Here is a 115,085-nt window from a genome sequence, read left to right as displayed (position 1 = left end):
AAAGAAGTTTTTCTGCACTACACAATCAGTTATTACAATACTGAATAAAAAATTAAGGATGCTCCTCTCCTCTCTTTTTTAAATAGGAGACAGTATCCAAACTAACAGAGGAGTTCTAGTTACTTGCTACTTCAATCAAAATTTAAGACTTTCGACAACTTACTCACTACCTTGAAATAGAATATCAGTTCTCATGAAAGAATCTCATGATTCTCAAAGAGTGTAAGATGTTTACTTCCTCTTGGTGGGTCTGGCAAACTTTTTAAGGACACTGATAGAAAATGACAGCTAAAAAAGGATATATTTTATGTTAAGATCTACTTTTACAGTTATTCTAAACATATGTTTTCCTTAATATCTATAATTAGATTTAAAAATACTTCATTGTTTGATTAGCGACATATCATGCATTAACAGTACTAAGTAAATGAAATATAGTAGTTATATTATCTACAACTGGATCCAATTTTGAGGTTTTCTTGTCAAAATGTTTTAAATCACGTAAATATTCCTTTTATGCTGTTTTTAAATTTAAGCAAATCAATTTTGTAAAACTTTCCGTAATCTAACTTTGTATTCTATCCCCCAGTCCCTGCAGTTTTTTGAGTTACTTTCTGTGCATTGCTTTATAAATGAAGAACATTTTTGGGGCAAGTGAATATGAGATTCGCTTATTTACAATATTCAATGAAGCGAGATTAATTACGCCAGAGACTGAATTAGGTTGCAGTTTCTCTTGTAAAAGAACTAGTTGGAACTGAGTATTTGATTGCAAGTAAATGTTATTTATTTTAGTTTGTAAATAAATTAGAGTCTGTAACAATTAAGCTGTTTTTGTCAGAGATCAGTGGATTCAGTGATACGATCCGAAGCGTTAACTCGCGAAAATTAAGAACGGACATTTGGTAATAATTTAGGGGTGAAAGTATTAAGCCTTCGAATGTAAAAGCTTTCTTAGATACTTGTGTTGTTTATAGACTATAAGGTATTTTCTTGCTTCTTTACGCATCTCTTCGTGGTGTAATTGGAAACATACTCGACGCGTAATCGAGAGCTTCAGGGTTCGAGTCCCGGCGACGGCGTTGTACATCTTTCACATTTCCTTCTTCAAAAACGTGTAATGTCTCTACAAGTCCTTTCCTTTCTTTCTTTACTTTTCCGTATGTGTGTGTGTATTCTGATGCCTTTTTCTTTTGCATCTTAAACTTCTTACACCCTTTATAGAATACGTAAGATTCTACGTTAACTATTTCCTAGGCCTTCATCGCCTAGTAATAAATTAATGAGTCTATATAAAAGGTATTACTTGAGTGTTTAAATGTATGAAGAGTAAAAAATATTAGTACAAAAATTTAACATTCAGTATATTTGAAATTTTTGAATTATAAATTTTTAAAAGTAAGGACTTGCCTTTCCTTAAAACATTAATAAGAATAGAGCTTTGATTATTAAATTAAAAAGGTTGCTTACCAGTTTTATTTCTGGAATATAATAACCTAAATAATTGAAATTGAAAATAAGATGCATTCTACTTTCCGATACTGATCGGAATTACGAAATTGTTGCACATCTCATGAACAGCTCAAGGACAGCAAACTTTTCCTCTCTGTGTTATCAGTTTTGCTTGCGATTTTCGTAAATACTGAAGGAATTTGTGTTGATGACAAGAAGAGATATCATGGCCTTTACAACACAATGCACATATGATTATATAACATTCATCGTTTTATATTTTTTACGTTATTGTAGCTATTAATATCTCACTTTAGTGTGTGTGACGCTGGATGAGTAATTCCTTCGAGATCTAACTCCATGCCCTTTTAATGTTTTCGGTTTTTAAGATAATTTTAGCCCGCTTATTCTTAGTTCCATCATTATTTAAAAAGTTTTATTGAATTAAGTCTTAGAATACGTAATGTGCGAAAGCAAAAAATAATGGCAATAAAATTGGCAATAAATAAATATGATCCTTTAAAGGATCAAATTATATTGAATTACCTAAATCAATTAAACAAAAAAGCAATTATAAATGTAAAAACTTAATAGATGTTTCATAACGTATGTTTGGGCCGCCGAGCGGTAAAGTCGCTGAACACTGGTAGTTCGGTCCGAAATTTGAATCCCGCGAACGGGCTGGCTGCATGGGTGTTCTTGTGGTTTTCCCCTACGAGCCAGTTTCCCTGTATATGAGCCAGTTTCCCTTAGAAAGTCCTCCACGAAGGCTTCCCTCCCCTTAGGCAGATAGCCCTAGTGTGCTTTGCCATAATTAAGTACACCACCAAAACAATTACCTACTTTAGACAGAAGGACTAAGTTTCATAAACTTCCTCATTCATAGGCTTACTTACTGATATTTACGTATAATATTTTGAAATAGAAATCTAAATAACATTTGTCTTCCAATTTTTATGATGCCTATACATTCTTCGATTAGAAGGAAGAGAACTTAAATTCTCAACAGTTATGAATTAAACTTATTCCAACATTGAGTTTACTCTCGAAATCCATTCTCTTAACACTTCTTCGCTACTGAAATTTGAGCAATACTTTACAAATTTAATTTTAGCGGCAAAAATTTAGCAAAGGAATGTTCATGTTTGCCTTTCTCCCCATGCCAAAATCTCCTATGAAAATTGCTTTTTCTTACCGTTGCATTTTCCTCATATTTGGCTTTGTATGTGGGAGTCTGCTGTTATCCGCTAGCTCAGCTATTTGAGAAGCTAGAACTCTTGACAAGGTTTTCTCTCATTTTGTTATAGATAAAGCTTGTGAAAATTGTTTCATGTACAGCCTTTTTCATTTATTAGCAATAGTAATAACTTCATTGTATCCCATTTTTTACTTCCATGATTTATAAAAATGCGGTGTTCCATTTTCCTCTCCACTGTTTTTATAAAATTCAATGTTCTTTAAACAAAGTTCCAACACTAGATTAGATTTCTTGGGAATCTATGTCGTCCATTTTCTGTACAGATATGCAAACATTGGTTAAGAATGGCTTAGAATATCGCATTTAGAAACACAAATCTCATACCAGAAAAGGAAAAATTAATGTCTTCATTTTCTAATCATTTGGGATCTCTCAGTCATTTTTATCACCTTCCCTAAAAATATCCGCAAAACACTTTCAGCTGGTGAGTTGATTTCTTATTTTTATTTCCGGGCCGGGGGGGGGGAGTTGTTCATAAAAGTAGATGACACATGTTCAGGAAGGCAGTTGCGCATTAAAGATGGGGAACCACTGGAATAAATGTTTTCTCAAATCAGTGCCAATACAATGTGAAATTTTGCCTAATTTTGCAAACCATGCTGGTATTAATTATTATTAAATTTTTGGAGTAGTATATTGTTATTAATATCTTATAAATATTGTAAACATTGCTCTCCAAAATTTGGTAAGTTTATATTTCTTTTGTTTAGTACTGAATTTTTGACAGGCGTTTAAAATAAATGTCTCTTTAGAGTGAATTACGCTTTCAGTTTCTTACTGGCAACATTAGGGCTATACGTTTATTTTTAATTCAAGCGATAAATGTTTATTGTTTCGCAGAGAGAGCTGTTTGAAAGTCCTTTTTGCCATTCTTAATTGTAACTCGTATCTTCGTCAGTTGGCGTAAAATGCATCTTTGTTTCTTAAATTATCCACTAAAATTTCTTTATTTTTTAACTTTGTGATTAAAATTAATTTTTATGTTGGTTTGGAGGAGATAAGGAGTTTGGTAAGGAGTTTTTAAAGCTCTTGTGCTCTTCTGACTGTATAATCGGTAAAGGATTGTGTAAATAATCCGTAGTTGATCTTTCTGGTAGAAGTCAAAAACTTCGTAGCAGTCTTTCGAAGGATAACATATTTTTTGTTATTCTCTTGGTAATCGTCAGAAAACTGTTTTATATGGGGAGCTAAATCAATTATTTAAATATCAATAAGAGGTAAAACAGCTACAGTCCATTCCCTTCTTCGTTGCGCTTGCTTACGATATTGCTTATCCCTTTATTTCAATCGAGATAAGCATTATATTTCAACACTGTGAGGAAGTGTATTAACAAGCTGCCGCTTTGAGGGCATTTTAATACGTTTACAAATGTTTGTCTTAACGAGAGTGGAGTCCATAGATCATGTTAAGAGAGCGACTGATCATGGAACTGATAACTTTAGTCAAGTTTATGTTATGTGACGGAGTCCACGGTTTTTATGATAGCACGAAAAGAATTTCGTCTATGAATAAAAGAATCAAATATAATTTTACATTTGGTAGTTAGTGATTACCTGTTAAAACTCTCATTGATTGAAAAAAAGAATGTTGGAAGAGAAAAAATGAATTTTCAGATCTTTTAATATTTGACGATATTATTATTTAACTATATAGACTTCGTTACGTAGGTAACGATTTTTAAACATTATTCACTGAACTGAACGCTTTCGAGGTTTGAGATTACAGAACTCTTTTTAAAAAAAATTACGATTTGTTCTAACTCACTGCCATTTTTATTTCGTTATATATCGCTATTATTTCCCGATGATTACGTTATAGTGTCCTTTTCATCTTTAAACAGCGAAAAGTTGAAAATAAAAGCAAATGTTTTCCCTGAACTTTTATTTTCAAATAAAGACTAAATGTATTCCTGTTTCTGGGTGCAGGGGTAAGATTACACAACATTTTTTTTAATAGTAACCTTTTAATTTCTAAGAACACGTGTCTTTTCTTTTAATGATAATTTGGATTACTGTTTTTAATCTTTGTTAAGAGCTTTAAAATCTAATTTCTAACCTTTCTAACTTCATTAGAGATGTCATTTGGTTCTTACGGAAATATTTTGTTATGCTCACAAGACGAAATTTCCTTATATGACAGATTACTAAGAAAAGAGCTTTAGATGTCTAAACACTTTTAGTCGCATATTGTTTTTTTAAATCTTTGGCATGCATGCAATTTCGTCAAGAAGAAACAGTTTCTGAGCGGTTATGTAACAATTCGTTTCAAGAACATCATACCCGCAGCTATCAAGGAATTATAAAGTGCAAAAGTTTTGCATTTTCCCAGAAAGGAGTTCATGGTGCTTTAACATTTTAAGCACATTTTTTAAAGCTGAAGCAGAAACAATAATGCAACAATAAATGGAACAAAAGTAAATGACTATTAATCTTATATAGAAGAGGAAATTAAGAAACACTTTGTGAAACTATTTATAATGCATTCAGCTATAATGTCACAAATATACCCATTCATAAACATAATCACGCCTTGTTCAGATAAAAAAAATGATAATAAAGAGCGCAGCCGAAAAGAAATGCGCAAGAGGGATGGAAACTATAAGTAGTATATGATCACAGAGCAATGGAGTCATTTATTTAGGACAGTTACGCAAGTGAAAGATATCTGTTTACTGAAATGTCACTTTAAACTCTAATATAAATGGCTACCCTGCATATTATAGTCACATATAGACTATGTGTTAATATTTGATGCATAACATGCCAAGTATGGGAAAATTAACTGGCCAGTTCATTAGCATCACGGGATAGGTGTAATTCTAACATATCCTATATCAAAATATTCTTGGTCAGGAACAGGCCATCCGATTGGGGTTGCTACAGGAGGGTGTTGTCACTAGAGAGTGGCTTGAAAGAGTAGCACCGTGTACAGCCGAGCCATGTTTGTTGAAAAATAGCCTAGAAGATTGTTATCAGGATGGCAATAAAGCTAGCTGCATACCATCGATTGCATACTATACTGCCATCAAGGTGGTACGGAAACAGCTAAGAGGGAGACCTTATCGTAGAAAACAACTTCTCACATTGGCACTTCTAGTGTGGAAGACCGCGTGTTTATCTTTAATAAAGAGATTCCATACGTGTACTGACGAGCCCGTCTCTAGATATCAAACGTAGTTCGTGTCTGAAGACCTGCCGCTGAGAGGGGCAAACAACGCTGCAAACAGTAGCGATGCTCTCTCCAATCGGTATCACATCTATAAGCCACCCTCGACACCGATTCGAAAGAAACATTTTCGGAACTTTTTGTTTTCCAGCTATCTGATTGGTTGATTTATACGAAAACCAGTTCTTTAGGGAAACCTTCGGAGAGCAGAGTTTCAAGCGAAATATTTTCGCCTTACTTGCAAAATGTCTCACATACATAGTCGGGACATCGGTTCCAGCGAGACTTTTTCTGCAAGGAACCCTTCAGTGGGGCAGAAGCACGTTTCTCGCGAAAATTCATTCTAGCATTGAGCGTCACTAGATGTAATAATCGCATTACTGTTAGACAGTTGAGTAACCCTTTCGGAATGCAGTTCCTCTTTTGAAATAGTCTGAAAGCGATTTAGATCATCGCGATATCTGCATACTTGAAAGTAGCGTCATAAAGCTGTGGATGGTGTAAAGTGAACTTAACTGGAGAGAAAGTACTCATCATGACAATCTATCATTTGTCTGTCCATCCAAGTGTTCCCTAGACTGTTCCTCTACCTATTCACCGATTTCAGCATCTTTGGATTACCTTATCGCTCCGACATATGTGCCAAGCGATAGGTTATCTTGACTAACCGCAATCTTTAGCCATTTGTAGCGTCACTTTATTGCTAATATGCATTCTAGTTCAATCAGGCGTTATCAAAATATTTTTATACATGTCAAAAGCTGTTTTGAATTTAATTCAGCTTTTATTTACAAATATTCTCTTATGGACTTTTGAACTTTCAGAATTTTCATGAAGTTATTTATCATTTTCTGTAATTTTTCTCGGCAGTAAATCATAAACTTGCTTCGTCTAATTTTACTTTCCGCCATATTTTTTTTATGAAAGATAGATCTTAGTTAGCTATTAACATATATGAATTATATAGTATTTTCACGCGCATTAATGGGATGCGAAATTAGATTTTTGAGTCTCAGACAAAATAACGGGAAAAAAAGAACAGGGAGAATTGCCAGTTCCATTTTCTAGAACTTAATGAGTTAAAATAGTTTTAACTTTTCAATTTTATTTCAAATAACAAAAATAATTGATGCGGCAAGTAAGACTTAAGTTAACACGGTATTACGTTTTATGCGTATATAATGCTAGCAAATTAATAGTTTGATTTCTTTAAGATTTGTAAATAAAAGATTGATGATTAATTTTTTTAACTAGCTTAAGGTACTTTCCATCGATTACTAATTTAAAAAAAATCTAGATCCTTATTTTATACATTAAATCCCGTTGGTTATAAAAAACCTGGATCTTTTTTGCATAAGATATATTTGAAGATAAAATATCGAATATGGATTAACAGTGAACGTAGAGAAGAACAAAATAGTATCCTGCCATAGTATATATATTTAGCCTTCTAACGGTTTTAAAGTCATTTCAACTTTATAATTTCAAATAACAGATTTTATTTTCAGTTTCAGTCCGACGACCGTTTTAATTTAATCTAAATCAATTCTGACTGAGCGTGAACTCAAGTTATTCATAAACACGAAATATGTGATTAACATATGTTTAATCAAATTTATATACTTATATTGTATAATTATATATTGTATATTTTTATAATTATATTGTGTGACTTCCCAGAGGACTGCTCTCATCTATAAATGTTTTGCATTTTAAAACTATTTTTTAAGAGCATCAAATCAAGTTACTATTTTTCAGTGATTCATTGGCATTTTGTTAAAACTGATTTATATAAGAAAAATATGTTATAAACAATGTTCAAGAAATATTTCAAGAGACATTCGATAAATTGTAAACGGAAGTATTGTCAGAATTGCTAAATTTTAGCCAAACGCGATAGCAGAAAAGAACAGATATATTGAAAATAAATTCTATACTCTTTAAAAGCATTCTTGAAAATTGGAAGTTTATTTAAGTGGATCTCCTACTTGCAGTAATAAATTTAGAAAACCGATATCTGTAATATTTGAGAACACCTATGTTTATGAAGAAAATCTAGAGGCTTCTAAACGTTGCGTTTTAGTTAAGTGTGGATTTTGTAGTTTGCATGGCATTCAGGCTATTGTTTAAAATATCCATACTTGATTTAAATTCGTAAACGCAGGTAGGGTTAAGATAACCATCACACTGAGTTTCGTTACTTTTCTATTCTTTTTTTTCCCCTTTAAATGCCTGAATTTATGTTTGCGTATTTATTTAAGATATAACAGAATAGGACCCTAAATAGGCTTTATTCTTAAAAATTTGAAAACTCTGTACTGGTATATACGAAATATGAGTTCTATTTTAAGAAATCCTCATTCTAAAATATATTATTCAAATCTGCAATAATTCACTTAGCTACTTTATGCTATAATTCACTTAGCTACACTGTATAGCTACTTTATTCACTAACTTTACAGTACCCCATTTCGAAGTTTAATTTTAGGATACAAATATAGATGAAATTACTGGTATATAAGAAATTCAAGTGATTATCCGATTTTACAAAGAGATATTTTCCACATTTGATTTGGTACCCGACACAAAATCTTATAAATATATGTTGCATTTTTAGTAGCAATATAATATTATGCCATTAGCATGCTTGCCAGTGGCTTAAAATGTGGAATTCCAGTCCTTCATGGACCTTTTTATGCTTTTCAGAGTTCGCCTGTTGTGGACGGGAGCATTTTCTTTCAGTGCTGTTAAAATTATTATTGAGAGCATCTATTCATGTTTTACAAATTTATGTTATAAATTTCAAGTTTCTGATTAAAAAGAGGCTGAATAGAAGGTTTAAAAAAAGAGGGCTGTTTTTTCATATTGAGAGTCGGTCAGTGATTGAGAGGTAAAATCATTGAACACTGGTAGTCGTCACGCGTTCAAATCTCGGTGTACGGACTGGCTGTATCGGAGTTTTCGTGATTTCCCCGCATTATTGCGAATATGAACCAGTTTCCCTAAAAGTCCTCCGGACAGGTATGCTCATTTGGAGGGATGCCTCTGGGAAGGCATCCCTCCAACTTAGGTGGACAGCACTTGATTTCTTAGTCATAAGATCCTAATCCTTCTTTATACCTAATTTATTCTAATCCTTCTTCAAAGTTGGTATTCTAAATTACTTTTTCATTTTACCATTTTTGTGTTTTAACATCATTTTGACTTCCATTTCTCTGCTTTAATTTATTACTTGTAGAAAAATCCTTTAATTTGAACTAAAAATGAGTTTCTTTCCATGGAAGTTTTCAATTTTGGATTTCACTTTCACATGCACTACGGTTCATATCTAAGTATTGTTTATTGTACTTGCCCCGGACTGCTGTTGAATGAAATCAAAAATCGCATTTAAAATATTTTTTGAAACACAAAATTTGATTATAAATGAACGATTAATCTTACGAAAGATCTTATTTCCTTATATCTCAATATTTTCTGTGATGCGATAGAGGATATAATTGTTCCTAACTTAACAAAGCGATTATTTCTACTTATTTATTTCCCATTTAAATCTGCAATATCATTTCTTTTTTCGCAGTTTCAGTCATAAATTTAATCTTCTTAACTGTAATAAATAATTTAGGTAGCACTATACTCTTATTTAATTCAGATACAATCTTGCAATCAATGATAAATATCTGTTCGTGATATCATACGTTGTTAGGCCTTTACTTGAATTTTATTTATCCACTGGCGGGCAGCATTGCTCACTCCTAAGGCCAGAACTGGTGGCCATTTTATTGTGGAAGCACACAAAAGGCGTCCATCATTACATGGTATGAAGGGACGGACAGTTACAACCATGTCTTCTCCGATATTCGAATCCGGGCCCTTCGGTAACGCAAAAGTCTTTTATTTGAATCATGGACGTGTAGTCTGTGACTGAAGTATCTTAGCAGAATGTAAGTAGTACTTAATAATCTTTTGATGCGAAACTAGAGGTGGATGGAATGGAGTTAGAGATTTTCAGATTCCACACCCTGCGGTGCTCTCGATCAAAACTGTGCTGGTGTTCAGGGATATAATCGTGGTGTACTTTGCTGAAATGAAATAACCCAATTCTAATAAATATAAATTTATTAAAAGACATTATTAGTATCGCGTTTAAACAAAAATTATACTTGAATAACTTTTAAATTATTCAAATAAAGTTTGTAAAATATATTAAAGATGAGCAATTTTTGTTAATCTTAGCGTTACAATTAGCTATCTAACTTGAACATGTATGTATATTTCCCCGTAATAGAAGTAGTTTTGTTAAAAGGTTTCGATGAACATTTATATATCCAAAGTTTTAGTTAGGAATAATTTTCATATGCATTGCAAACACTAAAATATTTTGAAATTTTAAACGGGAAACGTTTCGGGCCAAAAAATAAAAAAGATATTTTAATTTCTACATTTTCCTTTTCGTTTATCGAAATTAGATAACCTCACAAACATTCTAAAATATAAAAAATCATAGTGAATTCTCAAGCAATTTTTAAGTGACTTATATTAATAACAAATCAGGAAATTTTAATCTAATTTACTGAAGTGAACGTTTAGAGAAGCTGTCAGTAAATAATTTCAGGCACTAGTTAGCTAACTATTTCGATCAAACATGTACTAAAATGCCATAAAGTACATAAGTTAATATAGCCCGCAAAAACATTACTTTTATTAAAATCATTGATGAGTTTCACTTTTTTTTAGAATTTGAATTCAGTGCGGTATGAATTAATGCAAGTATTTGCTTGCATTTAATAAAATGCATCTGCAATTTAATTTAAAAGGCGCATGCACGAATTTCAAATTTTGGGACTTTTATTTTTATTTTTATTTGAAGACGTTAAGGCTTATAGTTGAAATTATGTATATTTGTTTACAAACACGCATATATATATATATATATATATATATATAACTTCAAAATCTTTCTTCTTTCGGACAATAGAACAGAATCACATCAAGACTTATATCGATAACTCGCTTAACACTTAAAAGTGTTTCCATTTTCGAAGGAACTAAAATTTTGAAAATGCAACTTGTGTATACATATCTTTAAAAACTTAATAAATTAGTAAAATTTCAGAAATATACGTATTTTTGCTGTCATGGGATTAGACTTCTTAGATGTAAAAATGTGAGTAACTGAATTTGCATACTAAAAAAAAAAAAAAAAAAAAAAAAAAAGCATAAGTTGTAGCGTCATTAGGTTATTTTGAAGCAAGAGACACGAAATATATATATATATATATATATGCGGGTTAAAAATTACTGCAGATGTATAATTCAGTTTGGTATGAATATACACGCTTATGTACATAGGATACTCCATTTAGACACATAATAAAAAAATTGCAATGAAGAAAGTATTATATTTAATAATAAAAGGTATACCCCAGCTTAAAAAGCAATTGGGAAATTTATAAATTTAGCGCATATGGACTGCTGTGTTCATTATTCGTGTTTTGTAACGATATTCTGCACAATAGCTTCATTACAAGAGATGAGATTACTGCACTGGAGGAGACTGAAAGAGGATTCAGCAGTTTACTGTACAGCGGCCGAGATCACCAGATATAACTGCAACTGAAGTTTTCCAAAAGTAATTTGTTATACCAGGTACATGCAATATAAGGCGAGTAAACCTGAGAAACTGCGAGACAGAATTATGTTGCTATCAAAAGTTAGACAACAAACACTTTGAAACTCATGGATTGAAATGAAATACCAGCTGGACATTTGCGGTATAACTAGTGCAGCCTATCTTGAAGTGTATTAGATACATCAGGAAACCTTCTGAGGAGACATGAAGAATATAGATATTATAAAACTACGTTCAGAATGTATAACGATTCCTTTTATTAAAAGTTTACCTTTCATACATAGCATTTAATTCTAAAACAAAGTTTATATTCTTATATACTTTACTTATATTAGATTAAATTTTATTAGTTTTAAATCAGAGTCTCAATAGACAATTATCAGTCATTTTAAGTTTTCGAGTATAATAAATAAACCATAATCATCTGCCTAATATTCCGAGTTCAGGAATAGAGCCAGAGGATACAGTCATTTGATGCATACGTTCTCATTCAAATAGCTGCAAGTAATGAACATGATATCGATCTGACAGCCGGATGAAAATTGCCAAGGTGCTCATGGTTTATTGAAAAATATGGTAGAAGTTGTTATTTTTGACAGAAAAAATATATGTTAATATTAAGACACAATAGCACGCCGAATAAATATTAATTCAGAAGTCAAACAACAAAAATCAGCGTTATTTACAAAGTTTTCACAGTAACGCTGATTTTTGAAAAACTTTGTAATAACGCTGATTTGTAATAATCGCTGTGATAATCACAGCGATTTGTAATAATCACAGCGATTTTTAATAATCGCTGTGAAAACTTTGTAAATAACGCTGATTTTTGTTGTTTGACTTCTGAATTAATATGTTAATATATTTATAAAATAAAACTATTATATACAGTGCACATAATGTATCCATTTGAGTGATGAGTATCTTTAAACTCATGGAGAACAATTTCAGTCAATAGCTAAAACTGTAAACAGATAAAGGTCACGGATGTTTCAGAAGTATTTAAATTGTTAAAACTCAAGTATTTTTGTATGTGTTATTTTCATGCTAGCACATGCATTTCCTGGTCATTAACAGTTCCATTGATAATACAGAACACTTTTTAATGTATCTTGAAATGCTTCTTAACTTATCGAGATTGCATGAAATGAAATATTATAGCATTACAGCAGGACATTCATAAAATTATAGATTAAAAATACCATAGCTTACGTAATTTGCCCCTTGGGTATGCTGTTGCTGTAATATTCTTTCATGCAGATGTAAAAATATGCTTGTTACAATCTTTAGTGAGCAACAGACAATCTCAGAGTATTTGAAAAGCTATGAATCGAGCAAGTTGCAACTAGTCGTATAAGAGTCTAATGCAGTCTTCAGCCTTTCGTTACCAGGTTTACCAGTAAAAACGTTCGTTGCATTAACCTTTTGTTTCTTTTTCAAAGCATGTTGCAATTTGGTATTCAGCTATAATATGAAATATCCTCAAAAGACCATTAAAATTATTTAAAGAAAAGTGTATCAGAATTCCTCTTTCATAAAATATTTTTGCAACTTCTTTGAATTTTTTCTCCAGTTATAAAAATAAGAACCCAATTCTTCTTATCAAGAAGAGCTATCTTGAAGCTTCGGCAGGAATTCTTTCTTCATTACTCTCCTCATTCACCGTATCTTCTTCATGCTTGAAATGATTTCCCACTGTCGCTGTGCCTTGATTACTCATATCTTGATTTGAAGTTACAGCATTTGAAGTCACAGCATTTACACAATTAACTGTTAGATAGAAAGAATAAATTAAAATTAAAATAAATATCATAAATGCAAACTTAATCTTATAAATGTAAGAAAAAAAATTTAAAAAAGTATTTCACTTCTTTATTTATTACTTAAAACTTTATTTAAATTTATATTGCTCTTTCAATACATTCCTTTTATATTTTCTTAGTTATCTAATCTACTATTTTACCAAATCAAATCATGCGCATAATTATAAAACATGTAACTGAAACTGACATTGATTTTATTACGTTATAAAATACTGATATTTACAATATTAAAAAGTTCCTTTAATAAAATAATTAATAAATAATAATAATTAATAATTAATAATTGTTACTTAATTAGAAATAAAATTTATTTATTCCATGTGATCGAAATTCTAGTTCTTCACATGTTTCTGTGTTTTATGATTAGGTGCATAATCAGAAAACCTAATGCAAAATATCAGGCTTTCAAATGTACCTTACTCTACACAAATGTTTTCGAAATTTGCATTATGCATTACAAAATATACAGGTGCAGTTATGACTTTGCTATTAAACACTGATCTAGTTAAATTCGCAGTCAGAAGACTTTTGTCCTAAAAATATCATCCAGATTCTTTCGAAAAATTAACATGGTAATGCATTATTTAGAATCAAGGCCTTAGGGAATCTGAAGCAAAACTAATAAGGCTAATAAGTTTTTAAAATTTATTTTGAAAATATCTGTTTGGCAAAAGATGATGAGTACAAGCTGACGCTCGCTGAATAATACTGGTAGGATGTGATATCTGTTTATATAAGACTTGAGTTAACAAAGAAATCAATACCTTTACATCTGTAAAATTTGACATTTTGAAGTGCGATGTTTGATGTACCAGATATCCGTAACCAATGATCATATTTTAAATTGCTTTATTTTTCAAAATGAGATAACATTTCAAGAAGGGATTATATTGTTCTGCTTGAAAATCCATGAAGTTACGAGTTTTACAGCAAGAAATAAAAGTGACACTTTACTTCAGTAGAGGAAATAAAGAGAAATTTCGAATAATGGAACTCAAGAATTTCAGTAAATAAAAAATTAATTTAAATTTAAATTTTCAATTGAAATGAAATTTATATTTTGGTATTTGCACGGAACATTTGCAGCCATTGTCCATCATTTACAGCTGCATACTGCATTCGTTAAAACAATGTTTATCATTGATAGCTACATACTGCAGTGGTAAAATAATATGTTTTACCTAAAAGCTTAATATATCTGTTGAAATATCAAAAGCACGGCAAGTAATATGTGACTTCATGACCACTAGATTACTAATACTTTTGAGCAAAAAACTCTTTTTATATGCCCCAAATCTAAAAGTAAAATGAATTGAGATCTTTTAACCTAGTCATGTTGTTGAAAGATAGCAACTGATTGCCTTTTTATTTATAAAATGTGTCTCAAACTGTCTTACCGAGAGTGTTATGCGTAGAAGGGCGCCATCGCACTTAAATCCTCTGAGCTGATACGCACTCAAAGAAGCACTCAAGCTAAAGAGTATTCAAGATGTTGCGGTTTTAGAATTATAAACTTTTAACCAAAAGTGCAGCACGCCTCTGATTTCTAAAATAACAAGACTGGAACGTTCAGGCCTCTGCAAAATGCAGGGCCTGTTCATGAAGCTAAATCATACTAAATAGTGAGTTTCGAGGAAAAGCTTGTATCTTATGCGGATTCTTACGACACGTACTACCTTCCTTCACAATATGCATACTAGAATACAACGTCTTTCTGAACCGATTCGTAATTATTCATAAATGAGATATAATTAAGGTGTAATAAATTCATAAAGTAAGGTACAATTGTTAGTTTCAAATTTATCTCCAAGATGGCATACATGATGGTAATGATTTACTGATCATGCAATTTAATGATCAGTTTATTGCGTTACGTGGAAAATTTTGTAAAGTTTTCAGAATTTTTGAAAAATTAATTCGACGTTATTTGTACAAGAAGAATTCGTAATTTTGAAGTTATGTAGAGAAGAAGTTCCTAAAGAGCAGTATGATTGTATTAATGTCCCTATGGAAGTGAAAATCGGCATCGTTGGTTCGCAAAGCTGTTTATTGTCCGTTTCAACTCTAAGAAAAAACTACAGAGCAAATGCTTTCCTTGCATCTGCGCTAAGAAGAGCCAATTTTTGGTCATGTGTTTTATGGATAGCAGAGGAAAATTCACTTAAGAACCTCATGAATAGTGCTCGTAATTTTTCGAATGACTTAACTATGCACAGGGCAGTGCGGTTACTGTTTCATTGGCCATCATATCATTTCCCAGCGTTAATCCTTTGCTTTTCGTCCTAGTCGTCAATCGGCTTCTTATTTGTGTTTATTTTTATGTCCCAATGCTTTCACAGTAAATATATATTTATAGGTAACGTTCCATATTTACACATAGCTGTGGCGCAAAGATAACAGATGTTAAGTATAATGCCACGTACTTTCTATAATATTTCTCCTGTGAAATTATTTGGAGAGTAAACGCTCATAAATGTTATATATCATAGGGAGCATTTAATATAAGATGCTGCCGTTCCCTGTTGTTAGCAACAATTGTAGTTAGGACATTAGTAGACATGTTCTGTCATTAAAATATTAAGAACTATTTTCAATAACGCATTTTCTGTTAAAGGATAACTTTATTATAAATACTTAATGCACTGAATGCTTTTAATGCATTACTGCTGCTTCGGTAAAACAATTAACTTTCCTAAGAAGGACCCGATTTTTAATGTTAGTATCATTCGCCAATAATGAAGTTTTATTTCATTAGCGGTGACAAGCCCTATTCTAGAGATAAGATAATACACAAGCAGGCATCATTTAAAATTTTGAAATTTGAATATTGGAAGATGTACTGAAGAAAATGTAAAAATTTTTGCGGAAGTCGATGCGACGAATATATGAAAAAACTTTCATGAAATAAAGACATGTTAGCATAATTTCTGAAATTACGTAGTTTTTGCTGCAGTAAAATATTACTGTTATTCCTGACAACAAAATTTGGAAATATGTGTTATCCCGAGCTAAATCCTCCTGGTTTAGAAGCAGTCATTCCAAATTTTGCAATATTTCGATAAATTATTTCGTTTTTAGAAATCTTAAACTAAACTTTAATTACGTGTAGGTGCGTGGTCGTTTCATAATGCAATATATACTGCTTGCTGTAAAATATATTTAATACTAAAATAAAGATATAATGAAAGGAAATACGGTACAATGTTCCTCATCGAAAGCACAATGATTTTCAGTAAACGGAGACCTTCCCTTTATTTATTTTAGTAAATACCATTAAATGACCATATATGACATATAAAGAGCCTTTCCAAAGAAAGAAAGATGATTGAAGAGATATTACAATGACGTAAGTAAGTATAATAAAACTGTATACTTTCTTGACTATACCGAAAAAAAGTGGTGACTAACTTTCCTAAGAAGTACACATGTGCGCAAATATCTCATAAAAGTTTTCAAATAAACATAATTTTGAACAGGATAAACATATACTTATTATGGATATACTTATTAACATATACTTATTATATTATTATGGAGAGAGCATCAGAAGTATATGGCTCGGGATTCAAAAAATTAAATGCGGATTTTGGCTGATAATTTCATTTTTGAATACAGACAGAGAGTTACAATGTAGTTAATTTGCAGCTTACAAGTCAAGCGCCGATGATATGAAGCTGAAATTAGAAGCACGTGTGAGAACACTTTAATTACAGGAGAACACTTAAATGAAATTGCAAACTAGAAACAATTTCATTAATTAAATTTAAGCTATCAATAAAGAATTCTTTGAGCGTTGACGCAGGATTAATGCAGAATTCGCAGCAATATCGAACTACAGTTAATATAATAGGGAATTATGATGTTTGAAATCAAATGATTTTATTTATTTTTGAAACTGAGAACGGCTGCACTTTTCTATTGGCTGAATCTTGTAGAGAAAATCAGATGGATAATCTCAAACATCATGTCTCTATGTACTGTTCATACTGATCACTTAAGCAAAAAACGTAGAAAATCATGCTTTCAAAGTTAAGTACCAATAATTAAAATGACAATAAAAGTGTAAAGGCTTATTTAAGCTGAATAAATATCACACAGGACGTTAGATATAATAATACGTACTAGCGTGTAGTTAGAAAAAAAAGATTCATAAATAATTAAATAATGCATATTATATAATAGGCAAATGCTGGAATGCAAGATCAAAGACAAAAATAAGCTGCGTGGCAACACAGGCCAGAAATCATTAATTCACGCTCAACACAAGCCCGAAACACATCAATTATGACCTCGAATCACGAAAGCAGTGATTCGAGCTCATAATGAATGTATGCGGGACTGAAGGTACTCGGGCAGCATAAAGACTGGCAATTAATCGAAATCCTTAGAAAGAGTTCCTTAAGCAGTATTCAAAACATGATTCTTCAAATGAACAACCTCGTTGCGCCATTCCATGTGAAGAAGTGTTTCAGAAAGTAAGTAAGGCTAGATAACCGAGAGAGTCATGAGACCTTGTATTATCAGCCAAAAAAAATAGCATTAAGATAGATGAAATCAAGAAATGGGCGAATGCGTTAGTCAGAGACGTCATCTCGATAGCATACTGCTGTCACTATAACGTAAGGAGGACATGTGGAGGACAATGCGACATCAGAGAGAAATACTAGCCTCAAACAATCAGATGTTAGCCATTATATATTCGCGTTTCGTGCGTGCTAATGAGCTGATATCAAGTACCAAGCCTTCATAAAATCAGCATTCTTCGGAAGTCAGGACCGGATCAAATTGTGACTTATCTGTAAAAAGTTCCTTTTTTATTGTCATAGGTTTCAACTAAGATGATCACAAGCCCAGTGTAACTAAGCCCTTCTGCGTGAATGTGTTAACGGTATGACGATAAGTGGACGACTTGCACAAAACTGACTTTCATGAAGCGTTCTGGAAACAATTTTCCACATAATATAAGATTCTCAGCCAGTTGTGGACATACAACATTTTTTTCTTGGAGACTGAAAATGAGATAAGAAAAAAGCACTCATCTTTTTTTCTCTCACTGTAGGCATACAAGGTTTTCAGCAGGTTGATCGCGCTAGTCATTCAGAGAGTGATAACATTCCATTTTAGAGGCATTGAACGTTCACTCTCATAGTGATTCCACAGGGTCCTTGTGATGAAACTGTTGACATATAGGATCCAAGGTTTTCCATCTGTAGTTGTACCCCTTAATACTTCTTGCCATTTACATAGCAGTTTGCGCAAATAATATTACATTCTCATTTTCTATGATTCGAGTAAATCGAGATGCTTTCCTCATAATGCAAAGGACTTAGAGAAATGAACCCGTTTTCAGACCTTAAAAATTTTTTTACCGGAAACAATTTTACATGCAAACTTTCTCTGCGCGCTGTAATTCGCGTGCTCTCTAGCATAACACGTGATGCAAATTTCGTGACTGTGAGTCATTTTTATATGATATAGGCCCATTTATTATTTTTCTTATCTTTGTAACTTTACTTGCACGAGTGTATCTCAGAAAGAAATTTCAAAGTGCGAATTTCCATGAAAGTTCAGGATAGAAAATCGTACTTGTAACAATTATTAGTATGGATGGCTGCAACTGATTTCCACCACTAAAATCTAAAATCATCTGTATGCTAAGCATCATTCTTATAGGCAGGCCATTTAAGAGAAGTTTCCTTTACACCAGCCGATTTTTGACCTTTTGCAAAATTCTTTAAAAAAGATTTTCATGTGCTAGCAATGGGAGATTTCCTATCAGCACATACGTGTTCTAGAAGGATAGTATATGGAGACTGTACCGTAAGATGACTAATGCTATAAGTGGAATTATTTTCTCATACCTTATTTAGGAACATAAAATTCACAGGATCTCCATTTAATGCATGATAATACTGCGTACTTAACAAATAACATATACAATGATGTTCAGAATTAAAGAATAATGCAAAAGTAATCCTAACATTGCAAAGAGTGATGAATTCCACCATTTTCTTTATGTAATTTTTTATGGTTATCATGCACTTCTGAAAGAAAAAAACTGTTGCTCCACCGCTATCTACGCACAGAATATGCAAATAAGGGAACGTGAGCAAATCTTAAGGGGAGACTTGTCCGACTGTACGCAAATATCTTGGTTAAACACAAAATTATAAGCATGAAGGTAGTTATATGCTATTAATCATCTCTAAAAGACATTTAGATGAGGACAGTTGTAGCGAGGGGTCTAAAGACTCGAGGCAAATAATGCGTAGGTGCACACCTCTAAAGAGCTGATTATTCCGAAGGTAACTATGCGATCTCAAGAATCCAAAACCGCTTGTAAAGCAGGATAATCTTGTTCGTCAAAGTCATCCGAAGGTAATTGAAGCATCTGAACAACAATATTTTTCTTACTTGTATACAGAAAGCAGTAAGGAACTGCTGCCTTGGGACTTCTCAGCGGTGACTGGATTCGAACCACAGCTAAATAGCCTTGTGGTAGAATCTCATCTTCGGATTTCTGTGTGATTGCCGAAACTCTGTACTAGACATGGAGTTAGTGCATCCATTTCTTATGACATCTCCCCAAACGCGTAATCCGCAATCATAAAAACAGTGTCTTCTATGGATATGCGGTGGAAAGTGCTTCAGAAATCATTATTCAAGCTGAACATGGGTTAATCCTGAATGACTAGTACTCGGGAGGCAGACATCTTGTTTCCATGGTGTCATAAGGAAATTCTGGTTTTTGGTCCAATTCTACCTGTAATTGGGTTCAACAGCATAGGCCGCCGAAACGCTATAGTCAGAAATGTTTTAGCTAAATTCGATTAATCATTTTTGAGCCGTTGAATAGAATGAAAAAGTAGCACGTGACGTCATAGATCATGTGATTTAGTGACGTCATAGGTTCGTAAGCTCACATGTTCTTTGGCGTCATCAGACAGCCGATCTCCGAGGGTTCCGTAGGTTAGCGACAAGAAATTAAAATTTTGGTCGTTATATTGCGCGTATCAGTTTTGACGGAAATCTTAAAGCCAGATTGCTAATCCTCCATTGTTTCAATTTTCAATTTTTTTAACTAATTCTAATTTAGATTGTCGTTTTTCGGTTAATTTATTCTTCTTCGTTGTTAAGTGCTTTCTCATTTTGGATAGTTATCACTGTTATGCTAATTCTTTTGAGTTAGCTGTTTATCTTTTTACGCATTGTTTCTTGTCTTACTATAATTTTTTTTATATTTTTCAGTTAATATTCAGTTTTGATAGTTGAACTTATTTCATTTCATCAGACTGTGATTGCTAATGAAAAACTACCTACATTAACTGTTAAATTTGTTACCTTAAATGTTATTATTTAGAAATCCGGTGTTGCATTGATTTTTAAGTCATTTGTTTAATTCGTAGCAATAATGTAATCAGGAGAATGATGTTCAGATACCTCGCGCGAGTGCCACAAACCGACATGTGATTGCTTTGGAACATATTTACACTTTCTAAAGCGATCCCGTGTCGGTTTATAACCCGCAGGCCATATCTTTGAAAATCATTCTCCTGATTTAGAAACAAAAATTACAGAGCAATAAAATTGCCAATATTTATGTAATAAAAGTGCATAACTTTTATTTCATAAATACTTTTACACTCTTTTACGATAATTTTCCTTTTTTACTATTATTTTCAGAGGGTTGTTCCATCTATCAATCATGCAATATTATCTGTGATCCATTAGTTCAAAGAAAAATTTTTAAATCGCCTTTTACAGAAAAGGGAAGCAGCTCGAATACAAATTTTACAACCATCTTGGTATTCATTTTTGATATTATACATATCACTGTTTTTGAGATATGTATTACACTTTTTTAAGTTGTTCGGGCCATGTAAGTTGCAATTACTAACATGGAAAAGAGAAAATTAAAAAAAATCGCACTATCTGTCAAAACTGGTATAGTGGTTAGTGATGCGGACTGCTGTAATGGGTCCGTTGAATTCAAATCTCGAAGAATGCATGGATGTTTATATGCATATAGTGTCTGTGCGGTAAGAATCACGCAAAAGATATGGCGAACCGAAAATCCTCTCGAAAGGTGGTGACAGGAGAAGAGGACAAGAGACCCTCGGCCTGCCCCTCGGCATATTTTCTTTCAAAACTGGGGCGAAAGTTTAACAGTTAGCAAGACCTGACGACGAGTTAGCAAGGCATATCTGAGTTAACAGATACTTTTGGCATAGCAAACGCAGCTCCAAAACCAGTTTTTCCTTCAAAACCAGTTCATAGCCAGTTCAAAACCAGTTCATAGCGGAGCGAGCTGAAAAATGTTCACATATAGCGGAGCTAATGTACACATGGAACTGATTCCGTTAGCACAGATAAACCCCAGTGTGAATAACCCTTAACGTACCTTCGGGAATGCACAAATTCAGGCCTTGCTTCACCATGTGCCTACTCGGTAGCATATGATTATGGCAAATAATTACATTCAATGGAATTTTAATCAGTCTTTGTACAGTTACCATGACTTTTACAATTATCCTTTAAATTTGAAAATTTGTGCACAAAATAAAATTATGAAACTTTTGGACGGGTCAGAAAATCAGATAGTAGATCAGATTGAGTAGATTAATTCATTTTGACTTAATCACATGAATAAGCGGGATCTTAGAAAAGAATTTTTTCTACAAATATGTTTTTAAGGCATTGTCAGAAGTTGTGATGAATGTAATGTCGTGATGACGTTCATCATTTGCTTGAATGATACAATACGATATCCAGTACACGGTTTCTTTTCTTTTTAAACAAAACTTCTGTTTTAATGAAATGCGATCGAAATTTACTTGTATGAATGTGAAAATAATCCAGTAAGAGTTACACAAATAAAATTTACCATCAGTTATATTATTTGTAACATTATTGCTACTATTCAGTTCAACTTCAGGAACTACAGCTGCTTTTTTTCTCAGTCTAATCTCTCGCTTGCGTAGGTATCCGTAGTACACAACTGCATAAACTATTAGCATAGCACCAGCCGATATTCCCATCACCCTGAATGCTAAACGGGCTCCGAACTGACTCATCATCGTACCTCCAGCAAAACTTCCCGATCCTCGACCTATGATGATAAAATAAAAAGATGGAAATTAAACTTTACAATATGATAAAAAGCTTTTCTCGAAAATTCTAGCAAAAGTTTGTTCGAAAATCAAAAGTTTTAAATTATGTTATTTTCAAAATAACCGAGATTTGATAATAAAGTTTTTCTTACGCTTCCCCGATATGAATGAATTATTCTTAGCTTATGATTAGTTCTTGTAATTAAGTCTGGCTACATTTCTATGAATCAAAAATGTAGTTGAAATAACAGTAGAGAAAGAAATTAGAATTAAATAATGACTTAAACAGTACATTATTAGATTCAACATTTTTAACAGGATAAAGTTAAGCTTTAAACTAAACTTAGTGGCGTAACACTCCTAACGGGCCAATGCCTGCAGTGCTCCGAAATCTGCTTTCTTGACCGTGAGCCCCGTGGTGCGAAAGCATATGTCCTGAACAAGTGATCAGCTTTTCGCGGGAAAAGCTGACCACTTTCATCCCTCGATATCGAGAGATGAAAGGCTGAGTCGACCAGCCTGGGGATCGAACCTGTGGTGCTACTGCACGATGCGCTAGCCACTGAGCCACCGAGCCTAGAGTTAAGCTTTATGTATGGTAAAAACCGAGACTTTTAAGAAAATGTATAGCAGTGGTTCTCAATCTCCCCTCCCCCCATGCACACTTTCACTATTGCTAGACGATAATTCCTCCCACCTTTCCAAAAACCCAAAAAATACATATAAATTTATTTAAATTCAGATTATTTTAAATGTGTTTACAAACCAAACAAGGTAAAAGAGTAAAACATGTTAACAAACACCCAAATTTGAATAAAAGAAGTTTTTATATTCATAAACTAAATTAAATACTTAACATGTAAATAAAAGGCTGACCGCGTCCCCCTCGGTTAAGAACCACTGATGTACACATTAGTCACTTGTTTCCCGAAAGATGTGCGACAGATTTACTTTTTTACCTAAGCTTGAACAGAAAGTTAAGGTTTTAATATATAATACAAAAAGTCATATTTCAAAGCTCCCGTTACTCGTTATGATTCTATTTGCTAAGATTCAGTTAGAAGTAGCTACAGTACTAACTCAAAATTTAATTTATAACGTACGTGAAGACTGTAATAATGATTATTTAAACTAGTATCTTCTAAATTAAACAGGAGGTATGTAAGTACTTTACTGAAACGAAAAGTAGTAACAAGATCGCTGATTCTAGAATTTATCTTAATAACATTCTCAAGACAGATAAATATTTATTACTTTTATCTGATATGGAGTATTTCCAAAATTACAATTTATTATATAAAATTCATTGAACGGTTTTAAGCAGAGAAAAACATTAAGAAATAGTAATAATGGGAAACTAAACAGAAAACTAATAAATTTTAGTTTTCTAGTTCAATTTCAGTCATAATATAGCATTCTAATTATTTCAATGAAATTTCTTAGTCTGTTTAACTATGTACTTTGTGTTCTAAAATGATAAGTTAGTTCAGTATTAAAAATTTTGTAAATGAGCACAAGATCAATAAATGAGAAAATTGCTACAGTATAACAACAGTTTATTTAAAATACTGGTTGTATAAAAAACTGCATACTTAACTTCTTAAAATATTTTTGTGCTGGAAATTTCGTAGGAGAAAAATAATGAACATTCTGAACAATTACATTTCTTTCATGTTCGCATTTAGGCAAATAAATAAATAAAAATGATGTTACTCTTCACTTACCAACACCATAATGAAATCCTCCAACACAGCCTTGAATAGTAGCTAGAAGACCTTGAGGAGCAAGTTCTGCACCATATGTAGCAGCGGCAACCCACATCAGATGGTAAGTAAAAGCTTCCATTGCCTCAAAAGGAATGCACCACCAAGGGTTATGGATATAGGAATAGCCAAAGAAACGAACGAAGTAGAAGAATAAAGCTAAAAGAAGCAGATTAACCTGTCCAGCCTTTCTAACGAACCAGTCGGATTCGTACAAAAATGGTAATCCTACAATGGCACCTGTCGTTAAAGTCAATCCAAGTAGAAAATTCGGACTTCCTAGATCCATAAGGTACCAGAATAAAAATGATTCTACGAATCCCCACATACCTCCAAGCCAAAAAACTACAATCATGAGGGCAATTACTGGTGGCACTTTTAAAAGCTTTCTAAAATTTTTTAACACATTTTCTGCTGGTGGTGGTACATCAACGCTCATCATCCAGACTGCAATAGCAGTACATACGGCAAGAACATTATAAAAATGAAATGCTGGAGAATAGTCCATGTATCCTCGGTGCTCACTTAATAAATCGACGAGAAATCCAGTAACTGGTGAGAACACTGCTTGAGCAAGAATAGCCCAAAATCTTTGTCTACCATATTGTCCTCCATGGGCTCCAATCATGGCTAAAGCAGTAGCATCTAGCAAAGTTAGGCATATGGAGGCGAATATATTAAATAAAATGCGGAGGAAGAAGTATAACCAAAACGTCAGTACTCTATTTCCTATAGTTCTTACACAGCGATTAATATGTGGAAAAGTTCCATTATCATCATCAGGCAGTTGCTTGAAAGAACATTTTATAGTACAATTTCCCGCGGCTTTATTCACAACCACAGGACACGCACTACGAATAATATTTTGTTCCGAGAACATATCATCTGGATGTATTGGTGTCACTCCAGACACAGGATATAAACAAGTTGATCTCTCAGGATAGGGTTGGCGAAATTTCATTCTTAATGTATAATTGCTCTCACGTAGAGGATATTTTAAGTCATTAGCCATAAAACAATAGCCTTGAGTCTTGTTATTACATAAGGTATCCACTTGCATATATTCTGAATTGATAATTCCAGGACAATATACACTACAGCCCAACAGTTGCATAGGATTCGTTTGATTTGTATGAAAAACATCACATGGCCCTCCCCAACATTTCTCTACCACAACATGAGGTAAAATAACAGGTCCACAATGGAGATCAATGTCTGGATGTTCTACTCTTGGATCAGGAGCTGGAGGAACAAATAGTATAGCTGTTGCAAACGCCACTGATGATAATACCGATAACATAAGAACATCTTTATAACGTCCAAGCTTGTCTGCTATCATACCAGCAAGAGGAGTACATACTAACTGAGTAACTGGTAGGAAGGTATAAATTATTGCTGTTTCCTCTACAGTAATTCCTAATTCTTTCATGTGGATTGTCATATAAGGAATGAGAGATGAGGAAGCTGAAAATAAGCAACAATTTCAAATTTGCAACATTAAGAGGAAATCAATATTAAATATTATATAGCATCAAATAACATAACGTAAATGAGTGAGAAATTATGTTCTCTTTTATGAAATAATACAGTACAGATGAAATGATTAGGTTATCTATTATGAATTATCGAAAAATAGGTATGTCTATTTAAAAAAATGCACTAGTTTTTCGATTGATCTTTAATGAATTTTACTACTACAATGAAGGTTGTTAATCGACCGTTCGTTTGGTATTTTCTGGAGTATGCGATAACTAACAGAATTCATAATCTTTTCATTTTTTTTTTTTAGTTTAAATTTCACTTGCTAGCAAGTCATACTTTTGCTATATTCTAAGATTTTCCTTTATGATTATGCTTTGCATATAAAATTTAAAACTAAGCTGGACCTTTAATTTTTGTTCAACGTGTAACTTAATGTTGCTTTTCAGGTTTATTTAATGACCTAGAATTCAACAAAAATCTAGGTATTCAACTGGATTTATATTACGTGAATAAAACTTAATGAAAAATTTGTAATGCAATTTATTTCGGATCTTTCGAACATTTCCCATATGCACTGGACACTTCACAGCAGAAAAAATTACAACACCAAGGGAAGATATTTCAAATGAAACAAAACTTGACTCACAAATGGAAAAATGAGTCTTGAAAAATTAATTTAAAAACACTACAGGTGCTTAAGATGCGTATTTACAGTGTAATTGTAAGAAGTATGGCCACCATTTTATTAACAATACACAGTCATTAAGGAGGCAAGACATAGATTTAGTTAGTGCTTGAATTACGTCCTAGATGTGATTTGAGCACCACTGCATATCACTTATCTTTAGACAACTGAATATTGACTAAAGGTGCTAGTTAATCCTCATCTCAAGAGTGTCGAGGAGCCTTCACACAAGGACTAATCTTGTTCTACGGATTCTAGACTAACAAGAAATGTGGGAACCGTGCTTGGTTAGGAAACACTTCGAGACTTTATAAAGAATGTTTGTTGATGTTAACGGCGTGTCGTCGTTTCTTATTTTGATGAAAACTAACATATGGTATGTACAGTACATATAGTAACGCAACGGGTTACAACACCTCATGAACATATCAGCGTAACATCACTTCATCCGATATATATATGAATTATCACATTCTCTCGTGAGTGCTGTCTAGGTGTAAGTGCTTAAAAAGTCATCAAACTGAAAAATCCGTGGTTAAAATTTCGATGAGGGTACAGCTGATTTTTCCTATCTCCTGTTCCGTGAAATCTAATAATGACTAAAATATGAATAGAAGGTGATGCTTATGGCACAATAAACAATGACTTCACGCTCGTGAGTTGTGGGACTTTAAACAGAAGAAGGATCAACCCGATTATTCATATAGCTTCTAAACTGTCACTTGGTGATGATATAATTATCACTGAGGCAAAATTCAAATGAACACAATGAACACCCGTGTCGTTTGTCTTTTCATGTAATTCTAGCTCGAAATCATTGAAAATAAATTTAAAAGTAATAATAATAGTCGCAACCTTTAACTGTCGTCTTATCCCTGCCAGTCAAAAAGAAATTATTTACGTGAATACTGGATTACAAGGACTTCTCTAAATATCCACAGAATGTAGCAAAATATGGATCCGCTTTTGCATGATGTCCCACGCGTCGAAAAATTCTTTATGATTTTCACCATAGTGCTTTAGTTCAGGTACGAGGAGTTAGTATCTCCTTCTAACTTTTGCTTCTGTATTGTCCAAGTTTACATCATGCTGAGTTTCTGTTACTATATGACTGGACTGAAAGATCAGCTGATTGTATATAAGTTTAAACTGCTGGTAGAGAAGTATAATTGAAGAAATCTTTCTGGATATCATCTCAATGTCATTTTTACACTTTCATCTTTATCTTGATACATGATACATATCAAGATAATGATGATATATGATAATTATTTTTATTTACGCAGCAAGTAAAGAAATCCATTTAATCTGCATCGAACTTCTGTTGTTAAGTGGTTTTACTCATTCAACGGTGGATCCCGCTGTGTTAGAAGTTATATAGAATCTTTCAGTTCACACAAATGTTATGTTTTTCTTACGGTAGAAGCCAACAGAATCCTTGGCATATCTAATGAGCTCAAGGATTTATTTCCAAAATTAGAAGTGTCATAGGAGGCTGTCAGCAATGTTAAACAAAATGAAATGCATAAAATAATAAAATGTAACGAAATAAATAAAAAAATTAAAAATAAAATTTAATGACAAATAGATACTATATTAAAATACAAACATTCGTCTTATTTGGGGCCCCGGCTAGAATTTCGGTTTTACTCAAAGATTAAGGAGTATTGGAGCCTTGTACTGGGATATTTCGGCTGAATTTAAGCCTTGGTTCCAACTTGTTATGTCAAAATATATTTCATTCTGTTCATCTAATACATAAGTATTTTCTGACTGAATTGGCGTTAATATGTAAAAATAAATTACCAGTTAATAAGGGAACTTGCTTAAAAGAAAATTCTCCTTTTAATCTTTACGTTATGCTGACAGAAATGCAGACAGAGAAGGTAACATCATGCTTTAAAGTAATTCGAATTAAATTTCAAATTAAAATCGCCACATTTTGCAAGCACAATTCCAGAGATTGCACCTCATTTTTAGATAATATAACAGATGGAGCAGATCTGTTGCTCACTCAGTTCTATAAGGGTATGTTAAAAGTCCTCAAAAGCACAAGAAGCTATCAAAAACGTATTTTCGTGTTCATTCTAGGACACTTTCGGTTAGTCTTAAAATATATCGAAAGTCTATTAATTAGCCATTTTCCCTAAACGGATTCCTTCTTAATTTCCAGATCACATTAAATGCAATCTACTGTTCATAAATATTGAAGGTATTAAATTTTTATTTGAAAATTTATAAATTTTGCTTTATCATGCATATATATAATAGTTTGGAAAATGTCGTTGATGACGCAGCTGTTGAAGCATACTGATCCGTTGTAGATGGATGTACGATGAATAAGTTGCAGATGCTGCCGAATTAATAATACTCTTATTTACTTACGTTTATGAAATTTTACTATAAGCCAACATAAATTACCGGAAACCTTAGTGTCTGCTTTCGGAGAATTACACTGGAGCAGTTACACTTCAAAAATATAATTTTGAAGAAAGCAAGCATCAAGTGATAGCAGGTCTTTTAACAGGAGAAGTAGGAGTGAATTCTTTTGTGTTCGAGACGAAATCTCACTTCAGAGATAGTGAATTTCGATTTTGATTCCATTTGATTGTCTAATTAATTATGCTCTAAAGCTATTATTGGCTGTTTCAATTTTATTTCGCAAAAGTGTTTATGTTACTAGTGTTAAGCAAAAGTCATATGATGGTGGCTATTGATTTTGAAAGAAGGCAGAGAGACGACAGGGGTTTATTATAAGCATTTACTGTTTTTAAAAAAATAATATTATATATATATATATATATAATATTATTGAAAAATAATATTATATATATATATATATATAATATTATTTTTCAATAGCCTTTTAACTTTAATTTGGATATTTCCCCTTTCTGTTTTTAAAACAGAAAGGGGAAATATCCAAATTAAAAACAGAAAGGGGAAAATTTTTAAAAACAGAAAGGGGAAATATCCAAATTAAAAACAGAAAGGGGAAAATTTTTAAAACAGAAAGGGGAAATATCCAAATTAAAGTTAAAAGGCTATTGAAAAATAATATTATATATATATATATATATTAGATTTATATATATATATAGATTTATATATATACATATATATAATTATTTACTATTTTAAATTAAACAAAACAAGCAAAGTACGCTAAATAAGAAGTTGAAAAAATTCAAGATATAGATAGATGCAGATAGTCATTTTCAACGCCTGAAGAATATTCAGTAATAATTATATAAATAAAAATATTATTTTTTCCAGGTGTTGAGGTCGCTGTAATGTTATATCAGATGTCTTCTGGGCTTGATTCCCGGAAGTTGATGAAAACATAAGATGACACGATCGGACAAATTTTAAACTATTACCTAGATTAAAACCATTGTATTGCAGCTGCACATGGCCGAGATATGGCTTGCCGAAATAAAATGGTGGAGCGCAAAGGGAGTAATCTAATTAGAATCGTTTTTAGAGATAGAATCATATCATTGAAAAGAAATTATCAAGACGTTTCAACGGTTCTGTGCAAATCAACTGAAATGAATTATGTATCAGTAATTAATTTAGATTATTCCTTTATTACGACAAAGCACTAGAGCGTCATCTGCCTTAACTGAAGAGGTTATATACTTTATTGTTACAAACTCTGTTTAGACATTGATTTACTTTCAATCCGTCTATAAACGTAAATTCCTAAAATACTCCGCAGAAGAGTTATATATGCAGAAATGGCTTTTCAGTTATATTTAAGAGTTTAGATTTATAACATTTTACAGTATTTACACTTTTGATGCGACTGCAACGTATATTTTTATTTTATTTTATTTTAAATTATTTCTAAAGTCCGTTTGGAAGGCACAACTTCCATAAAATGTCTAAGAATTCTTTACGAAAGGATCATGTATTAACTACAAAATTAATCACGTATTTGAAGGGTTCTACTCTAGAAGCTTGTGTTAATGTCCTAGCGGAGACTAGACTAGCACTCGATCTAGCGGAAACCAGACTACTAGATTGGAAGCGAGTAATCGCTTTAGTCGGGAACAAATGACTAAGAAAGAATGACTTAAGAAAGTTAAAATACCATTTTTATTTAACTCTTAAATGAACATGAAGCACTGCTTGTGCAACAGACGTACCGCCGCTACTAACGGGTATTTAAATTAACAGAAGATAAATTCAATTGTAGTTAACATAGTCTGAGATTGTACACACAGTAGACTACTTAAGCTGGCTCAAGTTAATTAGCGGCGCTTACTTAAACCTCGGCTATCAAGATGCTAAAGTCAGAAATAAACTATGACAGAGCCAGCGATATTAACAGCAAGGCTGCTATAAACTCTAACTCTAAGTACGTAAAATTTCGGCTTAAATACTTAATAAATAATTTGCATTCTGATGAAGAATATGGAAAAGAAGTTAAAGTAAATGTTCAAATCATAACAACTGGTTAATTAGTATAAAATCATGCATATTTTCGTTGCATTCTTAATAATTTTTAATGTGAAAAATCGTTGCCATTTTATTCAAGCCGGAAGGCTTTTGAATAAAATTTCTCAAGACTGTTGAATTTCATGAAGCAAAAGAGCTCATTTCCTCCAGTTTTAATGGTTAGTCTTATTAATATCATTGCTACTTTTTCTCAAATAATTAACAGATAACTTTTGTTATCTTTTCCGTAATCCTTTAATCAACTGATCAACCTAAATAACTATAAATATGGACAAATGATTTTTATTTTCTTAGAAATACTTGGCTTGCAAACACCGATTTTGTAGTGTGCATATCGCAGTTTTTTATATTCTAGAATACTGCTTGGCTTTTTGCAGTTTAATTCATCGTTATACTGATTTGTATTATGTCCCTAAAATTACTTGCTCTACTCTGTGCGTGGCCTTGTCATGCATATCTTCACTTTAAAGCAAACTACTAACTCCAGAAGATAGATATTTCAGGGAAAAAGCCCAATGTCTTCTTGAATACCGTAGGTTTTTCGTAGCTTTTAACAAGGAATTTTTTTTCATGATTACATCATATAAACAGATAAGCTTATCATTTTAAGTTCTTGTCTGCGAAGTAATAAAAATAACTGATTTTGATATCCTGCTGTCACTATTCACTATCAATCACTCAGTGCAAGATCAGTCTTTGATAACGGTATCAAATAGTACGAAGAAAATGTAAATATGTCCATGTAAACAAACAAACAAAAAAAAAATGAGTGAAAATAGCAGTTAGACAAATAAAATACTTAGTACATGACATGTGAAATAATTACTTAGTATATGAAATTTTAATAATTTATATATTCTTTTGCATAGTTTATTAGAATATTGAACAACCTGAATATTCTTTTAGACATTTTTATTAAACTATTGAGTTCGGTTTAGTTTGATTTATTTGGTTTATTTAACTATGGCAAGCACACAAAGGCTGCCTAAGGAAAGGCATGGCTTCATGGAGGACTTAGTGAAGGAAACTGGCTCGTATACACGTTGCACATGGGGGAAAATCCCGAAAACGCTCATGCAGGCAGTCCATTCTCCTGAAATCGAACCCAGGTCCACTCACTGTTCAGCGACTTTACCTCTCGGCCGCTGGTAGGCAATATTAAGCTTGAATATTTTTCAGACTTCTGATAAAACTATTAAACAATATAAAAACTAAGCTACTGTGAATTCCAAAAGTTATTTTGTAGGCTATAATAAAACATTTTGCAAGTTAACGTTAAAGTTAACGTGGTTACATAATTCCGAAACGTGTAAAGGTCGAATCATACATTTAGATTATAGCCCAAAAATATAGGCCGACGTGGAAGCAGCATCAGCTTTTATAATAGCCAGATCTCATATCTACATGCTGTTTATCTTAGAAGTTGTAGAGACATTAAGTTATTTGGAAAAGCCGGAGAGATGAAAAATTAGCAACCGCCTTCGCCGGGAATCGAACCACTGACTTCTGGAATATCGGCCCAGCGTGCAGAACCACTACACCACGAAGGCACGCTAGGAAGGCGGGAGAAATACCTTATATACTCCCCCTTTTAAAGGGCGACTGAGGTTTTTAGGGGACACAATCGTCAAATCCTGGGTGGGGAGAATCCTCATCCAACACCCTTTTAGTTCGGGCGCCACTGTAGAGACATTAGGTTATTTGTAAAAACCAGAGAGATGAAAAATTAGCAAAAGCCTTCGCCGGGAATCGAACCACGGACCTCTGGATTACCGGCCCACCGTACAGAACCATTACACCACGAAGGCGGGAGAAATACCTTATAAAGTAACAAGCAAAAGTAAGAACACCAGACAATCACAATCAGAGGGTATTAGTCACATTTATTAGCTTTTCTAAAACAACATTCTTGTTAAGAAGTTACCGCACCGGAATAATCTTTTAGATTTAAAAGCTGTGTTCCTTCTCTGTCACGGAACCAACTTCCCAATCTTTGGAAGCCCATCATACGCACCCTAAGAGAACAGATCTTAATGTTTTTCAAGCAACTGAATTACACAAGTACATTATAAATATGACTGTGGTTTCAGACTAGAATTAATCGAATTGGAATCGACAAGGTTGTCAGATTATCCATCCATTAGCAAGCTGCATTAATTAGTGCTATTTATATTTAGAAAATATATTGAATATACATGACCACTACACTACGAAGGCATGCTAAGAAGGCGGGAGACATACCTTATAACAGTAATATTTCTCTAAAAGAAACCTACATTCCGATAAGAATATGTACTAATATTAACATTGCAACATCAAATAAGGTATTATCGTTTCTAATTGGCTGTAATTCGAAGCTATGACGTTCTTATTGCTATCTTTCAGTTCTCAAATCATCCATAAATATTTAGAGAAAATGAATGTGCAGCTGACTCAACGAAATAGTAGACTGAATGTCCGCTCGTGTTTGATGGTTAGTTTTTGTTTTAGTGTGAGGTAAGGTCAACAATTAAGAAGGAAAACTTTCTGCCTGATCTCCGCAGGTAGTTTCAGAGGTTTTTGTCTTTGTTTGAACGAAACGGACAAAAACAATCACTTACGTAGACGAATCGAATTTAAAATTTAGATAAGCTCGTCCTCTGAACGCATTGGAGGAAGAGAAAATTTAACGCGAATATTTTTAAAATTTTCAGAACCTGGTTTTAAAATGTTATTGATAAAAATATGCGAGGGGGAAAAATACACGACAAAAATACTGTATATTAAATTGAAGGTAATGAAGGGATTGCGATTCATGTTTCTGAATTAAATTTTCTCTACACCAACATTCGCTTTGCAACCTCATTCGGGGTCGCGACCCACAGTTAAGAAAGGCTGTGTCAGACAATGAAGCAAACATTTCAAACAGATTACGTTTTATTACGGTAAAGTACTTGAGAGCTGTATGCATTAGAAGAGGATGTTTCGGGCGACATTTTAAGAAGACTGGCTCATATTTATATTACACATGAGGAAAACTACCTTAAAGTCGATTATCTCAGTAGCCGGGAATTGAAGTTCGGGACTAACTACTGGTCTTCAGAAAGAGACAGTTGCTGAATTCAAACTAAAAGGAAGTTAAGGAAATAGTATATATTAAGCTAAATGTGCACTAAAAGCTATTAATACTCTGTAGAGAAGCCTTAGTTTAAGCTGCAATTTTAAGAAATTATGCTAATTCTGAAACAGTGCTGTGCATACATGCCCAGTAATATCTCAGGCGAAAGCAGAGAATGCTGCATTTTTAATGTAGTTTTCTAAATATACTTTAATAAAATTAACTTACCTCCATACCAGCAGAATAAAACAATTTTGAGCGGAAAAAGAGCTCGGTTTATAGTTGGACACTTTAGTTTTGCCATTGCGTTTGTTTCTTGAACCTAAAGCATTTATGAGAAAAAGGCATATTAGATATATTTATACAGTAATTCACCTACATTCACAACTGCTTAACTGAAGTATATAAATAATTCTTATTTGAATCGAACAGATTTTTTTATCGTATTGTCTGAAAAGCGTATTTAACATTGAAAAATTGAGATTCCAACAAAGAATATCTAACATGCAACGAGGGAAAAAAGATTAGAATTTTAAAAGCCTTATTATTATTTAAACAAAAATTTAAAAAATACTATAGTTGCTTGCGTTGACTGCCTGTAGAGTTCGATCCTTTTCTTCTCACAATATTTCATTTTCTTAGAAATATAAATGTGGTGATTTAGAAACTTGTATTTTCTCAATCTTTACCGTGATGTTTCGTGGTGTAATTAGAAAGCACTTGAGGCTGGCAGTCGGAAGGCCCGGAGTTCCAGACGAGGACACTAGAAATTTCTTCACTTCATGGCTTCGAAAAAATTCTGTCTCAAAAGTGGTCCTGTTCACACAAATAAGTTACGCAAAAAGCCAATAAAAATATAACGACTTTGTTTGAAATGCCTTTAAGTTCTTTTATTTTTTTTTTTTTTTCGATTCTGCCAAAAGTTAACAAGTGTTTTATTTTTGAAATCTTCAGTTAAAGCTTCTATCAATTGTTCTTATTCTTCACGAGATAAAATTTCAAATTTCAGGTACATTTGAACAAAATGAATTTCTAATCCAATTTTCTTTTTCATAATCCTTGCAAAAATACATGTTGAAATTACTTATCAATAAAAAACAATGATTTTTAATGTCGGATTCTAATTCCTTTATTTTCCAATTATTTTTGATTAGAAAGTTTTCTAAAAGTGCCTGAACTAAAAACGTGGTTGACAATAATTAGTCACTACGAGGATTTGGCTTGTTTCCCCTCCTTCGCAGTTGCCCTTTAAGAGGAGAAATATCTCAGTATTTACTCATTCTTTACAGCATTCTTTCATGGTATAATTAGAAAGCATATCCAGCTAGCAGTCGGAAAGACCGGAGTTTGAATCCTGGCGAGCACATTCCACACTTTCATGTCTCCTGGTCCTATGTAAAGTAAAAGAAAGAAAAAAAGAAAAGAAAATCTGATAACTACATAACTGGTGCCTAGCTGTCCAGAACCATGCCCGGAGGTGACGCAATTTTTTGCCTGCCCGCCGTCCCCAAGACTCAAAGGTGCTGCAGCTCTTGCAAGCCCTAGGGAAGGATTTGCGTATATTTTACATACTATGGGAGTGTCGATGAAGCCAGCTACCAGCTTCATCGGTAGAAGTTCACTTTTAACTTTCATCGAAAGTTTAGGCAGCCATTTTTCAGTACTTGCTGAATATAATACTATGACAGTAGCGGCTCTGCGGGCACAATAACTGGAATTTGGTTGGTTTCTACTGAGAGAAAGAGCAGTCTATGCTGTCCTGGATGGTAGTTGCTTCAGGCATCTTAATGGTAGCGTAATGGCCAAGAACACAAATTTTATAGATGCTTCCCTCCCTCAGTGGTCGCCGCGCATCCAAGTTTTGACAAGAGTTCGAGTTTTGTGCAATACTTCTTAGAACAATGCGAAACTGCTTTATCGACTGAAATCTGAGCGTTCTTTGTGCTTTTTTTTTTTTTTTTTTTTCATATGCGCCTTACTCCTAGATTAAGTGTGTATTTTTCTTCAAATTTTTATGTATTGTACACCGAAATTTATGGACAACGACGGTGTTGAATTTCCCCTGCTCGGAATGGATTGTGAAAATGGCGTTAAGCTTACCTCGTGAGTCGATGCCTCGTGCTCGGAAGTTAATAGTGATCTGATTAGTGATGTTCAATCTCCTGCAGTGAATAATTATGCGGATGATTTTGATGTTATTTTCCGAATTAGAAAATGTAGACCTGGAAAACACGGAAGTTGTGAAAACAATTCTTGCATCTGGATATATCGAATTCAAGCCTTTAAATGCTGCCCGTATTGATTAGATCGTTAAATGTTTGAATAAGTGTGTTTTCAAGCTGCTTAAATCTGCAGCAAAACCACTCTTCGTTATTATTATCGCCTACCAATCAAGCAATGATAACCCTAAAACTACAAATGATAACCCTATCAATAATACAAATGATTGCTCTGACATCTCGGAGATATTCAAAGTTATGAAAGAAGTGAAAATCTTTTCAGCTTCAATATTGGTCGAATAAACCAGATTTATAAGAGCAAGATACCTGAATTAAAAAAAAATGTGACAACATGCCTGATAAGTTCCAAATACTCCACCTCATTCTATAGGAAATTGCCGGGCTTTTTAATGAAGATTAAGTCTAGGCTAATGAGCTCTGTATTGTAAATAGTATTAACCCAAAAATTTTTTTTGTATTTGCTTATGGCTTATGCATTTTATTCCTGTATTTGTCGTTTTTCTGGTGCTTATTTTGTATTTTGTTGTAAATGTGATGATCTTCCGTAGTTGGCCTTTTTTTTCTGCTTGACCAACTGATCTCGCATAGCTCCTCTTACTTACGTGGCTAGTAGCTAGGATTCTTTTGCCTCATTTGGCTAATGGCAGCTAGAACATTGTCTCAAACAGTTCCAATACTGCTACTCTGTATTTGTTTGCTCCCCATTTGTTTTGCTGACTAGGTAATTGCTTATCATTTTACGGACTTGATATCCAGTGGACTTATTTGTGAGAAGCTCAAATGTGTTCGAAAATCGTCAGTCTGTGCTACTCTGGGTTAACGATAACACGCGGGCATCCGACACTGCGAACTGCGTTCGCCTAAGTCGAGGTTGAGGAGCGTCCGGTGTGCCGGTTCAGCCTTGGGGTTTGAAAGAGAGAGTCCATTTAAAAAGTCTGTCTTGCGGAAGTGCGGCCTCTGTAGCGCAGCAAGTGAGTTTGTTCAATCCCTCTTTTGATGACTCTATGACATCACCCGGCCCTCCCGCCTAATACGGAGGTGTGTGTCAAAGGGTGTTGACACAAGTTTTAGGAAAGGTTATATAGTATTTTATTGGTATCCGGTTGGAGAAGTTAAAAAAAGTTGCTTCAGCAATCACGCCGCTGCGAGGTCAAGCACTGAATTAGTGCATTAAAAAGTATCTACAAGGTGAACCGAGTAGTGAGAAATATAAATTCGATGTATTTAAAACTGCACTGTTAAATTCATTTCCTGTGGTTAGAGATACAACTTTCGGCAGCATTGCTCATAGCTTTATTTTCTGTCGTCCAGTTCTGTTCATTAACATTCCAGCTTTGACTATTTTACTAGCCGACAGCAAAACACCTAAGTCTAGCCAACTTAAATAGTTCGAATTTATGTAGTCTCCGACTACGATACTTAAATTTCAGCTCTGTCATTTTAAAAATTATGAGTGGCAGAGTTTTGCTTGTACGTAAAAGTGGTGCCATCTCTTTAATTCCAAGATTAAATAAAAAGGTTATTTAAAACATTCGTAAGCTCTGATGTAATATTTCAGACCGAGCTCTTGTTTGCTTGTCAGTCTAATAGGTTCTGAAGGACTCTTTAGTTGATATTACACAAGTAGAGCTCTATAGCTTCACTCATAAAGTGTATTTCCGCTTTAACATTAGAATTACGGGAACGGTCATTTTGCCGTATCTCCATTTTAATTGGACGTAACTTTTTTAATTCTTTATTTAGAAAGTTCATATTTTTTGACTTTTTCTAAAAGCTTACGACTATTATATGATATTTGTTTTGTTCAGTTTAATTAATTACTTTCAACAATATTATTGTTTATACCTAGAATTACGGCTATTGGTAATTTTGACCGTATCCAGAAAATTATAGATTTCTCAATATGTTTAAGACTTTTCTACCTAGTTCCGGTTTGCTGATAGATAAACAAGTGTGTTTTTGGTAAAGAAGATTGCATATTTCACAGAAATGAGTGGGGAGGGGAAGAGGGGGGGAATAAAAACACCTATTTGGAATTTTTTCGCGGCCACGTGTCTGCACATTTTGCTTGTGTTAGAAAGTTTATTTTTTTCAGTAGACACAAATGTACTGTACTTCATTTGGATCGTTTTGTTGTTCTGGTCTGTTTAACACGTCGCGTAGAAGCTTTGATAGAAAATATCTCACGAATAAAGGGATGCTGAAAGTTTTTGAAAGTCTTTCTGGTGATGATTCATCAGAATCATCACTAGAAACTGAATCTGTTTGAACCAGAACTGTTTTCAGAAACTGAATCTGATGAAGAATTTCGTACCGAAACGATATCCAGTTTATCCGACGAGGACTGCATTTTTCCTACTGAAACAAGTGAATCCGAATACAAGTGAACCTCTTTGTTATATTAAATTATCTTTTGGTTGCATGCATTTACTAAATTTACTTTTATTAAATTAAATTTTATTTATTAAACAAGAAAAATGAACAATTATTAACTTGTCATAATATTAACAAAAAGCGAGCCTTTTCTTCCATTCGTAATAAGCGGTCAAATTGACCGCTGATCGTAGTTACAGGTATACAGAAAACGCTAAATACTAGTGTTAAAGTTAGTTTTGATGAAACATTAAAATTAACTGCGAGTAATATTAGTGAAGAATCTGCCACTCTCAATAAGCTGTTGTGATTTCCCAACATTTCTTTTCATCAACCGATGCATATATTTTAAAGTTCCTTTATAAGTAATATGTACTTCATTCTAGTTAGTGAGTGATTAACTAGTTAGTGAGTGATTCTAGTTAGTGAAGAAGTGAGTAAATGATTATAGGTTTTCAGATATATTAAATATGTTAATTTTTGTCACGTGATGTCTTTTAAATGTATAAAATTTAAATCATTTTATATAGGCTCTGTTTTAAGATATTTCCAGTCGGTGCCTTTTCATTAAATATCTTTCAGAGAAGGAAAAAAAGAGGAAGTATGTTCGTAATTGGCAAAATGGCCAGTGGAAAAAAATTTCAGAACTATGCATATATAATAAATTACTTTTACCCAAATGAAAGTCATTGACGAAAAACATTCAGTTTTTAACATTTCTGTAACACAACCGGGAGCAATGTTTCGCAATTATGTAATTTATCATTGAAATACACTCATGTCCATAAATTAAGGATAATTCGGAGTAACGCGGAAATCGAACTCTAAAATAAATATATCACCAGTAAAATCATTACACACATCTTCAAGAATCATATGCAAATTTCAGGAAGTAACCAGATAAAACCGATGGTACGTCACAATGACGAGAGTGTAAGAGAGTGATATATAAGGAATACAGGCAAAGAAGTAAAATTGTTCGCAGGCGCTTTATAAGCATTTCAGTGCAATAACCGAATAGTTATGACACAAGGGACGCATTTGGATGACTTTTTACGTGGTAGAATTATCGGCCGTCTGGAATGTGGGCTTACCCAACTGGAAGTATCAGACGAATTTGGAATTGCCCAGAGTGTCATCTCCAGGTTTTGGCAACGATTCCAAGATGAAGGTTATGTGAGTAGACGTTACAGCACAGGATGCCCCAGAGTTACAACGCCGAATGAGGACCGGTATTTGGCAGTTACTGCCAAAAGAAACAGGCGGCGCACAGCCTCAGACCTGTCTCGTCAGCTCTCTTCAGACACTGGTACAACAATTTCAAAACAGACTGTGTACATACGCTTAGGGCAGATTGGTCTATATGCTCGTAGACCTGTCAGACGCGTTCCGCTTACTGCAACTCACTGTCGCCTGCGGTTAGCCTGGAGTAGAGAGCATGCATTGTGGACACCGCAACAGTGGGCTTGTGTGATGTTTTCCGACGAGTCCAGGTTTAGCTTGCAGTCTGATTCTCGCTGGACTTCCATATAGAGAGCTCCAGGTACCCGTTACCACCAAGAAAACATCATTGAACGACACCGTTACGGTGGTGCAGGAGTGCTCGTTTGGGGTGGAATTATTCTGGGTTCCAGAACTGACTTGCATGTTCAAATTGGAACCATGACAAGCCAACTCTATCGGGAAGTCATTCTGGAACAACATGTACGTTTGTTTCGGGGCGCCATGGGCGCACAATTTGTGTTTATGGATGACAACGCCCGTCCTCACCGTGCAAACATCGCAAGCGAATGCCTTCAATCGGAGGATATAACCCGTATGGACTGGCCAGCATTCTCACCGGACTTGAAACCAGTAGAGCACGTGTGGGACATACTTGGCCGACGAGTTGCAGCCCGTCAACCTCCTCCTACATGTCTACCGGAACTTGGGAGAGCATTGCTTTATGAGTGGTGTAATATCTCCCAAGATCAGATCGATAATTTGATACTCAGCATGCCTAGGCGTTATACGGACTGTATTGCATCGTCTGGGAGACATACAATGTATTAACAATCATACCAACCATGTAATATTGGTTTTTTGTAAATAGGTTTTTTTTTTGTAATTTGCTCCAGGGAGAAATAATCGCTAATTTTTTTAATAATATCAAACATATAACATCTTTTTTTGCTCTTTACCTTTTGTTTAATAAATAAGCTTTACAAATTACTTAAATTTGTTTTGCTTCTAACTCTTCCTTTGCCTGGTTTTGCATTATCCTTAATTTATGGACATGAGTGTATAAGGATATTGCTTTACAAACTGGGTGAGGGAAGAGGATTAAACGTATTTTTGATTATTAACGTTTTGCTTTATATTTTTAATGATATGCATAATTGATATAATTTTAAATATTTTTAATTTATAGCATACCAAGTAGATAAGGTCTTCAACATCTTTGTAATTATATATCTTAAATAATATTCATAATGCCATACATTACGTGTCTCGGTACAACTTCGCTTGGTTTTTATGATGAATATGATTGATACGATGTCATGATATACTTATTAGGATTGAATTCATTAAACCTAGAAGTAATACTACGAAAGAAAACAAAGTAGCGAAGCAATACTAACGAAAGAAAATAAAGTCAAATGTAGACTTTCTTATTCAGATTAACTGCAGAATTCGATTAAATATATGTTAACTTTTCATTTGTTTTATGATTATTAATTTGTGGTCGTGTTTGAAAGCAGAGGGCTATAAGCAGCATGAAAAATTTTGAAACAGAAAGTGAATTGAAAGTATTTCTAGATTCTAACCAATATTTTGGTAGTAACTAAGCAAAATTTTTAATATAAAGGGGAAATATTAATTGTTAAGACTGCTGTCACATACTTAAAATTTATTTTTAACTTAATATTTTTCACAACTCTCCTTTTTTTTGTTTTTTTTTTGTTTTGACATGTCCGAATGTCTCGACATGTACGTCAAACGTATGACTGGATGTATCATGTAATGATGTATGCATAGTGGTAAATGAATTTAAAACATTGATTTTATTTGAATCTCGTATATATAAGCAACATTTTTATTATTGAGAATGGCAAAAGTTTTAAGTTTTAAATGCGATAATTAATTGAAACGTTTGAAGTAGTAATTTCGATTTACTTTAAAAATCAATTTAAGTTCAGTAATTTAAGTTCAGTATCAGTTGTGCTAATCATTTAATGTACAGTTACTTGAAAATATGAACTTTTTTTCATATGAGGCTTTATACGTTTAGATAAAAAAATGTGAACAGATTTCTTTGACGTTTCTAATCTATTTAAATCTTCCTTCTGAATAATATGATACAAAGGCCTTCTATTAATTAAAAATTTCTGTCTGTCTAAAAACTATGTCCTTCGTGCTGAATTTGAGTCAGACAGTTTTTGGAAAAATAACCCGTTTCAGAATTAGCTTAACTAGAAATTCCAAATTTGAATTCTTAGAAAGATTCTTAGTGTAAATAATAATTCAGTTTCTTTCCAGCATTTTCCTAATTTCTGTACTATAAAATTTAAATTGAATGTATTAAAAATTATAATAACTTTTTATTAAAAAAATCTACAGTCAAATACTATTGTTATATCAAGGCACAGCAAACAGCAACCTCCACAGGAAACTTTTAGATGTATAAGTTTTCAGCAATGAAAAATGAAGTAGACTGAATGGTCAGTGAGCAGAAAAGGATGCAAAAGTCAACCAATTAAAACATTCCCTCGGAAATAAATTGTGAAGTGCATTTTTGGGAGCATTAAAGACTAATCAACAGAATGAAAACAAAGTAAATAGAAAAGCTATTATAATTTCCTTCATGAAGTTAGAGACTTTTGTTCGCAAATGCTCTCTAATCCAAAGTGCAGCTATTTGTTTCAGTTTGTTTTGAGACAATACAAGGAAAAAATATGCTTATATAAATAGGGCTGTTATGTATACAAATAAATGTATAGTAATGTTTTACTTATATGTTTCTAAACAGTAGATTTCCTTACGTCTTGTACAGAATCGTACTTAAAGCATAGCTTATATGAAAGCCTTTTCACAATGCGCGTTATAATGTTTTCTTGATATAATATTATTTCTGTTTTTTATACGAAAAAGAAAATCCCATCGAATATAAGACCCCACTTACCCTTCAGGATAAATTTTTAAATAAGCTAAGAAGTAAAATTTTAGGTGAATATTTGATGACAGTAGTAGTAATTCTGATTAAAATGAAAGGTGAACTACGTAATTAAATAAAATATTTTACTATGTTAAAAAAGTTATAGAAAGTTAGGGATGCATTGTTACCTATTTGTTATCAGCGTATCATTGACCAATACAGTGGATGAAGGCTTGAACTGAAATCGCTCAGCTAGACGTCTATTATAATTAACGGTAGTTATTGTAGTTTAGTTATTCGGAGATTTATCTGTGGGGTTTGTTTAGTATTTAAGCAATGTAAGTTTTCTTTATAATATGACTTCTTCCTTTCAAATGTAATTTCACTCATCGCAATCCTTTTAACAGACCGTCCTAAATTTAAGAGGGCTCATTTTCGAGTAAATACAATATCTAACAAACTGAAATTTTTGTCCTAAAACAAGTGTTTACATGCTTGATAGAGAAGAAGCTTATATAAATAGACTAAAGTAATTATCCTGTTATTATACTGCTTAGTTAGTTTCAAAATTAAATTCTTAAATAAATCTTCAGTAAAGTAAGAAGTTTGCTTAAAATTCAGTATCACGAGTTTATATATTTGTGTTTAAGTCTGGATTTTTGGCAAGACGCAATGATACAGAAACAAACCAGTCTCTTTGTTTTGGGGAACTGGTAAGGACATCTGAAATTGTTCGTAAAATTAAATGTTTGTAGAAAGGAATGGCAACAAGAAACACAAAAACCATTTGAGACCTACTTCATAGTTATAAATTGGAAGTTCGTAAAAACAGTCTATCGTATATAACTATTTGAGACTGAGGGAACTATAACAGATCAATATAAATAAATGAATGGAATGAAGAGGAAATTTCAAGAAGATAGACAATTAGCGGTTAAGTAGAACTGGCACTAAAAATCCAGGGTTAAATCCCATGACATTTTAGAAATGTGTATTCGTGTGTATTTGAGGAAGTAGATGCGAATGACAGTAGCCAAAATTATCAATCGCAGAAAGTGGAAGGAAATATTAAATCATATAAAGCGTCTTTTAGAATGGCCTCGTGCCTCTTAATATCATTAATTAGGATTTTTAGCCTTGAGGCGTCTGTCACACCCATCTTTGGTCAAAAGGGCTAGCATACATCCTGTGAATGAATTATTTATTGTCTAGGAATATAATTCTAAACCTATGAAGAAACATATTGCAACCAAGTAAACTGTTACTTTTAAGGAGTTTTATAAATAAAATATATAAATCATAAACAAAATTTGCTGCTTATCAAATAACTAAATTATAACGTTGTAAATTATTCAGAAACTTAATTCAGAACATTAATTAAATATTTAAATGCTTTTTAATAAAAAAATTAATATGACTGTTTTAAAATTTAATAGTTAAAATTTAAATTTTTAATTTGTGATTATTCATTTCTTATATGCTTTAATTTTTAGGCAAATAAATTATAGTTTTTTAATTATACAAATATGAATTTTAAAGTAAAAACCTTTACTTTTAAAATAATTCGCATGGATTTAAATTAATTTCGAATACAGTAATTGCCTTGAATTTAAAATTAAATTACAGTTCTCGAAAGTTACGCTAATTAAATAACTATAATTAAACGTCATAAACTGGGAAGAATTCATGTCGAATAAAATTAAAAACAATTAATAACCTGGGATGAATTCATGCCAAAATTAACAAATAACAGCGGGGAAGTTTGAAAAAAATTAAAATTTCTTGCTAGTTAGTTCTATCTTAGTCGCAATAATTAAATAAATATCTTTAAAATTCTAGATAGAATGCATTTTAAAATGTGAAAAATAATATTAGAAATAGATAACTCGTTTCAATTTATTTTAATATTTGCGTTTTCAGTTTACTTTCAATTTAGCCAAATACTATGCTAAGCAATTTTTAGACATAAAATAAATAACTGTTTTGATAGTGCATGAATGTATACAAAACAACAATATATTTTTTTGCTTACCTCTTGGAATTCAACTTTTTTAAGACATATATTTAATAACAATCCACTAGCATACGCTGAGAGCCAGTTTCTTAACTGCAACCGCGGTGCTGAAAATTTATCAGAAATTGGTGCATTTTTTATAAAAATCTTGCATACTTCTGTAGTTCAGAAGACTTAGGTCTGTCAGCATACTGGAAACCACTGATAATGATTTTTTTAATAAAGTTGATTCTCCGTCCTGTCTTGTTCTCTCCGAAGCAAATAAAACAAACACACAGCACTAACAACGTAATTTAGTTATAAATCAAACTCTCTTTTAACCTTGGCTTTAGTTTATCATGATTGGCGCCAGACATGCTTATGTTCAATTGGTCAGAAGAAGCAACCATTCATGAAATAGGTATCCACTGATCATCTAGTCATTTTTGTTCAACATTATTTTGATTCAGCGCTTTTCACCTTCATTCAGAATCACATTCCCCGCAGAAACATTGTTAGCCGGTTAAAGTAGCCGACTGCGAGTTGGGCAATAGTATTTTCGCTCAGGTCCGCTGATGGTGATTAGATCTGAATTGATGATTGATTAGTCATGCGATTACTTCCTACATTTTGATTTGCATTTAATCTCGACCCCTGAATGAGATTAGCTCAAGTTTTTAAATCCTTTTGAGACTTTAGAAAAAGAAATCTCTGATAAATGATATTTAAATATGCAAAGAAATATTTTACTAGATAAATTTCTGTTTACAATTAAAGCAACGCTTAAATAATTTAAAGATAATAATTTCCTATGCTAACTTAAAATAAATATGGAAATTTTCGTATTTAGAATAAGAAATTTACGTCAATAAAAAATTTACAAAAAAATTAATATTTGCAATGGTCATGTTTATAAACTACAGTGATTTTACGATAGATATTTAAATAAAACTTATTTTACGAAATCATTAGAATGCATCAAATTCCAGTTATATGGACTGATTGGTCCATCCGGATAACTGTAAAAAATAAATATATAAAAAAAGAGGACTAATTATGTTACCCTTTTTTTCTGTAGACCAAATGCCATCTTATTACCTCAAGTAAGGAGACCTTTATTTTTTCATTTACCCTGTTTAATTTCGAAATGATTACGCAGCTAAAAACTGTATTAGAGATTAGAATGGAGAAACAATTGGCATTATCTTCAAGAATAGGAAATCTATCTCAGCACAGAAAAAGACATACGCCATAAAATGCTAATAGAAAGTGACTGTATACTGTCCGACAGCAATTCCTTGCATAGGGAAAGAATAGTCATAACGTCAGCAGGAATTTTTAGCCTATTTTTAGAATAGAAACTTCTGTAAGTATTAAGACATGATTCTCAGAATAAAGAAGGAACATTCCTTATTCCTCTATACTATATTACCTACTAGCTTTTTTATTAATGTTTAAAGCTACGTATTTCCAAATTATATGTAATGACTTGAAACTTGCCATGTTAGCCAAATAATGCATAGTGGCATGCTGTTGAATCAAATACGATGTATGCGGATTATATGTTCATTGGTTTATGATAAAATATTTTCATTACAAGAGGAAGATCATTAAATTTACACTAAATTAATTTGATATTTTTTAAAAAATATATTAGTGTGCTATTTCGTATGTTATATCAATTTTAATGTGACGTTATTGTGAAATTTAAATATTGATAAAATGTAAGGTTTTTAAATGAATTATTTAAGTTATAATGTTCTATTTAAATTATCTTTCTTTGGCAGTTAGAACATTGGAGAAGAGCATAGCGACTATTCGCTGGTCTTCTTACAGCTATAGAAATAAAGTCTAAGGAAGGGTTAATATACCCTTTTATTCACTCAAAGAAATAGTTGACAGTTGGCTCCTCTCGAGCTTAGAGGAAAGCCTCTACTTGGGCTTCAACTTGAACTAGAAAATAAGAAACTAAACTAACTAAAATTTAGCCGAAGCTGTACAGAAATAACTAACCGAGTTGGCCCTTAATTTAATCTCACCGGCGAATACTAACAGGCACTTAAGACTACGGCCGAGCATATTAAGATAGGCTTTAAGCAACGACGTGGCCAGAAGACCGAAACGCTCTACTGAGAACTGCTGGAGTCTTCTACGGAAATGACTGGAATTCCCATTAAATACTGGTTCTACCTCATTTACATAAAACGCGATACTGAAAATTCATTCTGGAAAGGGGTTGTAGTTGGGAAACAAAAATTTAAAGGACAGAGTTTCAAAATTAAAAATAACTATTACAAAATTAAAATAATCCCTACAAAGTCAATGAAAAAATTAAGGCCTGTAAATAAATAAGTCCAGACTTAATTTTAAATGATCCTGTTAGAAGGAAAAACCTATTCGGATAACTGCAGGCCGGATAAATTTAATTTTTCTTCTGTAAAAATAATGATTATTAACGTCATTCATTTATTCGCGTTAAGGTTTTTCATGAAATATTTTAATGGGTGTGAAAAACATATATTATTAATATATGTAATATAATTATGTTTTTAAATATTTCAGACTTGCGGAAGGAGAAAATTTTAAAATTCATTATGCCTTTTACAGAATCAGTTGCTAAACATATGTAGTCGGTGCTAATTTATTGGGAAAAAATGTGTGACTTGAATTATATTATTACATTACGATACTTATCATTTTTGTGTATAAAATTTTACATATGTCAATACTTCGATTTATTAGGAATATTTTTGTTGCAACTGACACTTTCTAGAAAAATACAAGCATTTCAAAGTAAAAAAACTTGCCATTTATAGTTTATGTAACTTTAATAACAATTCATACAATCACAGAAACAACAGAAACTGTTTATTTAACAGATGAACTTTTTACACAATTATTGTTTTTCATTTTCAAAGCAAACCAATGAAAATAATAATAATCCTTCCAAATATACAAAAATCAGAATTGCAAATGATATGTCATTACCTCTAGTGTCAACAGCTAAACAGACAAACTAGTTTGCTAATAAAAGGATTGCTAAAGGCAAAAGGTTAGTCGTCAAATGAATAATAATTTTTATTTGCAATTAGTTAAATTTAAATTTACATGATTACTATACAGCCTCCTGGATGCTATAATTATTGCACGTTGAATCATAAAAAATAAATTAAATTAAAAAAAGGATATTTTAGAATCACGACCATTCATTTAAAAGAAATGTAAAATATTCTACTCCTACGCTCCTATATTTATAGAAATCACGCAAAGGAAAATTATGCTATATTAATTTTAATTTGACGTTATTATGAAATTTAAATATTGATAAAACGTAAGGTTCTAAAATGAATTCTGGACATAAAATAATTAGAAAGCTTTATTTCTCAGTAAAATAATTAATAAGTAAGTAAAATTAATAAGGACAATTATATGCTTATTTAGATCTATATCAATTATTTGACAGCATCTGTACCCAATGTTATCAAGATTAATTTTATGTTTTTTATGGAAGTTTGAAAATGTTAGTGGAAAAAATGACAGAAGATAAACTGCAAACATGACAACTTGCGGTATTTTTAGGAAGTAAAAGAAAAAGTGTGACCTATTAATTTTTTTTGCTTGGGTCAGGGTTACATGAAATTTGTTCGTTCTTTAAACATCTTCGTGTGATAAAAACTTTGAACCCACATAGAAAGATATTTTTCTTTTAATGTCTATTACAAATTCATCGCCTTGATAAACTTTCATCCGAGGCCAATGAAAAGTATTCATTTTGCAATCATCTAGGAAAGCGAAAAGTCAAAAGTGTCATAATTTTGGTTAGAGTTGACTTTAGGGTACCCCTTGTATTATCATGATGTTGTTGTTTCATTTATCCCCAAGTTGTTATTTCGTTTATCGCCAAGTTATTGTATCATTTATGGTAACTTGAGTAGTTGAATGTTATGGAAACCCTATTATGACGTAATCATTTGCATTATTCCGGGAAATTTTGAATCATGGGATGTTTTGCAAGGGCTTTTGTGGTGTGTGTTGCTTAGGAAGTACGTTGCTTGTTTCATTGTTTAGACGGTACAACGGCTGAACGTAGTAATATTAATTTGAAGTTTCTGTATGATTTGAAACGAAAGGAGAAAAGTGCATTAATTCACTGTTGTGTAAATGAAGGTTTACTTAGTAGCCATATTCCGGACAGTCCGGAACTACGTAGTATATTTTTTACTGTTATTTTTGTGAATTTATGTGGTGACGCCGATGTACGGATTCTAGTTCAGATAATTTTAGGAAGTTTTTGGATGGTGTTAAGGAATTTTGTGTGCCACAGACTGAAGACGAACGAATTTCTAAATAAGGGTAAGTGGATATTTGCTTTGCGTAGTGCTTAATTGCATAAAAGGTTTTCCTTTTTTATGTTATTTTATTGTTTGGTTTAAAATGTAGTTTATTGAGATTATGTATTTTTTGTTTGCCTGTACTGTAGAATTGCGTGCTCCTTTGATTTTTTAAGTGAAAATATATCGATGTGTATATGGACAAACTCAAGGGAGTGCGTAAGGTATAGTTTGTGCAATTCTCTGATGTTTTTTTAAGTGAAAATAGGTCGATGTGCACATCGATAAAGTCAAGGGAGGGCGCAATGCCATTTTTGTGTAATTCTGGGAATTTTTTTAAGTGAAAATAGGTCGATGTGTACATGGATACCGAGTCTGTGCAATTCTTTGTTTTTGTCTAGCGACGATTTAGTCTAGTTTGTGCAATTCTCTGATTTTTTTTAAGTGAAACTAGGTCGATGTATACATGGATAAAGGCAAGGGAGTGCGCAATGCCGTTTTTGTGCAATTCAGGGATTTTATTTTTAAGTAAAAATAAGTCGATGTGTACATGGATACCGAGTTTGAGCAATTCTTTATCTTGTTATTTTGACTCGGTATCCATGTACACATCGACAGGCTGGCTGCTTGTGTAGCGGCGATTTTTCGCGGAAAAATTGCCACTACGCAAGCCAAATTAACAAGTCCAAGAATTGCACAAGCTCGGTATCCATGTACCGCCAAAAATCGCCAAGTTTCGCCAAGAGGTACGCTAAAATATACTTTTACCATAATTTTCGTCCAATTAATGGAGAAAAATGGTAATTAACTTTTAGCTTCCCTAAAACTTTGCTATGTCATGACTGATCAATCACTTATAAAACAATCAAGTGTACCTCAGTAAAATACTGTTTCCGGATTAATTGGATAAATCGTGAATTAGTTACAAACTTCACTGACCGAGAATATAAGAGCCTTATTACACATATTGAACTATCTTCAATAATAATACAACTCATCAGCAGCCAAGCGGTAAAATCGCTGAGTACTGGTAGTTCTGACCTGGATTCGATTCCAGGTGAACAGGCTGGCTGCATGGGAGCTTTCGTTGTTTTCTCGTGTGTAACGTATATACGAAACAGTTTCCCTTAGAAAGCGCCATCCACAAAGGCATCTCTCCTCTTAGGTAGATGTCTTTAGTGCGCTTTGCCATAATCAACTATTCAAACCAAACCAATCAAGAATAATGCCATAATGTCAGACAAAAGAATTGTGAAGAAAGAAAGTACTTAGATAAATTGAAAGCAACCAAGAGTGAAGATAAGTTTATCCACATGAATAATATTCCATATAAATTCCAATTCAGATTTTGAAGCCTAATAACCACATTATTAATTGAAGGAAAATTCAGCAGTATAACATTTAAATGAAGATGGAATATATTTAAGAGTATTTATAAGTCCGTAGTTTATGTAAAATCATCTTTACTTTTCTTGCTCGCATTTTTTTCCCTAAGAGTAGACGAAGAATTTTTTTTAATTCCCTTTTTTAGTTATACTTTACATGCCTTCACTCCTTTAGAAATCTCATGATTCTCTGTGCTTCCTTTAAAGTACACGCTATTATTAATAAAATACTAAAGCTTTAAACAGAATTTGAAGAAAGCAATTTCTTCTCTTAGTTACAAATGGGTAATTTAAATAGCAGTTCTGACTTTACTAATGATGTTTGCTGAACTACGCATCGTATTGAGCTACGTTTCTACATAGTGCAGGTAAATATTTAATATCTGTCTTCTGTATACCTTGTATAGATAATAAAATAAGCTCAAAATAAACATGCCCCTTAATTCAAATAGAATTATCTAAAAACTTCAAATAGAATTATCTAGAATTTATGCTTATTTGAATATTGGAATTTAATATTGAATCATTCCATAAATAATGCATTTTTTAATACTCCTTTTTGTTTTCTAAATTAAGATAAACTGACTTCATTTTTAATTTAAAATACACTCTCTTTCATCCACCGCTAAAACTTAACAGTTTCAATGGGAGTTTGCAGGATGCCCTCATCGAGGCCTACAGAAGCATCCAGAAAAAGCCAGTCTTTTAGGCTATAGTTTCTGGCTGGTATTTTCTGAAATGACATTTGACACTGGCTTACGCTTATCACCCGATCTCAATGTACTGCATTAAAATTCCTATTAATAATTATTTAATTTGACTCGTAAAGCAAAATATGTCCTTTGTCACTTCCATTTGCTTTTGAAAACATAACTGTTGAACTGCACATTTCAAAACTTACCCTAAGGATAAGAAAAAGGTAAAATTATTGCCAACTTTTATAGCAATTTGACACAGGTAATTTCCATTTCCCTTCAATTTTTAGTTAAATAGACAAAACTGCATTATTTATGGAATGAATAATGGATTTAAAGAAAAATGCAATGTTAATGGATCTAAGATTTCATTTTAAGAACTTTTAAACTTATATAATATTTGATTTTACAAGAAATTAACTGTAAGTTAAAGAATCATTTTTCGTATTCAGGAAGCAGCGCACCTAGTGTTATGAAAGAATAAATTATATCACAGTATTTTACTCCCACTTTGTTTACAATTTTATTTTACAATTTATTTCCGTCTTTAGCAAAAATATAGAAGTGTTAGAATTATAAAAAAGCATAAACTTCATAACTATCAATAAACTTATTACTAACAACTAACTATCACTGCCGTTTTCGTCTCAGTGATGATTGTAGGGTTATTTGATCATATATCTATGCAAACTAATTTCAATGCTTTCTGTCCGGTAAAGTATACGCATGAAGTATCCTATACAGTGATAACGTAACCTATATAAAATATACTGCCAATAAACAATCATTATGACGCGAAAATCTCTCATTGCATGCCATTCATAAATAACTAACTGAGGAATCTGGTTCCATTTTATAAAGTTTTTCTGAGTCCACGTATATTGTTTGTACACAATGGAGACTGTAGAAGAAATGCTACTTGGCTTCTACGCATGAGATCACGCAGGAGTACAAAAAAAAAAAAAAAAAAAAAAAAATTCAGTTACTCCGACTTGGAACTATCATTCCATTCACAGGCATGTGTTCCACAAGCTGAAGGCAAGATCCATTTATCGACTGCCCTAGGAGAAAAATTATCATATAAATTAGAATATTTCTAACAACGTAATACAATAATAAAATATTTAATAAATTAATTAAAATACTTAATAAATCACAGCCTTCTAAATATATAACAAAATTCTAATTTTTGTCGCAGTTTTGTAAATGAAATAAATGGCAGTAGATTAGAAGGCTGAAAAAAGAAAATTATAATTACAGTGCTCAGTTACAAAGATTAATAGCGGTTTCTCGCTTCAACTCGAAAGCTTTAATAAAGCCTCAGCAATGTTAGTGTTAACTCTTGCTAGTGTTAGATGTTCCCTGGCTTCCCTCTTCAGAATATATACTCTCGATTATTTCTTTTGGTTTATTAACATAATTTATACTATACATACGTATAAGCAGTGGCATGCTGTGAAATCGCTTTTTCAAAAACAGCATACGGCCAGCCTTTGAGGGAGAACGTTGGCTTTTCTTCTGGCTTCCAATCAAAAAGTATTTTAACTGCTGTCTTTGGAAAGGGAGAGTTAGTCTTTAAAAGGTTTATTTTCATTAACATGTCATTTCGTATGTTAAAATCTGCTCTACACTACTGCTTCCACCAGTATAAGTAAATGAAAGGAGTTTTAAATAGAGTAAACATATAAATTAAGAAAGAGAGATTGGCATAAGCCGCCATCTTAAAAGAAAGTCCTCTGTGTTGTAGCCGTCGCGAGCAAACAACCTCTGAGCTGGTTAATTCTTTATTCGACAGTTACTTAGTACATAATTCGCAGCTAAGCAGTTGTCATTTAACGAGCCAGGTGCTACGGTAAAATTTAACTTCTCATTACAAGTAATTCAAACTTGCGTGTTGTTTGCTATTTCCGCAAGAAGCGAAATTGAATTTGTGTTCGTTATCAGAGTTAAATTAACACGCCGAATAACCATTATTAGAACCATTATTCTGATAAGCAACTAGAATCAGAATAACATTCAAGGACGAGTTTCGAAAGCATAAATATAGAACTCTCGAAACTAGTCCTGCAAATTTATGAATATTACACATATTCTTGTTGCTTTAGCACCCGCAAAACTGTGTTCATTAGTTTTAGTCTGTACTTCAATCTGAAAGTACTAGTAAATTATTGTTGTGTTCATTAAATATTATTGTTGCGTTTAGCCTTCTGAGCTGGTAGTAAAAGACGAGATGAAAGACATCTTGCAGGCTTAAAGGCTGGTCTAAGTTAATTTCGTTAACTTTGTTATCCTATTTCTTTCCAGACTCATATATACGATTTACTTTGAAACTGAAAGAAATTTACTTTGAAACTGAAAGAAAGTTTTGTAGATGAAGTAACGTAAAACTGTATTTAAATTACTTTGTCATTGTTTCCCCTACTTACATAATTATAATACGTCATTCAACGTTTCATTTGCGAGATCTTTTCGCATTAAGTTTCACCTTACGAAATGATTTAGACAGAAAATGGAATATTTGAAAGCACTCAATATATAAATAATGAAGATAGTTCAATGCAAATTTTATTATTCGACCAATGATCTGATTTTAGTGCGTAGAGTCTTTATTTCGGAGCAGAAAGTGGGAAAAATCAGTAATGCTCTTTTCGGGATTTGAACTCAGTTGCTACCCTGAAGTACTTCTAATGATTAGCATAAAGTACTTCCAATTACACCACGCAGGCACGCGGTAAAGAGGGAGAAAATTCCTTATCGCCTTTTACTGTTGATGGAAATTATGCTGAAATAAATTTATTGCGTCAAGAAACCAAACGAGTATTTTTATTTCTCCCCTCATTTGCCTTGTGCCATTCTACGGCTCAAAATTAATAATCTATGTGAGCGATTTCAAAACATTTCTGATCTGTATGAAAAAGTAACAATGCTATCTGCCTAAGGGAAGGAGTGCCTGCGTGGAGGACCTTTCTAAAGAAAAACGGCTCTTATACACGTTACACTTGGGGAAAACCACGAAAACGCCGAGGCAACCAACCTGTTCTCCGGAATTCGAACCCCGGACCGAACTACCAGTATTCAGCGACTTTACTGTTCGGGAGCCTGTTTTCATTCATGAATATTACTTTTATTAATATTATTTATATACATTATATAAATCTGTTCATTAATGCTATCTGAATTCTCCGGATAGAAAAGTAATTCTATTAATATAAAGTTCGGAATAGTTTCGTACGGTACTTTTTGATACATGAATTTAAGGATTTAGTTTCAAGTTCAGTTTACTTCGACTCATACGTTTTATGAATATCAGCTGAAAAATATAGCAACACTAGTATTACATTTTTCAGTTCTGGATCCAAAGAAAAATGTTTAGTTGTCGGCATTTACCATAGTTTCAGCTCAGATATTTGCTCTACATAGTGCATAGGAGGTTTCAGATTTTTCTTGACAGGACATTTGAACCCTTCTACAAGAACATCAGATTATCCTGAAGACATTTTATACATTCGCAGAAACATTTTATACATTCTGCCCGACTTTTCACATTTGCATAGGATTTCGTTGCATACATTGTTCTTTCGTCTGCCAATCTTTAAAAGTATCCTATCCTAATTTAGTGCATCTTCCTAAGCATCAGACGCTTGCTGATTAGACCTTTGTCGAAAGATAGTCTAAACAATAAGTTTTTTTATATGTCTCATATCCGACATATTGCTTAGTATGCAGTAGTAGAGTGCAGACCGATCTAAAACTCACAAAAGAGTGAAGAAACACCACAAACTTGCATATTCGATCCCAAACCCAACGATATATTAAAACCAGTCTCTATTATCTCGAGCAAGGCGGCGAATTTTTTCAGAAAAGAGGATGAATAGGATACGTATAATTTAACCCAGTTTCTGATTTAGGCAGATTTAGATTTTGAACTTGACAAGTTAAAAGTCTTTACTTTATTAATTAAAGCATCTTATTATGCAGCACGTGGTCTACTGCTATGCACATTAATTAGAATTTTATTAATTTTTGCCCTTTTGCCTCTAATGTTTAGTTGACCGACATTTCGATAATTTTTTTTTATGTTTCTCAATAAGATATAAAAGTGTATAATTATTTTCGGATAGCTAAATGGTATGCATTCATATCTTTGTATTCAGCATGCCATTTGAAAAGAATATATGCGATTAATCCACCGAATCTGACGGACTGGATTGCGTATGAAAGGATCTTTTGTAATAAAAGAAGAAATCGAAATATCAAGAACGAAACTGCATTTGTTTCATGTTTATTCAAAATATCTTGGGTATCAGGTAATGAACAGTTCTTCATGTATTCATATTTATAGCCAGTTTTTATTATTGTTATCGTATTTCTCATATTCTTTCATATTTCTTGCTTGTTCATGAATTAATACGCCTTTTTTTAAGTAGTCGTAAAGTCAATGCTTTTTTTTATTTCAGCGAAACGAACAATCTACAAGTAGTGATAAAGTATTAATAAATATCTTATTATAACAAAAATAATTGACAATATCTGCTTACTTAATAGGGCGCATCTTGCAGCTACTATTTTGCGATGGCGTGGCTTCATATAACAGTGGTGAAGAAACAAGTAGAATATAGCCATAAAAACGCAGAAACATGACATAACTCTGTAAGACAGACTCATGGAGTAATATTCGCCTAGGAGACCGCCGACAGAGCAACCTATTATTCGACCTAACATGGAAAAGGAAAAAAAAAACATTGAGTAAATGTTTTGCGTGAATTAAAATCACTGAAGATGTAATTTAGAGAAGTATTATAAGTTTCTAGTAACTTTAAATGTATTTTGTTAATCATGCTAATTTTTTGGAATAAATAGCAGAGCAGGCTCATCAGAATACTTCATCAGGAAGCATTGATGAGTTTGCTTTTTACGTGCAGGATGGTAATTCTTGATTTTTATTTACTATTTAGATGTAGTAGGTACTTGTGCCGCCCGCCTTCGGTTGGTTGCGCAAGCAAGACTTGAGGATGATTGTGAAAGCGGATAGTGGGAAAAAATGCAGAAAGTTGCTTAATTAATCTTTTTATTTAAGAATTACCATTACATTCTTGATTTTAAAGGGAGCGAAACTTTATAACTTGTGAAAATTTCAAAAATTTATAAGAGATACATTTTTGAATGTGGGAATTTTCAAATATTGGACGTGAAATGGTCGAAAAAGTCGAGCAGGTTTTGAAAAATGGCTAAAAATCAAGGAATTACGTTGAAATTTCGGTATAAATTTCATTTTGAAAAATCTTTATCTTTTCTTTCCCATAGCAGAAAGAGTACATTTATGAGACTTTGTTTGTTAAAAGAAGTTCTGTGCGAAAAACTGACAAACAATCGTTTCGAATTTAAATTGAAATCTAAATCAAATTTTGAAGAAAAAACGCTTTGAGAAATACAGCTTCTTTTTTAGGATGTTCAAAATTTCGTAGCTCTAGTTCTCTCTATCTCTCTATCTATAATGATAAAAATTAATCAGCTATATGGTACTTGATTAACACCTCGTAAGGGTTTTATTACTTTCAGTTCGTCATTTTCCGAGAAAAAGGCAAAATTCTTGCCAGTCAACAAGGCCAAAGACCTTTAATTTATTTTCCGTATGATAAAAGTGGCGTATCACCTTAGAAAAGTGATTAATTTAAGAAATAAATTCATCTCTGTTTCTTAACAATATTTTGTACTTGTGATTTTACATTCGTATAATACGTAAAACTGGTTTCTAACGTTGTAATATTATGCCGACTGAAAAATTTCCAAAATCAACTTCTGTGCATTAATCGGCTGTAAAAATAAAATCTGATGGTAGTGAGATATTTTAACATACTGATCGTAATCCTCTATATGCATTTTCTTTTTAATTTTATTCAAATTGAATCTTTTCCAAATGGTCATATACATTCGTGTGCAAAATTATTAATAATGCCATTATGCCTCCGAAGAATTCTACAAATATTCAGCCGTAAACGTTAGTAAGCGTAAGCGTACACGTACGTCACATAATACGTAAGTGTACCCGCGCGTGTCTGAGCTATGATTGTTTGGATGGGATATAAGCGCACTATGGGTTTTGAGAGTGTTCGTACTCTTTGACGACATTCGCCGTGTTTCTTGCAAAATTCGGGTAAATTTTGTAAGGTATCAGTTTAAATGAGTTGACACGGATGACGGAATGGGACGGAAAATTGTCGGTAGATTGGAGGCAGGCCAATCACAAGCTCAGGTGACTACAAAGTACAATATAACGCCCAGTATCATCTGCAGTTGTGAAAATAGTTTCAGGACACTGGATTCATATCAAGATCTGGACAATGTTGACCAAGATCTAGAACAACGAATAAAGAACGTTATTAGGCACTTTCAGAGCTGCGCCACTGGACTTCTACAGCTTTACTGCTCTCATATAAGCTGTATGCAGCTACTGGAACTTGAGTTTCACGCTCTACAGTTGCCCGAAGGCTTCAGGAGATAGGGTTGTATGCCAAAAGATTTGTTTACATCCCGCTCACTGCGGCACACAAGAGAGCGCTTTTTTGCAAGTGCACCCAGCATGCGCCTTAGACCAGACTTCAGCGGAGCAACGTGCTTTATACAGATGAGTCGAGATTAAGTTTGGACACTGATTCTCGGCGTACATATATCTGGAGAAAACATGGAACACGATACCATCCCTTCCCCGCCAGGGAAAAGGATCATTACGATGGAGGAGGTGCAATGGTTGGGGCAGGTATTATGTTAAACAGCTGCACGCCCCTGCATGTGTTTGATAAAGGCACCCTGACTGCTATGAGGTATAGAGAAGAGATATGAGAGCTCTATGTTCGACTTTTCAGAGGCACAGTTTGTCCTTGGTTCCTGTTAATGGACGACACTGCTCGTTCACACAGGATTCAGTTGGTGGACGATTACCTGTAAACTGAAGATATTCAGTTAATGGATTGGCCTGCCATGTTTTCTAAGATTAATCTTCTACAGCATGTTTGAGACGCTCTTTGGAAGGACAATTTCATCTTACCATCCTTCTTCCCCTCTTTTTCGTTTTAAGCTTACAAAGCTTTCTGTTCCCCTTTCGCCGTTTAGCCTTCCCTCTCAGCCCCTTTTAGTCGATAGGCTTTTCTTCATTTCACTTGTTCCCCTTCTTTTTTAGCCGTGATGGCTCTCCCCTTCTTCAGACTAGTTTTTAGCTTTTTGCGTCTTTCCTTTTTAGCCGAAAGGCACCCCCTCTCTTTTAACCGTTTGGCTTTTCTTTGAGGCCCTTTTGCCCAGCTGACGTGCCTTGCCTTGTTTTAGCCTATTGGCTTTTGCCCACTTTGGTAGTTAGCACTTGTCTCCTCCTGCCTAATCAGGAGTGAGATAACGGAGTGTCTATAAGCGTGAATTCAAACCCACTTACTGGCAGCAATTCGTTACAAAACACCGCAGTTGCTTTCAGTAGCAGCAGCGGTTATAAGAGTTTGTTGTTTGTTGTTACCATCCCTCTTCGACAGCCATTCCGGAATTGAAAACTGCGTTGCCGCAGAAGTAGAATCGACTGCTACAGAGGCTGCTCAACTGCCTCCTGTTCAGCATGCTATCATGGTGCGCGACATGTCTGGCTGCGAGAATTGACCATAGCGCATATTAGCCTCATTCTCTATTCGATGTCACAACGTAATATTTTGTTCATCTCTGCACTATGAGAGTTATTGATAACCATGTGTATATAAAATGACTTTTGAATTATACGTCTCTTTATTCTTTTATAAACGTATATTCATACCAAACTTCATTAAAATCTGTTCATTAGTTTTTCAGAAATTCGACATAATATGCAGATTCTCTTAATTTTGCAGAGTGCATCTTTGAGTTTCCATATTTATACTATTTGTTCAGAAAGGAAACGCTGATACAAGAACTATAAATTTCAAAGGTGATATTCTTTCGTTGCTTGTAAGTTAAAGTTTTATCGTTATTTAACAATAAAAATTTTATTTTATCAGTTGGCAACAGCAGGTATTATTTTAACTCATTTAATGGTAAAATCCTATCAGACTGTAATGTAATGTACTTTCATGCATAGATAAATTAATATAATAAGAGAACAATTATATAAATCCTTTTAGAATCAGTCGGAAGTTAAGAGATATACAAAAATTGTTAAAATAACTTACCTACGCCAAAATGAGATACTACCAGTATGTAATGCATAGCAATTCTTTTCCCTTTGCTACTGCCGTCGTGTTCGACAGTTGCAACGAGAGCTAACCAAAGAATCGGTACGGTGAATGCTTTCATTGCTTCAAACGGAGATGCCCACCACCAGTGGGACCATTCTTCTATGAATGATAGTCCTGCAAGATGAATTGCATGAAATGCAAACGCCGCCGATACTAAATTAGCTTCTCCTATATTCTGGATTAAGTTTTTTGATACCCACAAAAAAGGTACGCCGCACAAAAAGCCGATAGACTGCATTGTACCCAGTAGCAAATGATTGAATCCAATATCCTCGTACAGCAATGGATCAAATACCTGAAATGGAAAAATACAAAGCTAAAATATTTCGCAGTTAAGCAAAATTTTGATTTTTACATTGATAGGTGTTACCTCGATAGAAATTTTTATGTGAAATTTTCATTCTGAAATTCAGTTGGAGTGTTTTATCCCCATATACAAAGACTATGGTTAAAAATCGATAATTTTCAAAACTCAAAGCACTGATGTCTGGAAATCTAAAAAAGTGTTTTAATAGTACTTGAATAATGCTTCTGTGAATTAATTATACACCGTGTTCACAAAACTCCTTGCCCGGCCTTTATTTTATCAGCCATTGATAGTAAACGTATACTATCAGTTGCAAAAATGCTTTAAATTACGCAAATATTCATGTTTTGACATTTTTAAACTGAAAAGAAATTAATTCGATGAAAATTAAAAATTCTCAACCTTTATAAAGCCATCCAATACTTGTATTCCGCAAAATTTTATACACATTATAAAAAATTAAACACAAAATGTTAAACTCCTGTACGACAAAAATTGGTTGAAAAATCGAGGAATACGTGTACGAAAAATTGACTGGGGAATTTCAGTATTTGGGAATTTTGATATCATTTCAAACTTTCCTTGAAGGGTAAGTTAATAAATAAATTAGAATAATTTGAGGTTGATTTCTCCTCTTATATGCCATACAATGATATTCTTTTGTGGTTCATTAATGAGTAACATTCATTAATTTGTAATTTTGTTACAACTGGCATGCTGAGAGAGTTTTTGCAGAAGTATGTTCACTCTAAAATGCATTAATAATAGTTTTATAAAGTTTTATTACTTTAGAATTATAACGTTTTAATCATAAAAACCTTCTCAAAGCAGAAATATTATTCAGTTTTAATGTTTCTAAGTAACGGTACGAGCTGGCTGAGTACTAATGGCAATATTGAAAACTGTCAGTATTTTCTAGAATTCTCTAAGATTCTACGTATAAGATCTATTTTTTAACAATTTCGTATTGTTAAATGCTTTTCATGGTAACTTGCATAGAAATACTCCTCTCTAAATTTCTTAAAACCAGTAACCGTTTTCTAAAATAATAATTCGTTTTCAGTTACGCACAGATGCAAACATTTTGCTTTGAAATTTATGTGCGCCCCCTGAATGTATGTGCAACTTAAAAATAAAGTATCTCGGTCAATTTTTGTCCCGAAGTTCAAATGATTTTAATTTAATTTTTTATAATGAATGTAAAATTTTCTTAAATATAAGTATAGGGACCGGGCGAACGTATAAAAAGTTCGATTTCGTATTTTTACAAAATTGATTTTTTTAAAGTTCCAAATGACAGAATATGAATATTTACCTCATTTGAAATATTTCCGTAACTATAAGTATATGTCTAACGACCAACGGTATCGATGTACACTTGCGTATGTGCATTTTCAGCGTTTCCGTTTCTTATCTAGTTTGCAAATAACGATTCCTTATTAAATAGTTGCATAATTTTTATCATTATTTGAAAACATGCTTTCCTGCAGCGTATTTTGGTTTTCAGATACAGCTTTTCTTTCTTTTCGACAAGTTAAGGAACAGAGCAATGATGAAAACCGGAAGTCATCGAAATTCTAATTCTGCCTTTTTTATCTTGTAAATGCAATGGTGCATTGAAAAACTGTAAATAACTCACTATGCGAAACTGTAAACAAACCACTACTACCATTTCAGCAAAAAATGTATAAAATTTAATTGCGAACTTTATGCTCACAAAAATGGAATAAAATAAAGAAACCTTGATCTTAAATTTATAAAATGTGAAGAAAGCTCGTAGAATGTATTGTGGTTAAAATGAAGGTAGTGGAAAGAGTAGATCAATGAAATGTGGGTCATTTGTATAAAAAATATTTCTATATCTCGAATTATCAAGAAATGACTGTAGGCAGTTAGAAATAAATATTGTTAGGATTTCTTATTAGCGTTTTTTTATTCATACATATAGCATAGTCACTAGATTGACAACAAGATTTTAAACTGTATTAATAATTTAAGACTACCCAAGCAAATGTGCCCATTTGCTGAGATTTTTTTTCCTTCTGTAACTATAAGGTATTTCTCCCGCCTTCTTAGCATGCCTTCGTGGTGTAGTGGTCAGCACGTTCGGCGCGTATTCGAGAGGTCCGTGGTTCGAGTCCTGGAGAGCGCATTACTCATTTTTCATGTCTCCTGCTTCGAAATATCCTAATGAAGCTACAGTGGCGCCCTAACTAAAAAAGGTGGTGGATGATGATTCTTCACCACCAGGATTTGACGATTGTGTCTCCTAATCTCCAGTCGTTTTTGAAAAGGGGGAGTATATAAGGTATTTCCGCCGCCTTCTTAGCATGCCTCTGTGGTGTAATGGTCAGGACACTCGGTGCGTATTCGACAGGTCCATGGTTCGAGTCCCGGCGAGGACATCGCTCATTTTTCATGACCGTTGCTTCAAAAATAAATTCTAATGACTGTACATAACTACATATTGAAAAATGCAATACATCTGTATCAGATAAATCAAAAGTACATCTGAAACGAGTAAAAAATCGTGGAGTTTAAATAAGAGACAAAGACTAATATAGAAGCGTTGTACATGTGACTTAGAATAGAACAGAAAGAGAACAGTGCTAGGAAGGATTGGATAAGAAGAAATATAAGCCTAAAAATACGTAATTATTTATTTCGCTCCGAAATAATGTAAGGATAAAACTTAAGTTGGGCAAGAAATAACTCAAGAGAGCAAATAAATCTCAGATTAACTGCAATGCAGCATTACAGGACGTCCTAAATGAGTGACCGTGTTGGGCACTACACTTAATGAGACTCCAAATGTGCCAAACATTTAATTTAAGTATGTTAGTTTAATACTATTAATACTACCGCAGAAGTCGCCAGAAGCACGTTTTGTCCGGCGCAGTGAACATTTTTTTGTCAGGCACCACCTGACTGTCAAAGCAATAAATTTTGAAATTTTAGATTGCCATTTCGTTGTATCTTCCGTATCTTGCTAAATATATTTTTTATATTATTATGGACGATTTCACTGAATATTTCCTCACGTCGCTTTACTAGATGTAATTTAAGTATGAAATAAAGAACACTGATATTATTTTAGGTATACCTGAGAAATTCCCCATGCAGCTCCAATAAGCACCGCAATCACTGTGATAACAACCAGCTCCAGGGAAAGATGATACTTTTGTCCAGTTTCGTCTCCATAATTTCTTGTAGTATAGTCTTGGGAAACGTCATACCGAAAGGTATTCCCTCCAACTGGCAAAGGCAAGGCATATATTAAGGAACAAGTGATCAGTTCACATGCTGCAAAAATGAAGTATGCTGGAGAGTAATCTGGAACTCCAGCCACATCACTGAAATAGTCCACCAATACGCCTATGATAACTGGACAGACTGTTAAAGCAAATGACGGCCAAATACGTGTTCGACCATATGCTCCACGGTGATACGGTCCAGCTGAAAAATAATTCTTTTCATAACATTTATTACAGTTTTAACTAAGAGTACAATAAAGCAAAAGAATTACAATTGTAATTAAGGGCTGCAGCGAAAACATCGCGGAGAAAACAACGCAAGTGGAAAACGTTTCCTAACAAAACATCGTAGGAAAAATGAAAGCAAGGAGAAAACATCGCAGCTCTAAAACATCGTGGTACAAAGCATCGTCGTCGAAAATAAGGCGGTTCAAAAATTTCACAGTCCAAAATATCCTGGTAAAAAAAAGTACCTACAAATCGTCGCTTGACGATAACATCGCGGACATGACTTTTTCAGGCTTTACAAATTATAAACTGCGGGAAAAAAAAAAAAAAAAAAAAAAAAAAAAAAAAAAAAAAAAGAGGGACAGTTCTATATCTTCCGTTCTACTGCGCCGATTGACGAAATTCAAATTGCGTTTTTCATGACTCGAAAGACTTAAAATATATATTAGATTTATATATAGCATTGCTCTAACATAGGTATTTTGACACAAAATCGGACCTTTTTCTGAAATAACATACCAATTTTTTTCCCATATTTCGATTCTACGATTCAAATTATACCTAGATACTAAATTTTATAAAATTTGGTGAGAAATTTACGGAGAAATTCAAAAATTTTTCTTGGCAGAATTTTTTTAGTTTGCTCCAAGAATAATTCACTTGGAAAACTTCTTAATATGTGGCAATCAATCCTTCCATTTATGCTCGTTTCTGCTTCCAAATAATTTTAGCAAAGTGTTTAAACCACATTTGATGTTTTATCGCTTTCAACAAATATGCGAAATTTTAAAATGCGCCAATATATAAATTCACGTATATCTTCAGAAATTTTTAATAAAAAAAGTGTAATTTTTTGCAGGTATGCTTAGAAATACGTCTACTTTAAGATGATGGTAAAAATTTGATAGACTATAATTCAAAATGTTTTTGGAAAATTTATAAAAATTATTAAAAAATACAAATTTTAAAAATAAATCATAAAAAATGGGCGAATTTTATTTGGAATGAATCTAAATTTCGAAATATGAAAGGAAGAATCAAATAAGTTTAATAAAAAAGAGAGATTAATAAATACATACCAAACTCAATTAACATTGAGGAGCTAAAATTTTGAGAGCTAATTTTTTAAAAACTACTCATGCGATTTTTACAAAACTTGGTACTTTGGCGTAATTTGAGTTGTAGAATCGAAATATGGAAAAAAAATGGTATGTTAGTTCAGAAAAAGTTCGATTTTGTGTCAAAATATGCTATATATAAATTTAATACATATCCTAAGTCGCAATGCTATATTTAAATTTAATACATATCCTAAGTCGCGCTTTCGAGACATAAAAAAGCAAGTTGAATTTCGTCAATCAGCCCAGTAGAACGAGAGATATAGAATTGTCTCCTCTTTTTTTTACTCAGTGTGCATACATATTTGCATAACGATTTGTGACTGCAAGAAGAAATCAGAAGTATTTTTACTTTTGTATTTCATATTTAGGGATTAACTAAAGTTTTTATCGAAAAAATAAGAAGGAAACTTAAGCATTCAAAAACTGAAAATTAGTAGAAAATTAATTCTCATTATAACAATTAGTAGAAGTTTTAGCTTACGCAATGAATGCCTTAAGGTCGTTAATTAATTAAAGTCTTTTATAAATTTTACTGGTATTTGTTCAGGAAAAATATTATCTAAAAAAAGATTAGAAAAGGAAGATGAGTAACCGCTTGAGGTTATCTTTATTAAACTTGTTTAGTTAATTATAAAATTATCAGATTATTTTCTTTCACCTTCGTCAATCTATTCTTTTAGAGATAATTAAATGCTGCTTTGTTTGAGTTTATTCGTCTTCTTAAAGTGTCATCAACATTTTCATATACAAAGTGCAGTTAATCGTTTGGATGCTGATTCGTTAGTTGCGAGGAAACATATCAGTTGCATAATATTGCATTAGGGAATTTGGAGTTATTGAATTATCGCAAAGCACACTAGCTCTATCTTCGTAAGGGAAAGGATGCCTTTGAGGAGGACTTTCTCAAGAACTGTCATTGTACCGACATTATACATTAGAAAAATCACAAAAAATCTCATGCATCCGTGGAACGACCAGTGTTCAGCGATTTTACCACTCAGCCACTATAGCCGGCCAGTTCAACAAGGGAGCTATTAGCAACGAAAATGAGTAGTTCGCTTTTACATCACCCATTGGAAGGACTCGAATTTAAAAATATTCCTCGTTCTTTCTTGCGTTCTCAAATCATTGTGTGACTATGCAGTTACAACATTTAAAGCCTGAAAAACACGTTTTCTGCGATGTTATTGTCATACGCTGATTTGTAGGCCCTTTATTTTTTACTACGATATCTTCGATGAAGATATTTTTTAACTGCGAAGTCTTTAAACCGTTTTATTTTCGAGGACGATGGTTTGTATCACGATATTTTAGAACTGCTATGTCTACTCTTTGTTTTCTCTTCTCCTACGATGACGACGTTTTTTCCTTACGCTGACGACATTTCCTCCTTGCGTTGTTTTCTCTGCGAGGTTTTCGTCCGGGATGTTTTCGGCGGACACCGTAATTAAGAGTACAGTAGAACAAAAGAATACAACCAATTTTGTCCCGAATATAGCCTACAAAAATGTAAGTCTACATTTCTGAAGTTTCTCCAGATTGAAAGAACTTTCATGTACAAAGTTAGATTAGTTAATTAAGGACTATCTGTCCAAACCGAGAGATGTCTTCATGGTGAAATTTAAGGACTTTCGTTCATGTTACACAAGAGAAAAATTTACAAATAAAGCCATCTAACGTTTAGAAGTTGCTCATTCTGAAAACGTCATTTAAAATTAAATGGTTTTAATAATAAACGTTGTGTTAAAATTAATTAAATGTATTTTTCATTTAAAATTAAGCAGTAAGTTACATATTTTCTTAACGCACGGAACGGATTTAACAGAAGTTTATCATTGAAAATCCCAAGAAGTTTTGTATACCCCCAATAAAATGGAGCACCAAATGAGATGAATAATATATTGAAGACAAGGAATTTAACTTTACTTATTATTATAATTTAACTTTACTTTATTATAATTTAACTTTACTTTTTATTAATTCTATTTAATTTTCTGTATTTTAACATAATATCAAATAGAACAAAAAAAATTGTATTTGATGATATTTCTCTCATATGTGTTGAATACTATGTTTATAAAACACTTCTCATACGTATTAAAGTATAAATTCATGTGCTTTACTTATCGCCTGCGTGCTCAGTCTTGGAATGCTAAAGGATATTTAAAAATAAGGACTTCGGATGCACTTGAACACACCAGCATTTACAGGCTTGACTGTTTGAGGTGGCAAACTATGTTGAAGACTGTTTTATCGTCTGGATATGCGATGTCCCATAGAGTACTACTATATATTTAAGAAATTTTTTATTATTTATTAAATAAGCTTTCGGAATATGATAATTAGAAGTTTCTGCAAGATATCACACAAGTGGTACTGGGCAAATATATTTAAATAAAAAAGAACCGAATTTAACCAATTCCTCAGCACCTTCAAATGACCTCATTATCTCAATTAATCATTTCAGTAATAATAATAAGCGATTTTTACTCAGATTTGCGTCGTGTTTTTATAAATAAGCCCAAGTAAGTAGGTCTCCGAATTTCCAAAATCTTTACAGTTCAAGCAAATGGAGGAGTCAAAATAAACCACAAAATAGTAACAAAGTAAAACATAAACGATTTAACAATAAGCACATTTATTACTTTTCTAGGTGGAATAATAAACAAGCAGCCGGGATAACTGCACCTAGATCCCTATCATATTTTTCTCTTAAATGCCTAAAAACGCACATCTCATTTGTTAATTAAAAATAATTCCATATTTTGAATAATGAATAAATTATCGTTTTGCCTTTAAAGGAACTTTACTTTCTTGTCTCTCATAACAAATCTAAATATTACAAAATCATTCATTTAAATTACTGTATGACAATACCAGCAACAGAATTATCCTTCCCGTAAGTACTTAAATCATTTAAGCGCAATAAGTTTATGAACACATAATGATATAAAAATTTTTTTAAAAATTAACTCACAGTGAGGGAATATTCCAAACCAGTTTTCATCTCCCTGTTAAAAGCCTAAACTCATGCACAAGAACTTCAAAATTTCTTCTTCATCAAGGGCGAATTTGTCAAACTGCAACTGTCGTTAAATCTGCCTCACTCTATTTCTGCACACAAGGAGGTGCAACTTTTTACAAGCTTTGACACACGAGAACTTTCGTCATTGATCTCACTGATGACAGAAGAAACGCCCTTGGGAAGAGGGACTGCGAATTCAATATTTACCCGCGTACTCAAGGACCGCTGTCTAGATGCTCTTCTGTTGGCTATGAGAATAATAGTAGACAGAGCCCTTTATATTTCTCAGTCAGAATGTGAAGTGTAAGAATCTTATTTTGGAAGCATATAATCCATATAATCAACTGCAGGGCCGTTCTTAGGCCATTGGCTGCTCGTGTAGTTTCCTATAATTGACGCCCCCAAATAAAAAAAAAAGCTCAATGATTAATGAAATTTTTATTTCTACTCACTAAGTACTTTTATGAAAGATCTATGTATTATGAACTACTTGTACATAAGCATGTACTATGAACTATGTAACTATGTAAGCATATATTATGAACTATGTAACTATAAGCATATGTTATGAACTATGTAAGCATGTATACAGGACCAATGTATGCTCTTATAGGCCCCATCAGGTGTTGCCCCGGATAGTTGCGGAACCTGGACTAGACCCGAATAGTCTTAGTAAGCCGCACGGGTGTCCAGATTCTACTCTCAACTCAACTCACTAAGTACTTACATATGACAAACTGCATATAACGTACTTACATATGACAAACTGCATATAACGTACTTACATATGACAAGCACTTACAGAGAATTTAATAAATTTAAAATATTTAGGCTTGGTATAGCGAGAATCCGGCCGTCCCTGATTTTGACCGTAGTCTTTTACGAGCTGCACCCCCGCTAGGAACGGCCCTATATTGAGATAAAATCAATAAATAAAATCAGTTGAGAACCTTAGTTGGAAGAAGAGGCTTTTTTTTTTTTTTTTTTTTTTTTTTTTTTGAAGACAGACCAACGCCAATACCATCTTGCCTGGCAAATGGAACTCACGGCCCATACATCGGAATGGCCTAGGACAGCGATTCTCAACCGGTGGTACGCAAAGAAACGAAGTAAGTAAAAAAGTATTTTCTAACGATTAAATTCAAAAATCTCGTGAAGAAAAAGAACAATTGATAGAAGTTTTCTGTGACTGAACTCTAAGTGAAGATTTTAAAAATAACGCACTTGTTAACTTTTGGCAGAATTGAAAAAAATAATTTAAAGGCATTTCAAATAAAGCTATTAAATTTTTATTCCTTTTTTGCAGAGCCTATTTGTGTGAATGAGGATTTTCTTCCATGTTATAGTTGAAAAAAAATTACAGAACAAAATTAAAAGTGAATCCTAATTTACGGTTAAAGCTAAGGGAAATATGACCAGACATAAAGAAATTGATCTCTTAAACAGGCCAAAAATTTCATAATAAATTTTAGAATTAAATATTATAACTCAAATTTTGATAGTTGAAATGGTAGTCTATTTTTAATCTAATATTTTTATGTGTGCATATTTAATACAAATAGCCAACAGGCTGTGCATATGAGAAAATATATATATATATATTTAATATTTCTATAGAGAAGCTGAAAAATAACCATTGTAAAATGTAGTGGTGGTTCCAATTTTTGTTTAGGTGGTTCGCGTTAGTCAATAGGTTGAGATCCGTTCCTATCGGGGTTACAGCGCGTGAAAGTACGCGGACGGCGAAAATCAGGGGCGGCCGGACTCTCCCGATACTACGAATAAATATTTTAAATTCACTAAATTCATTGTAAGTACTTGCCAAATGTAAGCATTTTTTATACTATTTGTCATATATAAGTACTTAGCGAATATGAAGTAAAAATTTTATTAATCATTGAAATTTTTTTTAAATTTTGGGAGCGGCAATCTTAGGAAAGTACGCGGGCAACCAATGGCCTAGGAATGGCCCTGTGCGCGAAATTGCCCCCTTCTCTTTTGTATCTTGTTCTTAACACCTCATCAATCAAACCCAAATCTCAATTATACTCACGCACAAGCCTCGAAGAAATTTCTTATCAACACCCACTTAAATTCTACAGGTTGAAGAAAAAAACATAAAACTACATTTGACCAAGTGGATGAATTTTTTGCTATTCCTTTTTTTATTTTCAATCCCCCCCCAAATGAATAGATGCACAACTGCTGTAATGAAACCTGTCGCCTTGACACTTATAAAGTGAGTCAACACATGCGAAACAAAATTCGACCCCTGTTAACTTCCGAAAATAAAGAGGAACCAACAAAAAGAGATAAAGTTAATCCTGTTCTTTTAATTGCAGAACGAAAGAGTTTTCTCGACGTCCTTTCTTTCGAAAAACTCTTTTGTGAAAGTAAAGCAAAATCTTCAAGGGGATGGCTTAAAACAACAACAACTGATATTAAGATTCCATAACCTTAAATGAGCCTTAATTGGGCCTCATTAATAATTCATTGATAATTATTGAGTAACACGGACGTTTCGGGGTTAAGAGTGAAATTTCTTCGGAGAAAGAAGCATCCAAATCCACAACATAAACATTATTGGTATCGTTATATGAACGAAATGTTAGGAACTCCGACATAGAAAGGAACCAGGATTAAGAAAACAAGTAGAATAGACAGGATAAAAAAAATATAGTAACAATTTTCTCGTTATTCATTATGAAAAGGTCAAAGAAAAGCAAGTTTCCACATCCTCTCAACATCAGTAGAAAATATGGCCACTTCGAAGTTCAATGAAGCGTGACATTTTTAATATGATTTTCATTTTTTTCATTCATGTTTTCTATGTCATGCTTTCCATCCGCCCTGTCTGGGCGAGTATTTTCAATTGTGTGCATAAAGTCTGAATTCGCTGTTATCTGGAAAACACAAACGTGAAACATTAGAATCTCCTTAAAATTCAATTCTGCCGTAAAGATACAGACTCTACTGTAAAGATAGGTAGGGATTGTTTCGCCATTATGCATCACTCCCATCTGTGCCATCTCTTCTCAGCCTTAAATAATCAAAATCTGGAATGTTTTATTGTTAGTAATGCATTCCCCAATTTCCCTACACTAGTTGGTAGAATAACTGCTTTTAATGAGATTGATAGTGAATCACTATTCTTCTGATAAAATCAATCTGAACCTCTTCGTTGTCTCTAGTGACGATGCTCATGACACTGCTACAGTCTGGCTCGACAGCGCTAGAGTAGGTCATGCATCTGACGTGTCCCCTCGCTTATATTGCCAGAAGTATTCATCTTAGCAGAAGTCTGGATCAAATACGTGGTGCCCGTAGCAGTTGAAATATTTAGAGCCAACTGAGCAGGGGTATCGTTTTTGCTTGTTTTCAATAAGAGGAAAACGTGCCGATCATCTTGGGTTTTTATGCTCCTTTGGACACCAATAGCATACACACACAGAAAGCTATTCCCGTGGAATGAGCAGAATAGAAAACTAATGGTTTAGAGCAGTGGTGCCCATCCTTTGGCCTATCGCGAGCACATTTCCAAAACATCAACATTTTTATTAAACATATTTCCAATCTTATGTGATACATCTGAAATATTAATTTCGGCAAATGGGTTTGAGACGAATAACAATATTAGTTGAGCTTTATGGAAATCAGAGAAGAGGAGTTCAAAATTATTTTTCATTGCATTTAAATTTTCCGAGTATTTCTCTGTTTCAATTGCCTTGTGTTTATTAATATGGCTTGATAAATTCTGAAAAGGGTGAAATTTCTTTCTTTCATCTGATTTATCCATAAACTTAAACTTTATCTCAAAAGCAGTTACAGTCTCAGTCAATTGAAAAAAGGTTTTTCCCTTTTCCTTGGAGATCTTCGCTCAGTTTGTTCAGTTCAGCTGTTATATCCGTGCGAAAATACAGATCGGATAACCAATTATTATCGTCTAATTCTTTATAACTTTCGTTTCCGGATTCCAAAAAGTACTTTATTGGCGAAAGAAGTTCTACAAATCGTTGAAGTACTTTTCCCCTGCTGAGCCATCTAACATCTGAATGAAGCAATAAGATTCTATGTTCGCTATCAACTTCATCAGTCAGCAATCAATTATCTTATAACGTCTTGCAAAATATCTATGACTGTAAATGCTTACCATATTTTAACAAATAAGAAATATAAGTGAATGGTTATTTTAAAAATATTTTTTGTTCATAGTACCTAATCGGGCTGGCGAGCACAAGGTTAGGCACCGCTGGTTTAGACAAACGACTGCTGATATGATGAAAAGTTTGATTAAAAACATACAGGAATGAGACGAAGATATTTAAACTATTATAAAATTTAGATGTTTTCCCCCACCCAAGCATACACCTTCTTAAATTGCATGGATTCTATGTGATAAGAAATATCTAAGGTATTGTCTGAAGAAGTGAAAGCTAACACAAGATTCCAATTAAAAATGCATTTCTTCAATATTTAACAAACGAATTTGATCCCAGTTACGAGTTACGAAGCTGAAAGTCATGCATATGCGGAAAGAACTTACCTGAAAGTAAAACTTTATAGTTTATGAACACGGACAACTTTGACAAAGGATTTAAAAATAGGTAAACGAGTAAATAATTTTCTCTTGAATGTACAGTAGTTTAACATTTGGATGTTAATAAGCTGAAAAATCTCGCAGCAAAATTAATCTCTATTGCAGCTCATGGATTAACTCGGAGGGTATATTTATTATATATATTATCCCACCTTCCTAGCATGCCGTCGTGATGTGGTGGTCTGCACCCTGGGTGCGTATCCAGAGGTCCGTGGTTCGATTCCTGGCGAAGGCGTTGCTCATTTTTCATATCTCCAACTCGAAATAACCTAATGTCTCTACAGTGGCGTTCGAACTAAAAGAGGGTCGTGGATGATGATTCTCCACACCCATGGTTTGGCGATTGGTTCCCCTTAAAACTCCAGTGGCCCTTTAAAAGGGGAAGTATATAAGATATTTCTTCCGCCTTCCTAGCATGCATTCGTGGTGTGGTGGTCTGCACGTATTCAGAGGTTCGTAGTTCAATTCAGGGCGAAAACGTTGCTCATTTTTCATCTTCCCGGTTCGAAATAACCTAATGTTCCTAAATACTGATTAGCTGAACATGACAGCATATAACGTTAGTCATGAGTTTGACTTCTGATCAAGACATGGACATTCATGATTGAGAAAACGAAATGGTATAATCTGTTAATTCAAAAATCCTTTGGCGAGATCAGGAAGGTGAAGGGGGATAGCGAATTCCGACCCAGAGATAATGCTGGTCATAACTGGGATGGAACTTAGGCAGGTAGCTCCTAAAAGCTTTGCATAAATTAGACAAGCCTATTAAAATTCAATGTATGAATTCTCATGCAAGATGCACAGAATTAGTGTTGTTGGTTACAATCAAAATAAATGAATAAGAATGCTGTTTTTAAGAATAATCTGGAATGTTTTTCTCTAGTCGACTAAATGCTTATATCATTAAAAAGGGCGAAATTTCGAGCTATATGATTGCTCCTGATAATTCTAAATAAATATTAAGTTATTGTTTTGCGACAATTAATTCGTACGATCTGTCGAAAACTGTTATCCGGATAGAAGAAAATCCTGGTAACAAGAATTAGTTAGTGCGAATGAGAGAATTATATTATTTCTTACTTAAAATGAATAATTAATTAATTAACAAGATTATTTTACGCTATATGAAATAGAAGAAATAGAGAAAACACAGAACGTGAAGACCGAGCAATCGTCATAGCGGCACTCACAGCCTCAGATGCATCATTATCATCGATTGTACGTGCAACCAGTGCTTCAGTGACCGCAAGGACCATTCACAGACGGCTCGCAGAAAGGGGGCTGCGGTCACGGTGCCCCTTGCGCCGACAACCATTGACCTCTGTACAACGTCAAGCCCGTTTGCATTGGTGTCAGGCTCATTCGCACTGTAATGTCACTGACTGCAGTAGAATAGTCTTCGGTGATGAATCCCGCTTTGAACTGAGCCCCGATGACCAGCAAAGGAGAGTCTGGAGCCGCCCCGGACAGCGGTGTGATACCAACCTGACTGTCTTCCGGCAGATAGGCCGACAACCAGGCGTGATGGTCTGGGGTGCCATTTTATTTCATAATAGGACCTATTTGGTTGTCATCCGTCGCAGCCTTACAGCACAGCGGTACGTCGACGAAGTTCTAAGGTGCTTGCCTTAGTGCTTTCCGAACATTACCTTGGCCAGCAAAGTCGCCCGACTTCTTTCATATTCAGCACGTTTGGAGCATTATGGGCAGGGCCCTCCAACCAGCTGGGGATGTTGACGATCTAACGCGCCAGTTGGACAGAATTTGGTATCTATCAATCTCTATCAATCGATGCCAAGCCGAATAACTACTGCTTGCATAAGGGCCAGAGGTGGACAAACGCGTTACTGGCTTTTTCACTTTGTGAAGTTCAATCACTTAAATCTTTACTTTAAATTTTAAAATAATCCAATTTTTCTCAAACTGTAGTCATTTGTTTTTCTGTACATGTACATCACTTCTACCGATTTTCGTCCCATTCGGATAACTCCTTCTTGGTGCATCCTTTTTTTTTTTTTTTTTTTTTTGTTTGTTTTGTCTAAGAGTATTTTTCAATCACATTAAGCGCACTTGATGTTTATCCTGACATGAATAAAGCTTTTAAGGAAGCCTGCCGAAATCTTGCCAAAGAGATCACAATTTGCCGCGCAATTCTATGATAAAATGAAAATTTCGAGCTCTATTCCAGCTTGATTTTTCCGTAAAAAAGTTACTTAATATTTAAAAAAAAATATTAACATTTTTGTAAATTTACTTATTTTAGTAAAAATATCTCAATCAAATGGTTGGAGACATTAAATAAAAATAAACAATTTAAATTAGACGTCGTAATTTAAGCTTACGATGCTTTTCTTTTGTTTGTTTTTTTAAATTTACTACTTTAGTTAATTACTGATTTATTAATTATAACTATCATTTCTTTTCGATTATGACAAAGCACACAAAAGCTATCCCACATAAGGGAAGGGATGCATTCATGGAGGTCCATCTATGGGAAACTGACTCATATACATGTGGCAAAACGCTCGAAACGTCCATGAAGCCTATGTGTTCGCCGGGATTCGAACTACATCATTGAGCGATGTTAGTCGTTCAGTCACTGATGGTTTTATATTGTATTTGTATTTTTTATTATAACTATTTAACGCAACTTTGCGAAATGCAAATTAGTATATGAATTAACTGATCTCGTTAAGCGAGATTTTTGTGTGTGTGTACAATTTTTTCCGCAACTTTAACATGGATATAAAAACTCTTCAGAAAAGAAGAATCGTCTCATCGATAATTATTATAATTATGCACTTACTGAATGTCATAGTAATTAATTATCTCACTATTAATTTGAGACCGAATCTTTAAGAAAGAAAAAAAATATGTAATCATTTTTATATTCTAGATTTTGGACAACTTACGATCCATCAGTTATTTTCCTTTTCGGTTCTTCCCCCTCTCCCAAACTATACAGAACACACAAATGCTTCTTGGTGGTTTCCATATTTCGTAAATTTGTTATTTCTGTTTTATCAAAAGAAATATCTTTGGGTACCTGATTTGGTAAATCAATCTTTCCTTTCCAGTACCAGTTTTTATGTAACTTTTAACCTTTTTAAGTCGCCGGTCAGACTGGTCAAGAGAGGGAATGCAGCCTCAAGCTCAAGTATAATTTATATGTGCTAATTTAATAATGGGGTCTTGAGGTTCGTTATGAGGAATAGTTGTCTGATCTTGGCTGAATAAATATTTTAAAACAAACTAGCTGATATTTTGCATTGAATATTAAGCAGTATGTTTAGAAAGATTCTTGAGAAGTTTTGGAACTGTTAAAAGGGCTAAAAGTAGCTTAAAGCTTTAAAGCTAGTTAAAAGGGCAATAAATGTAACGAAATCATGATTGTAATGCATAAAACTCTTATACTCTTTCATGTTTCATATATTACATGGATATACCGTACAAAGTTTGAATTTATAAAAGCATTTCACTTGGTTGAGTAACAGGAATAACTCATTTTACGAACAGACAAACATGAGAAGGGGAATACTAGCAGAACTTTCATTTTCGCATTTTTATTTTAAAAGAATTGAGGCAAGTAATGACTTGTTTGTCAATCAAAAGGAAATGTGAAAAATTATAGGATGTAATTCTAAAGAGGCACAAGTTTTGAAATTACTGAATTAAAGAATTAATTGAAATTTTGTTTACTATGAATTTGCAAGTTTTACAATTTCACTTAGTAATAAATTGTGCTTACATTATATGCACTAAGTTTCTTAAAAAAATGTGCAGTAATATAAATAAACCGACGCGCAAAACATGAGGGACATTTAAGTAATACTGTGTATCTCTATGCACCCGAATAACTGCAATTTCTCAGTGTTGCATCAAGTTAAAGAGATCTTGGATTTGTTCCGTGACTATATCAAATCAGGTATATTCAATGGGTGTCCACATGCACCCTGTTTGTTACAAATCTTTTCAAGGTATCTAGTGAAGTCTGAGTATTACTCGATAAAGGGTCAACAGGATTTAAATCTAACGATCCTAGAAACCCAGTGGGTACTTGAAAGTCAATAGATTGCATACTGAACAAGTTCTGTGTTACATCTAATCGAAGATTGAATCCGTTACTTTGTTGACATAAATCACAGCTACAGGGAAATAGAACATTTATAAAGAGGCGCAAGTACCTGAGGTAGAAGCCGTAGTAACACCGATGTCTATCAATCTTGAACTGATGCATTATTAACATAAACTGTAACTGCTACGTCGTACTTCTGTAAGTTGGCCCAAAGAGAGCAAACAGAAATTTAATACTTTGTATAATATTTTAGCATATGAATTTATATGGCTTTTCTCTGATAATATTTTTTCGTAAGCATTCGTATTATCAAATTTTGAGTATTGCAAAATAGGAGTTTGATTTAAATATTACTCCTTCCGAACATAAGGGAAGAAATAACCGTATGCTGAAATTTTGGCAGAGCCCATATGTTCGTTATACCCAAGTCTGATAGTAAGCTGAAAATTCGAAGAAAGTCACTTCATGTAACAAAACATTGAGTTATTCAGTAGAATAGTGAATAATTAATTACAAAATTTTTAATTAAATTGATTTTAAATTTTATGAAGATGCTGTTTAGTATTCGAATCTGATGTCTGTAACCATAGTAACTAAAGTTATCTAATAATTTTTTCTTTCTTTCATGAAACATGTGTACACTGATAAATCTCAGGTGTTATATTTTCAAAAATTGTGACGCTATATTTTATTAATCAGGAGTATGTAGTCTAACTGAACTTAAGTTGCCCATAATAAATTCTAATTAGCATTTGATCATTTTTGATTGAAACTACGCTCTCAAATGTCAACTTTAATCAGTTTGTCATTCTCAAAATTCTGTTTAAAAATGATCAGTTGTGAAATGTAACGTACCTGTAAATTTCTAAGCCGAAACATAATTGATGATTTTTAACTTTAATATTATTTTTCACTAACATTTCTATTTAGATGATGCAAAATCTCTTTGCCTAGGTGATATTCTTTAGATAAAGAATTCATGCATAACTTACTTCAAACGTTTCACAGCTTATACAATACAAAGCATACATACATATTATAATAATTACTTCTAGCCTACCGTTTGAGCATTGCTAGAAATACGCTGCTCAAAACAACAAGGCGATATTGTAAGTTCAGTATGAAGCAACATATAATAGAATAGTAGTTCAATAAAAATAAAAGAAAGGGCATTATAAAAGAAAATTATGACTTTTTCAAATTTAGGAATATGCAAATTTTATCTGTGACTTCAAGATTAACAAGTTTCCGATAAGAATAGAAAAAGGGATCTGCAGCATATTTTATGCAGGAGGAGACTAGAAACTATTGACTTTCGCTGAAGGCTTCGTAGCAGCGAATGTGATGGTGTTGGTGTGTATTAAGAATACGGCAAAGCACACTAGGGCTATCTGCCTAAGAGGAGGGATGCCTTCGTGGAGGACTTTCTAAGGGAAACAGGCTCGTATACACGTTACACATGGGGAAAACCACGAAAACGCCCATGCAGCCAGCCCGTTCGCGGGACTCGAACCTCGGACCGAACTACCAGTGTTCAGCGATTTTACCGCTCGGCCGCTGGTGGGCCGAATGTGATGGCTCGACCGATATTTGATAGTATGAACGCCTCTTCTTTACAACAGTACTTTTTGAGGGCTATTGGCACAGTATTTCAACTCAAGCCATTCGAAATGATTCCTCAGTAGTGGTTTACTTAGTAGTGGTGGTTTACCACTTACAAACTAAGCAGACCCGTGGTTTGTGCTTTTTTAACAGCTGACTACGATACTGCCAGTAGAAAGTGAGCAGAAGAGCATCTTAGACGGAGACGAAAGGAATGGAGCAATATTGTTTTCTCCGTCCCACTTTGGTGCATAACTTGACAATAGACAGATTATCATTTGGAGAGAATGTGCACTCAGGATAATCCTGCATTTGTGAACGAAAGTGTCCGATTTCATAAAGTGAATTGATTTTCTGATCTGTATATCTGTATTAATGGCCGAACCAACATGTGTATCATCAGAAATGAGCATCTGACAACTCAGCGATATAGAAGTGAGATCCTCGGACCTTACACTGCAGTCGTCGGAGATGAACTCATTTTCATGAAAGGTAACGTCAGGTCACATCGTGTTTGATTAGTAGATATTTTTGACAAAGTATTTGACTTCGAATGTACTTGACGCCACGTTTTCCAGACCTCAATTCAATCGAAAATGTTTGGGACATTCTAGGAAGAACGAATGGTCGCTTTTCACCCACCAGAAACATTTCAGTAACTGAAAATCTCTGTTCTACAAGAGTGGAAAAGAATATCCCAGTCCCTCCTTGATAACCTCTCTTATTTAATGAGTTTTTTAATCCTAGAAATTATGCTCTTTATTCCTGTTTATTATACTTACAAAATATGGACTTTTTGCTTTCCGATAGAAAACGAGGAAAATGAATTATTTCTTATTCCCTGAGCAATCTTTCCCCGTAATAGTTTATAGCACCTATGGATCAAGCATCAGCTAACAAAACCTTTCCTTATCCGTCTTTATATCTAGAACCAGAATATCTCCTAAGTGTTGTTTTGAGAAGTATATTTATCTTTATTACACTTAGTTTATTTGGCCATTTTTATTTCGTATTTTCCTTTTGCTCTATTTTATTTTTAAGCATTGAATACTAAGACTCCATAGACGTTCGAAGTCAGTGTGATTCTTTCATATTACTATTTTTTCACGTATTCTATGCTTCTTAGCATTGCTTGCTAAATTTTTAATCTTCGGGACACTGTTTTATTCTGTTGCCCGGTGCGGACGCACCGGTTGCATATGCTCTGTCACCGGCCCTGGGTATAAATACATTTTATGTGCATGGTTTGGTAAACTATTAATTTGCTTATATACTGCTGAGGCTTTAAGTTGAACACAATATGCGGTATCGTGTAATATGATACCCTAACTATAAAATCAGCAAGCTATTTTAAATGCAAGCCCTGTCAGGCTTGCATTTAAAATAAGTATAAAATCAGGAAGCCTAACTATAAAATCAGGAAGCTAGTTCAAATGTTTTAATTTTAAACACTAAATCCTATTTCTTACTATAAATCAGATATCTAAATGTATTTTGTATAACAAGTTGAATACGAGTGACGTTAAAAACAAGGTTTCTTTAGACTAGAAGAGAAACTCGCTAATGTGACAATCAAAATCGTAAAAACAACCTTGTATTTAGCGTAAGTATATTAAAACACTTAATCGATTTCGAGGGCAGCTAAAGATTTCTTTATTCAGAAGAGTCATTTTTTATTTCAAAGGTTAACAAAAGTTCTATGAATGCCCAATACGCCTTTGCTATATTATGCATAAGTTCAATATACTATGAAGTAATGCATCACAAATATATTGCATTAATATTTTATATTCTATAGTTACAAGAAATATCTATTCTCACTTCTCATAGTTGGTAGAAAGTTATTAAATGCTGTTTTTTCAGTTGTACTATAACTAAACTTGTTTTAATAAATGGATAGTCATCATTTATAAATATATGTATTAGATGCTGTTTCAAACGATTTATTTCTGTAAACCATCGCAATGAATATGTAGAGACAGTAGATTAATTAGAAAAGCCGGAGAGATGAAAAATTAACAAACGCCTTCGCCGAGAATCGAACAACGGACCTCTGGAATACCGACCCAGCGTGCAGAACCACTACTACACGAAGCCATGCCAAGAAAGCGGGAGAATTACCTTATAAATAAAAGTTAAAAGACAATGTAGTTAAAATAAAAATCAGAATTGTGTAGCAAGTGCAGTAAAACTTAAGCAAATGCCAATGAAATTTAAAAAATATAAATTATTAGCATGATTTTTATTAAAACGAAAGAAACGTACCTTGTATCACACGCAGGGAGATTCCTTCCATGAGACACAAAGCAGATATAAGGAAAGCATCAGCAGCTGACCTCAGTCCCAAATATGTCCAAAAGGTGAGTGATAAGTCCCCAATGACATCATAACATTGTGGCTTCTTTCCATCAGTAAACATTGATAATAAGCATTTAATCCCAGTGATACCTTCAGCTGGAGAACGTCGACAAAATACAGAATCGTGTGACTTGTTGTTGACTTTGATTATTGTTCCAGTATTGGCAGGAACAAAATTGCATACGTTGAGGGAAGACGATGTTATGTCGCTGTCAACAAACGAAAATTCTTTCGTAGATACGTTTCTATATTCGGTGAATTGCCATAATCTAAGATCAGAATTGAATTCCAAGTTTGAATTTTCACGTACATGAGCATCATAAACAAGGCACAAGTTCGTTGTATTTGATATAGATCGAAAGCACATATGGAGTGGGTTTGGTGCATCTGGTGGATATGGTCTAGAGTCTTCAAGTTCAGTGTTTCTGTATCGACAATGAGATAACCTGCAAAAATTCTCAATCTGAGTTCTAAAGCTTAATGATATAAAAAATTATAGTATTTCATTATTACGCACTGATTTAAATTTAAAGCTATATGCAAGCTGTTTTAATTGGTCGATAAAAAACTTGAAAATCTGGATACAGTTTGTGTTTATTTAATTCAACCGAGCCTAAAAAAGTCTTATAAAACTTTACTCAAAATTTAAGGAGATATTTAAAATATAGTGATATATACGCACTTAAAACTTAATTAAACAAATTATTTGACATTAAAGATTTGTGGTATCAAGAATGATCTGAATTCTAAAATTAAATTTCTGCGTTAAATCTTTAATCTGTTTTTTCTCGCGGATGTTTAGGCTATTCTAGCGATTTCGTTCTACGCAAAAAAGGAATAAAGCTGTTTTTCGTAGATTGTTTTCTCATATTACGATAGATGGCTTCAAATTTGTGTTTACTAAAACTTATTTACGTACAAAAATGATTCTGTTTCGGTGTTATTTCATTCCCATAGATATAAATCAAATGTGTGACGAACTACTCATGACCATAAAAAGAAGCAAAATACACTCAGCTAAGAGAAAGATTTCGTGCAATTAACAGTTAGACAAGTATTAAACCAAATATATTGACATCAAAATTTTAATCTATTGCTTTCGAAAGCGGATACTACGCTACAGAAGACTGTAATGCACTAATTAATTTGTAATTAAAATGTTAAAAGGTCATGCCTTATTTTTATTTTTTCTTTCATTTGAGTTTTGAGGCAAGTCTTTCTACGATACGCTTGCAAAAACATTGAAAGTTTTAATACTCATTTTATAATATCAAGTTAATTGATTGACATTAACTTTCTTTTCAAACCAGGGACGATATTAATGATTACATTTAAATTATGTTGAAGGTTTCGTTTCGTGTTTGTGTTTCGGTTGGTATATACTAGAACGGACGGAAAAACATTCCTTTAATTGAAAACCAGCAAGTATAATGTGCTAAGCCATTATAGTTGCGGAAAAATTAAGTGAATTTAAAACTCTCCATGATATATTAACTAATTCAATACTCAATTTGATGCTTCAGTTTTACTTTAAAAATATTTATAATTCATCTTAAAATATTTCGCAATGAATGTTTGTTTAAAATTGCAAGTAAATACTTATCTGTGTCAATGGCTTTTTATAACTGTAAGGTATATTTTAATTTTAGAACAGTTATTTTGATTTCAAAGCCTTTTCCTATCAATTCTTGTTTCCATTTACAACTTCCTACCAGAATGAGTTTTAGAATCGCTTTGAATGCAAACGAGTTAGAAGATGTATTTAAGGAAAGTTCAACTAACTTCGATAGAAAGTGCTAGGAATCCTTAGTAGCGCGTGTTTGCCTTCGGGCTAAGTCACTCTTGAAGCTGGTATGCTTAGCCGTATTTTCCGTGCCTTTTGATATTCGCCGGATAGTTTAAATTAAGAGCCAACTACAATTGTGTTTAGCTTCGGCTAAGTTTTGTTTAGTTAATTATAGTTTTGTTTCTTATTTCTTATTCTGAATTAAAGCTCGAGTAGAGGCTTGTTGTAAGCCAGAGAAGGGGCCCGACTGTTATTCTTGTTTGAGTGAAATAAAGAGTAGTTTAACCGTTCTCGAGTCTACATCTTTAGTGGTTTGAATTTAGTGATATGTCGCTACATAGTTCACTAGGCTCTTCGACGTTCATCTCACACAAACGGAGTAATATTATATTTATCTAGGAACTCCTGATTTTTCCTCACGCTTTCGCCTAAAATATGTATTACTTATGAAATTTCTTCAGTGAATATGTCTTTAAAATGAGTACTTGGTACCTCCTTTCCCAGTGTTTGAAAAACTGAGTGTCACCAAATTTGTTTTTGTTTATTTCGGGAAAATTTCTATGATGATATTGTCGATCCGGGACTATTAGATATCAATATACTTAGCAGAGTCGAATGTCAGTGAGCAATCACAATAACCTCCCATGTTCCTTCCCAGACATCGCTAGCTAGTTTAGTGTTAAAATTGAGCCTATCGACAGCATAACTCGGAGAAACATGCTTTGATCTGGGAGTTAATAAAAGCAAAATCTCCAAAATAATACTGTAAGTGTGCAGATATATTACTTACGTTACATCGATGCATGAAACTTGAAAAATGTGCAGTGCCCTCGCCGGGATTCTAACATCGGATCTCCCGATTGTTAGACTGACGTGCTATCGAGTTGCACCACGAAAGCATGCAGAAAGGGAGAGAAGAGAAAATACTTATAAATGGAATATAATGCTGAAAATACATGTATAATATTTGTGCGAATTGCGTTGCACTTTTTAAAAGAAAATCGGAGGCAGTTTCGAAATGTTCTATAATGTATGACGAAAATACAAACAAAAACCAAAAATCGAAGAAACTAGAATAACTTAGCTAATATATGAGGACGTGTATGCGCTAAGCCCCGACGATATCACGGCCAAACCAGTGAAGTAAGCGATCGATGTTGTCCAACTATACAGTAAAGGGAAAAAGACTACCAACTGCACGAATGAAATTTTTTTTCGTTAAATTCTTTTCTTTGAGTATTTTTTTTTTTTAGATTCTTTTCTTCAGCTTCATGAGGAATGTATTCTTTCCCCTCACACTTAAAAGGATCTGGATATTCTCAGATAAAAGCAAATTACAGAGGTCATCCCCTCTTAAAAAGTTTGAAAGATTTCTTCCAGCTTGTCGACATCAACTGTAGCCAAAAAGTAAGAAAAATAAAATAAAACCCTGTGTCGTATACAATATCTTCCCCAACTGCCGGATGCCAGATGGAATTTCTTCGGAAATAGCTGAATCCATCAGCCTATCTAAATAGCAGGAGCCTGAATTTGTTTGTTGCAAGAATGGACCACTTTTTTGTAAAAAGTTGCTCTTAAGTTACCTGCCAACTTCATGTTCAAATCCTCTAATCTAATCAATGGGCAGGGGCCATAGATGAAGTTTAGAGCAATTTTAAATAATAATTATAATAAAACTATGCTTTTAACCGTGACCAAAAAAAAAAAAAAAAAAAAAACGAAAAGCTTTGCGATGGACCTCTTGGTTTTAGTTGCTTTACAGCGTAACTTTTCTTCTATTACAGCTAAATACACTATGTACTTTTTTAATAGATACTGCTTCATTATAGTTATAATCTCTTAAGAAAGTTTGGTTTCCCTTTTGTTAAAGCTGTTTTATTTAAATTTTTTATTTTTTCGAAATATGTATTCCTAAATTTGTCTAAACTGTTAATGAACTTGTCAATTAACTACTTTTATCAGCTGAATACGTATCAGTAAAGATGTTCATTGAATTCTGTTGATGTAAAATACTTCTTTTTTTTTTGGTAGCCTTGCGTAAGTAATACTATTTTTGTTAAATTTAGGCCAATATTTGAAATTAACGTAGGTAAATTGTTCTGGTTTAAAATGCATAATTAATGCATTTTAGTAGCTTCATTACAAACTACTCAATTTGAATCAAGTTATGTGTAACCTTCTGAAAGGCCGAAGAGAATAAGCGGGAGAATAAGGAAGAAATCTGGCACTTTTGGCAGCTACTGAAAGTAACATGAACTATGGAGATTTTCCAATAGATATCAGCAGAGCTAAATTCCATGCAACATGCACCAGGCGTTGTTCTAGGTTTTGACATGAAGCTTTTTGTCCGCACACAGTTACCCGATTAGGCTGCGAAAGTATGTAAAAGACTCCTTACAGATTAGTTACTAACATCGGCACAAAAATGGTGCATAAAACATTTATCAAAATCACAGAAATCTGGAGATATACGCCAAAAAATGAAAGTAAATAACTTGTTTTTGAAGCTATTCCTGCAACTCTGTAATATACAAGGAGGAGGACAAATGAGGTTTCATGTCTACTTTGTTTACATACTTTTGAAACATATTTCTCAATTTGGTTAACTATTAGAGCGTACAAATACTTTTGATATCTATGTTTACATTTTACGTCTGTACATAAGTGTCATATATGTCGTTAATGCAGTGGATTCGTAGAAGCATAAATAAGAATCTTCAAAAATGATGAAATATTATCCACTTTAAATGATACTTTTTCCGTTTCTAAAAATAATCAAGAATAAAAAAGTATTTTGAAAATATTTATAACAGAAGAAAATGTTTTCAGTCTTATCATGTTCTTAATGTTGCTCTCTTTATGTCCCTATATTTAGCTGATTTGCGATTTCTTAAGCAAGATTTTTATCTACAAAAAATAAGCATCGCTCTGGAAACTCTAGTTTATCATACCTTTCAGAAACATACATTTTCTTTATGCGAAAAGTAAGTTAATTTGAAGCTAATTCTTGAGCAAATCTTAGATCGACTAAGTTGCTTCGCTTTCTTTTTGTTTAGATGTGTTTTATTTGATCCTGTTTAGTCTATTTAATTTTTTTAATAAATACTAAAAATTAAGTAATAGATAAAGTGCCTTTTTTTCACTGAAATGCACTGCTGAACTTTAAAATTTCTTCACCAAGATGAAAAGCATTTAGCAGAATTATATTTACCTTACAAATGTATCATAATGGAAAGATGAGTTGGTTAAAGTTTTAGATAATTCTGAGGTATAGAAGAGGCAGACATTGCAACCCTGAGAATCCACCGTTGGCAACAGTAGCAGGTGTTATACGTCTAGGCACGATGTAGAGCAGATTTCGAATGGCATTTTGGAAATTACAGTTCATACGGCTTCAGCTCCGTACCAGAGTTCATTTGTCGTATTAGATAATGAGTGTTCTGTTGAGAACACGACGGGAAGGGCAACCTGTGTGTTGAGAAAATATAAGACCATATGAGCGACATGCAGTCTTGCTTTATCATTTTGAAAGGTAGTGACTGGGGTCCCAATGGTATGACACATTCACAGATAACTGAAACCTCAGTAATGTAATGGTGGATGGACAAAATACGGAGCTAGAAGCAAAAGGGATATGTCCTATTGGCAAAGCTGATTCGAGCTGATTATTTTGCTGTTACATCAAAGGAAGCCGAAGTTATGGATGCCTTGCTTACAATTCGTGTTGTTGCAGATGTCGTCGAACCGTACGCCTGGATATTTGATGTTGTGCAACACACCCAATTTTCGTACTCAAAGGGGGTGATGTGTTGCCTGATCCCAAACAGGGTTGCAAGCAATTTACCTGTTATTTCGGGGATTGGTGAACAGGAATCGTTGAGGACCCGTACATCCCTCTGCACGGTTCTTCTAAATCTTTCGATTGCAAATTTTTATAACAGCCATTGGAACTCGATCAGATAGAGCAATGTGTGATAATTCCCAGTCCCGGTAGGTTACAATTCTCTCTCTGAATCGAAATCCGAGACGTGTTGGCAAGAGTTTCTTCTTTTTACACAAAATATAACACGACTTTTACTATGCGAGTAAAATATAATAAGTAAGTGACATTTCGTAATGAAAAATCTTTCTTTAAATATGCCTTTTTATACTGCTTCAAGGTATCGTTATGTGAGCATCGTATGAAGCACAGCATGCCTATAATATGAACATAGCGTGAGGTGCTAGTCATTTGTATAGCACGATATTATTCTTTTAAATTAAGGGTCAAATAAAAATTAGTTCAGGAAAATTTATTTGAGTTTTAAAATAGTTAATTCCGTTTAAATTTTTAATAATGCTTAAACATTATGTTAATTAAAATAGTTATATCTCATTAAATTCACCCACTGACGATCAAAATAAAATCCCAAATACACATACTAAGCCTCTAAGGGACATAAAATTTCAAAATAATTGATACAGAAAAATGAAGCAAAGTTATATAAAATAATTTTAAAAGCAAATATTTAGAATACTTTCTTACCTAAAACGAGTATTTGAAGACCAAGCATTAGCCACATCAGAGCACGTTTCCCAGTTGGCACATTTTTCCAAATTAATCACAGCAGTCATTGGTGAAGAGCAATCGAAATCAACCAAAGGTTGTCTCGGAATTCTTCGGACTCTTGGCACAGCTAGAAGAGCTGTGTAGGTGAAAATTGCGATCAAAAGAGAAAACGTGAAGCATAACTTGTAGAGATACCTTCTTGGAGTACTTGGTCTCCTCTCAGCTAGTGGCCCGACTAAAAGCGGAATCAAAATACAAATGAGCCCAGACGCAACATGCACCCATATAGTATGCCACAATGTCAGACCTAGTGTTCTCATGTGCACGCTGAGGAATGGTATGATACATGATATTCCTGTAAGTACAATAATTTAAGTAAAGAAATGCATCGCATGATTAGAATGAATATACAGCTTTACCTTTTAATGCGCTTTTTTAAGTGATGGCTTTAAGAAGGAAAACAAATTATTTGGTAAAAACGAAAGTATGTTAATTTATCAATGCTTAATATCCTGGGAACATTATTTTTCGAACTTTCCGCAAAACATAGAAGTCATAAGAGATATTAATACATTTTTTTCAATTCTAACAGAAATTTTCAAATTACTTCGCGCCATTAAATTTTACCGCTAAACATTAAATGTGTTATTTATGAAATTTTGATGAAACAAGCTTTCTTACCACCATAAAACATGAAATTAACGATATTTACGGACACAGAAGTTTTGCATTCTGGTGTAATCATTTTGAAACCTGAAAAGAAAGAAAATTCAACTTGATTTATTACGTAAAACAGCATAACTTTCACACATCGCATAGAATATAAAATGTCATTTGTTTGGAATAAAATATTCTATGTAAATAAATTTTTTAAAGGATTATACGGAATGCCAAGAGATGCTAATGTTTCTTGCAGAATATATAACGTTTGGAATCATTAGTTTCTTTAGACAATTTTACTTTCCCACGTCATTTTCAGAATCACTGAGTTTCGTAAATACATTCTGTATCTATCATATGGAATTTCACTGAATTCATTATTTGGTGGAACATTTAGTGCTATTTTTAAGTAAACGGTCTCAGATTAAGGAGTTTAAAATTTCCTTAAGATTAATTGTAATATATTCTGTGAATTCATTTTCTCATATATCTTCATTTATTATAAGTTATCTCAGTTCTTTCGCTACACTTATCTTTAAAAAATTTTAATTTATAAATGTAGATTTATAACTAATATATTTTCAAGTTTTTAATTGATTGACACTTCGGCAATTGATAAAAGAATAACAGCATTTTCGTTCCCCATAAAACGCAGCTTTACTTCAGACGGAACCTAATCAGAGGTTTGGGGACATCATTAGTTTTAAAATTTTTGTTTGACTTGAATAATGCTATTTAGTTAAATATTTTTTGAGATATAAATCTCAATTCAAATACTTAATGTAAATTTTATCTTATGCATATTCTCTTTAAATTATTTTATACTTGTAAACGCATTTTTACCCGCTGAAGGGTTTATATTATACGCTCAGCATCAGCTTGGATTTAGGCTTGATGAGGTCCTAAGCTATTTGAGACATGCGGCCTTTATAAGGTATACGGGACAATTTTTTTTGGAGGGGGCGGCGCCCAAGAAAGGGCTGGCCCTAAATAGCTTGCCTATCTTATACACAAATCCAGCATTGCTCAGCATGCTGCTCAGTTTGCTAATTATTTTAAACATGGTTCTGCAGCGTGAAATGCTTCCCTACTTCAAGTCTGAAAAATACAAACTCTGGTGCATGTACTTATTTAGTTCCTTCCTTTTCTCAGACTGTTTGTCTTTGCTCAACTCTTTTCTTGCAACTATGCTCATTATAATGTCTCTTATTTACAAAGCGTTTTTCTCTTCACTTTAATCATTAAAGAAAAAATCATTAGAGTTTGCTGTTTGTACGTAATTTCTTTTAATTACAGCATGAAGATCGTTATAGACTGAACACAAAAGTTACATCTATGTACCCAAAGGCATGTTAAACTTCTTTGGTAATTATTTAATTTTTGTTGCGCAGATTGAACTGTAGCATCTGATTGGTGTCCTGATTGGTTTCTATGCATTCGGGTGAGTAATTTCATCAAACATATGATCTAAGGATCTAATTCAAAAATTAAATCAATCTGAAAGGTAAAAAAATTATTACATCGACAGTTTTAGTTATAGTACACTATATAAGCTGACTATAAGTCATGTATATATAAACTGAAGCTTGTAATTTTGCTGACACAGTGCATAACCTTCTTCAAATTACTTTTAATAATATCTTGAAATTGAACTTTATCTAAACACAATGACTCTTGGGTCCTTGCAATTACTACAAATTAAAATTACTTGATTTTAAATCAGTTATATGACAGGATTTCAAGTTAAGTACTTTTATGACCCAGCTGATTCAACGCGAGTCTGACAACTATGGCTACATATGTCAACTAGAAGTTCATAAAAAAAAAAAAAAAAAAAAAGAGTGCACAATAAAAACATATGGAAGTCTTTCCTAGATCCTAAAGGAAAGATCCATTTGCTCCAGTCAATGCTTCTTCGGTATTTTCGGAAGCGTTCATTTATATTGTTCTGATTGAGGGAATGAAATAAGCAATAGCTGATAGCACTGGAAGACAAAATTCTAATCTTGCTTAAAAAATCAAGAACTTGCATTCCATCAAAACTGAGAAAACTTTTATCTTTTTAAAATTAATGCTGGTTAAGTAATTGTTAAAAATTAAAACAAAGAGAGAAAAACATTTTTTTAGACAGTATATATGATTTCCTGATGCCGCCCAGTCGGTATAGTGGTTAGTAATACAGACTGCCGTAGTGGGTTCGAATCCCGTAAAAGACATGTTGTCACTGTCCGTCCCTTCATAGGAGGCAATGGTGACCACCAGTTAAGTGTTTCCATAATGAAATGGCCAAAGCTTACAAACTAAAACTATATTGAACTTTATTAACACTGTGTATAATAATTACAAAAAAATAATTAAAGTAACTCGTAAGTCTCCCAAGATATGAACAGGCAATTCTTGGATAATGCAAGAGGTAAGTCTAATTTTTTTAAAACCGTGTATTTGATAAGTGTTGAGCAGTAATATATGCATATAATAAGTAGATACACATGTGTGACGCAATACCATACATTCTTTAAAAAGAAGTCTACGAATTGAAATGCTGATATTATTTCGTTTTCCGGCGTTTAAAAGGATTTCGGAAATATAATGGAAGTGTAGCATGGAATTTAATAATAAAATGCCTCTTACCTGTTCTTTTCGTCAGCGCTCCTGCAACTTTTGGGAACTAGATGAGTTTTCGCCGGCTAGTCTACAGGTGAGTTTGCGATCTGTCAGTTAAATGCAGGAGCGTCTCTTCTCGACCAGAACCGGTTTTCTTCTGACGTAGGGTCGTCACCTCAAGCGAAGGTCAGTTTATTACAGGATATAATACAAAGAGTTTTGAGTTGTTGCTCTCACTGCTAGTATTTTCTTCCGTGGGGAAATTTTTTCGAAAGTGAGGTTTGGTCATCGGACCCATTCGAGCGATGACCTATTCAGGCACCTGAAATAACTAACGAAAGTCCGAGTTTTATGACCAGATTCGCTAAGTATTTCAGTGGTGTAAATAGTGAAGACCGGTCTTGCCTATGAGTAAACAAATGATACTAGACACGATTACACTATATTCCATTGTCCAAGAACAAAACAATTTTACGTATAATATTTCACAATCATTAAAAAAAATTTAAAAAATTAAAAAAAATAAAACCTGATAAAATACTTAACATTTCTATCTCTTCCATTGTTAAAAAAAAATGAATAGTATGCAAGAAAGAATTTATGAAAATTTTGGGGGCCAAATAAACTACGTTTCGGAATTTCTTGTCCCTATCTATATGATGCATCTGTGTGTGAATATTCACCATCTCAGTATCATTATAGACAATAATTCGATGAAGACATTTTCTCTACTCGGGCAGATGAGGTCACTGAAGCTTTTTTTAATTCAGCGTTAGCATCAGAAAAATAAATATCTTATTTAAATTACTTCCTGACACATATCGTGTCTCTAAAAGCACAGTTACCTTATATGGCTATATCTCAAGCACATTAAGAAATGCTATAGTTTTAAACTTTACGCTTTTATATCATTTATGCATATTATTCGTTGGAATCTGGTATTCAGAAGAAAGTAATTGTTACTCGAACTGTTGAAATGAAACTTGAAACAGAATAAGTTTTAGGTTAGTAACTGACCGCAACTTGGAAAAAAAGCAGCTAAGGCATTTAAATGAGTGAAAGAGTCTCATGGAACTTGAATGGTTCAAAGGTTCTCATGGAACTTCCTAATCGCATATAGCAAACTAACCATAAGCGGTCAACAATGCTGCGTATAGCACTATCAGACTAAGTACTTGGTATCTTAGAAAGGGTATTTTTGATTTTTGTATTTTGTAGATGTTTGCAAATAATACTTTTTGCCTTCCTTGATATTTTGAGCTCAACAGCTGCCAAGGGGTAAAGTCGCTGAACACTGGTGATTCTACACGGGTTCAAATACGGCAAAAGGGCTGGCTGCAAGAGCGCTTTTACGCTTCCCCCCCCATGTTTAACTTGTATATGAGAAAATTTTCCTTACAAAGTCCTTCACGAAGGCATCTTTCTCCTTAGGTAGGTAAGTCACGAGACTGAACCGCATTTGCAGGTCCACTCTTCCTTCAGAACAAGGCGCGGATGAACCTCCGCTCTTGCTTCCTTGGAGCGGCGCACCGCCTGGCATTCACCAGACGGCACTGGTCGTTAATTTGCTACCTACCAGTCGCTCGGGCTGCCCGTCGCTGCGGGACATTACCCAGCAAACCCGGGGCGCTAACCCCCTGGCTACTAGAACCACGCTGCGCTAAGACGTGCCAGACCACCGGGTCGGCCAATAAGTGAACTTTCCGGGGCCTTCAGAACCACCAAGTTCACAAATTTCATATTCCCATGGCCGAGACTGCCCGTAGTCTTAGGTAGGTAGCTGTTGTGTTCTTTTGCGTAATCAAACAAAGCAAATCAAGCCAAATCCTTAGATTCATTCAATTTTGATTATTCTGATTCAGGTGCTGAACATTGTCACGAAGCAACAACATTTTAAAAAGACACTCATCAGAGTTCGAGGCGTCCTAATGTTTGAAGCCAGAAATTTCTGCAAGTTCTTAGAAGAATTTACAAAACTGGACATGCCGTGATTTGAACTTCAGGTCTTCCGATTTTGTTAAACGAAATAGTTCCCAATTACGCCACGAGAGCAAGCAGTGGGGAAGGCAAAAATTAGTTATATTCTTTCCCACTTAAAGGGTGACTGCAGAAAGAGAAGATCCAGGTGTCAAATTCAGGTGGTGACGAGCTATCGTCCACCATATTTTGGTTCGCTGCAACTTGTTTGTCATTATTAGTATTATATTATTTGCAGGGACAAAAGTCCAAATATTAGTTATATCCACGATAGGATTAAAACTCCGGATCTTTCAATGCTAGCTGGGATAGTTACAACTTACATCGCGAAGGCGAGCAGTGAACGCGAAAATTTCTTATACTATCTCCCACTCATAAAGCGGCTGAGGAAGTAGAAGACGTAATCGCCAAATCCAGGTTTGGACAAGTTTTAGGCCACCAACATTTTATAGTTAGGCGCCATTGTCTGCATTTGATTGCTTAGAGCATGAGAAACATGAAAAGCCAGCTATGCCCTCACGGGGATCCGAACTCCGGATCAACCGAGTGTTAGCTAGATTTACTGTCACTTACATCTCGAAAGCAAACAGTGGGGAAGGAGAAAATTCCTTATAACATCTGCAGTTGGAGCACAGTAAAAATCCAACAAAAGCATCAAAAGACACAATTTACAACTTTTTAAATGACCTAAAATAAATTTATTTCTTCGGCTATGGATAGATTAAACCCATTGCAGAAGAGCGTTCTTAAACTTTGTGCGCATAACATAATTCAGGTAGCTTTCTTGTGTGTAGAATTCTATAATCAGCAGCCTGTAGTGCACATTAACATGCATAAGTTAATTGATTTTATTTTTCAAACTGAGTGACGTTTGAAATTCTCGGAAACGCTCGCCTTCCGGTCACGTGAGTAGAGACCAACAGCACTGTGGCACGTATAGATTTCATGATCGCAACAATAAGGAGGGGCCAGAGTATCAGATAGTTGTAATTGTCGCAATACTATGTGCGGAAGAATGTGAAAATATTAACGCGGAAACATAAATACGGAAAAAAAAAACGGAGAATGAAAAATCGTTTTAGTCACGTATATTTAAAAGAAATAATATTTTCTGTTTACAAAAATGTATAGAGGTTAACCCTCTTTGGTAGCGTAGACTAACAGACGTAGAGCGAATAATTGCTATGCCGAAAGTAGCAAGAGTCTTGAAAAGGTTTAAAACTACTTTTTAAATAAAACATAACTTGAACATAAACCAGCTATCACTTGTGGCTAAGTAATTTAAGTAAAAGTCAAATTCAAATTTAAAACCAAGCCTAGAAGTTAAAGATTACACAACTGATTTAAAATTCTAGAACTTCTCACATGCGTAACAATTAAATGTCGACAGCAATAATGCAAAGACTTACAATCTTATCAGAGCTAGCGAAAGCTAGTAACGAGGCCTCGAGAGGCAGAAACATGCTATGTCTTACAGTTCAGAAGCCTCGACTTAAATACTCCGTAACTCATTTACATTTCTAAAGAGGAAACGGAAAAGACTTTATAGTAAAGGTTTAAATCATAATAAGTAGTTAATTAGAATAATAATAACTCTACAATGCGTTCAAATGAATGACCAATCACTTCGTCATCGTTGTGATGCAAACATTGCAGATGGTGATCGTTCGTTTGAACAAGTCTTGTAAATACCAAACATTATTCCTCGGAAATATCAAACATTATTCCTAGGAAATATCAAACGTAATTTCTAGTATATCCGTAATTAAAATTACTTTTCGACTTCTGTGGTTTTTTTTTTTTACTTACTTTTTCCGCATTCACATTTCACATTTCGCCACACATTGTTTTGTGAAAATTGCTACTTTTGAGATGTTTTATCATCTCTTAAAGTTGTAACCATCAGTTCAGATACATCGTGTATACAGGATGATTCCAAAATATCTGGCAAATATATAAAAGCAGATAAAGGGGACAGAAATAAATAGACTTTGTAATAGAATGTTGGAATGGCACTTTGAGGTAAAAAAGGGCGTTCTGAGATTGTCCATCGTAAATCATCGTTCCCATTGCAGATATGGAGCGGTATGCATCGCTAAACGAACACGGAGCTCGCTGATATGCATTTCATTTCTGGGGCTGTGAACAGAAGAGTTGCTCAAAGGATAAACTAAGAAATTTCCGAGTGACAGCTACCGGATCATCAATCATTTTAGTGTATTAACTGAGAGCTGCACGAGAATGAATCTTGTATAATTTTTGGTAGTCTTACTTTCGAGCAACTATTGTTAAAAGTTGAATGATTAAAATACTCTTTTCTTTTAAATACACATTTGTAATGAATTTTCACCTTTCTTATAAGTGCTTAGTGGTGTAATTGCAAATACGTCCGGCTAGCAATCGGGAAGTCCGGAGTTAGAAGCCGCAGAATTTTCGTCATTTTTCATGTTTTCTGCTCCAAAATAAATCTAATGACTATACAACCTGCCTTTCTTACTTACCTGTTATTCGTACATTTCTTAAGTGCCAAAACTTACACGCATCATTTCGTCTTATTTGAGTTCCTTGTTCTTACCTTTACATTTGTACCGGATATTTTTTAATTACCCTGCATATATATATATATATATATATATATACATAATTCGATAGTCGAAACAGAAGAATTTCATCTATCGATTGATTATTAAATAATTATTTTACATTTATATAATTAAATTTCTTGAAAATAAAGTTTTATGCTCACGTATTTAAACTTACTAAACTAGCAAGCGTAACTAGCATAATGCAAAAATGCATACTCTTTTCATTTCGGAATTATTTCAATCGGGAAAACATAATAAGCAGAAATTTCATATCCAGAAAAATTGGTGTATTGGTATGGGTTTCGTATTGGAATTTTAAAAACGAGACCTTTTAAAGGAGAAATTGTTTAGAGTTATACAGTACATAACTATTTCTCCTATTTTAACACAGTGTAAGTAGTAAGAATCTATAAAACAAAGCAAGCTTTAACTTCCACCATAATTCTGAGGTAAATTCATCTATCTTTCAAGATTCGACATCTTCTATTTTCGCAAATCTCTTCACCTCCAGAAATCATTTGTATAACATCATTTCTACTCCTGTGTATATCTAGTAATGTATTTCCGAGTTAAATGAAGTTAGCGTGAATTAAGATCTTCTCAGAATCTCATTTTACAAGTTTATTTCATGTTCCGTGCTACATAGTTTAATAGATCCCAGAATTTCACATGAATTAATTCGTTGCATTTAGTAGGCTTTTAATTTTAATAATACTAAGTGAAAAATCTGTTCTACTAAATTTCGTTAAATTTCCATTTAAATTTATTTTCTGCGATTTATATTCTTCTGCTACTGAAAGCGAGCTAAGTAAATTTTCAAATCTATTTTCTGACAGTACATGATTTTCTTGAAAGACATAAAACCATTCTTTCAATGCTATTTTTACTCTATAGATTTAATTTTGAATTGTGGTTAAACAGAAGTTTTGTTATGAGTTTAATCTAATTAAATTTTATAACAGTCTTTGCAGCAGGCAAGAATCGATGGAATATTCAAGTGGACAAACATGCGAGTATCACATTTGCTGTTTACAAAGACATATTAATTTTTCCGAAACTGCGCCACTTTCTTAAAATTCAGATAGGTTTTCTTTTCTTTTTTTTTCTTTTTTAATCCCTTAATTCACAATGACAGATTTATCTTAATGTAAGCGATAATGCAAGTTCTTTAATGACCTTGAAAAGCATGAAGCTTCTTTGTTCAATGTACTTTGAACATAGTAAAAAGAAGGCATTAAGAGCAATGGGGAAAATGGAAAAGCAATTTTGTCTTGCTATTATCATTAGGCTACTTTGTTGTTTCTCGAAAGTGCTTTGGATGGGACGAATTATATCGAAAAAAGATTTAATTCTTTATATCATTAGACCTCTTGTATTAACAAATAAGTACTTGTTAACTTAAGAAGTCGAAAGTTTTACAAGGAGACGTATCTAATATATATTAAGAAGCGATTCATTAAGGACGGTGTTGTTAAAAGATAAAAGTTTTCTAAATTGAATTTCTTGCAGGTTCTAGCAGTATAAAAGATTTCTAAGGGAGCTAGGATGTGATGTTTCTTCGAAAGATTGACTTTTCTTTTTTTAAGTTTAAAGAATAAAGAGATTCTACTAATTATAAAATATGTATAAATTTTTTCACGATAACAAGATTATTACGCATATGCATTTAAAAATGTAAACAGACACAGGATGTCCTATCAAATGGCATATAATATGACAGTAAGATTGCAAGGGGCTAAGTGCGTTTATTTTTAAATTCATTTTTATTTTATGACAACTTGAATGTTGTGTCTATGTTTTCTTTGCTGAAAGCAATAAATGAGAATGTTGACCTACATGATTTATCATCACGCAGTTCAAGAGTCTCATTTATTCTTTAATCTGCAGAAACATAACATAAAATAGTTAATAAATAACATAAAATAGTTGTTAAGAAAACATAAAATAAGGTTTTGGTAAGTATTTTAAGTTTTACTAGCAGTTAATTTAATATGACCACTACATTATCTTTCCTTTGATTGATGTCAATTATATTCATTCGCATCAGAAGCTTATGGAAATTAAGAGCACCGGAAAGAGAGATTAAAAGTTAGGTAAGTTAAGTAGGCCGCAGGGATTCCCGTTTGCTGTTTGAGAATGGTAACAGCACCGTTATAGTGTTGTTTGAGGTAATAACCAGGTACCTTGTTTGGAAGGACTTAAATTTTGATAATTTTCAAGATAGGTCATTAAAGTATTGGCCTTTTAGTAGTTGCGCATTCTAGCTTTTATCGTAATTCACCAGGAATAGACAAATAAAGTTGTCGAACATTAAATATATGCTTCCATGTAAGTTGATTGCAGTCAGGGCGATAATCCCCTGGAAATAAGTAACTCTGAGTGAAATGCAGGGAGGTGGATATATTTTAAGCGCAATTAAGTAGCACAGTTACAGTGGCCCTCGGAAAAAATAAGTTTGTGTGTAAGCTAGCGGTTAAAATTGTGTGGCAATGATTCGGCTGCATTAAGCGTCTGCTGTAAGTTTTGCATTAGTTAATATTATATTATCTGTTGCTACTTTAGTAATTTTTTAAATATTTTTGTTGCATAAAGATGAAGATATTAATGATGAAATGCCACAGAACAAAGCAGAAGCCGCGCAAGCTGAAGGAAATGTTTTACTACAAAAATGTCTACATATAGTATCTGGTAAAAGTATCTACTTATCTGCTACTTCTGTTATACACCGTGTTTCAAAAAGAATACGCATATTACAAAGTGTTATTTTGTCCAAACTATCGATCACTCCGCATCGGCTCGGCTATTGGCGAAACGAATACAGTCTAGTTTATATCAATAGCCGCTATATGTGAGTTGTCTTCTGTTTTGCATGGTAACCGTCATATGTTTAAAATGGCCACTCCGCAGCAGAAATCATTTTGTGTTCTCGAATTTGCGAATGCAATTCCGTGATTACAGGGCAAAGGCGTTTCAAGTTGAGGTACCAAAGTGATCCTTCGAATGTATGAAATATTCGCAGATGGTATCGACTGTTTGTAAATACAGGATGTGCTTGTAAAGGAAAGAGTCCTGGCCGCCCTGGTGCTCCCAACGAAAATGTTGCACGAATTTAAACTTCTTTCCAACGTGGTCCTTCAAAATCAACTCGAGTTACAACTGCCTACAACAACAATTTGGCGTGCTTTGAGACGTCGGTTGGTTATGAAGCCGTGCGAGTTACATTTGTTACAGGCTTTGCGTCCTGATGACAAACGCAAACATGTGGCATTTTGTAACGAGATTATCGGTGCTATTGACAATGATAAAACTTTAGCACAACGCATCGTGTTCAGTGATGACGCGACTTTTCATGTTAGTGATCATGTAAACAAACACAATGTTCGAATTTGGGGCCTACAGAACCCACATGCAGCCACTGAACATGAACGAGATTCGCCCAAAATGTGTTTTGTGCGATATCCAGATTAGGCCCATTCTTCTTTGATGGAAACGCGGTTTACGGTCAGCAGTATCTCGCTATGTTACAAAACTGGTTGTTCCCGTGGCTGCACGAAGACAACTTCATTTTTCAACAAGACGGGGCACCCGCTCACTGGTGTCGCCAAGTGCGTGATTATCTGAATGAAACTCTACCGAACCGTTGGATTGGTCGTCAAGTAGCTAGTGACTTAGCATGTCTCAGCTGGCCTCCACGGTCACCGGATTTGACATTCTGTGACTTCTCCCTGTGGGGTTTCATTAAAGACAACATTTATATACCACCACTCTCACAAAACCTGGAAGAGGTGAAGAACCGGATCCGTACTGTCATAACATCAGTGACGACGGACATGCTTGCCCGAGTATGGGAAGAATTTGAGTATGGATGTGATATTGTTCGTGTCGCTGATGGAGGACATATTGAACATCTGTAATCTGAACTTGAGAGGGTTGTACATATGTGTGTAAAGTTTCATATTCGTATGTCATTTAGTTTAATAAATATATGCATTCCAGATACGTATATTCTTTTTGAAACATGCTGTATTGCAAAAACTTCCAGCAACGAAGTTTTGGTCCAGGGCGTTCCATAACTGCTGGCATCTATAAGACGTCTGACTCAAAATTGTTATTCCATTGATGTATCTTAAATTAAAGAAACAGCGCACATAAAATGTCTCTAACTGCGACTGGAAACATCTCGTGCATGCCTAAATTTGTGTTATACTAAATTAGACGCTATTTATTCTCCTTCCGGAGAGGAAAGTTACTAAACTCTTACAGAACACATTTTCCAGTACTTTTTTAATGAGTAAAGTAAAACAGCGTATATAACAAATGGTTAAAGTCATTTTTATTGTATTTCAGACTACAAGAATTCACTTTATTTAAATTTACTTTCAGCTGTAAATTTTGATAGCGAATTCGGGAGGAAGGATTGGAATGTTAGTCACAATAATACCTTTCTCCATCAGAGTAGCGAGTAGAAAACTTCTTACGAACCCTTGTAACCCTAGTTCTTACGAACCCTTGTAACGGTGAGGTAAGAAACTTGTATAGTTGTTTTTTTAAAAGTTTCGGTGTGTCATTTCATACAAAATTAACTAATATTTTATTTCTCACTATTACTTTGATTCACCCTGTGAAATATTCATGGCACAAATAGAACGAGCATGATATGGCATCTGTCGTTTTCAATATAGAATTGTTTGTTATCACGTTACTACGAGTATATACCCTTACAAAATATTACTGCATAATCTGAGCACCGTGTTTGCACTTTGACAGTTGTGCATCATTTTGCTTTGCAAATCATATTGGTCAAATTAATTTCATTACATGTGCACATTCCTGAAGTTCAGCTTGATTCGTACTCAGTAATTTTGTCCCGCACTGTTCATTTCGTCGGTGGACTGTAAACTGCGTCTAAAGGCCTTCTACTTTCATATTTCTCCTGAGTCTGACATGGCAAACTACAGAACGTCTGGTGACGTGTCAGGCACAGAATGTCACCATGTAATACTATAAAAATTTGTACAAAGAGTTTCTTACGAATCTGCACAATAGTCTTATATGCATCGTTACAGCCTGCGTCTTCTAGCGTAACCGCCGACTAAAATGACAGTTCTGCATTGAGGGTGCAACGTGATCGTGTTTTTGCAATAATTTACTCTATCAAAAGAATACCTTTCATTATGTTTTGTTACAAGAATTGAAACTAAATGTTGGTTACAGCAGAAACTTTTATAAGTTACAGAGAATGAGCACTACGGCCGCCATTTCAATGGCATTTGAAATGAATTTCTAAGCTATATCTAGAAAACTTAAAGTTGTGGTTAGATTTATATATATATATATGAATATTTCCTTAAGGAAATAATGAACTAAATTTTATGTAAACAGACTGTTAATAGCTTATTATTTCTTCACTTCGAGTGATCCATTACGATTTTGATTATACAGAAACGACTTGAGATCTTCCTTACGATTGGTGCTAGAAACTTTTCCAGTGTCTTGGCACCATCAGCAGTTTTGGTAGGCGCTAACCATGATGTATGTCAAATGCCACTAGTAAGTATAGTTTGTTTGCTAACTTTACGCTTCATTAAAGGAAAGATCTACTATACCCTAATTTTCTGTGTAGCACTGACTGCGAGTTGAAACCTATTACTGTAACCATTTTCACTTACCTTTTGTAGAAATTGAATTTTATGTGGATATCATTCGCTGGTTTGTAACTCTTATATTATTAAATTTTGGCTAATATCTGTTTCCAAAGACACATGATGCATACTGCGTCAAATCTGCGGTGACTGTTGCCTAGTTTTGTTGCAGTTTTTGGACAGTCACTGAAATGTTTGTCATGCACTGATACCGTTTAAGTGAGTTTTTTAATAACTTGAATGCAGCATTATGAATAATTTTAGCACTTTCAGGTTAAACTCATCAACAGTAATATAACAGCCCCGTTCTCTTTTCTCAGAACGATCCCAATTCGTTTATAGACAGTCAATATTCTGGGAATTACTGGATAAGATCACCTTCAAGGACTCGGATAGATTATCTGGAATGAAGAAATAATGGACCTTTAATTGATCTTTCATGTTAGATTTGAAGCTCATTACCTTTTCAGCTAATGCGATCATAAGCAAAACAGCTGCATCATTGAATTTATGAGAGCCTTCTAGCCTAGACGTATGCAACACATGCAGCCTTTCTAATTTCAAATTTTCTAGTAAGATAGCCTCCTTGTTGAAGATACCGTCCAACAGATACAGCCTTGCGGATGATATCACATTGGCTTTGATTACGTACCATGGTTTCCGAGACAGAAAAATCTTTCCAGACTTTTTGAATTACCCGCGTGAATTAAATATCCTTTGCTACTTTCGTTTCGTATTGTGTAGCCTTTTCTATTGTAAGTGGTATTATGGGTTCTAAACATAAAAAAATCTGACTAAACATAAATACGACGGTGGGTAATTTAATAGTTAGAAGAGACGCTCACAGACTTCTTTTGTAAATATTGTAAAAAAAAAAAAGACTCAGTGCGTATCTAAAAACAAACGACAAGATATCTCTTTACCTCAGAGCTAAATTGTTCTAGGTAATGTAATTTACTCCTGAAGAGGAAAGATTCTATTTATCTTTTGAAATGCATTAAACCTTTTGATTTGAAGATAACGAAAACGAAAGACTTGATGATTAACTTCAGTTATTTTTTTGGGGGGAGGGGCTAAACAAAGAAATCATTTCGACAGCACTAGCAAACAAATGTAATGAAATTTGACAAAGTATGGGTGAAAATGTATCACGCAAAAAATAAGCTATTATAGATATGGTCTTAAAGTTTACATTGTTTTTGATAGGAACAGATTATAAGGAATTATCGAATTCCCCTTTGCATTCGATTGTGATGTAAGCTGCTAATCATCCTCTCTGCACGTCCTGCCAATCACATACTCCTCGAGATAGAGCTGTGGCTCTAATCCCAGGGAAAGCATAGCTGAATTTTCATGTTTCTGTTCCGAGTGACGCGGAAATTTTCTACAAGATAAGAGTTTTAACGAACTGCTTTTACTCGTGAACTTTTTTTTTTTCCCCGTCACTCTTGTGATTTGTGGGAAAATTTTTTACAGCAGGAAAGCGAAAGTAATAATATGAAATCTATTGGTATGTGAGAAACACAAGGAATCCTGTAAACCACAGTTTGAATGAGGGCACGCAAAATATTTCGGAACGAGTTAAAAATGCGAGACTAAATTATTATTTGAAGTATACACAATGGTTTTGCAAATATTACATTTATATATTTGTTTATTATATCACATATAGTTAATCATAATCAATTTATATTTATTTTTTCTTTTTATTTCAATGAAATAGCACGTTCTACCTGTAAATTATCCGAATGCAGGACATTATTCTGCTCAAAAAGGAGAAGTTTTGTGTATATGTTTGTGTATAAGTTAGACCTTCCGGCCTTGAGATGGGAACACCTGCTTCTAGATTAGAGCGTACCGCCAGTCGTGATGCTTTGCAGGGGTCTCACTTGAAGAATCGCGATGACTCAAATATGAGAACGTAAGCACCCAATTGATCGTGATCTTTTAACAGTTTCTCGTGCTTCTGTGATCTCTAGGGGGAGAGTATTTTGTGGTTTGCGTTTTATAATAATGACGCATTTATCAATTTTCCGACCACTGATTACTCGATTCTCCTCAAGGTGTGATTTAATATAATTTTGAAGTTATGTTTTAGCCAAGAATAATAGGAAAAAAAATCGTAACTCGAAAATTATGTAGGTGTTTTTTATTTTAAATTTTTGTAACTTGCTCTAATCATATACAGCAGAGGTCCATGGCCTTAGAAATCATATAATGAAGGGCAGATCGTGGGAAAAAGTAACGTGGATAAGCTATTTATTTATTACTTTTAATATTTCTCTTTTCTTTTTCTAATCATACAACTTATTTATCGCAGTTCCATAGACAACAGAAGAACTTGTTGTTGGCTTTTAAATAATATAAATCTTAGTTTTTATGGAATTATTTAATGTGAATTTTCTTGAAAACTTGACAGGAGTTATTCTTTCAGTGAAAAAGAATGTTTAACATTTTTAACTCGCATTGCTCACTAAAACGATTATTCTTTCAGTGAAAAAGAATTTTTAATATTTTTAGCTCTGACTACTATAATTGCTCACCACTTATATAGTAGTAGTTAAAAAGCGTAATTAATTTTATTATTAAATCCACATTTTTGGGTTTTAACAAAACTAATAAAGCTTGAAGTGTTTCTATTTGAAATGAATGTCAAAACTTGTAATTATTCTCTTATTATTGAATGCTGCTACAGTTATTATTATTTTTTTGTTTTAATCGAAATGTCGGGGGTGGGAGTGTGGAAGGGACATATTTGTCCAGAAATATCAGCCAATACAAAAATATCTCGAATTTTATTTAAAAAAAAAAAAAAAAGAAAAAAGAAAAATCACGTTTATGTTGCATCTAATAAATAAAAGCAAATAAATCAATAATTTTTCCGATGCATAAATTTGAGGGTCGATATCTCTGGTCGAATCAGCGCCAAAAAAGAGGGAAAATGAATCGTGCCTTCTGAATCATTAATGAATGTTTACTTAAGAGCTAGCCTTTTTTTTCTTCTTTTCACATGAAATACGAAATCATTTTAGTTCTTAAGAATTTAATTAAAATTACCAATGCATCGCACAAAACTGCAATGTTAAATATACCTTTTTTTTAATTTTAATTTTAAATGCGAAAAGTGTAAATCTTCAATGCATTTCGAAGGTTTAGATATAGAAATTTTTCCCGTAATGTCAAAGATAAAGGATTTTGTGCTGATCTGCAAATAAAACGAAAACTGTAGAAGAATCCTGAAGCTCGAAAGCTTGAAATAAACCTTTTTAGGAAGGGCTATATGTAATACAAAATATAATGCATTTATTTACCTTACATAAGTCAGCCGTCTAACCGGGATAGTGGTTAGCGGCGCCTACTGCCGTACCGAAGTGCCAGGGTTCGAATCCCGAGAAAGCATGGATGATTGTAAATGTATAGTGTCTGTGCGGCATGGGGGCACTCTAAATATGCGGTGAGCTTGAAGTCCTCTGGAGAGGTTAATGGTAGGGAAAGAGAAGTGGGATAACCTCGTACCCGCCGACCTGGGGTGCCCCCAATCAAAATTGGGGGGCGGAATTGAAAAAAAGTTGTATTGCCACCACTATAGTGCTCAAAGCTCTTGCCAATGACAGGCACAATCTTGTATTCCTTGCCACGATGAATTTCGTGGGCTTGTGCTGATGTTACTGTTAGCCAAGTGAGATAAGTCACAACAACAACAATAGCATTACATAAATCAACTTCCTGACATCAATTCCCTGAATGGATGTTTCGAGGTACATAACATCGCTTTTTAATTTTTTTAAGTCTTTCGTTTTTCTTTTCTCTCATATTTTATGCATTAAGATTTTTTTCATTTTTGGATTTTTCTTTGTTTTTGATTCAGGTCTATCAATTTCTAGTTGTTCCTTAAACAATGTAATTTTCACCCCTTAATTTCTTACTTTATATATGTATGCTGGCTTCTAAAAGTTAAGTACGTAAGGAAAATTAGTAATTTTCGAAAGTATACTTGAATTTGAGTGGCTGAAAATCGTTACGGTTGCTGATGTAGTCTGTAGATATTGTATGTTACGAGAATTGTTCAAATATATACACATTAAAGAGTCATTGAAGATGCAGCATTTTACATGATTTGATAAGGTTCATCTAAATGCTACTATGAAGTGTTTATAACATTTTCAGGATAATTTTTATAATAGTCGTGTTTCTATGGATGCAAGAAGACGAACTGCAGACAGTGAGCGCTGGGGTGCTCTTAAATGCATTGAAGCAGTAGAGTGAATAAACAATTTCGCTCCTTTCTTTGGCGTTGATCATTCGTTAATTTTCCTAATGTGGAAACAATTCCAGTAATGTCAAAACAGTTGTCTGGAGGTCTGTGCCAGGTCGACCATAGGATTACCAGCCCTTCTAAAGATAGTATCCAAAACGAATCGACGAGTGATCTCCACAACTGTTACATCCATGGTTGCAGCCTCAATAAGGTAAGACAATATCTGACGGTACTGCGCATCAAAGGCTTCACATGAAACAGCTATATATCCGAGTCCAGACTGTTCCATTAACCGTCCAGTCTAGAGGGAGACGTTTAAAGCGGTCGTCAACATCTCATTTGGACAGGTGAATCCAGATTTGCTCTGAAATCAGATAAGCCTTAAGTCTGGAGAGAACGAGACGCATAATATCAGGTCCTATCGAAAATCACATATTCATAGGCGGCAGCATCATATTATAGACTATAAATTTCAATGAGATATTGCAGCCAGTTGCATATCTTAAAAGTCGACACTGTGTCATGGTTGCGCGGTATCAAAATGAAGTCTTACATCCCATTATGAGACTCGATGCTTCAGCTATTAGCCCTGATTTCCTTCTTACGGAGGATTGATTACGGAGAGAACGAGATTGGATTCGAAAGGTCTCCGAGTGGAGTTAAGACAAAACCTCTGCGTTAGGAAAAACAGCTAAAATATCATATAAGAGATAGCTGCCTTATGTTTAGTACTAGTCTTGTAAATAGTGTAATTTGGTTTTTCCTTTGAATAATGTATATGTAAAAACAAGTTTGCCTCTTATTGTGAAGAAAAGTTTATCGGATCGTCTGACGTTGAGAACAATGATGATGCATGAGGTAAGAGAAATTTTATTGCTTTTCATAATAAGGATCCTGATGCGACATTTCACGGCGTCCGAATAGGGACAGCAGGTTTTTGAAAGTTTAAATATACTGAATTCGAACACTGAGTATTAAATTTGAAGATTTTAATTCTTATTTTTAAGTTAATTATTTCTTGTTCTTGAAACGTATATTTTTGAAAATGTATTGAAATGTAAGAAGAAAATGTCAGAAGAAAAGGTAGATAAATGAAAAACGAAAAGAAGTATTTCAAGAACTGCCATTACAAACCTTGTAAGAAAATCGAAAGTGAATTAGGTAAATCGGAAGTTAGTGTTAATGAGCATGAAGAATTATTAGAAGTTAAGTGCTAAACCGAAAACTCTTTCTAATACCGATGATGAAATCGAACCAGTTTTGAGTGCAGATGAATACGAAATTACAGAACAATATTCCAAATTGATAACATTATGGAAATTTATACTTAAGAATTAGACTCTTAAATTACCAAAACTTTCGATTCCCGTATTTTATGGAGACTGTAGTCAATGGCTTAATTTTTGGAGCACTCTTGAGTCATCAATCAATAATAATGAATCACTGAACAAGACAGACAAATTTACTACCTGAAACCATATTAAGGGGGTAAAAGCTACCAACTGCATTCAAGGATTTCCGCTATCGCTAAAACTTTACGATTCAGCAAATAGTCTTGTGAACAATTTTCTGAATGTTGAATCATTAAAAGGTGCGAATGATATAAAAGGATTTCGTAATAATTCGTATGATATAATACAAACACAAATTAGATATCTCGAAGCGTTGGATGTTGAATCGGAATCTTGCAGCGCTTTGCAAAACACAACAACAACACAACATTCAAAACACGGAACAGCAAAAAATCTCCGATGATTCTGAAATTACTGCCTCCAGATTTGACACTTGTATTTAATAGAACGCAAAATATGAGCACTGGTTAAAATATAAAAGATTTAATGAAATTTTTACACAGACGACTGTCATACCGCGAACGAAGAAGGTCAATGGTGTCGGAACAGCAAAAAATCTCCGATTGACCACACCCCCTTCCCAGCAATGAAAATCACATCTGGTCTCCCAGATAGACATAATAAACAGAAAATTTAGACCGGTAGCGATTTGTTTACACAATCCGAATGCAGAGAGGTAAATTTGCATTGCGTATTTTGAATTCAATTCCGCTAGAATCATGACTGTATTCAAGTCCTCTAGTTTCGTTTGAGGCTTATCGTTGGAAGAAAAAAAGGACATCTTGAGATAGAAAGGTGCTTGCTGTTAATGTTTGAAATCTCATCATTTAGGGCAGGATTGCAATGCAAAAATAACTTGTTTTATTTGAAAAAATAAACATGCAACCATTATGTGTAATAAACAAAAATCCTTCTGTCGAGGCTTCGAAAGTTAAAAAAAGATGAAGAGATAAAAAGTAAAGTACCTTCAAATCATGCAGGCTGTTTAGAAGTATATTTGCAAACTTTAGTTGTTCGCGTGTATAGAAGAGGGAATAACAAACTTATTTGAGCGTTAATCCACACCGGATGTTAAAACTATTACATAAGCAGGTATGCGGCAGAAAGGTTACAGCTTAGGTAAACAAAATGCAACACATGGAGTTATCGGTAGCATAGAAGTTCCTGAAAAACATAAACGTTACAGAATAAAATGGGGTAACGTAGATAAACGATATAATTGCGAAATCAATGTAATGAATGAAAGAACGATGTTCTTCGGTTCCTGAAATCAAAAATATACATTGGATAAGAAAATTTGGAAAAAGAGGAATTTACGTCAGTGATATTTTTGAAAATCAAAATTATCTATTATTTCAGAAGAACTCCCAAGAGATTCCTTTGTTGTTAGGGTCAGATGTTGCTGTAAAATTATTTACATGCAAAATCGAGCCTCTTCCTTGGGGGAAGATTAGTTGCTGTAAGTGCCAGACTTGGGGGGGGGGACTGTTATGGGAAAAGCGAGCACCGACAGTTATGAAGCAGAAAATTTTATTTCGAGACTTTCGTTACCTTTGTATGTTTCTAATGCACAGATTGCTGATCTTTGGGGATTAGATACTCTTGGAATAAAAAAACCCGCCGAGAAGCAGTCTAGGGAGAAACTAAAAGAAGCAAGGAACATTTCCGGAAGACTTTAGAAAGGGTCGTTGATGGTGGGTAGCTAGTATTCGCGCCTTGGATCCAAATTTTTTATAACAATAAGAGTATATGAAAGGCGATTGAAATCTACTATGAAGACTTTACAAAATAAAGGATTGGTGGAAGCTTATGAAAGCGTCTTCAAACAATGGCTTGATGAACAAATTATGGAAGAAGTAAAACATAGTTAATTAGGCACAGAGGATTCATCTAAGAACATTCCACTATTAAAATCCGTCCAGTTTTCGATGCTTGAGAAGAATAGTGTCTCTTTAAATGACTGTTCTGACCAAGGGGCCTAACTAGATAGAATTAATTTCCATCATTCTGAATAAATTTCACTTGTATGAGTACGGGGTATTAGCCAATATTCGAAAAGCATTTCTGCAGATAAGAATAAAAGATGAGGATTGCGACTTCAGATTCTTATGGTTGGAAGGCGGTGATCCGAATAGTAAAGTTTTTAGACATCGACGAGTAGTGTTTGGAGTGAATGCCAGTCCATTCCTTTTAGGGGCGACTCTGAGTTATCGCTTAGACAATGTCCCGGACCATCTGCAAAAAACGGTTATTTAAACTGAAGAAATCCATGTATGTAGATAATTGTGTCACAAGTTGTAAGTGCAAAGGAGAGCTGGTGAATTTTAGATGGCAGTCAAAAGAAATTATGCTTCTAGATTGTTTTGATCTAAGAGGATGGATCTATAACGGTAAACGGTTAGACACTTCACAAATTTGCATTGAAAATAAAAAGATATCAGACATTTCGGAAGACATTTTACGTGATGGAGTTGCTCCTTTTTTAAGTTTAAACTGGGATGTTTCTGAAGACATCCTGTTTTGTAATGCAAAATTTAATGACTACAATGAGGAAAATTTAACCAAAAGAATCTGTTAATGACTATCATTTCTTTATTATTGGTGATCCAAAATGGCATTGAATGTCCAGGAGGGAATTAAAATTATTCTTGTGAATGGTGGAAGAAATTCCATTCTGTTACTTTGGAATCTGTAACAGTTTTGAAGGTTTACTCATGATCAGTTTAAATCACACCATTATATACGGTTTTATTGTGTAACTTTACCATTCGCAGTCAGGAATCACGTAGATTCTGCCAAGTTGAGAGTACGGGCTGAAGCCATTTCTTGAGTTCATCTTCGTTCATCTTGAGTTCCGTATCGTTTAAGGTATACGACCTCGTACAAAAGACGATTTTCGGTCAAAATTTCGATTTTTACTTTATTACATTATTTTAAAGAATACATCTTTGGCTATCAAATACAAGTTTCTGCTTGTTGATTGGTTAATTAGAACTGAAGTTATAAGCATTTTTCTGTAACGGAATAAACCGGAAGTTCCAATATTCTGGGCCGGAAGTGAGCATTTAAATATATATACCTATTAAGAAACCTTATTTATTATCAAGGTTTTTGTAAATTATAAACCTTCGTACTAAGCTTAGATATTTTGTAATACATTTTAAGAATCTGGCGATAGTTTTTCCCCTTAATTTCGTATTTAGTTTGGCGCAGAGGGTATTCGACGTTAAATGGATGTGTTGCTGCTTTGTCGATTAGCGTTGACAAAGTGCTTAATTTGAAAGCTATGTCACATTTTTGCATCATTTGCAACAGAATAAACAGGATGGAATGCAATCTTCAGCACGACATATGTAAAGCGTAACATAATTGTTCTGCAAATTATAAAAGAGCAGCCTCGGGTATGGAAGCAGTTGGTGCTTATGCGCTTTTTGAATGACTTATTACATTACGAAAGCTGAAGTACACGGAGTATTATGAGGATGGGGATTCTAAGGGGTTTTTAACTGTGAAAGATTTATATGGTAAAGATTCGGTCAAGAAACTGGAATGCCTTAGACATATATAGAAAAGGGTTGGTAGTAGACTACGAAAAGTAAAAAACTCCGCTCCTGAATTGAAAGGAAAAGCTAAACTGGCTGATTCTTTTACTGATAAACTGCAGAATTAGGGATTGCAATTAGAAGTAACTTGGAAACTTAATTGAGATGCAGAAGGTTGTACTAACTGCTTGTTCCATTGTAGTTCTTCGAAGCCAATGCTCTCCTCAATCAATGAGTTGGAATGTGCGATTGCAGAAATCAGGAAAAAATCAGGAAGAAAAAAAATCAGGCTAAAACCTCTGGTATATCAACATATGTTTTGATTAAACCTGCGTATATGGAGTTGATTACATAAACAAGAGTTATTAAAAAGTGCATGCATGGCAAAACTCAAAATATTAGGGAACGTTTTAATGGCATTTTATTGCAAATTGTTCCGAAAGAAACATTCATAAAATTACGAACATTAATGTTTGGAGCAAATGTAAGTGTTGTGTTATTTAATGTTATTTAATGATGGATTTATAGGTTTGCTTGAAGCATTTTCAAGGTTAGGTATGTATCCTGAATTTTACACTGAGCAGGGAATTCGAAAACTTGATAAAATGCAAAATCATGACTCTTGGCGGCATTCCACAAGTTTTACAAACACCCAAATAAAAATTTACGCTTTGTTCGAAAGAAAAAGTGCAAAGTGTGTGAAGAAAAAGTAAGGTGTCAGTTACAAAGTAGGCGAATTTCAATTATCAGAGATGCTTCTTTCACTAAGAAATTGTTTTATAAAAACTTTAAACTTGTTTTCTGAAAAATGTTTTTTCTGTAAATATTGCCAATAGTAACAGCCATAACTAAAAATTTTATCGATAAAATTAAATGATGCTTTCTATACATGTTTCATATAATCTGATGGATGCTCTGAAGTAGAATATTTTAGAAATATTAATTAGAAGCTGAATTGTTACTTTTTAGTTTTAGATTTTGGATGCAATAATAGGAAAATATACAGTAAATACTATACATTTTGACATATCTCAAGAATATATGAATATTTCTTAATTATTTTGCTTCATTGCATACAAAACAAGTGTAAATATAAATACAAATTAAAAAAACTGCATATTTATACATAAAGTTTTCACCGTGGTTGTTGCCGTAAAGGCAAAATTTAAGGAAAAATTATCTTTTTTTCATTATTTCTCAAAATTAAAACTACTCAGCCTTACGTTTTAAGCTGTTTTCATCAATTAATATGCTTATCTTCAAATTAATATGTTTATAGTTAAAATAAAAACCACTTTTAAAAAAAATGGTACCCGAACGAGGTCGGATACCTTAAAAGTTGTTTGTTGGTTTCTAATACCTGTACAGGGTGTCCAATAAATATTGGTGCAGACTTTAAGGCGAGGTAGAGCCCATCAAAAGGACTAAGAACTTAATAGCAATCCATGACCGAAAATGCCACGTAAAAGTTCTATCAGAAGTACAAGAAATGAAGGACACAAGACAGAGTTTACTAGAAGTATTTATCACTCATAAATATCACATATATCATAGAATATACATAGATGATACCATTTCAAAATGTTACAAAAGATGTTCAAAGTTTTCACGATTACAAGGAATTCATGCGTTACACGGACGGACCATGAATTGGAGGACACGGTCAAAAACGCACAGACTTTCCTAGATATCTGCAGCAGCGCAAATGACTCTTGCAAGCAGATCCATTACAGACCCAACAGGTGTTAGAAACTCCGGCTCATCAAATGCGGAGAGCATGGGGCCAGACAACCGATCCACCACGCTCAATCCATCGTTGACCAATCGATACATTCAGATATTTCCGAACACATCTTCCATGATGGGGAGGCACTCCATCATGTTAAAACCACATGGTGCGTCTCACATTTTGTGCATAGAGTGAATTAAACCTGGTAGAGCCTGTTGCAAAAAGATGAGATAATTTGCTAATGGCATAGGTGATGGCAATAGGTAAAATTTCTTGTACAGTTCCGATGAATTTTATTCAGTTTTGCGCATACGTTAAAAGCACTAAAAATAATAAATAAAAGTTATTATTATTTTTTTTAAATTTTACCGGGTATACTCTGCGGTGTACATGCATCTAATGACGAGAACTAAGAGACATACTATAACTTCTGCATTAGTTTAAGTTAACACTTTTTCCTGTGATTAAATCGTACATTCTTCTTTAAAAATTCAACCACAGTATCAGTAAGCATGTGAAGTATATTATGTAAGGGTTTTAATTTAGAAGTAAATAATTCATTTATCTTTCTGAGTGACTTTTTTATTTTAGTGTTGTGAATTAATGATTGTAAAGATTTCTTTTATGCACTGAGTTTAGGTTTTCAACGAACAAAGAAAGAAACATATATTTACATTTACTTAAAAATAATTTTGACTTCCTTATGAATAATTATAACGATGCTTCAGCTTTGTAAAAAGGCTAGTATATCAATCAAGATTCCGAAAGCAATTAAATGAAGAAATTTAAAAGTAAATCATTCTTATCACAATTAAAATTATTTTTAACTTAGCTTGCTAAAACTTAACAAGTCTTTCACCCAGAATTGACTCCAAACTGGAACTACCAGTGTTTAGTGATTTTATCGCTCCACCGCTAGTGGGCCAGGTGGAGGTTGGAATGAGGTTGAAGACATCATTATTAGTTAAGATCTGCGCAATAACAGGAGCCCGTTTCGACCCATCTATATTTATTCATGAAGCTGTCAGTTGCCTGAGCATGGGATTAACAGCAACAGTAACGATACTTATTTTACTAAATCATACACATTTTTAAAAGTCTTCTCTGAGTATGCTGTCAGTTTGAAGAAATATATTCTCTGATAATAAACTTCGTCTCTAAAAGATTATGAAAATAATTAGTTACAATATTAATAATGCTGATGTATTGTAAAAATTCTGTGTAGTGCTATCCCGAATTATGCTTTATATCGCAATTGGATGTTTTATTTAAAGTAGTATTTATCATTGTAGTGATAATTAATACTTAAATTATCTCTTATTGATCTGTTTTAGTAAATAGTAAAAATCCTGTTGTAGACAGTATTATTTGTTTCGCATAATTATGATTGCAGTTAATAAAAGGGTTTTGATCTTTGTACCTATATAGCATTATACCATATTCCAATGGGATATCATAACTGCTTTTAAATTACAAGTTTCATAAAAGTTGTCAATTGTAATAATTGTTAATTAGTAACAATAATTTATCCTATTTATCAATAACGTTATGCATTAATTTCTGCGCAGAATTTTATATTCAATACTATTAACTACTACTAGTTTTGATAACTATAACTGTACTATAACTGTTAATTATTACTAGTTTGACAGTATAATAATCGTCTTCGATGAATAAGGTTTTAACACCTGTCAGTCGTAATACGGTGGTTAGAAAATAATAATATCAGTAAACTGGTAAAGTAATAATATCACTTTGGTAATTGCTGATAATATCTACTTCATTTTCTGATAAATTTCTGATAAACTGTAATTATTTTTGCCGAATTCTGAAATTTTACTATTCATATTATTATAGTACTTCAATATATTTAATACTATTTTGTTTGCAGCTTATTTATTATTTTGATTTGTAATATGGAACTATTAATGGAGTTCAAACTTTCATTGCTGTAATAACAATAACAGTTTCTCAGACCTTTAACAGTAAATTCTTTGCTGTACCGTAATGATAAAATTTTGTATCGCACTGATTTGGTATAACATTATTATTGCTTAGTAACTTTTTGTGTATTAATGATCTCATACTGATTATTACTAAGGTTGTTCGCACATTTTTAGACGATTGTAGTTACAGAAATATTCTACCAAAAATTTTTATGTTTTAAATGTTCTATTTGATAACCCTTACTCTTCACTACATTTCTACGCCATAATCTCCAAGACAATAAAGCATTTTTTAGTAGTGGAAGATGTATTTTATCCCATTCCCCTTGAACAGCTTTCCGAAGTCCAAGGAGGGTTCTAGGTTAGACGTCTGGATAATCCGCTTTTTAAAAGTTCAAAAGCGCAAAAATACGTGGATCATACGTCAAGAGATTTAGTAGGGATATGAGTGAAGGGTATGGCCTTGATACACGTTTCTTGTTCCATTTTTTTTTTCAGGAAAATAAGAGTGGATTTTGATGTGCGGTTGTTTGCTTTATCTTGATGCAGTTCTACTGATTGATAGCACTGTGGGCAAAGAGAAGGTATTTCATATTAGAAAATTGGGTATAAAATATGTTCTTGATAATATGTAGAGTTGACCTTAACGGTTTTCTGCACTTTCTCTAGTTTTCATTCGTCGTTATATCAAAAACCAACGACAATCCTAAATCCCCTTTTAGATTTTTTGAACCATGTTCTAAGATATTTTTCTTCTCTTTGATGATAATGAATGGATCTCTTTTTATTGGGGTCATTTAAATATACCCCAAATTCGTCTATTGCGACAACATTTTTCCATTTTTGTCCGGTTAAATGCTTTTCATAAAGAATTCTGCAGCGCGTGCGGCTTTTGGCGATATGTCTTGGAGAAAGACAAAGCACATTACATTTTTTTTGCTTTTTCAAGATTCAAATCAGCATTAATCACTTTGTTTACAGTTGACACTGCTCATTTTATTGATTATGCAACTGTCCTTTAATTTCGAAGATTTTCTTTTAGCATTAAAGTTCGTAACATTCCTTACCTTTGAGCACAAACATAGCCTCCGTTCCAATGCTTCTTAAAAGCTTTGTTTTGCATGAAAACAAAATTGTCAAATAGCAGACGAATAATTTACACTTTCAAAAATATAGTTGCAGTTAAAACAATTTCGAAGCAGGCGATATTTTTATAGCAAAAGTCGTCTAAAAATGTGCCAACAGCCTGTGCAGCAAATTATCAGGTTTCATAATTTTGCAATGTTTTGCGCCGTATTAATATCATTTGTTTTGCTCAGAGTATTGTCTTGTTACTCCAAAGGAGCGTTAGCTCAGAAGAGCTATTAATTTCGTTTTGGTATCTTGCGTCGATTCACTATAAACGGCAAATCCCTTCTGATCTGTTTGTTCCCCCAAATATTATCCCCCTAATATTATCCCCCTGTGTTATATTTAAAGAAATAAAATAATGAAGAATCTGCATCAATGTATGTATGTTCCCGCATTGTGATAAAACAATGGTACATAGAGCCATCAAATTTTGAATAACTTACGTCTCCACCCGAATATGGGCATCTGGAAGCCCAAATTTGAAATTTTGAATTTCTTTTACTATCTATTTAATATTTTGTAAAGCATTTATGAGTTTTTGATTAAGAAACTCAATGATTTCAAAGCGATCAATAGCAACACTATAAGAAAAAAAAAAAAATTATCTCCAGCGCGCCAGACTGCGCATCGGAAATTCTAAAGATATACTTTTTAAATATTTTGTCATATTACCGTTGGATTGAATTTTATGCGCAAAAGTGCGCAAAACATGATATTTAATAAATGAAGGTAGCACACAAAACGTTAAAAAACGCGCCTTTGGCGTAATATAAAATCTGAAAGCTTTCAGATTAAAAAAAAATTATATTTAATATCGTTTTGAAAGTTACAGTCACTCTGAACTGTTTTTGGTTTCGTTGACTGTTGCATTCTTTTTTGGAATTTCTAATATTTTTTATCTGCGTAAGCTCGAATACAGAAGTCAGTTTTCCTTAGAAAGCCTTTCACGAAGGCAGATTGTCAGACTACATAGCTTTTGTGTGCGTAGACTACATAGCTTTTTGCGAGGCTGTAATTAAATAACCAAGCCAATGAATTATTATTCTACTTTATTTTTATTTATTTATTTATTTATTTTTTTTTTTGCAAATTATACTGAATATTTTAAGTATATTGTGAACTTATTTTCATAATTGATTTATTTCATTTTGTTCCGTAATATAACCTAACGTTCTTTGAATAACGTAAAATTTGAATATTTGTTTTCGTATTTACGTAGTTATACCACTGTAAATGCTATCCTTTTTATTAGTTTTCTGCACTACCATATAGATTTCAATATAATGTTTCAATTCTTTGTTGTTTCACACAAATCCAATGATTTTACAAAATAGTTAAATTAAGGGAAGGAAGTTTTTTTTTCCAGTTGTAATCTGAATTGTAACTTCTATAAATGACGTGATAATACATTTATCAACTATAAAATA

The 115,085-nt window shown here is 33.4% G+C and overlaps 2 protein-coding genes across 2 annotated transcripts; both read right to left on the bottom strand.

Moving 5' to 3' along the window:
* Positions 1 to 11,738: 11,738 nt before the first annotated feature.
* On the bottom strand, positions 11,739 to 45,205 carry LOC118189054 (major facilitator superfamily domain-containing protein 6-like). Its single transcript, XM_035359589.2, has 5 exons — positions 44,710 to 45,205; positions 34,158 to 34,251; positions 24,163 to 25,665; positions 22,213 to 22,437; positions 11,739 to 13,275 (listed from the first exon to the last, which is right to left on the bottom strand). The coding sequence occupies exons 2-5, from the start codon at positions 34,231 to 34,233 to the stop codon at positions 13,118 to 13,120; spliced, it is 1,962 nt and encodes a 653-aa protein (XP_035215480.2). The 5' UTR covers positions 34,234 to 34,251; positions 44,710 to 45,205; the 3' UTR covers positions 11,739 to 13,117.
* Positions 45,206 to 47,523: 2,318 nt separating this feature from the next.
* On the bottom strand, positions 47,524 to 89,629 carry LOC118189055 (uncharacterized). The gene is made up of 8 exons (XM_035359590.2): positions 89,524 to 89,629; positions 86,914 to 86,985; positions 86,209 to 86,587; positions 79,805 to 80,343; positions 62,738 to 63,090; positions 59,262 to 59,622; positions 55,620 to 55,796; positions 47,524 to 52,142 (listed from the first exon to the last, which is right to left on the bottom strand). The coding sequence occupies exons 2-8, from the start codon at positions 86,975 to 86,977 to the stop codon at positions 52,060 to 52,062; spliced, it is 1,956 nt and encodes a 651-aa protein (XP_035215481.1). The 5' UTR covers positions 86,978 to 86,985; positions 89,524 to 89,629; the 3' UTR covers positions 47,524 to 52,059.
* Between the last annotated feature and the right edge of the window lie 25,456 nt (positions 89,630 to 115,085).

The sequence above is a fragment of the Stegodyphus dumicola genome, chromosome X1 (genome assembly GCF_044657685.1).
Source record: "Stegodyphus dumicola isolate Sdum_Otavi_A_Nest chromosome X1, ASM4465768v1".
Lineage (NCBI taxonomy): Eukaryota > Metazoa > Arthropoda > Arachnida > Araneae > Eresidae > Stegodyphus > Stegodyphus dumicola.
The sequence above is the reverse complement of the archived record's forward strand: the minus strand, read 5'-3'. Positions and strand labels throughout refer to the sequence as shown.

Coding starts and splice junctions, on each gene's coding strand:
- LOC118189055 (XM_035359590.2), bottom strand. CDS start 86,977: ATGATTACACCAGAATGCAAAACTTCTGTGTCCGTAAATATCGTTAAT. Junction 55,797..59,261: donor AGTATCTCATTTTGGCGTAG/GTAAGTTATTTT, acceptor TTTCCATGTTAG/GTCGAATAATAGGTTGCTCT. Junction 52,143..55,619: donor TGCAAGATGCGCCCTATTAA/GTAAGCAGATAT, acceptor TTTTTCTCCTAG/GGCAGTCGATAAATGGATCT.
- LOC118189054 (XM_035359589.2), bottom strand. CDS start 34,233: ATGGCAAAACTAAAGTGTCCAACTATAAACCGAGCTCTTTTTCCGCTC. Junction 25,666..34,157: donor TTTATTCTGCTGGTATGGAG/GTAAGTTAATTT, acceptor GCTTATTTTCAG/CTTCCTCATCTCTCATTCCT. Junction 22,438..24,162: donor AGGATTTCATTATGGTGTTG/GTAAGTGAAGAG, acceptor TTATCATCATAG/GTCGAGGATCGGGAAGTTTT.